General features: G+C 35.2%; 1 long non-coding RNA gene across 1 annotated transcript; it reads right to left on the bottom strand.

Annotated features, from left to right (window-relative positions):
- Window positions 1–53,818: 53,818 nt before the first annotated feature.
- On the bottom strand, window positions 53,819–104,971 carry LOC145683477 (uncharacterized). The gene is made up of 5 exons (XR_014131117.1): window positions 104,899–104,971; window positions 67,291–67,363; window positions 60,769–60,795; window positions 55,890–55,959; window positions 53,819–53,905 (listed from the first exon to the last, which is right to left on the bottom strand). It is a non-coding gene; the product is annotated as an uncharacterized LOC145683477 (long non-coding RNA).
- Between the last annotated feature and the right edge of the window lie 23,916 nt (window positions 104,972–128,887).

Genomic DNA, 128,887 nt, shown 5'->3' with positions numbered 1-128,887 from the left:
TCTGTTCTAAAACAAAGTTGAATCATTGCAAATATCTTCAAGTTTTCTAAGAAATTTAATAGATTTGAGCATATCTGCTCTAAACATTATTTTGCTTTCTAGATGGCAAAATTTCTGCGAATTTTCTACGTACACATTAACAGCTCTAATCAACTTTTAATCTGTCATTTGCAGTCATATTTATGGAAACCCAGTCCAATATCCATCTACAGAAAAGATACATCCTGAAGAACCGAATGGATATGTACTCATTTGAGTGTATTACAGTAAAAACTATAAAAGTTACTATTGGTGCAAGAACAAAATTCGTTACATATTGTTGATGTGACGTTGCATATATAACTTTTTATTAACATCAACATCATTACTTAAGCTTTCGCATGTTGAGAAAGAAATTTTATATTTGAGTATGTCACGTTCCTTAATACAATAATTGCTTTTCCTCATTTTAAGACATTAAATGTAACGATTAAAAAGCAATACGTAAATAAATTATGATTTTATGGCTAAAGCACACATTGGTTAAGGTTATTCATAACGTCGAAATAGTTTGTGTCTAAAACAATAGATGGCGCCACCCTCACAAATGTTAACATATACAACTAATAAAATTAGAACAATCAAAAATAAAATAAACAATTCAAAAATTAAGCAAAAACGGATATAATCTGGTTAATGGACGTAACAAAATCTAGTGAATGGTACGTGTCGATTTCACATACTGTTATTAGTTTCATTGTTAGAAGCCACCATTGTTAAGTAAATAATCAACTTTATTTGCCGTACTTTCTATCAGAAACTGACCAAACTTGTCACACCCATCGGATTACAACTGAGATATCTAGGGAATGGTACCTGCCGATTTCACATATTGTTGTTAGTCTCATTGTTATAGGCTACCATTGTTAAATAAACAATCAACTTTGTCTGGAATACGTTATACCAGAAACTGACCAAATTTTGCACAAAAATTTAAGTTTTAAATATCTAGGGAATGCTACGTGTCGATTTCATGTATTGTTGTTAGTTTCGTTGCTGAAGACCACCATTGTTAAATACACAATCGATGGATTTCTAAATTGTTAAATAAACAAACAACTTTACCTGCCATACTTTCTACCACAAACTAACCAAACTTGGCACACTCATTTACGATTAAGATATCTATGGAATGGTACGTGTCGATTTCACATATTGTTGTTAGTTTTATTGTTAGAGGAAACCATTATTAAATAAACAATCATCTTTATCATACACGCTTTTTACCAGAAACTGGCCAAACATTGCACACCGAATTAAGATTGAAATATCTATGGAATGGTAAGTGTCGATTCCACATATTGTTTTTGTTTCATTGTTGAAGATCACCATTGTTAAATAAACAATCATTGGATTTCTCCTTTGTTAAATAAACAATCAACTTTATCTTATATACTTTCTACCACAAACTAACAAAACTTCGCACACCCATTTAAGATTGAAATATTTATACCTATTGAATAGTATGTGTTGATTTCACATATTGTAGTTAGTTTCATTATTGAAGGCCACCATCGTTAAACAAAGTATCAACTTTGCTATATTTTGTACCAGAAACTGACCACACTTGGCACACCTATCGGATTACCACTGAGATATCTATGAAATGGTACTTGTCGATTTCAGTTGTTGTTGTTAGTTTCGTTGTTAGAGGCCACCATTGTTAAATAAACAATCAACTTTATCTGCCATACTTTCTACCACAAACTAACGAAACTTTACTTACCTATTTACGATTGAAATATTTATGGGATGGTACATGTCGATTATCAAGGGCTGACAAGCCCAAGCCAAATTGTGTGTAATACCTCAGTGTGTGTTGGGATCAAACGATAATTATTCTTGATGAAACGAGCTGGCCAAATTCCGATTGAATTTGTTTTCATGGTGGCTGTTGTGGAGGGGCTAACAAGTCATCGGTAAATGTTATTGTTCGGAAAATGGAATAGTGCAAAAAAAAAAAAAAAAAAAACATTTCATTCAGAATTTTGTTGTACCTGCTTTGTAATCAGTGTGAATTAGTTGTGTTACTTGTGTGACGCCTGATTTTTTTTTTTTTTTTTTTGTCTCAGGTGGATCGGGATGGCCCCCTACAGCGTTCCTAGAATTAAACTCTAAAAGCCCACAGTGTTCCTAGCATTGCAGTCTAAAAGCCCTTCCCATATAACTGACCTGTGTTTCACAGCAGATACCTCACATTTGAACTCTGTTGAGATTCTGTGTAAGTTTGTCGGTTGTACGTACAAATTGAGAGAATAAACATGTATTAGGGAATGAGAACTTCTCGAAATAAATTTGCAAGCTGAATATTTTTTTCGCGACATAATTGAAGAGTAATTGTATACCCTTGAAGAGTACCCTGGAGAGTAAGAAAGCTCTAAGCAAAATAATCATTGAATAAATAGCAATGTAATCACAGTAATGTATATATGACATGTTGTATTTCTACCAGATTATCCGAGCACTAATTCTCTCATTTTTTGATGTGAGCGATCTCGCTATCGAATCTCCAGAAGAGCATTAAAAAAAAGTTGTATTTAGGTCTATCCCATTTTAAACAAACGAAATACGTTGCGTAAAAGAACTTTCCATGTTAAAATATTTGATGGGTAGAGTAGTTTGTGTGGGGATTTGATTGTTATTGCATGTATCTATTGCGTGCTGAATGGGTAGCTGGGAAAGCAGTCAAGATATTCATTCTGATGGTTGCAAGCCCGTGAAAATACAGAGCAACAGTTACTCCAAGAGAGTAGATAATAGATAAAAATTCTTAAAACTACCGTGGGGGAGAGAGCCGAAAGAGGGTATAGTGTGAAATTTTGTCCGCAACTAGGGAAGTTCCGCCAGGAACGCCAGATCACCTGTATACGGCTCTCATTGTTGAGACACTAAATTTTTTCAATTACTCGTATACGGAAGATAAACATTAAGAAACTATTTATTTATTTATTTACTTATTCCTCGGGGGGTAGTCTATCTCAGAAGATTACGATTAGCATAATTCTATGTTTCAAGGGTGCGCTTCCAACCCACCTCCCAGAGGCGGTTTTTGGGCGGGCGAACCGGACCTTGTCCTTAGGTCCACACATTATTTAAAGTATATGTAACACACATGTACGTGTATGTGTGTGTACACGTATATATATATATATATATATATATATATATATATATATATATATATATATATATATATATATATATATAATATATATATATGTATATGTATGTATGCTAAATGTAAAATATTTTTGAACCAATGTTTCCAATCCAAATAATAGAGCCCCACGGCTCCAACTCGCCAAAAACAAATTCCGCCTGTGTCACCTTCTACACACCAGTGGCTATGCCCATAGTATATTCTATGATAACAATTGACTGAATGTGCTTTTCAAGTTTCTAGCTCATTTTATTGGAAAGAGAATGCGTAAGACTCTCTTAGTGTTGCAACGAGACGAGACAGGACTCTTTGAAGCAAGACAGGATACAATACGAAACGTTTCGTGAAATGTCTCGTCTCGTGTCTCGAAAAATACAAACACAGTTTCTGAATTTGCTTAAAAATTTATTAACTCGGAATAAATTATTTGCCTTCGAAATGTATACCATCTTTTATTATTTAAAATGATCCAAATGATTCAATGTTTGAAATCCTACAAAGAACAGGGAATACCTAAAGCATTTTTTAAAAATGATTCTTACAAACAGCTTTCACTTCCATTTTTCAATCGATTCAAGTTTAATTATTTTGTGATAGTGCTCCAGATTCAAATACAATGTAAAGTGTTCATTGAGATCAGTGTTTCAGAAGATTTTATTCCGGTGGCTGGTGGAGATATCTACGTATAAAAATCCTGTTATAGAAGTACAAGTACGCGTAGAAGTGGCAATTTTATCAGTAACTAACTATTGTTTCATGATCTTTCTCGTTCCGAACCAAGACAGAAACGTGTCAGCCTTTCTCGATACTGAGTTTTGAAAAAAATCTGTTTTGACAATAAAATTTATCTTTTTTTATCCTTTTATGATGTTATTCGAAGATAAACTCTTTTTTAAATGGGAAAGTTACATAGGCCTCGTTATTTGTTGAAGTGGTGCCAGGGGTTCTGAAAAAAGGATATCAGAATAAATGGGGAAATCTTGCCTTTCGACTGTACTGACGGTATTGATAAGTGTTCTTATCGAAGTAATTACGGGTTCAGTCAAAACTAAGCAGTCGTTGCTGGAATATTGCAGTCGTGCTGTGTGTTGTGCTCTGTTAACCAAACTGGGTTAAAAGTGCTAATTTTAACCACTTGGTATAACAGCTCTTTTTGTGGGCCTCAGCCTTTCTGGTGTTGCCACGAGACGAAACAGAACCATTCGATATGAGACGAGAAGGGCACATCTTTTCTAGACGAGGCGACACAGCCAGAACTCTCGTCTTGTCTCATTTCGTCTCGTGGCAACACTAGACTCTGTAGATATATCAGTGAAAGGAATGACAACGTTCCTCACGGAGCACATGTTAGCTCTCAGCCTCTTTCTTTCACTGATGTTTGTTTACGTAGTAGATGAATATATAGAGAGTAACAGAAGGATGAGATATGCAGATTCTTCTGAAACCACATTAAAATTGTAGCAGTATTTGGAGCTTGTTATAAATGGATTTACCGGGGAACTAAAATAATTCTGGGAACTGATCATACGGCATTGATGTAAAAAAAAACAACAACATGGAAACAAGTAAATACAAAGAACTGAAATAGTGAATTTGTTTTCAAAATACAGAATTCTTGAAGGAACATCTGTTTAGACGACTTCAATTGTAAAGGAATTTTGAAAAAAATTGCATTCCCTGAATTCTTATACATAAAAAATAGAAAGCTTTCTTTTAGCGTACGAATGAGATGCTTTACGAAATTAGGTTAAGATAATTAAAATGATACTGTCCTTTACAAAACTTAAGGGGAATACCATGATCGAAAAAGCATGAGTCAAACTATAAAGGTCAGTGGTAGCTTTTGTCATTTCTTACGACCACTATACGCACCTTATTGCGAAAAATTTATTCGTATTATAAAACCGATATAATTCAATAAATGTCAAATTTAACAGATCTTGAGAGATGAAATGACAAAAATTGTAATTACCTCTGTCGCATAATATATTCTAGCTTTGGGACCCATGTCATTATATGACTTTCACAATAAGTGACAAGGAGAATAGAAATCCCAAGTTCAAAACGTAAGGAAAGAAACCGGCTGTTCGCGCTTCAAATTATGAAAAATGTACCAAAATGGTTGAAATTATGATTTTGTATTTCTTTACAAGAAAGAAGAATAAAAATAAAAATTGGAGCAATTCTAATCATGTATGTATAAATCCACTATCTTCTTCAAGTTACTAAACTAACTTCAAGTGTTTCAACCATTTTTGACACATAACTCGAAAACTTTTAGAGATATTAGAGGCAAGAATACGTGGTTGATAATGAGCTTTTTAATTATGTCACAATACTTTTGAACTTTACCTTATCAGAAATGGCATATTCCAAAAATAATACAGTACCACCCTAACCTGAATTTTATCAAATGATTAGCGAAAATGATACGGTGTGCATCGTCCAGGGTTTAATTCCCGTGTGGCACTCAAACATTTCTGTGTTGACCAAATATCGAGAGAAAAGTTGGGAAACTAAAAGATAGCGGACTTCAATCTAGACAGCCGGCGACGTTGGGTGTAGTTGTGCTTACCACTAACATAAGCCCGCTGCAGACTCAGATCACAAGGGACTGTTGCGCCAGGATTATATATATATATATATTGGTGTTATTATTTTACCTTACATTCTCTCAGTAGCGTAAGTAAGGACGAATGGGCCTCCCCGCAAGAATGTTAAACGGACCCTCTCTTTCCACATTCATGAGTCACGTAAAATTTACAGAGAACAGTTTTGACTTTCTATGTTCTATCTAGTGAGTCACAACTTGCTCATATGCAAAAAATGCACATTATTATTATTATTATTATTATTATTATTATTATTAATAATAATAATAATAATAATAATAATAATAATAATAATAATATTAATAATAATATTAATAATAATATATTGTGCTTTAGTTTTCGTCTATTCTGCTGTACCAACTTCGAGAGTCTACGACATCCGACATTTTTAATGAGGTGTGGTTGTCCCAATTTTTGTTGTTTGGTTTGATGCTCGTTTCACTGTCCTTTTCTCATCTTTGAAATACATAAGCACGGCAGATCGCGGAAACTCGACAAGTTGCGCTATTTCCGAAATGAAGCTCCCAGTCATTTAGTCACCCTGATATATCGTCGTCCTTCCCCATTCAAGGCACAAGCACCACACTGACTAATCGAGTGAAATTCTTGTCGTGTTTGGCGCGCGGTTGTGTTATGCCTTGTAGCTCTTATCTCAGCCCGATGGTTTCGTTCAAAAAGTAACGAGTGGCATAATGTTTTCGGTGGTGAGTAAAAGTTTTGTTGGCATTTAATTTACTAAATAATCGCTCAGGTAAAAATGAGATATAGTTGGAACATCACATAATGTTTAACATCTTAACATTATAAAGTTTAACTTCGAAACTGAAATGGGTCTCTTTCTGTTCTGGGCCTCTCAATGTTGTGGGCCCTGCAGGCCCTTTAGTTGCGCCACAGCATTCTCTCTACTCAGAAGGATAGGGCCAAATAGAAAAGCCAAAATTCATTCTGTCCATTTTTCATGCATCTTACACTTCAGAAAAAAATCATATAATACTGATATGTAAGAAAATATTAGTATTGTTTGTTTGTTTTCTGTATACAAAGAACCATTTAGGTTTTTTTTAAATCTCATATTCTGGTAATAATCGAAAAAAAGAAAACATTTTTATGTGATAAACGGACGAAAGAAAATTTGTCAACGCGATGCGAATGACGTTCTCTGCAACCTAATTCCCGTTTTTCGTACAAAAACTCTATTCCTACCTGCAAAAGAAAACATTTATATTACCCATCAATGGTAGCCGGCGATGGTTGAGGTTTCGCTCTGCGGCTGAACAACACGGCTTGTAAACATCGCCGGCTACGATCCCTTAGCACCTTACCATATCCCTCTCGTAACATGAGATTTAGCGTACAGGGGATAGTTGACCTTTCGGCCGTTGTGGCGCCACTAACGTGCACTAAACAGAAGGACAGGTTGTCTGTCACGTAAGTCTGAGTGGATTTAGACACGTGTAGTGTTGTCAGGATTGCCAAAAAATAGTCCAAGCAAGGGAATGGTTGACGAGTTTCAGTGAATATTAAGGGAAAGGTTTTAATAAACATGATCTAGTGGTAGAAAACCAGGCATTACATAAAAAAGTAATCATTTTAGACTGAAAGAAATACAAAAGTATGAACTAATTCAAAGAGTTAATATAGATCTAAGAAAAAATAGGTAAATCTTACTTTTAAAACATTGGATTTACGTAATCTAAACTATTTCAAAAATCGTACTTCACGCTTGACTTGACTGTACCTATCTTTTTCAAGTTTGTTTTTTTCTTTAGGCTGTCGAAAAGCTCAGCTGTCATCAACTGGACAGAAACACATATTTCTGTGTTAGTCCATTTCAAATTCATATGTGAGAAAACTCTTTCCACAAATGAATTTGACGGTGGGATCCTTAGGCAAAAGGAGACGACTTTAAATAAATTTGGCAACTCGGACCTTTTCTGAAATAGCATTTGCCATTTACTGGCCACATTCATGACGACTCATTAAAAATTACGGGCTTTAAAGTCGTTGTCTGAGGTAAATTAGTCATTTAGGCAAAATATGGGACTTTTGCTGCCCCGTATCGAAGCTCCCCAGGACGCGAGACAAAATCATAAAATAAGGGACTGGCCCTTAATTACGGTATATTGTTGTGTATCATTTTGTTTGGGAGCAATCATATATTGGTTAGCAGAGCCATTGTATATACAATAAATCGAATTTTGAAAACTGGATTACTATCGCTGCCTTCCACTGTAAATTCTACTACTATTTCAAAGGAAAATATTCCCGATCCCTTTCCTGATTCTGAAGCACATATCCCCATACCAGATACAGTAACAGAATTGTTAACTGTTTTTCATACTGATTCTATAGTAAGTGTTGTTTTCTGCTTGTATAATTAATTTTATTTATTTATGTTTCTGATTAGTAATGGCATCTATACGTAGGTTAGTTCTTTTCTAAAGAGAGAGAAAAAAACAGACGTAAAACCTTTAACTTATGGGCAAGAGTGCCGATTTCTGTATAATTTTGGGGGAGCCCTATGGCAAATAGGCTTTAGTAGAACAGGAAAACGAATTACCATGTACTGTAGAAATTGGAGAACCTACTTCAACGTAGCATCCCCCCCCTATTAGGGGAGCCAATTTCAACTTCGGGGAGCCCGGCCTACAAAGCTTCCCAAAATTGATGCCCTTGCTAATGGTATAGAAGAAGAACCCAGAGCCTGTATTTCAGATACTATCCCAGTATTTGGTGTGCCAGTGCTAACCCCAAATTTCCCTAATATTTATCTACAATAGATAAAATGATTTTATTTATTTTGTGAAATATCGTATTAATGTATTATTAGACTCCTATTTACATCTTGCTAAAACAGATAATAATAATATACAAAGATCCCATGTTTTAGAAAGATATTTATGTATTTCCGACAATCTACCATATGAAACCTACTAATATGATAATGCCAAGGAAAAAAAAATATAACCATTTTGCACTAGGAGAAAAATAGACACATTCATTAAAGTGTAAACTGAAATTGAAATTCAGTTAAATCATAACTCAAATGAAATCCAATCCTTAGCAATTCAGGCTGTACACACTATATGCACAATAAGAAATTAGTCAACTCATAACATTTTTAAGAAATTAGTCAACTCATAACATTTTTAAGAAATTAGTCAATTCATAACATTTTAGCCTATTGTTCATTACTATTGTCACAATTTGTATAATACTTTAATGTTCCCATTTATGGTTCTCTTTTCAGACATTTTATTAGGAACAGTGAAATTAGCTTCTACTGCTTTCTTAGGAAGTTTTGTAGATCGGAAAATTATTCAAAGTATAGATTGTGCGTCATTTCACAAACTTATCAGTCAGGACAAATGCAATTCCACGCTTACGAACTTGATATATAAAGAAGACAGTAGAAACGTAATGTGCTATTCTACAAAAGAACTAATATGGGTGATTCACGTTTTTGAAAAGGCCCATCGGTTTGTGAACACCCGAATTTCGGAAACTCTTTCCGCCTATATTGTTTCCTTTCTGCAACACGTTTAGTATTTGCAGTGCCTCTTTCCGGAGAATCATTCATTCAAATTAAGTGTAAAAATTTACGATGTAATAGTTTCAGTGTTGCTGAAGAACATAGCAGATGTTGAAAGAGGATGTTTTGAACATGCAAAATTTCTAAATGCCAAGCCATTATCTGGGGAAGTACTTCGTTTGTAATTTGTAAAAGATTTCTTCCCGGTGTGTTTGTATTATCTTTTATTCTTAATTAATCGATACTAATTGTATTCAATTTTAAAAACAGTTTAGGGGACTTAAGAATTCTTTCCCTGTTATAGCTAGCCATTTCATTTCCCTGCTACACAGAGAAAATATTGGTGCACGTAACTAGCGCCACAGCGGCTCCTAAAGGAACTAGGCCCTGTTCGCTTGTCTCTGCTATTTGGGAAGGCGCTACGAGATCGTAGCCGGCGATGCTTGTAAAAATAGACTCTGACTGACTGCAGGTGCACAAAAATAAATAAATAAATAAATAACAGTTGGATTCCTCTCCCCGCCCACTTCAAGTGTGGATATGCTGGACACATTCAAACTGAGCGGTATGATCTTTCAGTTCTTCCCAGTAGAGGTGCCAGCAGTAATTGTTAAATGAAAAGTGAGCATCTGGTGGCAAAAAGGCGAAGTGCTCCGACAAGGGGGAGGGCACAGGAACCTTAAATCAAGAAAGTATTCCTTTAAGATATATAATACATGTAACTTAGATCATGTTATGGTATAATAGTATTTTTCAGGGCAATTTTGTTCTCTTTGTTTACTTATACATTTACTCTAATTTCAGATTTATTGTTTCTTTGAAAGTAGTTTGTTTTCATGAATCAAATGAAGCTATTTGTTTTACCAATAGTGACCTAATATAAGGATTGAGTTAAACATTATAGATGTCATATACCTCAAAAGATTTTAGATATCTTATAAATGATGTATTTGTGTAAAATTTAGAAAACTAATCATAAATTATATCTGGATACCCAATTGTTAGAAGATAATTAATAATACTAGGGGTAAATAGGAGAAAAAATGGAGTATGGATCTCACAGAATTAGGAGTAGAAACTACAAACTTGATCCGGTAAACTGAGGACAGAAGCCAGCGGGATAAACATGGTAAATTCGGCATTGCACCACTTGCTCCTACAAATTGATGCGTTAGAGACCATGCAGCAAGAGATGATCTCTGACATTTCGCAGCGGCGTTGCCACTACTCACATCTCTACGTTTAAGAAGCGAAGGAAAAATATGCCATAAATAAAGATGTCTACCTACACTAACAGGCTGTACAAATCACCTAAACTATGAAATTGTTACGACAGAATATTTATGTACAATATGGAACTATAATATAACCAAAATGCGAAAACCCAAGAAGATAACAAAATATAATACCCATTGCCACACAACCTAAATTAATATAAAAAGAAAAAGCGTTTCAACATTTTTCGTTAAATTTATCTTCTATTATTTTTAAACACTTACATTGGCTGCTAATGCTTATGGATAGGAAAGGTGCACACAAGGAGAAAATATGTAGCCACGGATTTTTATCAGTTCATACCGCCTCATCTTTTGCTTAAGGGAAAATCTTTGAAACTCAGCCACAACGGCCAGTGCTTCTTCCATACATGTTTTGAGAGCACTGCCCCCCGGAGTTCTGAGGGTGCCCCTCGGAGCAAATAATATGTTTATAATATAATACATAGAGTAGTACCGTGTGAAAATATGTGTCTCTCCGAATATAAAGTATGCTCCCCGGAACATTTCTCCGAATGTTAAGTATGCTCCCGGAACATTTTTTTCTGAAAGAAGCACGGACAACGGCTAGCCCCGATTTTCAAACCCACATCCTTCCCAATGATAAGCCAACACTCTACCACTGAGCCACAGCTGCTCGATATAAAAAATATTTTTTTAAAGAAAATAAAAAGAAAGAAGTTCTTATTGGAATGAAAGACTTACCTGCTTGATTTCATTCAAGTGGACTCACACCACAAAATTCGTATATATTTGATTCCTCTAGGTCCATGTCTGTCTCGCTTTCACTGCTAATGTCACTGTCTCCCAAGGAAATTACAAGTTGATCAACCATATCATTCAGTAACCCCTTTTTCTCCCAGGCTCCAATTATATCGGACGACGTCGTAGAAATATTTTGCTGTTATGTTGTCAATTGCATCGCAAAATTAACTCTTCTACGGTAGTCAAAATAAAGTTAGTGTTTTGATCGGCAACGTAGTTCTTAATTTCAGCCCAAATCAATTTAATTGAACGAAAATGACAATGGTATGGTGAGAGACGAATTACTTTGTCCACACGATTTCGGAATTTCATCTATTTCGTACTTGATAAGACGTGATTTGTTTTATTGGAAAATTTTCAAACGTTTGGCTCTCTTCACATCACTGTTGTACTCTTGTATGTTGTTTTTCAACCAATCAAGAATTTCCCCTTTCCTAGAGTTGCTTGTAGGAGCTCTATTTTCTTGTACAAAATGATATGAAGCGTTGTAGATAACCAGTACAGAGTTTTCTTTTACGTTGGGTAACAGTTTATTTTGGAACCATTTCTTGATTTTCAATGCTGATATTTCTTCATGATAATCCCCGATTCGGCACAAATGCATTAACAGTCCCCGCATGAACAACTATATGGAGCCCCTTTTCCCGATTGCGGAATTCATCGTACCCTCTGCAGTATCATCAGTCCAAGCCATTGGTCTCGTATGCCCAATATTAATCCAAGTTTCGTCTAACCAAACGATATGTTCTTTATTTTCATGTAAAATTTCGCGTAAGGAACGACATCTTGAGGGAACAATATCACTTCTCTCCTTCAAAACAGTTCCCCCGGAAAACTTTTTCCACCTAAATCCAAGTTTTTTCAATATCAAACTAAGGCTACTTTTATTACCTTCGAAGAATCCATTGTCTTAAAGTGAAAATAAGATTCTGTGTAGGATGGGATATTCCTTTCTCGAATAATATTCATAAATATGTCGTCGAATAGCGTAATTTTGAAAGACACCCATAACGGTCTTTGTACATTAGGGCGGGGTGAACTTCAAAAAATGTAAACAGAAGCTTCTGTCTCTAGTTCTAAAAGTTGATACAGGTAAAGATAATTTCGTATGTAAAATTTCAGATTTTTATCTTTTGATTTAAGGGTCCCAACTTTGAGTTAACAATGAACCTATTATTGGCATATGATAGAAAGTAGTTTTTTTTTCCTGTTCAGTAGATTTATTGTTCTAAAACATGCATTAATTTTTTAAAAGAAGTATTAATTAATTATCTGCTTTCAAAAACGCATGCTTAGTATCCAAATTTCCAAATTTCCTTCTTGATTCCTATGATGAAGCAATCATTCCATGTCTGGCTTTATGACCAAAAACTTTTGTGGAAACACTGGAAACTTCTTTTACGACTCATTCAACTGCTTGTGAATGACATTGAATTCCTGTAAATTCCAGTGGTCCTATTTCAATCTTTGCCAGCAATTCTTCATCTGACATTGAGTTTACAAGTGGAGGTGGCGTTCTGACGGAAGCATCCCAATCAATCATCTTGTAGTAGTTTTCTGCTTCGAGATGAATCATAATATTTGATTTAGAAAATTTTCTCACCCCAGCTTGATTGGTCTTTCTTGCAACAACAATCTTGTTTACTGCATCTTCTCTTACTTCAATGTCTGGATCTGCAAGATCTGCAAGAAGAATATTTTCACTGTGGGCAAAATAACAATTTAACTTTAGAGATCTTATTGCAGCTTCCTTCACCTCACTATCGGGTAAATTTCTAACTTTCTCCAAAATAAAATAGAAGTTACGTGATCCATCAGTGCAGTTGGAATGGGTTTTTATCTCGAACCAAATTGGAGCATACACTCTAACGATGTAGGTTACAAGCTCTAATAGATTTTTGGATGTATTTCTTGTGCTCATGAACAAACGAAGGGTTCGATTGGTGAGCGTCAACCACCTGGCGTGACTAAGGACATCTGGAGAAGCAGTTTGTAAAAATTTTATAACAGCAGCATCAGCGTTGTCATTTCTCTTTTGTACTGCGATGCAAGCCTTCAGCAAATACTTTTGATCAGCACTAAAATCTTTTGTGATATTCACACGAAATTCCTTGGCATTTCCAGTGACGTGCTGGAAATCAACTATTGGAACATCCCGTGGTTCAAAACTTAGCATCTTTCCGATATGCCCCGAAAGTCCCTTTGGACCAATTGTTTTGCCATCAATATTTTTAAAAATTTATCTTAGTGGAAGCTCATTCAGATGCAATATACAAATGAGCCACTGTAAAGGTCGATTCAAAGCTGTTTCCAGTCGACGTATAATTCCAGAATGTTCGCCGGTGGTGGTATTTGTTCCATCACATACCACAGCACACAAAGTAGCTGTCGAATCCGTGTCTCGTATAACGGAGAGTATTTCATTTGAAATATCTTCTGCTTTGCCACTTTGTGGAGCAATATGATCCACGTATTGCTCACTAAGATATGCAATAATAACGTAGTGATCCTTCTTCTTTGTTAGTTGTCCTCCATCTGGTCCAAATAGTCTGGTTTCATCTATGCGCCCATCAAAACCAACACAAATTAGCCTGCGCAAGTCAAACGAACGAGATTCTGTTCCCTTGTCTCTCCAATAAATTCGCTGTCTCCGCAACTTTGTTGATTCTAGTATATTTTCCGGTTTATCCAGTTTCAGGTCTTTCAGGCATGCATTAATTAATTTGCAAGCATCTCGGTTACTAACGCCAATTCTTTTCAGCATTTGGCTTAAGTTTGGGTACTGATGCCTATTTTGTGCTGGCATTTTTCGGAATCTGTGTCGTCAGAGTCGGACGTGTTTGCTTCATAAGGTTATTCATCTTCCAAGGCCACACCACTTGCTTCATTTTCTTCCATAAAGTTCAACTGGCAGGCAGTACTTTTAGTCGTAGTTAGGCTTTGCAAATGTTATTTCCTAAACCGCTCTTCCTGGTCCTTTCTCTCTGCTTTTTTTCTGAAGTGAACTCGAAACAATCTTGTCAATCGAACCGATTGCCATTTTCCGACCCGAAGTCTGATTTACCCAGAAATTCCACTCAATGTGTGGTACTTTTATGGCGCATTTACACAACTGTCTGCCCTTTATTTTGTTTCTAACACACTTGCAAGTACATATATCAAATACTTGTTTGAAATTACTGAAGTCCGCTTTGAATGTAAGTGATGTGCGCTTTACTGGTGGATATTTTTGAAGCTGTTGGGCAAGTCGTATGAGCTTTGAAAGTTTGCCCAAAACGCTGGAATATCCAATGACTGGAATGCTAGCTTTGTTCCAGATACTGACAAGATCATTCGCCACATATTTTAAAATATCTCTCATAGAAGGTGTTTCTTTCCCTTCTTCAGGTAGCATTTTTCTGTAGAACAGGTAGCATTTACCTACTTGTTCCTTCGTCGGGAGTTGTCTTCCAGAAAATACTTCAAGCTGACCAAATAAAGAATGGTGAGACTCTGATCGAGTCAGTGGTCCTCTCGAAGATGAAGCCATACTCACTGAAATACTGTGCTATACTGAAATACATACAATTTCACAAAATTGTTGTACTCGGTATGGAAAATTTAAATCTAAATATGAATGTAATAGTAAGAGATATACTTCACACCTACTAGAGATGAGAAGTCCGTTTTTCCTGAGGTGGTTCACCCTCTTAGATATTTGATGATAGCTTGCTGTATGTGGGAATACACAGTGAGAACCCGTTTTTTAATGAGGCGGGTGTCCTCAAATCGAAAGTATAGATGATTATTAAATTGTTATGCTCCTACTAAAAGTGAGAACCCGTTTATTAATGAGGCGGGTATCGAATGTCCTCAAGTCAAGTTAGCTGTGACCCCTGTGCTCTCAATAAGAGAAAAGCATGGTGATGTCGATCTTACTATCCCTCACAGTGTAAGCTCCTTCAAAAATATAAATTTTCTTGGGGCCCATATGGTCTCAAACGAGAAACACGGTGATGTCGACATGAGACTGATCCTCCATAAAGTGAAATTTTCCCCTCATAAAAAATAAGGACGTACAAATATAAATGCAAGTTTTAGGATAAAACTGCGTTAATTGCATCGAACAAACATTTATTTTAAGCAAAACAAGAGAAAAATGAAAACTTGTATAAACTGTAATTAAAATATGTGGTAAGGAAATTCTGCAACTACACGCAAAACCTTTTGTTTTACAAAAATACACTGACATTTGTGGTGCCATCTAGCGAGAAATTGGAAAATAACAAAATAATAAAATTACTGAATCAAATTCCAGTTGCGACCAGTAGAAGTGTGATTTTTTTAGAAATCATACTGAAAGTGTGCTTAGCACATGCAAGAGCAGCAATCTTCATTAAATTTTCGTCAATTAATTTTTTTCCCCGCCCTATTTATACAATTATCTCATGAGTTTATACAATTATCTCATCGTCACTTTATATCCAATACACAGTTACTTCACACCCCCTCCTCGAAACTAAAAATAAACGAAAATTTTAATTTTCCGTAGTGCGAAAAAATATTGAAGAAATTCCAAAAAAAAAAATGTTTGTTGAAGATAAAAGAGTTCTTATTATTACATTGCTTGTTTTGAATTAATCCTCGACTGCAAACTGCAGAGTGTGCGTTTCTGAGACAGTTCATATAATTCACTGGGTAACCTTTGAAGATATGACGACAGCGTCTCTGCGAAGATGAAAAGTAAGAAAAAGAAAAATAAACATTAGTGCTTGCATAATATCATTGTGAGTGACATGTGTTTTAAAATGTTAGTGTGTAGTCCCGTTATTGCTCAGGGAAGGGAAATGAAAGGTAGGAATAATACTAAATTTAATTATCATTAATACAGATTATCAAAACTTAGATACATATAATAAAATAAAATCATAATCAAATGAATAAATATTTCATAAGTGTAAAATCGAATGTAGACATCTATATATATATATATATATATATATATATATATATATATATGGGTATGTATTAGTGCTGTTGATTTTTTGTGACATTTGCGGTTTTCGGTTTTTGAGAAAACCGGTTTTCTGAAAACCGAAACCGCAAAAGCGGTTTTCAAAACCGAAACCACAAATGCGGTTTTCAAAACTGAAACCGCAAAAGCGGTTTTCAAAACCGAAACCGCAAATGCGGTTTTCAAAACCGAAACCGCAAATGCGGTTTTCAAAACCGAAACCGCAAATGCGGTTTTCAAAACCGAAACCAATGTTTTTAATTACACCTTTTAACAATTGTGAAAGCATCTATCGATCGAGACAATTGTATTGATTTATGTCTGTGTTTCAACTTTTTTTTATTTGCTCCCGTTTCCTCCCACTTTCTTACGGTTTAGAACTCCGTAAGTACTGATGTGAACTTGTGTGTTACAAATACTGACCTGGGATCATTTGCACTTTGCACTTTTTTTTTTTTTAGTTACTTCTTTGACGACACTTCCAAGGTACTTTTCGGTTGCAGGGAAGCAAACTGGACCCCACCTGATTTTTATATATTTTGTAAAGTAGAGCACGAGGAACACGAATCTTAAGCAATTTTGACATTCCGACTTCCCGAACTCGAGATACTAGAACTCTGGGGAAAGCTTTAAACCAATTTCTTTTATTCTTTGAAGCAACATACAAGTTAACTGCACAATTTCATCAAAACTATCACTAGACCAAAAATATCGTCAACAACATATTTTATATTGTGGAAGACCTTCTAAGGTGAGTTTCACTAATCTATTTATACCACTAGTAGATGTCTTGAACCCCTGAGGCAGAAAATTAAAACGGTACGATCCAACGCCCGGAATCGAAAAAGCTGTAATAGGTTTTGATTCTTCAGTGAGAGGAATATTAAAGAATGCTCCAAAAACGTCGCTAGAAAATAGATATTTGCGTTCTGCCAAATTAGTCAAAATATCCTGTATAGGAGGAATAGGAAAACTGTCAGGAACCATTTTTTTTATTTATGTATCTCCCATCTTCTATAAATCTATACTATCCATTCTTCTTTTTAACAAGCATTACCGGAGAATTATAAGGACTAATACTAGGCTCTATGATCTTAGTTTTCAATAAAATATCTACTTGTTTTTTATATCATCCCGTAGATGAAATGGTATCGCATATTGGGTTCGATTTACTGATATATTGTCTACTAATTCAATTTTATGCTTATATCCTTTAGCACAACCATAATCAAATTCATTCCAAGAAAAACTAGAATAAAATTCCTCTATTAAGTGATATAATTGCTGTTGTTGATGTGGCAACAATTCAGGGTTAACATTTACTCGATATTTATCATAACCTTCAGGAAAAGATTTCGTATCTACTGCATTAACTTGATGAATCTTATTGTTAGTGCTATTTTGTTTCTTGAAGTTGGTATCACTGATAACACGTTCGGCAGAACCCAAAACAACATCTTTTTTCAAGTAAAGTTTACTTTTGGTAGGGTTAACTACAGAAATAACCGGATGAATTTCGTCTATAACTGATTTACGCACAAAAATTTCTGCCTGCGTATCTATTAATTCATTGGGAACTAATAAATTGCGAGTTCCTGCAAGATCATTTACTTTTTAATGTAACTTGAACACTTGAATTAGGAGGTAAAAGAACAGAGCGAGCTACTAAGAATTGAGGTTTAAATAATTTCGCGATATGGTTAGAAATTTCATCAAAAGATACGTATGGCGGCAATTCAACTCTTGAAGGTATATCAAATTTAACAAAATTAAAAGAATTCTTATTGTGATCAACCTTCGCAAGATGATTTTTTAAGAAATCTTGGCCAATTATGCTATTATACGGAAAAAATCTTTATACACTCGATAAGGATGTGTAAAATACTGTCCTCGTAATTTAAATTTAACTAAAACGATTTGATCACTTTCTTGAGAATTTCCAGTGACGCCACGAATAAAAGTCGTTCCTTTGAGTATTTTATGCTTATTACTTAAACTATTACCAGAAATTATGCTGACAGTGCTACCTGAATCCAACAGAAATAAATGCGGCTTATTATCTATATATGCTTTAACATGGGACAAATTAGCTTCATATTGAATAGACACATAATATCGGTTACTATTTCTAACACTATTACACATATTATTGTCTACTTTATTCCTATTATTCGATTTAACATTCTCATTTGCATTGACTGCATTGACAAAAGCATTAGGCAACGAATGAGAGGAGGATGCATGAATGGGATTTCTTCGCTCCAAACGCGAACGCTCATAAGATTGTATACACACATATTTTCCTTTGTGTGCGTGAGAAACTTTTGCTAGCGCAGTTCGTTGCACGAGATCTTGTAATTGGACTTTGATACCGTCTAACTGAGCTATCAATGTATTTTTTTCTTCAGGCATTACAATTCCTTCTTACAATTTCATTTACATTCTGAATATTAACATCTAAAGTTTTTTTTTTTTTTTTTTTTTTTTTGCTATATAGCATTATTACTAACAGGATGTATATTGTATTCATCTGTTATTACCAAGGACTTCGATCGCTCACTACGCATGCTGACAAGAAAATTAATTCTTTCCTCTAGACCTAAGACCTTGCTAACTCAATAACAGTCTTATATGATTTTCTTACGACTACAGAATACAACGAAGGCAATAACCCATCGATTATCAAGTCAATTTGCTCGGTCACTGGCATCTTCTAATCGTACTCGAGTATTAATTTCCATTTATGGAAAATGTAATCTAGGACAGATTCAGAATCTGACTGTTCCCTATTCCTTATTTCTTGCTCTAAAACTTGCGAAACTTTATTATCTTCATAAGCTTCTATTAATTTCTTCTTAATTTGAACATACATGAGATTATCATGTTCTACGGTTGATTGTAAAGCTAGTAGATAAGCACAAGCCCCATTTTCTAAACAATACGGCAACAAATGACGTTTCTGTACATCACGTAGGTTACGAAGGACAGAAAAATCCTCAAAATGACTAAAAATGACTGAACTGACTCGTTCAATTTGCCGGAAGATCTGGGGGGTTCTACTAAACGATCTAAGGCAGAAGATATAGCACTAGTATTCTCCTTTATATCTATTTTCAAAATCACACTTGAGATAAATATCTTACACTATTATGTATATATATCCAAAACCAAAATGTAAAAAAACTAACTAACTAACTAACTAACTAACTCTATGGCCTATGGAACCCGGAGGTTCAGTGCCGCGTTCACAAAAGCTCTCCACTGACTTCTATCCTTAGCTAATTGCATCCAGTTTCTACTTTGTATTCCTATCTCTGCGAGATCCATCTTAATATTGTCCTCCCATCTGTGCCTAGGTCTTCCTAATGGTCGTTTTCCTATGGGTCTACCAGTCAAGACTTTGAAAGCGTTTCTACTTTCTTCCATTCTAGCTACATGACCTGCCCACCTAAGCCTCCTAGACTTGACGACCCTAACAATGTTGGGTAAACGGTATAAACTATGTAGTTCCTCGTTATGAAGCTTCCGCCATTCCCCATTCTCGTTCCTCTTGGGTCCGAATATTCTTCTTAGGATCCTGTTCTCAAATACTTTCAGTCCATGTTCTTCCCTCAGAGTAAGCGACCATGTTTCACAACCATACAGAACAACAGGCATGATTATCGTTTTATATATTTTAAGCTTCAAATTCCTCGACAGAATTCGCGACGACAAAAGATTTTGAACCGAATAGTAACACGAATTCCCTGCTTTTAGTTGACATTTAATTTCTTCGTGAATATGATTTTCGTCTGTTAATATTGATCCTAAATATTTGAAAGTATCCACTTTATCAAAAGTATTATTTAATATTTTAACGCCTCCACAATTTGCCGTATTACGGTCCCGACGCACTTCCATGTATTTAGTTTTCTCTGCACTTATTTCTACTGTTCTCCTATCATCCCCTATTAAATTTACATCATCAGCATATGCCATAACCTGGTGAATGCCGTTCAACTCTAGGCCCTGGTTGCTATCTTTGATTTTCCTTATGGCGTATTCCAGCACAAAGTTAAATAATAATGGCGACAACGCATCTCCTTGTTTCAGGCCATTTTCGACGTGGAAGCTCGTGGACAAAAATTTTCCTACCCGGACTTTACTTTGGGATTCACTTAAACATATCTTAATTAATCTAATTAGCTTTCTCGGTATTCCAAGTTCTGTAAGAACGTTGTATAATGTTTCTCTCCTAACCGAGTCGTAAGCCTTTCTAAAATCAATAAATAGTTGATGTACCGGGGTATTGTATTTCCACTTCTTTTCTAGTATTTGGCGAATGGTAAATATTTGGTCGATAGTTGATCGATTTCGTCTAAATCCGCACTGATAATCTCCAATAATTTCATCTGCGTATGGGGTCAATCTTGCTAACAGAATATTTGAAAGGATTTTATAGGATGTTGACAGAAGAGAAATGCCTCGATAATTATTACAGTCAGTTTTGTCGGCTTTCTTGTGAATTGGAACAATGATTGATTCTTTCCACTCTTGTGGCAATTCTTCCTTGTTCCAGATAAGGAGAATGAGTTTGTGTATCTTGTTCCACAATTTTTCGCCTCCAGCTAAAATTAACTCAGCCGGAATTTCATCTAAACCCGGAGATTTGTGTTTCTTCAATTTCTTTATAGCGGCTTCCACTTCTATTCGATTGGGTTCTGGAATATACGGTTCTGAGGTGTGTATCTGCTTTTCTCCATGCTCATTAGTTTTTGGCTGCGTGTTCAGCAAATCGTCAAAGAAATCTTTCCATCTATTTAAGAGGCTATCCGTATCGGTGAGAACTGTTCCGTCAGATTTCTTTAATATATAAGCACGAGGTTGATAGCCTTTCTTAAATTCGCTGATCCCCTTATACATGTCCCGAATATTTTTATTTTTACTATTATCTTCAAGTTCCTTAATTTTAGCTTTCAAAAGATCCCGTTTCTTTGTTCTAAAAGTTTTGGAAGTTTCCCGCCTGGTATCTGCGAAATTTTGTGTAGTTGTTTCATTCGGATTTTGTAGCCACCGTAATTTTGCCTGTTTTCTCTTCTCTGCTAGTTTAATGCATTCTTGGTCGAACCATGGTTTGTTCCTACGTATTTCCGCGTGTCCCAATTTTTCTATTGCTGAACTTTTAATGCTATCTCTAATTTCAATCCAAGTATCCTCAACACTAGTGCACTCCGAGTCTTCTAAAACCGCGAATCTATTCGAAACTTCAATCTGGTATTCCTCTCTTACCTGGCTCTCTTCTAATTTCTTTAAATTAAATCTCTCCGTTTTCGGACATTGAATATTACCTTTATTCAACGATAATCTCTCCCGTATTATCGCTATTACCAGGTAGTGATCAGTGTCACAATCAGCCCCTCTAAACGACCGGACGTCAATTATGCTAGATTGTCTTCTTCTATCTACTAAAACGTGATCAATTTGATTATGTGTTTTTCCGTCTGATGATGTCCAAGTGTATTTATGAACGTCGCGATGTGGGAATTTTGTACTCTTCACGATTAAGTTTTTGGATGTTGCAAAGTTCACGAGTCTAACACCGTTGTCATTACTTTCCTTATGCAAACTTTCGTTCCCTATAATCGGTTTGAAAATATCCTCTCGTCCTACCTTCACATTGGAATCCCCTAATAGAATCTTCATATGGTATCGCGGGAGTTGGTCAAATATCCGTTCCACTTCTTCGTAAAAACTATCTTTTATATCGTCACCCTTATCTTCAGTTGGAGCATGTACATTTAAAACAATAATATCACACCACCGTCCCTTAAGAGTGATAAAAGAAAGTCTGTCAGTAACAAATTCAACCCGTTTAATTGCTGGTAATATTCGTTTGTGAACGAAAAACCCTGTTCCTAACTGGTGATTTTTATTTCCTTCACCGTAAAAGAACATAAAATTTCCGTAATTCTCAGATCCATTTCCTTCCCACCTAACTTCCTGAACTCCTACTACGTCCATCCTGTATTTCTCTAACTCACTCGTTACAGATTTTAACGCGCCTGCCCTATAAAGACTTCTAATATTCCATGTTCCAAATCTCATGTACATTTTCTTTTGCTGATGTCGTGCCAAGTTATCAGTCCTTGTCCGAGGCTTTTGTGAATGTTTCTGAACAAGTACCTTTTTTTACAGGATGAGGGTGTTAGCCTTACCCAAACCCCCAAGCTGGAGGACCACTCCTAGTCGTCTGTCCGCGATTGCTTATTCAGTATATTCGCAGCTAACCTCTATATATAGAGGCCTTCTCCTCGTTCCGCAACCTGAGGACGCGCCATGCCGTGGTGACAGGAACCCACGTTACACAAAATGTAAAAAACACTTCTTATATACTAACAGAAAGAAAAACAAAATATAATAACTTGGCAAAAATTTTCTCTTCTCACCCACTTAATCATTCAACTAAGAAACAATAAAACAAAAAATACTCTAACAGAGCATATGAATAAAGATATTGAGGGTGGGCGGGTGGGCTAAAAGTAACTCTACTCAATTTCTCTCGACAAGCTATAAATTACACTGTACAAGTTACTCAAAATGCATCGTTGTTACCGTTTGAAATCTCTAAAGTACCTGACTTATCTATCGAAACCTTTAGAATCGTAAAATTTAATCGTAGAGCCGTAATCTATCGAAATTTTGGATCGTAACAAAGGCGTAAGCCTCACAGCATCTCCATCTATGTGCCGGTGCTGTGCCATCAGTTGTAGCTCAGAAAATCTCTAAATGTACTCATAGAATAATGTAACAATAGTGGATTGAACTGATGCACTACACGGTACTTAACAACGAAGTTATGATTCAATTTAAATGAAATTCAAATGTTTCAATTTTGAAGATGGCTAGTAGGGAAAAGGTGAGAGAGAGAAATAGGTTATGATTGAAAGATAAAGGATGAGCACTAGCCTGATAGATCCATCGAGACTGGCGGCATCCTGGTCATCTGGAACGATGAAAGGTTTCCCGTGAAGGATCCTGGATGTTCTGGTAACAGCCAACAACTGAAACTCAATCCTGCTGGACTGCTAGGGGCGTCGAACTCTCTCCGTGATGCGTCTCTACAATAATGCGTCTTTAGGATGTCCTTTTACATTTTCACTCCACTAATCTCAACTGACAAAAGTATCTGCTGCGATAAACCGGCAGAATGGTATTCTTCAAACATGGAGTCGGTGGTCCTCCAATGGTGGGATCTGCTTGTCTACGATGATCCTGCACCTTCCTCAACTTCGTGACGAATACCCCTTGTTGTTGTGTTCCCTGTAGTTTTGTTCAGCTCAAGAATGATGACCTAAGAGTCCAATGAATCGGGAAGTATCAGGCTGTGCTTGAAGGTATGCGGAGAGGAAAGAAGGAAGCTAGTGGAGTTTATTGACAAAAATGTGTTTACAACAGATGTCTAAAAATGTATAGTTCTAATCAAAGTTTTCTTTCAATGAGTTTTCAAAAGTTTATGTTTCTTTCGTTAATAATGTAATTTAATAAAGTAATGGAATTTAGTGAATTAAATTAGAGTTTATACAATTATCTCATCGTCACTTGATATCCAATATACAGTTACTTCACAGTACATGGTGTTGGCCGCGTCTTCCCGGGCGTTCGAAGCACTTCAACCGTTGGAACATTGAGATTCTTCGGACATTTCTCTCTTGTTATTCTCTTCACTGTTGTTGTCCGATTTTGAGAGCTTCAGCAACTCTTTCAACTACTTTTGCTAGTGGGATCAAGGGGCCACCATTGTCTCTTTCTTGCTCGAAATATGTCCGCAAATTAAAAATCAACTCACGACATTGATTGTTCAAAGTAGCACTTCTACCGAATTTGCTTTTCTCCCTATTAGAGGACATTGGAAAATATAAACGAAGGCAAAACTAACACAAAACACGATAACACAGTGAATACAAACACGCCAGCAAGTACGAAAGAATAGTAAATCATCCACCAAACACTGACAGATAATTAGTAACTAACACAGCCACTTAAAATAAATATTTGAGTTTTTAACTTAAAAATAACACAGGATAAACAGCTATTTTTTTCTGCTCACTCAACTAGGAGGCTTACATATAAATGACAGCGGATAGCCAGGTCTGAAAACCGGCAACGTTGTAACATCTGTTTGGAATTTTGGGTAGAATCCAGTTTTTACGAGTGTTGCAAACGACACACTAATTCTAGGATCAGATACCATATGACTTCGAACTAAGCTGAAGCTTAATACGTTTCATTGTGCTGAAATCCGTCAGTAGCAACATTGTTCCTGTTCTCCAAATTATCGTTCTGAATTTATTATAATAATAAAAGTGATCTTATTTTAAAAAAGAAAGAAAAAATAGTTTATTTTCATAAGTTTCCACTCTTTCCTGTGCTGAGAGGCCTTGCTAAGAAGAGAGAGGATGTTAAACGAACAATGCTGCGAAATGGCCAGTTGAACCAAAGCAGCAGAGTTTGAGGGCTGAAGAGATGATCAGCACGTGCCGCTTGCTACTGTTTCAAAAGTCCCCTGCTGCATTATGTTTCTCCCACCCTCTTTGTCTTCTCCACTTCTGAAGGGAACTTTACTACAAGAAAAGTTCGTTTCCAAGGAACTGATAATGGCAGCTAAGAAAGCAGGCGGTGTACCGATCTTCATCTTTGGAAGATTTAGAATTGAGTTGGAGTAGTGACGTACAATTAAAAAAATATGATAGAATTCGCTTGCTCGGTTAGCGGGTGCCAGAGCCGTGAATTTGGAAGGCTTCATGTTCGGGTTGAAGAATTGGCATCACAAATATCCACAATGATCATCGATGGACACCCAACAACCCGTATGCAATTGTAGAGACGAAACATCATCAGCGTTTCCAATTGCATGTGTTGGCTGGTAGTATTGATGACGACGTTGTGAAGCAACACTTCTTACCACAGCGATTAAACGCAATATCGTATCTCCAGTTTCTGACCTAGGGCCTACCTATGCACGACCACCCTGTATATATTTTTTCCCCTTTCTCCTTGGACGTTTCCATTTTTCGAAGGTCCAGTATCCCGAGAAAGATGGCTAGTTACGGAAAGCACAATTAAACTACAGAACTTAATAACTGAACACTTCCGTCATGGACCCATTCCCTCGTTCATTGAATTGCGAGGCAAAGTTTTACACTTAAAAAAACTTCAACCAACACACACCCGATTTGCAGTCGATCTGACAAACCGCAGAAGTAATTCAAATCACGGAGCTGATATGAATATTATATGACGTCATATCGTCTTCAATAGTACCAGAACAATAAACCAATAATGCAAAATGTAACCAACTCAACACAAGAATGAGAAAATGATATATTTTTAGAGATACTAAAGTAGAATACATTCTAGGCCTAATATACGGGCACTGGAGAGTAGATTAGGTTGAAGAGTAGAGTGGACAGCCTTTTGGGAGCAATTGGTCTAATCTTTTTAAGGCCGGCCTTGGTTCTACTTCCCCATATTTCTTCTTCAATTGTTGGTAATTTCAGATACAAAACATGTATTGAATACTAAATTCAAAACTAAAATATTTTTCTTGTGTAGTGGACGTGTTTAGATCTTATATCCTACATTCAACCAAATTACGATATGAATGCAGTAACGATATACATATTTATTTCCAAATTTATCTGTACCAAAGATGAAGAGAAACTGGACAAATGTAAAGGAATTAGTAAGGATGTACGGTAATTTTTGTACTTACTAGGAAGGTCGAGATGTGTTACTCTGACTTCACATTGATACTATACTATTCACATTGATACTGACTTTTACATTTTAAACAATTGTGCAAACGGGGAAATCCTCGAATGGAAGCGTGTTCGAATGACGAGCGTTTAAAGTTCAAAATTGAACAGATTTTGCAAACATGCTAGAAGTAACTATTTTATGCGCTATGTACTTCATTTTTGGTATCGGTTTTTTTTCTCCAACTGTTAACTTCTTTTGTTATGTAATGAATATCTTGTTTACGAGTATCTCATCCATAAAGCAAGCAAGCATATTTCATATTCCTTTGTTGCATTTCCGAAATAATTGCAAGAAACTTTAAGTCACAACAAATCTTCCATTTATAAGCATTATATTTAATGGAAAGTAACATACTATAAAAGATTATATGATTCTTTCCCCATCGAAGGGTATGCAACTAGAATTGAAGGAAGAGTATTGCTATTATGGAGAAGCACCCCATTCATACTAGTCTTGCATCCAACGATGAAGAGTCGCCAGTCCTTTGGGTCGTAGTGTATGGTTAGAGCTGCTATTAAACCGTTTGTGTCGTTGCAGAAGGGCTATTGTTCACCAGAGGTGAAAAATTGAAGAAATGTTTGTTCTCTGCTTCTAAAGCCGGTTATATTTGTTCCTGGTTGCAGTAGAACAAATTCCTACAGCCTTGATGCTAGAAGTTCTGCTTTCTATTTAGATAAACCCAGGTCACTGACTAAGTCTTTAAGATGACCTTGATTGTAAACGATTGAAGAACGAAACTTGGAAGGCAACTGGACGACATTTTGCATTTTTCCGTCGGATCATCGCAAAAATGTGACAGCAAATTTCATATATCTCGCGAGACTACCTTCAAAATTTTAAATTAAAGTCTCAAAAATGCATTCTGTAGTGTGGGAGACAGGCAAACAAATGTAAGTCAGTTGTCCCAAGCACCTTATTGACATTCGACATTTATTGCCATAATGTGACAACTATCCCGACACACAATTTATGATGTCATATCCGGACTCAGCATACCAAATTACATAAGACACATTTCCAAGTGCCAGAAAAAAATGTAGGCAAACAGTGTAATCGATGATGCTAACCTGATTCACAATAAAAATGAAATTTACATCAGCTTAAAATTTACTGATCTATGTTATGTGTGAGGCTGTTTTATGGACTTTAACAAAATTTAGGTAGATACTTTCCCATATATGACACTCAGTTGGATAAAAATCAGAAGTTGTGTGTTAGAAGTTTCAACTACACGACGAAAACTTTCTAGTTTTGTTCTGTATTCACTAAGACTTGGTTTTAGCCATGTTTGAATGTCCTCAGAAAACAACAATGGGAATCATGTAAGATGTCAAAGTTCATGGAGGGAGTTTATGGATCTCTAGCAACAACTGCGATATGAAATCTGACTTCATACGTTAACTCAATTGATATTTACATTCTCTTTTATACTTTTCCTTACCTTCTTTGCGTGCAAAAATATAACCCTGATTCAATAAGGCTCAATCCTTGATTACCAATACTAACCAGAAGTACCTAAAAAGAAATGCCACCTCTTCCTAGGTTCAATAGCTAACATGGATTGTCGACACTTTCTTCAGTTTAGAAAAATGTGTCGTAGCACTTTTTTGCCCTAAATTTCATGCTAAATATACTCTCAAAATGAAAAACACGGTAGTCTTCTTTGTTATCATCAATGAAAATTGGATTAGCACGTTTGTGTTATGCTCCTCATAACATTATCCTATTCATTGAAAGATATTCAGACGCTCTGACTAAGTAAGTCAGACTCTTGAATTTTCATCTCTACAGTACCTCATAAAGATACATATGAAGTCTAAAATGTTAAATTTTGCTCTAGTTACGCAAGACTAATTTTCGGTTATATCAAGTAATTTTACGTTTCAATTATTACTATATATTAAATTCAATTATTAAATTATTATTTGGCAGAAAGGGAGAATCATGGGTGATTTTTCAGACACGCTAATGTGCTTAAGTGAATGTTTGGCTTTTCTAATTCTGTATCTACGGAGTTCTTTGTGCAATAAGGAAACGGATTGTCATATGTAATTACCACATCGTAAATAGCGTTGTAATTTTCGTGCGTTAATAATTCTATAACCTACCAAAATATGTACTGTTCATTTAAGTGAAATTAGCGATATTTTCCTTGTTTGTATCGAAATAAAGAAATAACAATGTTTCTCATTTTTATTGTTTGATAGTATACCGTCAAATGGGGTGAATAGAAACACATTTTTGGCTATATGAGTATATAAGTTTGGTGACGTTAAAGATTTCGCGTATCAAAGTATTCCAAAAAACCGGTCTTAATATGCTAATAAAGTTAAGTAAACGTCATATTAATTTATCAACTCCACTTTTCTTCACCTTGATTTTTCTTAATGTTTTTATTCACCCCATGGGTAGGGGTGAATAGAAACAATGACTTTATTTTCATTGTTGTTCCTTTTATACTATTGGAAAGGTAAAAAGAAACAGTTTGTTTGTTGAAACGAATTATTTATTTGATATCTGCAAGATATAAGTTCAATAAGACCAATATTATCTAAGTTACAAACTTATAAAACAATACAATGTACAAAGTAGGTACAAACGACCATACAGTTTTGATGATATTTGAAAAAAAGACTTAACCACTGAAATTACTAGGGAAACTTATCATATACTTAAAGCGTGCTGACCAACTCCTAATAGGACCCAACTGTTTCCTCACAATATCCTCATGTAGTAAGAACGATTCTTCAAAAGTTTCTGAAAATTTCATTGTTTTTGGTGCTCTTATAAAACACTCCCATATATCCACCATGTTCACAATTTCGCACTTGCGTAGTGAATAGCCTCACCGAGTATTTTAGCTTCCTATAAACCTTTACCACAACAAAATCACCAGCTTTAGAAAACCATCATCTAGTTCGTGATCGTCTGGAATGTTGTCTTCTGGAGTGTTGCCTTTATCCTCTTCCGACAATACACGGGTTAAACTTAAATCTTTGTCACTATCGTGAAGAGAATAATAGTCGAAGTTCTCTGATGACGAGTGTTCTACATGCATCAACTTTCTTGTTCGTGAGAGATCCGTTCGTTCCGTTGCTGTCGGAGTAAGAGAGTTGAGTTTCGTTGTGATTTGATGAAAGTATCATTTTCAGAAAACAAACCAAAATTCTTACCAGAAACAAAATCTATTCGTACTCTCTTCTTCCGTGTTTAATTTTTTTCATTTTCTCGCATGCTCTTGAGAAGACCCATAAGGGAACGGTCTACAGTCTGAAATGTTGCTTGCTGTTCTGTTTCTTCTCGTTCAGTGTGTCTTTTTGGCAGCATCCTCACAAGTAAGGGACCATATGGTTGTCGCGCAAATCAGCTGCAGACATACGCCATCTGATTGAGCATGAAAAGATATGAAGAACACAGAAATTTAAGGTGCTAAGGGCCATAGGGAGCGGAGCGAGGAAAGAGGAAACATTGAATGTCGGCAAAATTGAAGAAAGTCAGGAATTACGGGAAAAGTTAATTTCTTGCAAACAGGGAAAGAAAGTCAACCAAAAGAACGAAACTAACATAACAAGGGCATCAAGGACGAAGAATGATCATAATCAGGGTTGCCATCCGGACCGCAGTGTTGCCAGCGCTGCATAACATTGATATTGAAGGTATAGCACAGTATAGCAAATCATGCACAAGGAAAAATATTAGTAACACAAAAGACAATTGAAAAGACTGTACACGTGCGTAAAAAGGTTTAACGATAGCCGTGAGTGAATAATGTACATGAGGGAGGACAAATATAGACATGAAAGTGAAGGGTGTATACATGATAACACAGAAACGAAAGTGTTTGGAGCATCGCTCCATGATGATGATGATCGGTGTTCTGCCCGAAGGCAGGTTTTGACCTGAAGGTGTCTGGTCTGGATGAACCCATGGTGGTTTGCATGGTTGGTGGTGAAGGCTTTCTCCGCCTTCAGTCATTTGCTCATTACCAGTTTTCCTCTAGGCGATTCCAAAAGATGATACGCTTTGCGTTTTTCAAATGTGGCTACTCCAATGAACAACCTGAACAGTTTGAAACACCTTCCGCATATTGCTTTGAAAAAGGACTCACAGAGGAATGCTGCAGAGACGCGTGTGACCAGCTTGCATTCATCCGCTCTGCTCACTGCGAGAAATGTTTGTGTGTTGACCACACATTCATTCGTGATCTTCACGTCAACTGCAATTAAACTACAAATGGTGCGTACTGTTCTCTATTTTCCCCCATTTGTATTCACGCGGGTGTAATATTCACTCACGACTACGTTAAACCTTTTTACGCACGTGTACAGAGTCTTTTCAATTGTCTTTTGTGTTACTAATATTTTTCCTTGTGTATGAATTGCTATACTGTGCTATATCTTTCATATCAATGTTATGCAGCGCTGGCAACACTGCGGTCCGGATGGCAACCCTGATTATGATCTTTCTTCGTCCTATTGCCCTTATTATGTTTAGTTTCTTTCTTTTGGTTGACTTTCTTTACCTGTTTGCACGAAATTAGCTTTTCCCGTAATTCCTGACTTTCTTCAATTTTGCCGACATTCAATCTTTCCTCTTTCCTCGCTCCGCTCCCTATGGCCCTTAGCACCTTAAATTTCTGTGTTCTTCATATCTTTTCATGCTCAATCAGATGGCGTATGTCTGCATCTGATTTGCGCAACAACCATATGGTCCCTTACTTGTCAGAACTTGGTCTCGACAAAGGGGAAAAGTTCCACACTATTCAAATCCAGCCCTCATATTTACCTCGTTCAGTTTTTTTTTTTTTTTTTTTTTTTTTTTTTAAGAAGACGGAAATTTGTTCTTAGAGATGGTTGATTCATTCCTATCAGGTCCTTTTTTCGCTCCTCAAGAATTTTCCACTCCTCAAGAAGTGTTTCTATTCACACCATTAATTAAAAATCATAACAATAACCCAGCAAAGTTAAATTTTGATTACAAATAATTTACAAAAGGAAAACTTTTATTATGAACCTCATTAAATGAAACAACAAACTACAAAATAGGCATATGTTCAAACGCAACAAATATGAAAATGTCATACTTACCAAGAAAGGTTGCGGAGCGCCAAAATACCGTGTAGAATTTCAGTAACATATTAACGCTGCTGCCATCTACCTCAGTGTTCCCAACTCACTAAAACATTTTGTTTCTGCTGTGAACACTTTAGCCATATAAGACTATGTTAAGAAATTTCAGTTTTGCTGATTAATTTATCGTCCAGATAAATCCAAAGCTAATCTGGGAGTGTTTGTTTCTATTCATCCCCATGTTTCTATTCACCCCATTTGACGGTAATACACCATAAATAATGGAAAACACTTTAGTTATATTTTTAAATTTCTCAAAACCTAATTTCAACACATGGAGATTAAGTATTGCGATCGATACAGTACTGTTCAATGAATCATATCATATATTACCACAGAACCACTTTCATGTTTAACAAAATTGTCAAACTTTCTGGGAAGAACGTTTTAAATAAAGGAAGAGTCCAATGTATTGAATTATGTTTTTTGTAAAGCAACATTTCATATTTTAGGTTTCGTAGGTGACACATATTCATGTTTGTAAGTCAGATGTATTTTGAAACCTTTGATATGTGTATGACTGAACTTTAGCATATTATAGACTAATGTAAGTAATATTAGTTCACTAATTTATATTTAAATCGGTGCAGATATTAAAAACTACTAATAATTGAAAACCAATTTCTCCCTTAAATTTGAAGAAAAGAGGAAATTGAATTATTAGTTTTCGCAGCAAATGAAAATGTACAGACTACAAAAGGGACTAAGTATCATATATATATATATATATATATATATATATATATATATATATATATATATATATATATATATAATTTTTAGTTGCAAGAGTCCAGTAATAAATATTGGAATTAATGACATTTTTAAATATTCATGTATCTGAAGAGTAAAAAGGTAATATGACAACGTACGCACATAATATGAATCTTATAAAGTGAGATGATTCTGAACTGACACATTCTAGTAATTGCACAAAAAAATCGAATCACTATGGAACATTAATATCACGATATATACAAAATATATTGAAAATTTAGACACTGAATAAAATAGTATATTTGAGAAAAATATTTGGTGAAATTTATAGAAATACGTACATTTTATATCATTCTGAATTCTATAAAACGTTAATAGAGTATGTATATACAGAGGATTGATTAATTCTTGTGTCAATTTCATTTGTTCACTGTGCAAAAGTGGTAGGAGATAAAGCCGTGCAATTTGATGTAACTGTAGACAAATAAAATAAGTTTTGTTTCACCACAGGTGCATGTCTTTTGTACTAAAGATTGAAGAGATATAGGGTCAAAGGTCAAATTTCGATATTTTCCTTATAGGACTGGAATGGTAAATTCTAAAAGAGCCCAAAAAGACGTAAATCGAAGTGATAACAAAGATAAAGCTGTATGGTATGATTCTACGTCGCAAGCCAACAAAATGTGTGTCAATCAAGTATCAAGGTCAGAGCTTACGTTCATACCAAGTTCACAGGTCACCTTGAGTACCCATTTGAATACACTGAAAACAACACAATGTCCGTATCAAATCATGTTAAACATCAAAATGAAGCAGGGGAACGAGCAAGGAACACTCCATAGTATTATTAGTTCAAAGCTCACAGGTAAATACAAGGTCAAAGATCAACCACTAGAAATCAAATTGTTGCTGGGAAAACAGCAGTTTTTATAATAAAAGGGCATGTTGAAGGACGAAAGAAAACAGTTGAACAATCTGGTCCAGCACCTCCGTTTGACGTACGGTAAAATTGCAAGCGAGATGAACGAGCTACAAGCAGGATGGCACCACGCGGGTCCCTGACAATAGTAGGCCCGGCTACCTCAGCCGCTGATAGAGAACACCATTTGTGCATAGTGCTAGAGACGCACTCATGTTAATATTAGTCAGACAAGTGCAGTTAAAGTCGAATAAGGACAAAAAACAAGAGAGACATTTTGTGTCTACACTCCAAGTATATCGGTTTATTAGTTGGTTTGGTCGTAACTCTGATAATGTGCGTATTCACAATGAATTCTTTACTTGCAGAACAACGAGCAGATTTAAAGAAGTGGTGTATTCGGTGTGGTAAATCTGCTTCAGCTACACGACGAAGAGCTCACGCAGAGTGGAACGTTGTCATAAGAAACACTCAGATATATCATCTCTAGAAACAGTTTTGCAGTAACTGCTTCCATACAAAGCACCTATTGACGAGGAAAAGGGCTGGTAGACCCTTAACAGTAATGGCTCCAAGGAAGAAACTGGAAGTAGCTGTATATATTCTTCAATCTCCTCAAAAGTCATTGACCCGTCGTAGTCTTGCAGTTGGTCTTAATTCAACCTTAAGTAAACTCAAAAATAATGGAATTAAAACCATATAAAGTCAGGAACTGCGGGAAGGCTACGGTGAGCATGTGTTCTTTTGTAATTGGCTCATTGATAAGTTGAACGAAAACCCCATGTTCTTATTGTAATTACTTGTAACAGATGAAGCAAAATTTTTTGTTAATGGTTTCTTTTCGTCTTCTCATGCTCAATATTGGGTTCATTCTCAACCACGTGTTCGCAGTGAACGTTCCATTGATCAGATCAGACTTGTGTAATGGTGTGGATGGGTATCACAGCAACGCAAATCATAGGTCCCTTCTTCTTCGACACAAATGTGACACAAGAATCTTATCAGCGTATGTTACATGAGTTTCTTTTCCCGCAGTTGGATAGTCTAAACATGAATGAGAATGTTGAAATTTGGTAACAGCAAGATGGTGCTCCTACGCATGCAACTATTGCTATTCTGAGGGAACGATTTTGACAGCGTGTGATCTCTATGGGAAGTGAAGTGCAATGGCTACCAAGAAGTCCTGACTTGTCGCCGTTTGACTTTTTTCTTTTGGGGGTTTCTGAAACAGGTGGTGTATAGAAACAGATTCACATCTGTTGAACAACTAAGGCGAGAAATCGAACGTAGTGTTGAGTACATCATTCCTACCATACATGAAAAGTTGTTCACTAAGAAGTTGATTCACAGAATCTATCTGTGCTTAGCTCACGGTGGCGGACATGTAGAATAAGTGAAATACTGTTTTGCCAAGTGAGACTAATTCCTCAAGAAGGATCATTGTCGCTCATGCTAGGTAAACCTAGTGCATTTCCGAGAGCATAAACAACGCAGTTTTAAGCAGACCCATATTGTGCTCACGTTTCGTTTAGAAATATATTTGATTTTTGTGGTTGACCTTTGCCCTTGTATTCACCTGTGACCTTTGACCGCATAATACTATGGAGTGTTCCTGGCTTGTTCCGCTCTTCATTTTGATGTTTAACAAGATATGATACGGACATTGCGTTGTTTTCAGTGTATTCAAACGGGTAGTCAAGGTGCTCTGTAACCTTGATCTGACCGTAACCTCTGACCTTGATACTTGATTGACGCATATTTTGTTGGCTTGCGACGTAGAATCATACCATAAAGCTATTTTTTTGTTATCACTTCGATTTACGTTTTTTAAAAGGCTCTTTCAGAATTTACCATTGCAGTCCCATAAGGAAAATTTCGAAATTTTACCTTTGACTCTATATCTTTTGAAGCTTTAATGCAAAGTGGCATGCTTCCATGGCGAAACAATACTTATGTCCTTCGTCTAGAGTTACACCAAATTGGACGGCTTAACCTCCTACCACTTTTGCACAGTGAACAAATGAAATTGGCACACGAATTAATGAACCCTCTCTCTCTCTCTCTAGAGAGAGAGATGGTTGTGTATATATATATATATATATATATATATATATATGTGTGTGTGTGTGTGTGTGTGTGTGTGTGTGTTTATGTGTTTAAGTAAGTTAGAATGTGTGAGAAGAGAGAGAGAGAGAGTATGAGTAAGAAACCGACACAGTTATGACATTTGTTTTTCATGTTTTGCATATAAGAGGAAATGATGGAGTCACGTAATCAGCATATCATAAATACTCTAACATTAATTTATAACTTAATTCATAGCAACAGCTATTCCTATAGTGTACTAATGCCAAGCATACTTAATTACTTTTCTTAAATCAACAACTCACATATTCCTTGTAATAATATTTATAGGCTAAATAAGTTTATGGGACTTTACCATTATGCAAGATATTCTGCGTGGTTCTCTTCCTGCTTTTAATTACGTTCATATTAAAACATATTTTGTTGAAGCTATTGTAAACATGTGGATATATTGAACATATACTGTAGTGTGTAATGTAAAGTCTCTATTAGAAAAATGACGGATTTATTTAAATATTACTAATAGCATAATGTAAAGAAGATGTACGGAGTCAAGGTAGTGCCTCATATGAGGTATTCAAATTACGATATGTGCCAGTAAATAAAACCCTTTCAGTCATATTTAGACAAAAAAAATATAATTTCTACTGTAACATAGTTACTTTGAAACTTAGTACTTAGTCATTATTACTATTATTAGTTTTTATTAGTTATTTCTTATTATTATTAGTTAGTCATTATTAGTTAGTCATTATTAATTATTATAATAACTCACACTAGTTAGTTATGATTTATCACAACTAATAAATCTAGCCAACTAAAATAATTAACAAAAGAAAGTTTCCTTTCCCTTATTTAACTACAAAACTAGAAAGCTCTTCTTTGAGCTAACACGAGAAGGACAATTTTTAAAGGTACAGTAGAAGAAGCATCCTGAGAACTTTCGTCATCCACTAAGAATGGTTGAACAAATTTGCTCAGGTAACGTGCTAGAAGTTCTTATGAGTAAAGAGGGATCGTCGGTCAGTGTCTGCACTTCAAGGTTTGTGGCACCATGTGCAGTAATTCCAATGGAACGGGCTGCTTAAACAGGTATAGTAAATTCTTATTGGATACCTAATGCAAAGTGAAACAGTTAGAGTAAATCTAACAAACGTGTTTCACTTTAACTTTCAGTGAAATTCAGTGCAATCAATCCCTCTTGGGGGGGTTCGCTTTTTTTCATAAAAGGTAATAATAGCATTAAATGCTTAATTTGTATTATGAAAACTTTAATGAGGTGCCCAAAGAAATTTAGCATCAAGCAACATTAGTTAAGTTATAACTCCGATTAATATTATTAATTTTAAAGGAGAACTGAGAGCCCACGTTGCTGCTTAAGTAAACAAAGAGAACTACAATTTGAATAGTAATATTATTACTATAAGTCATCACTATAGATTCTAATATATGCTGTTTGTTGAAGGATATGCCGTTACATCGTAGTACGTTACATTTTTTTAAAAAATATTACTTTCATTGCACATAATTGTGTTTCTCAAAGATTAGCCTATGAACCTATGATGCACAGAGTACGCGGACGATAATATTCTAGTGACATCAACTTGATTTTATTATTTCTTTTATCCTTGGTAAGGGATAATCATTGTATTTAAAAATAAAGTCATCATCATCATCATAGGTATTCTGCCTTTATTGGCAGGTCACTTGCTGCAGCTGAGAAGCTTCCATGCTCCACGGTCCTCCGCTAACCTTTTCGTCTTCGCGTATGATCTTTCTGTTTTAATATCATCCATTAATTGTAGTCTCTTTCGCCCCCTCCCTCTCTTTCCCGCCACCATATCCTCTAGGACGTCCCTCATGATACAATCTCTTCTTAGGCAATGTCCCAACCAGTTTCTCTTCCTCTTCCTAATAATATCTAAAAGTGTTCTTTTCTCACCCACCATTTCTAACACTCTCTCATTCGTTTTCCGCTCGACCCAACTAATTCTTTCCATTCTTCTCCACACCCACATTTCTAAAAATAAAGTAATGCAATAAAATAATGATGCAAAAGATTTGGTAAAAATAAGTATGTGAAACAACTCCTGGGTTATTAATATTTTTACCTGCATTCTTACAAAAGTTTTTGGCAAGGTATCTACTTAAAGATGATCAAGCATCTAATTTCATGACAGTCACACTGCCCTTAGACCATCTCCACTTTTCTGTCTTCCTGAATCTTTCATCTCTTACAGCGGATAGCGTGAGTAATCGTCGAAAAGGCGATAGCCATCGGCCAGGAAGAAGTGTAATAAGGAGTGCTTCAAGTTGCAGTATTGCGTGTTGAATTCAAACATAAGTATCCCCATGTACCACAAACTATTTTAAATAAGAGGTTATCCCAAAAGTCCATCACAAACTCCTCGAATCTACAACGGTACGTTGTATATTTTTTGTACATTGTTATTACTTGTAAATTTTGGGCGTAAAGTATTTTTATATATGTACTAAACTATGTTATTTGAAGAAGAAAAAGAAGTTACTCAGATATAATATCGATAAATAGAAAATATTTATATGTTGTCATAGGTTTATAAATAATAAGGCTTTGGAATGTCGTTGTCAGGACAACCAGATATAAATAAATGAAATAATTGCAACGTAGCTTCGCTTCATTTAATGGCTCAATAACATTTTTTTGAAAGAACCGTTTTATATGGTGCCGAAACCCGGGATGGAAGGAAAAGTTGAACCGTGAAACCCCGGGAACAGGAAAAGGAATAGTTGTATCGTTCGTTTTGAAGTAAAGTAGAAGCGAACAACATTGTGCCAATTATTAATTGTACTATTTTGAGAAATGGCCGACTTATCTATAGAAACGTTATGAGTGCTCCAGATAGTGAAACGAGTGGCACTCAGTAACAAATTCTTCAGACAACATGATGGACATATTAAGACAAATATCGCAACAAATCAAGGATCAAGCTCGAGATCAAGCTCAACATTTTGATGAGAAGCTTGAACAATTGCAGCAACGCAATGATGAAAAGCTAGAGCAACTGCAGCAACGGAATGATGGTAATTCGGATCGAATACAGGACCAATTAAATCAGATGAACCAACAAATTGCTGCTAAATTTGGACATTAAGATGAAGATATGGAAAAAATAGTACAGAGATGCAACGAAGTTCAGGACTCTGTAGACATTATAGAAACAACGAAGTTTTCACAAAAGCGTACTACCGTATTGGTTGGATCAGATTATCCTAACTTCTTTCCTCATTCGAATGTTTGTGACTGCTTTGCTGATACTGTGTGTAATAAAGATTCTGGTATGTATCAGTTTGCAAAAAGTTATGATCATCTTCATCTTGAAAACCCTATTAACTGTCTGCGTTCCCCGTATATCCAACATGATATTAATCCTGTGGTTCATGTAGCAGGAGATAAGTTGATTCCAATATTCGTGAAATGCAGAATGAAAATGTATGTTCCTATTAGTGTTTGTGTTGATTGGTCGATTGAATTGAATATGTTGAATTGTTCATTCAACGAAAACACCTGAAGGATGTTAGTAAACAATCCGATGATGTTTTCACAGAACGTGATGCAGTGCATTGCCTTTAATAATCTAAGCATGATATTGCAAAGCTTTGAAAATCCAGCAATGGCACAATACAGTGCTAGCTTGAATCAAACTAACCTTCAAAACCAAGTTCGAAGTGTCTATGTGAGACTAAAGTGTGATCCCCATGTAAAAGGTTATGTTAAATCCATATGCACCGGTAATGTAACCGAGCCTAATTACAGAAGAAACAGAAACCATGGCAGGACAGACTACCGTGGATGCCATGTAAAGGACAAATACAGATCCATTAGGAGACACAATATTTCACCACCTGTGAAACGAAGAAAAACTGAACCCAATTTGGCCGATAATACAACACCATCTAATCACAGCCGAAATAATACGATTTTTAGAAACGCTGTTCAGATGACAGGAATTACGGCAAAAATTCTCAACGTAAGAAACTAAGAACTGTAGAAGTAAAGAACGCGGAAAACCATATTCCGATTTATGATTTTCAATGCAACTTATATGAGGCCATTGGACATGTAACTTCGATTTGAGTTGCGGCATCTGAGGGGGCCGTACTCAATTGATTTTACTTTATTTCACTTGAAATATCATTACGATTTCGTTTGTTATTCATACCTCGTTTGAGTTCTATGATGTTAAGAAAATGTTAATTAGTGTCTTAAGTTCTGACTATTATTATATTTCAATCTTAATCTATATTTTGTTTAACTATATCTTATATTCGATCATTTTACGTTTGATGAACAACTATATAAATATCACATACATCTTTCTCGAAATATTATTCATGATGCCTAAGTAAATAATTAATAGCTTGTAACAAGTATTTAATGGACCCGAAAAAGGACTTAAAATCAAACAACTTGTAAATCTAATTTCGAATGTGATTTATTGTCGTTCAAATGTATAAATAAATGAAGATGATGATAAAGTTTAAAATAAATATGATAATAATATTATTATAAAATTAAATATTATATATATGTATAATTATATGAATTGTAATTTTCAGGTATACGAGGTGCATTCGAAAACTCAAATGATTAATGTGTAAAAGTAAACAATCGAGAGTTTTTTTCTTTTTATTAAGTAAATGAATAAAAAGAATGGTCCGTCCGGCGCCATAATATACAACGGTACGTTGTATATGTTTTTACATTGTTATCACTTGTAAATTTTGGGCGTAAAGTATTTTTATATATGTATTAAACTATGTTTTTTGAAGAAGAAAAAGAAGTTAGATATAATATCGATAAAAACAAGATATTTATATGTTGTCATAGGTTTCTAAATAATAAGGTTTTGGAATGTCGTTGTCAGGACAACCAGATATAAATAAATGAAGTAATTGCAACGTAGCTTCGCTTCATTTAATGGCTCAATAACAATTTTTTTTTTGAAAGAACCGTTTTAAACTCATTCAATATTATTTCAATATAACTAACTAACTAACTCTATGGCCTATGGAACCCGGAGGTTCAGTGCCGCGTTCCCAAAAGCTCTCCACTGACTTCTATCCTTAGCTAATTGGATCCAGTTTCTACTTTGTATTCCTATCTCTGCGAGATCCATCTTAATATTATCCTCCCATCTGCGCCTAGGTCTTCCTAATGGTCGTTTTCCTATGGGTCTACCAGTCAAGACTTTGAAAGCGTTTCTACTTTCTTCCATTCTAGCTACATGACCTGCCCACCTAAGCCTCCTAGACTTGACGACCCTAACAATGTTGGGTAAACCGTATAAACTATGTAGTTCCTCGTTATGAAGCTTCCGCCATTCCCCATTCTCGTTCCTCTTGGGTCCGAATATTCTTCTCAGGATCCTGTTCTCAAATACTTTCAGTCTATGTTCTTCCCTCAGAGTAAGCGACCATGTTTCGCAACCATACAGAACAACAGGCATGATTATCGTTTTATATATTTTAAGCTTCAAATTTCTCGACAGAATTCGCGACGACAAGAGATTTTGAACCGAATAGTAACACGAATTCCCTGCTTTTAGTCGACATTTAATTTCTTCGTGAATATGATTTTCGTCTGTTAATATTGATCCTAAATATTTGAAAGTATTCACTTTATCAAAAGTATTATTTAATATTTTAACGCCTCCACAATTTGCCGTATTACGGTCCCGACGCACTTCCATGTATTTAGTTTTCTCTGCATTTACTTCTAAACCCATGTCCCTGCAAGCGTTTAATAAGATCTCTGCATTTATTTCTACTGTTCTCCTATCATCCCCTATTAAATTTACATCATCAGCATATGCCATAACCTGGTGAATGCCGTTCAACTCTAGGCCCTGGTTGCTATCTTTGATTTTCCTTATGGCGTATTCCAGCACAAAGTTAAATAATAATGGCGACAACGCATCTCCTTGTTTCAGGCCATTTTCGACGTGGAAGCTCGTGGACAAAAATTTTCCTACCCGGACTTTACTTTGGGATTCACTTAAACATATCTTAATTAATCTAATTAGCTTTCTCGGTATTCCAAGCTCTGTAAGAACGTTGTATAATGTTTCTCTCCTAACCGAGTCGTAAGCCTTTCTAAAATCAATAAATTTTATTTCAATATAAGTAAATGTAAATAAGCAGCCTTAGATTTTGTTAGCTCATAAGTGTACACGTACTCTCGTAAGGCGATGATAATAAATACACCAAAAATTAGGCGATATCAACAATAGTAATAGTGCTTAAAATAAGGAAATAATGTATTACTATTATCCACAAACGGTTCTAGAAGACGTACCGAGTGGATGGAATAGTTGCATAGTACAGGATAAAAATACCAGTGGCCCGTCTTTTACGGACTAAAATCTTTAAAATAAGAAAAGCACATGAAATTAAAAGTTCATACATACACTGGTAGTTTCGTTAAACCCTTTCTTACAATGTCACGTGACGTGCCACAACGGAACCCTTGGTGGAGGAATGCTTTTGGAAAAAGTAGCGAAGTGTGAAATGGAACAACGGGCAGGAGAGTGTTTGCTTGTGTAAAAACGTAAGCGAATCAGGTGCGCTTTTGGTCATATATCAATCGTGACACTATAATTTTTATTAATCTCATTGTTCGAACCTTAGATCTAATATCCCTAGAATATGTTTTTCCAGTCAGATTTTATATCAACAAGCACTTTTATGAGATAATGGGTGTGGCGGCTACTAGATCACATTTCAAATACTTGTAATAGAGTTTGCCACACCTGATGCCTACTGGATCATACTTTGTATATTAAAGAATCCAATAGTCGTCAGGGGAATAAACACTGTCAACACAACGTTCGACCACTTTATTAAAACTATAAATTTTACTCTTTCACTAGTTACACTCACACTCAAAGTGCGAAATCCTGGGGGACGGGGAATTAAATATTTTAGGAAGATAATTCGACCCACTAGAAACCTGGTGCAGGAGGGGGAAGAATAAAGTAAATAATGTCAGAAGTTTGCCAAATAATTACAGTAATTCTGTGTAAGTAACGTGTATTTCATATCTAATTAATCGGTGATCTAGTGGTCAGCGATATAATTCCCTTTTTTCTTTACTCTCCAGTCAGTCTTTCACCACTTCGGTTGTCATGATTTTACACCTTGGTTACATGCCGATGTTGGGAATCAAGAGCAGGGACGTAGCCAGGGATGGTCTATGGGGTTCAGTCCACCCCCCGAGAAAATATTACTTATATAAGATTAGTTAGCAAGTTTCACTTTAATTTTAAAGGCGGCAACAGTTGGAGTTTAGGGCTGTACGATATTTCGATCGAACAATTGATACATTCAAATATAAAAATATCGATATACCGATACTTTCGATATTGCTTATATTTTGATATATCGAACAAGTTTTGATATTTTGTCGATATCGATTATCGATATATAAATCCGGATATCGTCAAGCCGCATCGAACCCCTCCGAAATGAAGGGTTTGGCTACAGGCCTGATTAGAAATGCACACGAGACTAGACGAGATGGAATTTTTGTTACGAAATTTCGAGACGAGACAGCTCTTCCAGTAGAAACATATAGTTTTCGAGACGAAACATAACTTTCACGGCACCTTTTCGAGAGGAGACAGCCTCAAGTCTTGCCTTGTGCGCATCGCTGGGCTTAAAGTAATATATTGTTATTAATCTTAGAATTTTATAGTGTATTCTTAAGACTAAGGTAAGTTATTGTTAAATTGTGAGTTCAGTTAACACATTTTATTTCTCAAATTACTTTTAAAAAAGTATGCACAAACATTTTTATTTTCATTCTTGAGTGCTTAAAGTGAAGTATAGTTAATAAACTTAGTTTTTATATTGTACTCTTAAGAATAAAGTGATCTTTTTTATCTTTTGAATTCAGGTAGCATTATTCTTTCTGATATTGTCTTAACAATATATTAAACCATTTGTATTTTCTTTCTTGAGTACTGAAAGTGCTGTACATTTCTTAAGCTTAGTATTTGATACTCTATTCTTAACCATAAACTGATCAATAGTTTGTTTGTAATAAAATATGTCAGCTCATGTGAGTGACAGACACTGGTTAAAAAAAATACTGACAACCACTGGAACATTTCCATTTTGAGGTGATGAATAATGTTGCAAAACAAGGGATCTAAAAATATATTTCTTTTCCTTGAACGGGTATTCGACTTTGAATTGTAAATACATAGTCATGTATGCGAAGGTTCGATGTGTCTTTCCAACTATAGTCCAGCTCAGAATGATTCAGAATGGTCACAGAAATAAGAAAATAGTAATGTTTCAACCTTAAAGTAATTGGACTGTTGCTTTTAACCTAAAATAATTTCGATTGTAATTTGTTGAGTCATTAATGTGTTTTTCTTTCTTCCCATGATATCAAAAATGAAAAGCTAAAGACAAAACTAATATATTATTATCTCTTTTTTAAGTGCTTTATTATTACTATCGTTTTCTTTTCGGTGCTCTTATTATATCTTACCTTTCACCTCAATTTTTAAAATCAGTTCATATTTTTTATAAACTCATTTTTGCTTTTTAGTGATTTTTTTGAAGTAAGTTACTTTTCTTCTAACTTTAAATGTTTTTCATTACCCCGTTATCCATTAGTTTAGTTAGAAAAACTCACTCTAAACTCGGTCTTCGTATGAAACGAGCGGGAGCGTAATAATGAATTATTATTTTCTTAAGTTTTACTAATTTCTAGGTAACAGTCAAAGTGGAGAATAGCTCATTACATTAGAGAACATCGCAACACGATATCACTGTCTAAAATGCAGTTAGCCTTTTCCACATGAGACAGTGTTAGTGTCTCAAATCTCAAATTATATCAGTCGCTGCAGTTCGGCCTAACAAGATTAAAAAATATAGTTGGGACTAGTAGATGAGCAAAGTACTTCATTTCGTTGAATCAAACAGTAAGATATTGTAATATAAAGGTGAATGAAGATTGAGAAATCTGTTCTACCTTATACAATTCAATTTTGGTAAAGATACAAATTGTCCAAAGCAGCTTCCGGCAAGTCATTCCTGCTGTGACGTAATGTATTCCTTCCACTTGAAGATAAAGCCATCTGGACTAATTTACTTAGAATGCATTGAACGAAATTACTGCTCTTCAATGATTTATTTCCTTTCTTTGGATATTTTATTTCTTCAAATATTAATTTCCTTTTTTGGCAATTTTATATGATTACTTTTAGTTCTTTTACTAATTTTTTTGCCTGCGTTTTCTGTTTGAAGTGCCTAAATATCTGTAACCTACTAACAACAACAATATAGGAAGTCAGGATTGACCATTAATATTACACTTTCATCTGGTAATTAAATTTTCACATTTGATTCCTGGCTATCTAAGGTCGTGGCAGGTGATATTGAGAGAGAGACAGAGAGATTCAAATCTGGAGATAGATATGGATACATTTATATATGTTGGTTAGAATTAGTGAAACATGTTATTGTACAACATCCACATTCTGTGGGAAAGTGTCATTTTGTGAAGCAGAAAATCCACCTTTTCTCTGTCCAACATAATACAATTACCAGAAACGAAGGTTTCAAGTTTCCCTTCATAGGTTAGTCCTTATATGCTGAAGCAGACGAATGTGTAATGAAAGTGAATAATTGTGAAATTAAAATTTCGTACTCTTGCACTGGAAATCGAACCCAGGACCATGTGCAGTAAAGATACACTTCCCAACCACAACACCAGCAAGGAGAGCTTATAGAAAGTCGAGACTAGAAGCTTCCGAAAGCTTTTGCTTTTTGTAATTTTTCATTTTCTTTCAATATTAAGATTTTCCTTTCATTTCACAATCGCTCGATGCCTCAGAGAAGGAGCTCTACACCATAATTCGACAACTGTGGGTTTGATGCTAGCAGATTCGACTGAGAAACTTTAACTCTTACGCTCACAAAATCACACCCACACACACATTCGTATAGAGTCAAACGTACAAGTAGTCTGATCGGGCACCGCATAGAATCATTGAGATTAAATGTAACGATGTGTAGTGTGTTCATTGAGCCATCAAATCTATATGCACTGCAGTGTAGCCTCATTCCGTCCAGTACGATCGCGAATGTTGGGGAGGATGAATCATACTTCCGATATGCTATTATTCAACTCCGATCAAGTGTCAATATCTGCTGGAAGGACTGTCACAATCGATAACGAAACATTGTTTAACCGTAGGTATACACTCATGTCAAATCTACTTTCGTCTACCTTGAACTCTGGTTCTTTGCCTGGCTTCATTTGCTATCACTAGATGATATCTAGAATTGTGATACTTTTAGATGTAGTCGTACTATCCTCCAATATTATATATTTTCTGCGAATTTTGAGTTCTTATGAGACATTGTATCCTCTTGATTTTGTGTTTTTAATAGCAATCTGTGTAATTGTAGCGCCTCAAGTTTAAAATGTTGTATGTGTTTCAAAATAAACCGTGAAGAACAGTAAAAAATACTCATACCCTTTCTGTTCAGCAATTTCGCAACGAAAGGTACAGTTTGAACAAGTTCAATGTTCAAACATTCACTCTGCATTGGAAGAATTGTCGTGCAAAATTAATATGCAGTAGCAGCTGTACCTGAATAGGGTTCGAACATGTGTAAACATTTGCATTAGTGAATGTCATTTTGATAACCTTTGGTATTACTGGGCCATATGGAGAGTCGTTCTGACGCGTGATTAGTGCCATACTAAGGAGTTCGACTAACATGTTTCCCGTACTAGTCAACCCTTTAGTATGACACTAATCATACGTCAAAACGACTCCATAAGAGCTTTCACTGTATTACAGAACCTAATGGGGATGTGAAAGAATGGGGGATGTCTTACTCGAATGTTAGGTTTACCTTCCGTCTATTAGGAGCAGCACTGTTTTCTGTTACAGCAAATCTGAGTTATGAAGGAAATTAAAATCCTGTTCTCCTTGTAAACGAATTTGAGCCACTGATCACACACATTAACAACGCGGGAAACATTAAATGTTAGGGTGTATTGACTTAGATGTTTACTTGTCACGTTACAATCTTAATGAGTAAGTTTCCTACGACAAGTGCATACGGACTCTGGTAACCTTATCATTCATTAGATCGATTGGATGCTTTATAAGCCTACCGGAATATTTGAAAATGTTAAGGTTCAATTATTTTTATATATGATGAGTACTTCCTCTCATCCCTTTCTCCTGTCTGCTTTGAAATGCCACGTATCATTGTTCGAATTTACGGAGATGGGTAACTCGATAAGATTCAAACGAATTTCATTGTTTGAACCTAAACTGAAATTCTTTATAATACTGAAAGTTGTTATTATTAAGATATAGTTAAACAACTAATTAACTTTATGGCGTATGGAACACGAATATTCAATGGCGCTCTCACAAGAGCGCTCCACTAATTTATATGCTTAGCCAACTTTATCCAGTTTCTACTTTGTATTCCTCATCCTGCGAGATCCATCTTAATATTGTCATCCCATCTGCGCCTATGTCTTCATAAAGACAGTTTTCTGATTGGTCTTCCTATTAAGACTTTGAAAGCATTCCTACTTTTCTCCATCCTTAATATATGACCTTCCCACCTGACCCTCCTAGATTTAATGACCCTAACAATGTTTGGTAAACCGTATAAATTATGTAGTTCCTCATTATGAAGTTGCCACTATTCTCCATTCTCGTTCCTCTTGGGTCCTAATATTCGTCTCAGGATCTTGTTCTCAAATATTTTCAGTCTATGTTCTTCGTTCAGAGTAAGCGACCATGTTACACAACCACACAGAACAACAGGCGTGATTATCGTTTTATATATTTTGAGCTTCAAATTTCCAGACAGAATTCGTGATGATAAGAGATTTTGAATTGAATAACGCCACGAATTTCCTGCTTTAGTCAACAATTAATTTCTTCGTAAATATGGTTTTCGTCAGTTAATATTTATCCTAGATATTTAAAAGTATCCACTTTATCAAAAGTATTATTTGATATTTTAATGCATCCATAATTTGCCGTATTACGATCCGGACGAAGTAGCATGTATTTAATCTTCTCAACATTTATTTCTAAACCCATGTCCCTGCAAGCATTTATTAAGAGTTCTGCATTTCATTCTATTGTTCTCTTATCATCCTCTATTATGTTTACATCATCAGCATACGCCACAACCTTGTGAATTCCATTCAAATCTAGGCCCTGGTTCCTATATTTCATTTTCCTTATAGCGTATTCCAGGACAAAGTTGAATAACAATGGCGACAACGCGTCTCCTTATTGAGATATATTAAGTACTATTTCGATCATACAGGGTGGCTCGAAAGTTGGTATGGAGTACTGTACTAATCAGCTCATTGCATTTTATATAATTTCTTATTCTTATCCACCATGTAGTCTTGGTTTCTTTATTGGTTGTTCTTAATGTGTTTTTACTTGCATCTTAAGATCGGAAGATCCGAAGGAAATAAACCCATAAACTGGATTGTTATACTTGATTTTTTTAAACTGCAATTTCATTTCCAGTTTAAACTGGGCGGGCCACAGAAGGTAACGCCTTCTCCGGGCCAGGAGAAAAACAGAATTATTAGAAGCGCCTGGTTATAGATGGGATACAGGAAGCTATTGATTGTGGTGATGTGCGATAAATATTATATCTTTAGATGTTGTAGAAGAAGTGCAGAGTAGGAGAGATTATGGACGATAGATATGTAGATGGCTTTGATAGATGCGACGACGTGCGTTATAGGTTGCCGTGGCCTGGTCAAGTTCATGCAGTGCAAGTAGATGGTCAACTGGTGGATAGGCATGCCGTGGTCGTGCAGGAGTCTGATCGAGCAAAGCACCAAGAATTGGATGTGCCTCAGCTATATAGCGACTGCGAAGACGATATAGATGTTGTAAAAGCGTGGGTATGGTGGTGTGCCGATAGACCTCCCTAGTAGGAGTATTTGCCGGTAAGAAATAAGCGGTTCGCAGAGCATGACGTTCCAGGACTTGTAATTTGCTGTAGAAGTGCTGTGGAGCAGACAACCAAGCAATATGACCATGGGTAAGAGCTGGGCGGACAAAGACCTTATACGTATGGAGAAGGAGCCTGGTGTTGAGACCCCAGTTGGTGCCGCAAAGGCTTCGCAACAAATTTATTCGGCGTCGAATTTTAGTTTGTAACTGTGAAAGTTGGGCTCTCCAGGTGAGATGTTTATCAAAAATGACGCCTAGATATTTCACATTGTTGGACAAGGTCAACGGTGAATCGAGAAGCGTAAGATGGAGACGCTCAGGATTTCTTGTCGGACAAAATTTGTTGCGGTTACGGGCGAATAAGGCCATTTGGGTTTTGGCGGGGTTTAGTTTGAGTTTCCACTTCAGACACCAGGTGACCAACTGATTGATTGCTGGTTGGAGAGTAGTGTTAATACGATCAACAGAAGAGCACAAGGCGAGATAGGCTGTGTCGTCAGCAAATTGGAGTGCATGGATGGGCGGCCGAGGTTGTGGCATATCTGCAACATATAAGATATAGAGTAAGGGGGAGAGCACGGAACCTTGTGGCACCCCAGCACGAAGAACAAAATGGTGAGACTGAGCCTGGTTGATTTGGACAAAAGCGGGGCGTTGATGGAGGAAATTGACTATGAGGCGGACGTACGGTATAGGAAGAAGATGTAGGAGTTTAAAAAGAAGACCTTGATGCCATACCGTATCGAATGCTCGCCCAATGTCCAATGAAATGAGGACAGAAGGTAGTCTTTTATTGAAGTGGTTAGTCAGGAGGCTCGAGAGCTTTAGCAGTTGATCCGTGGTGCTGAAGGATGGTCGGAAGCCGGCTTGGGTTGTGGGCAGATGATGTTCAGTTTCTAAATAGGGATGAAGGCGTGTGACCATTATACGCTCCATGGTCTTACTGAAGACGTTGGTGAGACTAATTGGGCGATAATAGCCGATATTTGTAGGATCTTTTTGCGGTTTAAAAAAAAAACAATTTTGGCGAGCTTCCTGAGAGGAGGAAAATAGCCAGTAGTTAGAATAGTTGTATACAACTGGGCGAGAACATGGTGGAATGCCTCTCCGGCCTGCCGAATTTGGTTGTATGTAATAGTGTCGGCACCAGGTCTAGTAAAGGAACACGTTTGGGTGGAGGCGGTGATTTTAAGCCAGGAGACTATAAAAGCTGAATTTTGGTATTGGTGCCGAACATGGCTGGTCCAACTTTGTAGATCAGATGTTGATAGAGATTTGGGTTTGCAGTTTTAAGGATAATACCATTCTGGGTTTTAATGAATTGCTGTAAATCCAGGCGAGTACAGTAGCGAAGCAGTTTCATATAAAAGGATTTAATATTATGGAGAGCTGGATCTATCTGGGTAAAAAGCATGGTAGTTTGTGCAGGCGTGGCATTAGTAGCATCCATAGGTTGGTCGATGGAAGTGCTGGCAACAGAAGAAGAAGAATCAGATGCAGTAGGTTTTGACTTAGGAGGACTCTTGAGGGCCTCAGTATAGGAAGGTTTGGAGGGGGAGCGAGAGCGCTCGCGATCCCTAGGTGGAGACCATCGGAAGATTGAGAGGTGCTAGCAGGTTTGGTGCGTTTTTGAGATCGTGCCACCTCTCGACGAGATTCTCTAGGTGGTGCCATTAGCGGTAAGCTTTGGTGTTTGCCCTGGGAAGAAAAGTCTGGAGTCTTAGGCATGGTCGTTTATAAGTGACTTCAGAAAGGCAGAGCCTTTCGTCCGTCGAGCACCGCCGGGGATGATAATATAACCACTAGGAGCTTGAATTAAGTAGGCGTACCGCAAAAACACTGAGGTGCCTGCGTCACTGTCTAGGTGTTAGTAAATAGCCTGGCGTTTCAAAAACACAAATGTGTAGTGACCCGCTCAGGGTATAAGTGGACTGACAAACCGAGATTAGAGAAAAACAGCAGAACCAAGACAACACAAGAAATCACCTGTAAACAATACAGATGATAAGAGCAAAAATCTAGTAGCTGATAAATTTCCTCGAAAGATGAAGATCTTTCTCAATCCTTGGAATAGATTGAACACACTGGTCTCACAGATACACGTGCGATACCTGATCACAGCGTAGTGTCTCGAACTCTATTGGCAAGTCTAGGAACTATAGCGATACTATGTATACTTGATCAATGCAGGAGTATATATCTACGTTTGGGCCAAGTATTGTAAAATGATTATAATGCAATGAAATAAATAAATTTAACCGTCAATTCCATAGTCTTCTGAATTACGAAATAAAATATTCTACTTTATTTGTAAACTTATGAACAATTTTCTTTAAAGGTAAATGTGCGAATAAATAGACTTCAAATTGTATCTGTGTCAAATGTGTTATCAACTTTTGATAATAATAGCATTTTAGTTAAATACTTTTCTATAATAGAAAAAAGGATTTATTATATAAACATCTCATTTCACTTCGTATAGGTAAAGCTTGTCGTAGTAATTTAATTAATAACTACATCTTTACAGGCCGGTTGAAGACGTTTACTTTCGATTAAAGAAAATCTTTAAACAGCATAGAGGCTATATATATATATATTGCTATGTATTGCTATGTATTTCACTTGTATAGAAATCTGTACTTAGACTTTGGCAGAATAGAATTGTATAATGTTATATTAAAGAAAGAAGTTAATTCCCGATTCATAATCATTAGGTATATTAGCAAGAATAGTAGAAAATATAGGTTAAATTATAGGTTAAATTACCAAAGAAAGGGCTAACAAGAGTTCCCATGAGTAAAATATTTACACTTTTAATCCGAAGTAGTAATGAATATAGATTGTAATAACGTTTTAATAATATGAAATCAAGAAAATTATATTGAAGTATTGAGAGAAACTCACACATTAATATACTGTAGATGAATGTCGCAGTTCTAGAGAGAAACGAAAGTATCTTTATGGTAATTATTTTTTATCTAATTTCTTTACTTTTTCAAAAGTAGGAAATGATAAGAAAATGTTAAATTTAGAGAGAGAGAGAGAGAGAGAGAGAGAGAGAGATTGGGTGATCAAAATAACACCGACAACGTTTGAGAAGTGATTCCTGTCACTAAGGTAAGACAATATATATATATATATACCAACCTGGGTGCACAAATGCTTCCGTTAGGCTGCCGAAAACATAAAAAAATGAACTTTAAAGGCCAATAGATCAAAACTATGGAACCTACCGTAGAAGAGCTAAGATTTCGTTTAGAAACTAGTATGTTCAGTATGCAAATATTCAAGTTTCAGAATCCTGTGGTACTTTCCCAACAATTTTTGTAGAGATAGTTGGTGAGTACTTCAAATTATATTCCCGTAGCTAAACTCTCTCTATAAATATCTTTGCGTGAGTGCCTATGGATTCAGAAACATGCATTTTTGGATACCACACATATTAGTTCCTAGGTGAAGTTTTGACTCGAATAGTTTTGGAGTTATGGACCTTTAAATTTCACTTTCTCATGTTTTAGTCAGCCTATAAATGCGAAAGCAGGCATTTGTGCACGGAGATTAGTCTATACTTTTTGGCTTATCCTGATGTCAGGAACCATCTCCCAAACATTGATTGTGTTGGGTGAAACACACAGTATATATATAAGGTGCCCGGTGAAGAGGTGCAGATATTTTTGGAAGTGTTGGGGAACATATTTTTTCTAATATATTTAATAACCTTCATTAATTGAGATAAATTTATTGATTTGGATTGCAATATAATCATTTCCTTTATCTTAATATATTGGAAAGAATTTATCAGACACTTTGTTAGAAGTTTACGTAAATTTTATGAATTGAACTTGTGTCATCAAGTAACTCGAAATACGAAATATTTTATAAAGGTAAGCTTTCTAATATTTTCCGTAAATCATATCCTTCTTATGCAACGAAAGATCATCTGCTAGAGCCGTATTAACATTTTCTTAAATTTGTAGTTTCTCAGAGACAAACTTTGTATATAACTCCATACTAATTTTCTATTGTCCGCCTATTGTGAAACATTTGTGTTTACCATTATTATGAAACGCATTTTTATGTCATCACGTATGATGTAATACATTTTGGTTGAAATGTGAGAAGAATCCAAAGGATTTTAAAAACAAAGTTTCTGGAGGGTCCACGATACAAATTAAAAGGCACATACCCACCATGGAAATCATCTTAAAATACTGAAATTGGATTTAAATATATTTCTTCAAACACATTTTCGAATGATTCCAGTATGTTATAGATATTTGAAAAATTAAATTGCTGATATTATACTTCTACTCTCTCTATTACTGTCGAGGTAATAATAACTTTTCTAACACTTATATTTTCTTAATGTGATTTCAAGTTGATTTTAAAATTCCTTTATCAAGTCAATTGCTCATGTACATCTCACCGCTATATCGACAAAAATATTCTTTACCTTGATCTTTTCTGGCGTAGTTGCAGTAGTAGTAAATGCAAATTTAAGAAAAGTATCGAATAAATATTTTGGTCAGAACTACTAAAACACACTTTTTCTTTAACACACACCAACTTATTTTAATAAAATTCCACTAAAATCATATAAATTTTACTAAAGTTATGACGGGAGAGACAGACACACATCTGCCGGTTCAGTAGATTGATAGACTTTGGATACGCTAGCTTCAGCTAGATGTAGCTTATCTGACATTTTCTACTCTGTACAAAACTCAGCAAATTAAAGCTATCAGATGAAATTAAATAAAATAACGTTCGGGGCGTACGAACTCAATCTGGCGAAGGAAGGGAAAGAGGCTAACAATTATATTGGTAAATCAGATAGTACAGATACAAAAGGTTTACAATGAATGATTTTGGGTATATAGTTGAAGAACAGTTCATTTAGTAAACGGAATTTTACAAATTAGATTTTGGACAGTTCCAATGAACAGCTCCAATGAAGAAATATCAATCTCACGGATACGTGGAAAGGAACATTGTAATAAGAGTTTGGGTATAAAATCATACTAATTTTTAAATTAATAAGTTTTCAAATAAATAAATTTCATATACTTCATTCATTTCAACAATCTCGCAAGGGAAGTATATAAACCTGTCAACGGGATCTCCTAAACAAACATAGTATAATCTGTAAACATAAAATAGACGGAATAGGTATGGGGGAAACGTTTGTATACAAATAAACGGCCATTCCGTCTAGCAATACAAAACTTGGTACACATATTTTTATCCCCTATAGTATTTTTCTAGAAACATTTGGATTTTGTACTTTTACTCCGGGTTGCTCCAGAGGAGTATAAGTTGATGGGAGGGATTTCCAGAGGGAATTTTTCCGACATTCTCTCAGTTTTCCCCATTCATGTACGTTATCAGCCCGAATACATAACGCTCTAGCAACCTTGTTTCATGCTGAAGAGAATGAGCTATAAGTCATGACTTTCCAATGAACAGTGTTGATGCAATAGCTATTTCATTACGAGTCTACTATTTTCTTTATACTAACAGGGTCAATGGGCTCCAGGGACTTACTCCGTTGCCCATGGTGACTAATATTTTGTGCATGAACATATATTTGTTATGTTTATCGAATGGACTAAATTTGATTAGGAAGTCTCGTTGACAGGTTCATGTCCGCAAAGGCACTTAATAATCTTACCATTATAAAATAAATTTCTTTTTACTAAAATTAGTTGAGTGAGATCAAATACTTCTTTATTTCTAAGAAGATAATACAAATGATATTTATGAAAGAAAAATTATTCGCTTCTTAACTACAATAACTAGATTTAGGTTAGAGTCATGTCAACTCACCCAGCACTAGTTATTAATTCTAGTTTACAATTTCCGCCTGTAAAGAAAATAGAAAAAGGTAAATTGCTATTTAATTATTAGTTTTCTGAATAAACTAAATTTTTCAAACTTTTAGTAAGCAATGTACATGCTGGGAATTATACGTATTAAAAATAATACAAAATTTACCATTTTTCTTTTGCTTGTTCTTCATAAGTGAAAGGAGGTAATGAAATGCAACTTACCACAATCATAGATAATGTTATTCTACAACAAAAGATATGATCCGGAAGAATTTTCAGTGTTACCATCCATAGAAATTACAATGTTGCCAGAATAACAACACCCCTAAAAGTTAAGTTAAGGCATTGACTAGAAGAACAATCTCAACTGCATTTGGTTACTTATCATGTTGTTTTGGTTTCTTGTGAACTACTTTTTAAATAACATTATTATTTAGTTTTAATAAATATATGTTAAAACTCTTCTGTTTAATACAAACTAAATATAACTATTATTTAAAAAGTAATTCACAGGAAACCAAAACAACGTGATGAGTAACCAAATGCAGTTGCGTTCGTTCCTCTAGTCGCTGCTTTAAGTTACATTTTAGGAGCGTTGTTATTCTAGCAACGCTCTAATACCTATGGATGGCAACACTGAATATCCTTCAGGTTCATATTTTTAAAATAACATTATATATGATTGTGGTAAGATGCATTTCATTATCACCTTCCACTTAGGAAGAACAAGCAAAAAAAATGGTAAATTTTGTATTAATTTTAATAACGTAGGTTCTAAATATTAATTTATACGTGCCTTGTCACTTAATGCAGAAATAACATAATCACTGCCCTCCAATCATTTTTCATGGAATTTGTACACACACACACACACACACACACACATATATATATATATATATATATATATATATATATATATATATATATATATATATATATATATATATATATATATATATATATATATATATATATATATATATATATATATGTTGTTTCAAAACAACACCCACAACATTTGGGAGGCGATTCCTGATAATAAGGTAAGACAAAAAGTATACATCAACCTGAAGAAGTATCACAAATGCTTCTTTTCGGAGTTATAGGCTGCCGAAAAATGATAAAAATGAACGTTAAAGGTCCACAGCTCCAAAACTATGAGAATTACCGTAATCGGGTCAAGACTTCACTTAGAATCTAATATGTGCGCTCTCCAAAAATTCATGTCTCAGGATCCTAAGGTACTCAAAAAGCAAGTTTTATAGAAGGAGTTTCACTACAGACATGTAATTTGAAGTAATATCCAACTACTCTCTAAAAATAGTTTGTGCAAGTATCGCAGGATTCTGAAACTTCGATATTTTAATATGGCACATGCTATTCATGCATATATATATATATATATATATATATATATATATATATATATATATATATATATATATATATATATATATAAAGATATAAAGTTCATGGGATACAATGATATCACTCATGTGAGCTGAATTGTCGAAATAGTTCAACTTTGAAACAACAGCATGTTATTTTCTTATCTCGAATTGTTTCCAATTCAGCTCACACCAGTGTTATTATTGTTTTTGTGTAACCATCGCATGGGGTTTTAATGGGGGTTATCATTATATATATATATATATATATATATATATATATATATATATATATCTTGATAGTTGTAATGAGCGTTATAATAGTTGTAAACGATATGATTATTGTTGAAATAGTAATGGCTAACTCTTATAAACCTCTCTGTGTGACATATTTAATTTATGATTTTTCTTCTATAACTTAGAGAAAGTCTAAACTATTGTGAACTTCCTCCTCTGTTTCCTTAGGAATATAAGTGTGCTTAAAAACCACTATCAGTGGGAGCCCTACATTATCGAAACTATACCAATTAATCTTAGTTGAATGGTGTCAAAAATTAGTTTACCATACAACGCGTATATATTTCATTTAAATAGTATTAATAATGTAAAAGAAATGCAGTACACTCACCATATTTTTAGTTTCTGGTAATGCTACCAGAAACGTCACTTTTATTCTGAATTTTCTTCATAGGCATAATCTGCGGATGAAGATAAAATATTATTTTAAAATACAAAATTAAGAAACGTTATTATTTGAATAGATAAAATATTAAATATATTTTTTCCTACACAAATGAATATATAGGAAGACAGCATTCTAATAATGCGAAATAACTATAATGTGAAACAACATTCTTATTTTTGCACCTAATGTAACTTTGTCTTTCAATTTCAATTTAGTAGCAGTAAATAACGTATACTTGCATAATAAAGCAATTACTGGTTCAGAAAATACTTAAAGCAATGACGAAACAAGATTCATGTAATTAACTGTGCTGCTAAACAGTTAAAGTACGTGAAGTTCTAAACTATAAATTCAATGTCAAAACCAACCCATTCAACTCGATTAAGATTAAATATAAAATATAAGCTAAGACTGTTTCAACTAATTGCTTAACATTAAAAAAACACATGTAGACTGATTTCTTTCCCAAAATTTTACTCAAGAAAAGTCACTACGTAATAAGCAACTGACTATAAGTTTTTCTTTAATGTTAGATAATTAATGCATATATAAACAATTCTACAAACAAAAGAAATCAATGCAATTACAATTGCCATTCATAATAATTTAAATTGAAAATAAAACTACCTTTGTTTGCAAAATATTTACAATAGAACTTTTGTCAACAGAATAATATTACTTGCCAGTTTCAGTTCTTCGACATTATACTGTAACTACACACATCTATGTACAGTCAGAAATGATATTAAATATAGATTGGAGGTATAAGAAATGATAGCTCCAACTTATACTGAATATTGTTTCTGATTGTACAACACATGGAAGTATTTCGCTACTGGTAAAATAGCAAAGAATGAAATAACTCCCCAAAATAATTTTAAATAAGGAAAATATTTTCGTCAGACTACCTTGAATAAAGTGTATATATTTCAGTTGAGTTGATTTTGAGTTTAACGTCCCATTCAGCAACGAGGCTATATAAAGTGTGGACGTACTGATTAAAGTGAACTCCGAAGTACATGAGCCCCCGTATCGAACCCGGATCTCCCGTTACGTTAACCGCTTAGCCACGAATGGGCTCTGAAGTTTATTTATTTATTGTATGTGAGGTAACGGTGGCTTAAGGCAAACCGATTCAAAGTTTCTATCTGGTTATTGTATGGCTATGATATTGTTGAATAATTGATAGTTTCTAAGTAAATGAATTGGTGAATCATATATGACGTTCATAAAACTTCTTTCAAACAGCTAGTGAATTGGGAGGTTGACTGATGTTGTTGCTGAAAATACATAACGCATATGGATTCATCTTGATTTGAGTAGCAACTCGGAAGCATCAGAATTTGTATAATGGAAGAGATCCACTTTGCATTAAAATTCTTCCCTGCAGATAAATGTGGACATCATCAATAAGTTCTTAAACAATAACATGACATTATAAAAATATCATCATTTCTTTCTTGAATTGTTACGGTCTTTGAGGTAAGTCAAAATCACATGTGACAAAGCATAAAACTATGATCACAGACAGAAAAGCTTGGAAACTAGTAATGTATGTTCAGGAAGATAGTAAAATCAACTCTGGGTTATTGTATATCGTAATATTGCTCTTATTCTAACATTGACAAATATCAATGCTTACGGATATATGGCCAGATATTTGAAATGATCTCTTCAGTTGTACACATTTATGTCATAGTAAAGTGCACAGCGTCTGAAAATTGATTATCCCTTAATTTACCTGTATTTATTATTACAAGAACATAAGTAGTGTAGTATTTGTATTGTCCTAAAAACCATTGTACAAGTGCAATTAATACGAACTATTAGGCTCTTAAATAGAGATGTTCTGTAACGGATGTAGTCGGTACGTAAACAGTAACAAATTGTTGAAGATCTTTTGTTTCGTTCTTCATTAGTTTATAAAATAACTTACGCTTGTGAATGGGTAGCTGCTTTCAGAATGAGCTGGTCTTCGTAATAAGCTTTTATTTGAATGGTATTTCCATGAGCACAGATAATACCAAGCGCTGATCAAAAAAGTACTTTTTGTACGGGGTTTGCAGCATTTATGAAGTTGAATATACGCTGAATCATGCCCTAGTATTTTGTGTTGGCATTAGAAATATAATCATCCGAGTGGAGTTGCATGCGTGCTAGTACCAGAAATATGAATTAGCTCCTGTGATACAAAATCTCAATAAAAGGAAAGTGAGATATGTCATACGAATTCTTTACGTCAACTGACAGAATGCAGTGAGTACACATCGGGAATTGTGTGTCATTTATCAATCGATAGTAATGAGCGAAGAGCAGGTCAGACCATGGTGCTTTTTTCTCTATTTTCTCAGTAATTCTACGGAAATATATATTTCCTCTTTCTGGAAATTCTAATTTTACTTTCTTCTACTTTGAAATTAAATGGTGACAAGGTTCTATAAATGTTCTGGATTAGTGTTATTCGTCTCTAGATGATTTTGTTATAATATATCTCTCTGAATAAGGTCTCGTTTTCAGTTTTGTGGATAAACTTTATATCCATGTAAAATTTAAAAATTAAATTCCCGCAGAGCAACATTCTTTGGAGAATTCTAGACTTTAATAACGGCTAAACTGGTTTCTAGGCCTGTAGATTTGGAGATATATTCCCTATTTTAATATTTTCACTACTTTTATAAATCTTTTTTAAAGCTTTACGAAAGTGAAAAACGCAGACCGTCCTAAACTCTCTGAGCCTTCAGCCTCTAAGTATCGGTCTCCTGATCTTAGAGGAGGAAGAGTCATGAGTTCAGTTGCTGCTGATCATGTATTGAATGTTAAAGACAGTACGTTTTGTTCTGCTAAGTCAATATAAAGGGTGTTTCTAATGATTTATTTGGCCAAACCCTTTATTATGTGAGAAGCACTAGAACGAAATTCTAAAGTAAAACAGACAGATGGTTATAATATAAAACTGGAAACTCTGATTTTCAAGTAGGGCAAACTGTTCGCATTTGACTATGTCGTATCAGAGTGACGAAAGTAACATTGTGTTATTTTGTCACGAAAGGTGGCATTCAAGATGGCTACGACCTAGAAACTCACGCAAAACCACATTGGTACGGAGAAACTATAGTTAAAAGACTCTCATAAACTGGTTCCACCAAACAATAAATCGGACTTTCACTCAAATGAAGATTCCAGTGCAAGTGACTGGGGGAAACTAAATCAAGGAATTCTACAGCCTTCCGTGCGACAATAACAGCACGTCACCAGTTATATGACATGAATATTCCGGATCACGTTTCACGGATGATACCACGAATAATTCATAAAACGCTTGAGCACGACATTGTTGCTAATACGTAATATGAATGGCTGATGACAGGGAACGTGTGACGTGGTCGGAAGATTCATCATACATATTATTTTAGAGCGAGGGTCGTATTTATATGTGACGTGTATATTCCACAGTGTCTATGCCTAACTGTGAGACATGGCTGTGGCTTAGTAAGACTGTGGACTGCACTACTCTCTTTTGTGATCGGGTCCTTTGCTAAACCTTACCGGTCTTTCCACTGTCTGTGATTATGACATCTTAAAGAGTCATATGCATCCTATGACCTAGACTATTTTTCAAGGTAATGATGCGATATGTCCGAATGATAATATACCCATGAATTCAGTTTTTGTTTCTCTAGCATAGTTTGGCGAACATCAGGTGAAATTCAACATCTCCCGTTTTCTACCCAATACTCGAAACTGAACAACTGTGATACGTTCCGGAGATAGGCTGTGGTGTAGATTTTCTTCTCTATCCTTTCTCATGGAACCGAGTAAGACACTGTACGGAGAATTGTATAATATTCATCATGCTAGCATTCAGAATCTCGGCGATTGCATTGTACGTCTCATCATAGCGTTTTCTAGGAAGCAGTTTGTTTAATCATATTAAACTTATAAGTAGTACACTCTTCCTGTAATTCGATTAACTTGAAAAGTATATGTGTATGGCTAGAAACAAAAACCACTGTTTTTGCTTTGTATTTCAATAATCTATGCTGGTGATCTAAAGGATAATACAGGAAAATTCATTGTATTTCCCATTGTTTTAAACATAGGCCTGAGAAACCATTTATGCGTTTGTATAGGATAAATTTGTCATGTATCAGAGGGTTAATACTCCTAATGTTAAGTATGATAATGTGATTTAATAACTCATTTGTAGGTATTGTACTGACGCGAGTGACGTTAGCCTCGAATGTATAATCATAGAAAAGATTTGTCAAGCTCTCTGTGCAACACTTGGTTGACTCCAATTTGTTACGCATCTACCATCCAGAATTTTACTTATAACTATAGCTGTGTTGTTTGTATTTCGATAAAAAATTCTCTTGGTCGAAGTTTACGTTATTAGCAAACAGTAATTGTCTAAATCTTCTCAAATTATTTGAAGTGCGTAAAGAATATGTTTTGACGTGCGTAGAGAATATTTTATTTGAATATTTTTTGATAATTTTTTGAGAAATGATTTTAGTGAACGGAATTAGCCAATACGGTGTGTCCCATGTTTCATTCACGACCAGTGAATGCGCGGACTTGTTCTCTGGGTGCTTGAATTTGTTTAGCGACTCCTACCGGATCTTGATAAATGTTCACAAAAAGTCCCAGTATAATATTGAAATTATGATTATTTCATTAAATGAACGTTGTGTAACAGGTGTTAATTATTAAAAAATAATGGACTGAAAAGCAAAATGGCGATTATCTTGAGCTGTCAAAAAAGTAGTTTGGATAGATTTAAAAGTAAAAAATGCACTTTATATGTCTAGTCCTCACTTACCTTCCTGAAGTGCCACATCATAGTCGTCTGAGAAGAAAAAATATATAATCATTATTTGAAACTTTTGAAACACATGTGCTATGATGGAGATGGGTAAAGATTGGCATTTTTGACTATGATAATCTTTTAAAAAGTAAAAGCGTTCATAAAATCCGTCAGATAATTTGAAGATGATTTTCTTGTACTAAGTCTAGCCTCTGTGTTAGATGGATATAACTATGGTTATAGCAAGTCATGTTAAAGAACCTCGTAAATAAGGTACACTTTTTTATATCCGGCCAGTTAAGACGTTTTTCTGAACTTGCCACAATAATTAAGTCGTCCAGTTTCAAAATGGCTCTTAGAAATCCCAGAAAACTTAGAAAAAATTAAGAATCTGCACGTTTTGTTGAACGTTTAATACTCGAGTATATTCGTGTGAAAAACGGAAACATCCTTAAATATTTCCTGTTGTATAAAAAGTATCGATCCTAGACTTTTTTCAATTTTGTGGGATTTTCTATAAATTCACGAGAGCCGTTTCGAAACAGGACAACTAAATTGTAATATGAGGTGCTTGATGAAATATTTTACTTCTTATTTAATTGAAGTTTGCTTGAGTTAATAAGCGTATTAACACACATTCGTATAGGCAATGGAGCGTTTCATGTTAAATTTATTGTTGCAAATTCGAAACACACACCTAAACTGGCAGAATATAAAAAAGTACGCTTTGTTTCCGGGGTTCTTTATATGATTTGCTACAACATTAACACATTCTTCTTTTCTAGATGCAACGTTTGATTCCTAAAGTTTAGATTTATTAATATACTGTCTTTTATGTGTGCATTTATTTTTATAATAATCATAGGCGAGGAACGTCGATCTTTACTCACCTGCTTATTCTGCTACTATATATAATTTCAATAACATTGTGCTAATTGTTTTTATAGGCAAAAACTAGGTTGTAAAATGTAATCACGCCATCAATTTGAAATGACAATATTGTGAAAACAAAAAGGGTAAAAAAAGAGAAGAAAGAGGGAGAAAATTAAAGTCACTTCAATGATTTAGGATAAGAATGAAACAATAATAATTACTAATTATGATATTTAATAAAAAATGATAATATTGAATCCCAGAGAACTTTGACACGATTGCGAGGATAACTTCCAAGGGAATGTCGAATGTAAAAATTGTGCTCCACTGAAACAAAAAATACTCAGCAAATCGAGTTGAATTTTGGCGCACATATGTAAATTAAGAAGTGCTAGATCTGAAACGAGGTTAATGAATATACGCTAAATACGTGATTCATAAATCACAAACTATATTTTATATAAATATTTTATATAATATATCTTATATCGTATTGATCATGTACATTGTCATATTTAACATACATTGTTAACCATGTTCAACACATTTATTGTTAACTACGTGGAACATAATTCTAAGGGACGAGAGATTAAGACTGTGTTCAGTGTTCGAAGTTTACATCCTTTAGATGGTTAAAACCTTGATGGGAACATTCTTTAGCACTAACTCATGTAAACCATATATATCTTGTCGCAGTGTTTCGTCAGGGATAGCTGCTACCTTCCTTTAGAGGATGCTCTTCAGTTCATTGATGGTAGTGAGTTTTGTGGAGTATACCTTCTTCAGATTTCAACCCTGCTGGTTATAGCTCGATGGAGTTAGATCTGGTGGAGCTGGGTGACCAATTACTATTGCCGAATCTACAGATAAGGAGTCCAGGAAAGTGTCATCGAAGGGTTGTTATTGACACTATTGCAGCATGACTGATTGTATAATTCTTTTACATTTACGTGTCTCTTACATTGTAACCAATAACCCTGAAAATAAGTGCCTCCTACCATGAAAAATATACGGTTTACCGTTTTTCTAAAATAATGGTAGGAGGCCATTTTCTTGTCAGATGCTTGTGTCGGGCATGCGCATTGGAGAGAAAAGGCACATCTTCGAAGCGAGGATTGATGGCGCGTAGGTTCGGATGTGTTGTGCTTTCTTTTGTTTTGTTTCTTTCTTTTGTTTGTTTGTTTGTTTAGTGTGTGGTTCTCTGGTGTGATATATACAGTAGGCCTACTACTGTTGAAAATATCCTGGATATTCAACATTAAGCAAGGTAATGTATGGGAAAGCTTCATGTTAATATTTGAACTTTGTTCGGTGACAAACAAAATTTTAGTTGGCTATCGTGGCAAGCAGATCGCTCCAAAGTGCAACGATTCGAAACCAAGAAGCTCCTGAATGTATAAACTAAAGTCTTATGATAATGTAGCCAACTACGAGTGGTGGTGAAGCTAGAATTAGAATCACAATGTTGAAATACTTAAAAAAAAACTTTAGGAACAGTGCTTCGTAGTTTACCATACTTAGTAGCATTACATAAATTGTGTGGCATCAACTGGAATTTTTCATGTACAGAAATAAAAGTATACTGTCACTCATGTGTGCCGGAAGGAGGGGCAGGGGATCACTCCTCTAGCTAATTAAAACGTATTAAATTTCTTAATACAAATAAAAAGTATCAAATGTAATAGGGTATATAGTAACCAGGGAGATGAGTCCCCTAGAAAATTTTCATCGTGCACCCATGCTGTCATTATTTTTTCTGGATGAATGAACTGTTAGATTTGAAAAATATTTATATATTCTGTGAACGTTTTTATTTTTAATTTTGTTGTGAGTACCTATAATCGGTTCTGGTGTCTTGTTAATACATTTGAGCGTTTAATAAATATGCAAAAGTTCGATACTCTGGAAGTTTGGTGACTTTTTTTTCTGAACATTGATGCCACTGTTACATAATTATGCAAAGACGTATTTATTAATTTGGGATAGCGGATACTGGATACTGTAGGCAGTGTTGTGAGAAGTCATATGGTTTTACACTTGTTTAGTTGTACTTTTGGTCATTCTAAGCTATGTTGCCGGGTGCCTGCATGGTTATCTGAAACCGTAATAATGCGACTAATCGAATGAATCGCTCATTAGAATATTTGAGGTCTATTAGTCTACTGGTACAATAGCGAAAATACATGCAATAAAGCAAGTCTTAATACTGCAACAAAATATCGATTTATAAATATATTAAAAGGACATGGATGTTTGTTCCAACTACATCTTCAAAGCGTGCGAAAACTCAGCTATAAAATTCAAGAAGTAGTTTTTTGTATGTAATATCGAATCCTCTTCTGGTGTTTTGTTCAATACATGACAAAATTGGTAATTTTGAAAAAAAAAATGTATGTTCAAGATTATATTAGAACAAGGGGTCGATATTACAAACTAAGAATTAATTTCAACTTTTATTATTATGGATACTATGCACGTCGTAGGTGCAACGCTTCTTTCGTTCACTTTTGTGTTTTCTTTAGTTAAGTAGTCTTTAACACCAGTGGACCATTGTGCTCTCTAGTTGCATCCATCCAGGAAAAATTATTGCTAGCCAGTGTGTGTACTGATACAGTTTCTAGCAAATCAATGAAAATTGGGTCAATATATATTGCCTAGCAAGAATTCTTACTGGATCTAGCAAGAGGGTATGCTAGACCGGCAAGGACCTCCAGATAGGGAGTCGGTGTGATAATTACCGTAAATCGTGTACGGTAATAACACACCTGTGCTTTTTTAAAAAAAACGCCCCTAAATATTACGGTAAATTACCGTAAAATATACGGTACCAAATTTGTTTGCAAACACGGTCAATATTATTTTGCTAGTAAAGTGACTAGGAGTGCCTTAATTTCCTTAATACGAGGGAGTAAGTTTACTCCTTGAACAAGTTCTTTATAGTAGTCCAATAATAAATTATGGTAATAATGATATTGCTCTTTAAGGAGAGATGATCTGTCTTTGCTGTGCTGTTTCCAGATAGACGAAAAAGATGGTTTAATGTGATATAACCACCGTGAAAAGAAATTTTTCTTGTGAGATTTAAAGTGCATTAAATAGTTCCATCTATTGGTAATGAGCAACTGAATATCCTCGTCAGTTAAAATGCTGTTATTGAGTGACCAAACAAAGGATGACTTTATGTACTTATGTTGCAAACCACAGCACAGTGATCAGAAAAGTACACAGGTTGCACGTTTATTTAGTGCACAAAGTTAATAAATGTAGTACTGACATAAATCCTAGAGGACCTAGAAAGGAGAAAGGATATATTATCAATATTGCACTCTTGAAGGAAAATTATGTCCAGATCTGATTTGTGGATGTAATCGGATAACGCTTTTTGCTTTGTAATACTAGAAATACTTTTGATATTAATGGTGGCTATACGCGTTGCAAACATAGTTAATGGCCACAGAAAAAGACAAAAGACACCAGATAAAAGCTGCACAAGTAAATGTCATAATGCACTTGACACAACACAGACGGGTAACAACTCCAGCACTTATTTCCATCCTAAATTGAGGGGTGATATGGCCACTCGTCTGGCGGGACAGGAACATCGTTTGCCTCAGTACTTGGTTCACTTTGATGGGGATGTGCTAGAGACCCTATGAATCCAGACACACAATTATTGTTCACAGGGAAGACACTTATTTTTCTGAAGTATATAGGCTCGATTGGATTTATCACTAGTTGAGGACTGAGAGAGGAGTATTTACGGTGGTTTCAGTAACGGATCTGCCTCTGATTCTAGAAATTCTGGAGTAGAAGGACTCTGTTGTAGAAGACCCGAAGCAGTCGTCACAGTGGTACTGGAGGTTAATGAGTCACTCGGAGATGTTGTATTGAATGGAAGGTTCCTCTGGGAGACAGTAGCGGGAGTACTTGTGATAGGTGCAACTCGGAGTGGGAACATCGAATTGACAATTAGGTTCATTTGCAGTGAGTGCACTGGGAAGAGCATGACCAGAAGTCACAGTTGGAGATTGGAGGTTTTTCTGTAAAGTCAGAGGACGTTTCTCACTTAATACGAGAAAGCTGATAAATGAACGAACACCCGGTAAAGTAACCACTTTGTTCAAATTACCTTGCATGAGGGGTGATCTGGATGTTGAAGCATTGGTGAAGGAAGAAGATACGGCTCGAGGGATACGGCGCTTCGCACATTCGATCAAAAAAATAATTTGGTGAGTCACAGATGGCGCAGGTTTTAACCACAAACGTAAACCACATATAGTTACATAAGAAGGTATAGGTCGCTTAATGCACATACTTATTACCAGTTCGGACTTCGTAGAGATGTCTAGTAGAATACATTTCATTTGTAATGGATTTGATATCACCGTACTGGGCTAGAACACGGGAAGTATGTTGATCTTCTTATTCGGTGAGTACCAAATGTAAACGAACTATCATAACATTGGAACTTGCGAAATCTATTAAAATGTTGTATGTACCAACATCATCTGAAGAAGTGACTTTTCCTTTCACACAAATGAAAATTTGGTCACAAAGCACTTGCGAGATTAACTTAAGATATAAGTGTTTGCGACTATAATCAAACTCAATACTAACAACTTGATCTGGAAGCAAATGGAAAATATTACGAATTAATTCATGCAACACTAATGTATTAGGCTTGTTGACTACATCTCGGAATGACAAACGTAAAGTATTCACTCTAATAACTGATATGCTTCACTTAGAAGGTAAAACAGCACTTCGCACTAGGCTATATGTAGAAACTAAGAAATAGAAAACAGTAGGTATATGATAGTAGAAAATACTCCACTTGACATTGCGGGGCGAGTTAGAAAAAAGAACACACTCAACACTGCCACTTGCACACCTACCGAGACAGCGGTGTGAACAGCACAGCGTCTGCCGAGCAACGACAAATGAATGAAATGGTGGAATGAAGAAAGTGGGAGGAAACGGGAGAACCCAGAGGAAGCCCACGCACACGGTGTTTGTCCACCACAAAGTTCACTTGGATCCCATGCACCAGAGGTGAACGCCCTACCACTGAGCCAAGTCGGCCATGCCGAGATAATTATTCTAAATATATATTCGAAAAACAATTCAAAAATTCGTTTCAATTCAAAATATATCGTGTGAACTAAAATATGGGCTGACGTAATAATATTAGGATTTGTAAATCGTACTCGCATAATCCTATTACGAACACACTGAAAAACAAGTGCAGAACTCACCTTTATTATTTTGTATTTAATTAATATTTTATAAAATAATGCACATGAGGTCAGTATATTCTGCATTGATGTGTAGAGAGCTTTTAAAATACGTTCATTAAGGCGTTTCTCTTCACAGAAAAATAAGAGTGACATACTGAAATAACAGACAAACAAAATTATCTTTATTAGAAATTATCTCAATTCTTATACACTCCAATTGCTATACTTCCTAATGACTCAATATTCATTTATAAATAAAATACTTTAATATTAATTAAGGTTTGTCTTATGTGAACAAATTATTCCGCAACACTGTACAGTATAATACACTCTTTTATAAATTATGTAGTTTGCATAACTAAAATAATAGTCTTTATTCCTTAATTTTGTATTAATGTTAATGTAAGTTGTCGAAACAAATACTTACTTTGAAGATGGTCGTTGTACGTGTTGTCATAATATTGCCCTTCATCCATTGCTGTCGAACCAGGAATGTGTATCTAAAATTACATAAAATATATTATCATATAAAAAAGGAACTTTCATGTATTTGTGCAAAAACTCATGCAACAAATAGCTAGTAGCATTTTACATTTGCAACATCAACAACCAGCATGTAATATTTTCTTGTACATGTATACGCTTAGCACAACAGACCATAAAAAGTAATAACTTTTCTCTAAAGTCAAGTAATTTACTAATGGCATTTTTGTAGACTATTATATTGGTTTCTAAAATGTTATCAAAACCCCAAGCCACAGTTTAAAAGCTTTAACTGCTCAACATTCTTTCTTAATGCTTCCTCCTATTACCTTTAAGTTTCACTATACATACATGGCTTAAACATCTTGATTGTATATCAAAGGATTCGGGCATATACCAATTCAATCACATTTGAACAAGGTTATTGTTCACTACCTCGGAAAACATTTTGTATATTATTTTGTAATAGTATTTCATAAGTTGATGTTCTGTGATTTTGATATTTGATTTTCTTCATATATATACAAGATCGACAACAACAAGACCGACAACATTTGGGAAGTGATTCCTGACACAAAGATAAGTCATTAAGTGTATACTAACCTGGTTGCACAAAGGCATCCTTTCGGAGTTATAGGCTGCCGAAAACATGAAGAATTGAACTTTAATGGTCCATAGCTCCATAACTATGGGACCTATCATAGTCGGGTCAAGATTTCACTTCTGAACTGATATATGTCCTACCCAAGAATCCGTGTTCCAGAATCCTAATATACTCACGCAGCTAGTTGTAGAGAAGGAGTTTGGTTACGAACACCCTATATATATATATATATATATATATATATATATATATATATATATATATATATATATATATACCGGGTGTATCACCTAACTTTGCGACCTCAAATATTTCCGAAATGACAAAAAAAAATAATAACAAATCTAATTACGCAGGAACGTGACCATGCCAGGGGCCAAAAAAGTTTCTAAACAAGTGCCCCCAAGGGACACATCATAGGGCCCCAGGGGCCAACTTAAGGGTTTCAAGTGGAAACCCCCTATTTTTATTGCAGATTCTGATTCCACGACCAAAACTAAGCAACTTTTACTTGAAACACTTTTTCGTTGTTGTAATAGATGGTGCTGTAATCGCAAAAAAAATAAATAAAATGAAATCTTTAAGTTTTACGTCCCACGATTATGCCGGTTAGGCTAAATGGACGGTGATGATGAGACATGAGTGAAATGATGGAATGATGAAAGTAGGAGGAAACGTTAGAATCCCGCGAAAACACACGAGCAAGGTATTTGCCTACCACAAAGTCAATACGACACGATCTGGGATCGAACCAGGGACCCCAAGCACCAGAGGTGAACGCTCCACCACTGAGCTACCGCGCTCCCCCTGTAATTGCAAAAAATGAATATCATCATACGTACGTTCCCTACCTTTGAGACCTCACATATTTCCGAAATAACAAAAAAAAAAAAAAAAAAAAATGACAAATCTAGTTACGGAAGAATGTACACATGTCAGAGATCTATTAAATTCCGCAAACAAAAAGTGCCCCCAGGGGTCCCATCATAGAGTCCTGAGGGCCAACTTGAAAATTTCAAGTGGAAGCGTTCTATTTTTATTGCACATTCTGATTCTCAAATCAAAAATAAGCAAGTTTTACTTGAAACACTTTTTCGTTATTCTAATAGATGACGCTGTAGCTGCATAAAAATGGATATCATCGTATGGACGTCTCCTATCTCTGCGACCTAAAATATTTCCGAAATGACAAAAATGTGACAAATCTAGTTACGGAACAATGTAGTACCCATGCCAGATTCCTATAAAATTCTGTGAACAACAAGTGCCCCCAGAGGCCCATCATAAGGCCCCGGAAGCCAACTTGAAAGTTTTAAAAGACTTTCATTGCATTCAGTCCACCACAAAGTTCACTTGGCGGGGGCTGGGATCGAACCCGGGACCCCTAGCATAGATAGCACATAAATCGCAAAAATAATAATATCGTTGTACCTGAGGTTGATAAATGAAAAGCTGCTTCAAGAACTGGGCACAGTGTGTGATGTTGGTGCTAAGACTTGCAAACAATTAAAGTTAGAACACAAGTTTGTAATAATAATATTCTTGAAGAAGGTAAAATTGAAAGTGAACACGTAAGGTTGATCGGTGGATCTATTAAAGTTTAGAAGGACATCATCATTTTGTTGTTATGGTTATGTAATGCGTTTTTCACAGTCCTTTGCACCTTTCAAAAACAAACCGCGTAACTTGATGTATCACTGCGCGCACGACTATTTGCTGATTGGTGAAGAGGAAATTGTTTCGTCTGTTTCCCACAATATTTCTGCTGCAGCACGTGCATGTATTTCTGCTACTGCGATGTGCATTACTCGTCTCACTCTCACACCATTGCCGTGATATAGGGCAAAATACCCAATACTATATTATCCCCCCTCCTTTAAGAGCAACTGAACATTGTTATTTTTCTCCAAGCTGTAATTATAGATGAAATTACAATGAGTTATGTCAAATTATCAACTGAACGATAAAGAGATGACGCTGGTATGTAACAGCAAGCATATTTATCATTATGGGAGATTATTTCTTTTTCATCTATTACCTAAATCATTAAGCATATCCATGAAAAACAAATGGTACTTCTCCCCCTTTAGTTCTATTTATTGATGTCCTTTCTTAGAATGCGAATGTACAAATACTAACTTCAGTACTACAAATTAAGTAAATAAATATTCTATGAGAACATGAAAATTAGCTATTATAGTTCTTAATTTTCTTCAAGTGTATTGAACAACGTTGATATCGTTTGATAAAGTATTTGCTTTTCTTCTGCACTTACGGGTTTGCCTTGTTTATGTTTAACAGAATAACTCGGAGCAGCAAGTAACCTGCTTGTTTCCTTGGGCGACATCTTTAAATTGTGGCGCGCACTTCTGTGTTTTGTCATTTGTTGTAACAGTTTTCCCTTACAAATTCGATTTTGGTTCAAGATTTCGATCCCATATAGATATATACTTGGAGTCGAAACCTAAATGTTCTTACTGTGCCTTAACAATACATGAATTACCATAATACATTGCATTCGTAGTGTACTATTTGCTCATGGAAGAATAAACTGTTATTAGTATCATTTTCAATGTTGCTAACTCATAGTTATTTTTTAGTTTTTCACACAGAATGGTTGTCAAACAGTTGTGTCATTTCGTGAAAATGGGCTAAGAAAATTAAAAAGAACTCGCTGTTCTTATTGAACATAAGTTCCTTATAGTATTTCAGATCTTTGTTTGAGTTTGACCTTTCATTAGAGATGAGGAAATAGTCAATTAAAAAAAAAAAAAAGAGAGAGAGAGAGAGAGAGAGTGTGTGTGTGTGAGGGGGATAGAGAGAAGTTAAAGAGAATAAAACCTGTTTTAGTGATTCACTACGAAGTAATATGAGGCTAATTTTTTCTGTTATAATTTGCGTATCGCCTTTTTAAAATGCGATCAAAATAAATTACCATTTAAAAGATGCAAAAACCGAATATTCGGTGCCGGAAATGAAATAATGTACAAAGGGATCTTTAACATTTAAGAATTTTTATAATATTGGATAGGAATGTTCATAATTTTAAGTCTTATTTTTTTCAGTCTGCAATGAAATTAAGAGGAGGAACTATATGCATGTTAAATAATGTGTTTTTGTTCCTATGTAGAATCTAAAAGTTTCTTGGAATTTGTTGAATAAGATGTCGATAGAGTCTTCATACTCTCATGAGTGATTTTAGTTTATCGCGTAACTTTTTTGTTAGATATCAAATGAAAGGATAAGTCACGAAGATTCAAAATATATTTTATAGGTATTTTATTACATATAACAAAGGAAATAAAATAATAAATTCTCTATTCAATAAATAAGTAAACTCAGTAGTTTTCAAGTTCTTGCAGAATGAACAATTGCTTGTTCCAAACACTTGCTCGCCTATAATGGAAACGTTCAGGGAGCTCAATTTTGAAATGAAATGAAATGAAATTTTTCGAGTTTCACGTCCCACGTTTATGCAAGCTAGGCTAAAGGAGACGGTGATGATGAAAACATGAATGAAATGTTGGAATGTAGAAAGTGGGAGGAAATTTAAGGTCCCAGAGGAAACCCACGCACATGGTGTTTATCTACCACAAGGTTCATTTGGCGCGAACTGAAATCGAACCAGGAACCCCATGTGCCAGAGGTGAACGCTCTACCACTGAGCCACCGAGGTCCCCCAAGAGCTCAATTTTGAATAGAAGTCGTGAGTACAACTGCACATGTTTCTAGATCTGATAATTAACTCCTTTGTGGCTATATGATCCGCGTACTCGTCGTCGGGCGGGAGACCCGCGTTCGATTTCCGGAGGAAGTACATGTAGTTCGGATCACTCGTTCGGCTGTAGGTCCAAATCTTATAGAACCTTGTTGGTGAAGGGAATTATAAACTTTAATCCATCCATCCAACCATAGATCTGCTAGTAGGAACACTAACTCATAATGTAATAGTGGCTCTGAATCCTAACATTTTAGGTAGATTCTTAGCTAGAGGAAACGTTAGGAATGGGGATAGTAGGTTTTAGTTGTAATTTACGCTGGTAGAAGAAACTCGCTAAAGCTCGCTGGGGGCTCCGCCCCCAGACCCCCGGTCATGGCTTTGCCATAAGGTGTCAAGTTCTAGAAAACTATTCCTTGAGGAATTCACTTCCGTTTACAGCACACACCTGTTACCAACACATACTTCAATTGAACCGGTATTATTTCTTCCATTTAACTTTGGACAGCAAACACACAATTTATAAGAAAGAACCCTATTACTACTTCTATTCTGGCAATCATGTACATGGCTAATTATATACACTTTGCGCACATCTATACATGTTAGAGACAATAACAGAATTTATTTTCTGAAACATAAACAGCGGAAACTGTCTTGCAATAGCCTACCAATTAAACATTTCATTTTCCGAAAACACTCACTGTTTACAAATGTGAATTTTTCCACCCTTTTAAATATTATGTTTTGCAGTGTAATTTAGTACGTGCAATGTATTACAATAGTGTCCCTGTTGTTAATTGTACATATTACCTGCACGAAAAGTAATTCACATCTGATATATAAGAGTGTGAAAATATTTCAGGCTTCCTGCATATTTATTCTTGTATTTACAATGAAGACTACAATTTACTAGGTAATTTACAAATATGAATATTGTTGGAAATTATTTAAATTTTTTTCATAGCATTTGAGTGAACACGACTTTTGTACTGTAATGTAGTACAATGGATTATAATGTAAACTTTGGGCATAGTGGTACATATTACCTGCAACAAGACTTTTTCAAATATTTCATATTTACTGGACAATTTCTTGCAGTCAACCTGTATGTCTCGTCTTGTATTTTCAATAAAGACTACAATTTGTAGGTAATTTATAAAAATGAATTTTGTTAAGGCTTTTTAAACATTAGTTCATAACATTTCATTCAACACTAGTTTTTACAGTGTAACGTAGTATATCTTATTATAATGGTATCCTTTGGTAAAAAATGTACTTACTGGGCAGCAAGACTTCTTGAAATGTTTATATACACTGAGCAATTACATAGAGTCTTCGTGTATCTTTACTCTCATATTTTCAATGAAGGCGGATATTAACTAAGTAATTTAGAATATGAATATTATTGGAGGCTTTTGAAAATTTGTTTATAGCATTTTAAAAAAACACTTTTTACATAATAGTATAACAGTGTATTAGAACTGTGTCTTTCTTATTTCTTATTACAATTAAATAACAAGACATCATTTCCTTAACGATACTAAAAAACGCATATATAACCCGATTACTATTCCGATTTTAGAGGTGTAACTCGCTAAAGCTCGCTGGGGGCTCCGCCCCCAGACCCCCGGTCATGGCTTTGCCATAAGGTGTCAAGTTCTAGAAAACTATTCCTTGAGGAATTCACTTCCGTTTACAGCACACACCTGTTACCAACACATACTTCAATTGAACCGGTATTATTTCTTCCATTTAACTTTGGACAGCAAACACACAATTTATAAGAAAGAACCCTATTACTACTTCTATTCTGGCAATCATGTACATGGCTAATTATATACACTTTGCGCACATCTATACATGTTAGAGACAATAACAGAATTTATTTTCTGAAACATAAACAGCGGAAACTGTCTTGCAATAGCCTACCAATTAAACATTTCATTTTCCGAAAACACTCACTGTTTACAAATGTGAATTTTTCCACCCTTTTAAATATTATGTTTTGCAGTGTAATTTAGTACGTGCAATGTATTACAATAGTGTCCCTGTTGTTAATTGTACATATTACCTGCACGAAAAGTAATTCACATCTGATATATAAGAGTGTGAAAATATTTCAGGCTTCCTGCATATTTATTCTTGTATTTACAATGAAGACTACAATTTACTAGGTAATTTACAAATATGAATATTGTTGGAAATTATTTAAATTTTTTTCATAGCATTTGAGTGAACACGACTTTTGTACTGTAATGTAGTACAATGGATTATAATGTAAACTTTGGGCATAGTGGTACATATTACCTGCAACAAGACTTTTTCAAATATTTCATATTTACTGGACAATTTCTTGCAGTCAACCTGTATGTCTCGTCTTGTATTTTCAATAAAGACTACAATTTGTAGGTAATTTATAAAAATGAATTTTGTTAAGGCTTTTTAAACATTAGTTCATAACATTTCATTCAACACTAGTTTTTACAGTGTAACGTAGTATATCTTATTATAATGGTATCCTTTGGTAAAAAATGTACTTACTGGGCAGCAAGACTTCTTGAAATGTTTATATACACTGAGCAATTACATAGAGTCTTCGTGTATCTTTACTCTCATATTTTCAATGAAGGCGGATATTAACTAAGTAATTTAGAATATGAATATTATTGGAGGCTTTTGAAAATTTGTTTATAGCATTTTAAAAAAACACTTTTTACATAATAGTATAACAGTGTATTAGAACTGTGTCTTTCTTATTTCTTATTACAATTAAATAACAAGACATCATTTCCTTAACGATACTAAAAAACGCATATATAACCCGATTACTATTCCGATTTTAGAGGTGTAATTCCCCACAGATGCCGGCCGCAACGTACCAGTATTATGTGAGCAGTAAGAACGAAGTCGAAAATCTAAGAAAATCGGTAGTGTAGGGGATTGATGTGAGCCTACTGGCCAGGAGACCTGGGTTCGATTCCTAACAATCTTTTCCTCACTTTTTCTTTCTTTGAAAGTTTATTTTTATAGCATATATTGTTTGCCTATAAGGTTGAGTCTATCATAAAACGCATTTCACTCCAACCGGTACTGTAAACAAACTACTAACCCGAAAGAGGTACTTTTCCACGTATCCCGTATATTATAACTATATACGCTGCCAACGAGAAAATTGTGAAAAGGTGCGTATATATATATATATATATATATATATATATATATATATATATATATATATATATATATGTGTGTCTGTGTGTGTATAAAAAGGGAGATTGTTTGCAATTATTTCCGGTTTGAAGCACACACTATCCTTGCGAGACAAAATGTATTTTTGTCTCGTCTGTATACTATATCGTGGAAATGATGCTCACTGTTTTTTTACAAAATGTTTTTGGGGGGTACACTGCCTCCTTGGGGCTCTTAGAGTACCCCCGCAGGAGACCAAATAATACGTGTATAATAGAATAATAAATAGAATAATATGAGCAGTGCCCCTGGGAATACTAACTGTGATCCTCAGGAACATTGTTTCTGAAAGAAACACTGGTGTTGCCCCATCTTTAAAGCTACATATGTTTCTTTCTAAATAGTTGAGTATCGTCTCGAAGCTTCACACGAACATACTGCCTAGTTTCGAGACGATATCAACAGTTAGTGTATAAATATATTCTTTTCGTCTATGTCTGTAATAACGAAAATATTTTGTTCACGCAATGCCAACAGAAACTATTTTGATAAAACGAAGCAACGTGATAAGAAAAAAAACGTAAGATAAAACAAGGTTCGGCGGGGAATCGAACCCAGACCTCCTACTCAGAAAGCAGACAGTTTACCGCGGAGCTAACTAACAACGTTGAATTTTGTTTGTTTTATTCTCCTCAATATACCACATAAGAGTCCAAATGAAGGCAATTCAAAAATGTGGGAATTTTGCATTCAAGATGGAGACTTCTCGAATGATTTGTTTCTTCACTTAAACTGAACTACGTCCTTAATAACATAGCGAAACCTGGCTTACCTACCAAGAGCACAACTTACAATTTTCATGGTTACAAATTTTTGAGCCGCCATTTTGAATCGAAGATGGCGACTTTTCCAACATGTCGGATTTTTCCCCTCATATGCGCTGTAATCTACACACTTGAACGCAATTTCGTGATTCCACCATATCTACAAGTTGTGTAGAATTAGACGCCCCCTTATAACATTCCTAGCACTTTCTTACACCGAACATGACTATTTCTTTCAAGTTTAAGGGCGGATTCGCAAACTACGCATCAGAATAAACATCACCTCGAAATTTCTACATCCTAGATACAGCCATTACAAATTTCACATTTTTTCGATTTGCGCCGCGAAACGAAAACGAATTTTAATGCTCTTTTTTCTATCATAAACTATGTTCCTAGCTTCACTGCCTGACAAAATATGACGTTTCTATGGTGTGTGGAACTACTCTAAAAACCAGCATTTCGAAACGACGAAAAATTTCGACACTTCATTTACATGGAAAATGTCGCCTTTTTCGTGATATCGGAATTTTCCCATTACTCACATCCCATGACGAACAAGTATGCAAAATTTGGTGTTTGTATGTTTTGTGGAAGTATGCAAACAATTAAGTGTGTTTCCGATTATAGAGGTATATAATTCCACGGACGCGGGCCCGCTACGTACCAGTACTATGTGAACAGTAAGTAGGAAGTCAAAAATCTAAGGAATTGAGTAGTGTAGAGGAACGACGTGAGCCTACTGTGCAAAAGACCTGGGTTCGAATCCCAACGAGATTTTCTCTCACTTTTTCTTTCTTTGAAAGTTTATTTTTATAGCATAGGTGATTGAAAATAAGCTTGCCTTTATTATATACGGCACTAGCAGCGTTCACCCCGCTTCGCTGCGGTCACCCCGGAACGCAATAAACTTTGTTACTTAGATAATTTTTACTTTTTCGCTTTCAAGTGATATGATAAAAACCATAGAAGATTGCAGTAAATCTTAACATTATATCGCCTGTCATTTATGTTAACCCGCCCCGCTTCGCTGCGGTCATCCCGGTGCTGGCATATTGTAAAAGTGTCTGTAAAAATAAGCAAATCAATTAAAAAATTTTAAACAGAAGATTCAAGCTATTTTCCGCTGTATATCGCCTGTCATTTATGTTAACCCGCCGAGTGACACGGTCATGCGGGTTGCATATAAATACGTTTATTTTTACCTATGATGAACTAATAACAAAGGATTTGTACGTTATGGACACTTGAATGGTCAATTATCTCAAGACACTGGTAATTAAAAATTAAAGTGATATGATAAAAACCATCTAGGGTCCAAATCCTAATAAGCCCCCAAAAATGAAAGAAATTGGTTCAGCCGTATTAGCGTGATGAGCGGACAAAATTTTGTACGTTCTCTTTTATATATATAGATTTCATTCCAACCGGACCCGGAACTAAAACTATTAAATCGAAAGCGGCACTTTTCCACGCATCTTATATATTAAAATTATGTACGCTGCCGACGAGACAATTTTCAAAAGGTGCCCATTTGTGTGTGTGTGTGTGTGTGTGTGTGCGTGTATGAGCGTGTGTGCGCAGTAGCGTACGCAGGAATTTATTTCGGGAGGAGCCAAACTCAATATCAGTGTATTTTATATTGAAATTCCTAAACTTGTCCCAAAAATTAGGCTAAATTTACACAAAAGTTGAAATTTCGGGGGTGGTCCGGACCCCCAGGACCCACCCCCTGCGTACGTCCCTGTGTGTGTGTGTATTTCCTTAAAATTAATATTTTATACTTTCCATTTGTGGTATTCACTTCAAATTTGGTATACGCATATATCTTAGCGAGGAACATAAAAGGGGAGAGAGATATTTTGCAATTGTTTCCGGTTTCAAGCAGACACTGTTGTCGCGAGACAAAATGTATTGTTGTCTTGTATGGACACTATATCGTGAAAATGATGCCCAATGTTTCTTTCAGACTCTTTTTGGGGGACACTGCCTCCTCAGAGCGCCCCTGGCGAGATCAAAATAATACGTTTATAATACAATAACAAATAGAATGTTATCAGCAGTGCCCCCGGGGTAATACTCCCCTCCCCCTAACATTGCTTCCGATAGAGACACTGGTGATGCTCCATTTCCAAAGCTACATATGTTTGATTTTAAATACTTCAGTATCGTTTCGAAACTTTACACGAACATACTGCCTAGCTTCGAGACCATCTCAACAGTTAGCGTATAAATATATCCTTTCCGTCTATGTCTGTAATAACGAAAATATTTTGTTCGCGCAATGCCAACAGAAACTATTTTGATAAAACGAAGCAACGTGATAAGAAAAAAAACGTAAGATAAAACAAGGTTCGGCGGGGAATCGAACCCAGACCTCCTACTCAGAAAGCAGACACTTTACCGCGGAGCTAACTAACAACGTTGAATTTTGTTTGTTTTATTCTCCTCAATATACCACATAAGAGTCCAAATGAAGGCAATTCAAAAATGTGGGAATTTTGCATTCAAGATGGAGACTTCTCGAATGATTTGTTTCTTCACTTAAACTGAACTACGTCCTTAATAACATAGCGAAACCTGGCTTACCTACCAAGAGCACAACTTACAATTTTCATGGTTACAAATTTTTGAGCCGCCATTTTGAATCGAAGATGGCGACTTTTCCAACATGTCGGATTTTTCCCCTCACACGCGCTGTAAACTACACACTTGAACGCAATTTCGTGATTCCACCATATCTACAAGTTGTGTAGAATTAGACGCCCCCTTATAACATTCCTAGCACTTTCTTACACCGAACATGACTATTTCTTTCAAGTTTAAGGGCGGATTCGCAAACTACGCATCAGAATAAACATCACCTCGAAATTTCAACGTCCTACATAGAGCCATTACAAATTTCACATTTTTTCGATTTGCGCCGCGAAACGAAAACGAATTTTAATGCTCTTTTTTCTATCATAAACTATGTTCCTAGCTTCACTGCCTGACAACATATGACGTTTCTATGGTGTGTGGAACTACTCTAAAAACCAGCATTTCGAAACGACTAAAAATTTCGACACTTCATTTACATGGAAAAGGTCGCCTTTTTCGTGATATCGGAATTTTCCCATTACTCACATCCCATGACGAACAAGTATGCAAAATTTGGTGTTTGTATGTTTTGTGGAAGTATGCAAACAATTAAGTGTGTTTCCGATTATAGAGGTATATAATTCCCCACAGATGCCGGCCGCAACGTACCAGTATTATGTGAGCAGTAAGAACGAAGTCGAAAATCTAAGAAAATCGGTAGTGTAGGGGATTGATGTGAGCCTACTGGCCAGGAGACCTGGGTTCGATTCCTAACAATCTTTTCCTCACTTTTTCTTTCTTTGAAAGTTTATTTTTATAGCATATATTGTTTGCCTATAAGGTTGAGTCTATCATAAAACGCATTTCACTCCAACCGGTACTGTAAACAAACTACTAACCCGAAAGAGGTACTTTTCCACGTATCCCGTATATTATAACTATATACGCTGCCAACGAGAAAATTGTGAAAAGGTGCGTATATATATATATATATATATATATATATATATATATATATATATATATATATGTGTGTCTGTGTGTGTATAAAAAGGGAGATTGTTTGCAATTATTTCCGGTTTGAAGCACACACTATCCTTGCGAGACAAAATGTATTTTTGTCTCGTCTGTATACTATATCGTGGAAATGATGCTCACTGTTTTTTTACAAAATGTTTTTGGGGGGTACACTGCCTCCTTGGGGCTCTTAGAGTACCCCCGCAGGAGACCAAATAATACGTGTATAATAGAATAATAAATAGAATAATATGAGCAGTGCCCCTGGGAATACTAACTGTGATCCTCAGGAACATTGTTTCTGAAAGAAACACTGGTGTTGCCCCATCTTTAAAGCTACATATGTTTCTTTCTAAATAGTTGAGTATCGTCTCGAAGCTTCACACGAACATACTGCCTAGTTTCGAGACGATATCAACAGTTAGTGTATAAATATATTCTTTTCGTCTATGTCTGTAATAACGAAAATATTTTGTTCACGCAATGCCAACAGAAACTATTTTGATAAAACGAAGCAACGTGATAAGAAAAAAAACGTAAGATAAAACAAGGTTCGGCGGGGAATCGAACCCAGACCTCCTACTCAGAAAGCAGACAGTTTACCGCGGAGCTAACTAACAACGTTGAATTTTGTTTGTTTTATTCTCCTCAATATACCACATAAGAGTCCAAATGAAGGCAATTCAAAAATGTGGGAATTTTGCATTCAAGATGGAGACTTCTCGAATGATTTGTTTCTTCACTTAAACTGAACTACGTCCTTAATAACATAGCGAAACCTGGCTTACCTACCAAGAGCACAACTTACAATTTTCATGGTTACAAATTTTTGAGCCGCCATTTTGAATCGAAGATGGCGACTTTTCCAACATGTCGGATTTTTCCCCTCATATGCGCTGTAATCTACACACTTGAACGCAATTTCGTGATTCCACCATATCTACAAGTTGTGTAGAATTAGACGCCCCCTTATAACATTCCTAGCACTTTCTTACACCGAACATGACTATTTCTTTCAAGTTTAAGGGCGGATTCGCAAACTACGCATCAGAATAAACATCACCTCGAAATTTCTACATCCTAGATACAGCCATTACAAATTTCACATTTTTTCGATTTGCGCCGCGAAACGAAAACGAATTTTAATGCTCTTTTTTCTATCATAAACTATGTTCCTAGCTTCACTGCCTGACAAAATATGACGTTTCTATGGTGTGTGGAACTACTCTAAAAACCAGCATTTCGAAACGACGAAAAATTTCGACACTTCATTTACATGGAAAATGTCGCCTTTTTCGTGATATCGGAATTTTCCCATTACTCACATCCCATGACGAACAAGTATGCAAAATTTGGTGTTTGTATGTTTTGTGGAAGTATGCAAACAATTAAGTGTGTTTCCGATTATAGAGGTATATAATTCCACGGACGCGGGCCCGCTACGTACCAGTACTATGTGAACAGTAAGTAGGAAGTCAAAAATCTAAGGAATTGAGTAGTGTAGAGGAACGACGTGAGCCTACTGTGCAAAAGACCTGGGTTCGAATCCCAACGAGATTTTCTCTCACTTTTTCTTTCTTTGAAAGTTTATTTTTATAGCATAGGTGATTGAAAATAAGCTTGCCTTTATTATATACGGCACTAGCAGCGTTCACCCCGCTTCGCTGCGGTCACCCCGGAACGCAATAAACTTTGTTACTTAGATAATTTTTACTTTTTCGCTTTCAAGTGATATGATAAAAACCATAGAAGATTGCAGTAAATCTTAACATTATATCGCCTGTCATTTATGTTAACCCGCCCCGCTTCGCTGCGGTCATCCCGGTGCTGGCATATTGTAAAAGTGTCTGTAAAAATAAGCAAATCAATTAAAAAATTTTAAACAGAAGATTCAAGCTATTTTCCGCTGTATATCGCCTGTCATTTATGTTAACCCGCCGAGTGACACGGTCATGCGGGTTGCATATAAATACGTTTATTTTTACCTATGATGAACTAATAACAAAGGATTTGTACGTTATGGACACTTGAATGGTCAATTATCTCAAGACACTGGTAATTAAAAATTAAAGTGATATGATAAAAACCATCTAGGGTCCAAATCCTAATAAGCCCCCAAAAATGAAAGAAATTGGTTCAGCCGTATTAGCGTGATGAGCGGACAAAATTTTGTACGTTCTCTTTTATATATATAGATTTCATTCCAACCGGACCCGGAACTAAAACTATTAAATCGAAAGCGGCACTTTTCCACGCATCTTATATATTAAAATTATGTACGCTGCCGACGAGACAATTTTCAAAAGGTGCCCATTTGTGTGTGTGTGTGTGTGTGTGTGTGCGTGTATGAGCGTGTGTGCGCAGTAGCGTACGCAGGAATTTATTTCGGGAGGAGCCAAACTCAATATCAGTGTATTTTATATTGAAATTCCTAAACTTGTCCCAAAAATTAGGCTAAATTTACACAAAAGTTGAAATTTCGGGGGTGGTCCGGACCCCCAGGACCCACCCCCTGCGTACGTCCCTGTGTGTGTGTGTATTTCCTTAAAATTAATATTTTATACTTTCCATTTGTGGTATTCACTTCAAATTTGGTATACGCATATATCTTAGCGAGGAACATAAAAGGGGAGAGAGATATTTTGCAATTGTTTCCGGTTTCAAGCAGACACTGTTGTCGCGAGACAAAATGTATTGTTGTCTTGTATGGACACTATATCGTGAAAATGATGCCCAATGTTTCTTTCAGACTCTTTTTGGGGGACACTGCCTCCTCAGAGCGCCCCTGGCGAGATCAAAATAATACGTTTATAATACAATAACAAATAGAATGTTATCAGCAGTGCCCCCGGGGTAATACTCCCCTCCCCCTAACATTGCTTCCGATAGAGACACTGGTGATGCTCCATTTCCAAAGCTACATATGTTTGATTTTAAATACTTCAGTATCGTTTCGAAACTTTACACGAACATACTGCCTAGCTTCGAGACCATCTCAACAGTTAGCGTATAAATATATCCTTTCCGTCTATGTCTGTAATAACGAAAATATTTTGTTCGCGCATTGCCAACAGAAACTATTTTGATAAAACGAAGCAACGTGATAAGAAAAAAAACGTAAGATAAAACAAGGTTCGGCGGGGAATCGAACCCAGACCTCCTACTCAGAAAGCAGACACTTTACCGCGGAGCTAACTAACAACGTTGAATTTTGTTTGTTTTATTCTCCTCAATATACCACATAAGAGTCCAAATGAAGGCAATTCAAAAATGTGGGAATTTTGCATTCAAGATGGAGACTTCTCGAATGATTTGTTTCTTCACTTAAACTGAACTACGTCCTTAATAACATAGCGAAACCTGGCTTACCTACCAAGAGCACAACTTACAATTTTCATGGTTACAAATTTTTGAGCCGCCATTTTGAATCGAAGATGGCGACTTTTCCAACATGTCGGATTTTTCCCCTCACACGCGCTGTAAACTACACACTTGAACGCAATTTCGTGATTCCACCATATCTACAAGTTGTGTAGAATTAGACGCCCCCTTATAACATTCCTAGCACTTTCTTACACCGAACATGACTATTTCTTTCAAGTTTAAGGGCGGATTCGCAAACTACGCATCAGAATAAACATCACCTCGAAATTTCAACGTCCTACATAGAGCCATTACAAATTTCACATTTTTTCGATTTGCGCCGCGAAACGAAAACGAATTTTAATGCTCTTTTTTCTATCATAAACTATGTTCCTAGCTTCACTGCCTGACAACATATGACGTTTCTATGGTGTGTGGAACTACTCTAAAAACCAGCATTTCGAAACGACTAAAAATTTCGACACTTCATTTACATGGAAAAGGTCGCCTTTTTCGTGATATCGGAATTTTCCCATTACTCACATCCCATGACGAACAAGTATGCAAAATTTGGTGTTTGTATGTTTTGTGGAAGTATGCAAACAATTAAGTGTGTTTCCGATTATAGAGGTATATAATTCCACGGACGCGGGCCCGCTACGTACCAGTACTATGTGAACAGTAAGTAGGAAGTCCAAAATCTAAGGAATTGAGTAGTGTAGAAGAAGGACGTGAGCCTACTGTGCAAAAGACCTGGGTTCGAATCCCAACGAGTTTTTCTCTCACTTTTTCTTTCTTTGAAAGTTTATTTTTATAGCATAGGTGATTGAAAATAAGCTTGCCTTTATTATATACGGCATTTCATTCCAACCGGACTCGCAACTAAAACTAATAAATCGAAAGGGGCACTTTTCCACGTATCTTATATATTAAAATTATGTACGCTGCCGACGAGACAATTATCAAAAGGTGCCCATTTGTGTGTGTGTGTGTGTGTGCGTGTATGAGCGTGTGTGCGCAGTAGCGTACGCAGGAATTTATTTCGGGAGGAGCCAAACTCAATATCAGTGTATTTTATATTGAAATTCCTAAACTTGTCCCAAAAATTAGGCTAAATTTACTCAAAAGTTGAAATTTCGGGGGTGGTCCGGACCCCCAGGACCCACCCCCTGCGTACGTCCCAGTGTGTGTGTGTATTTCCTTAAAATTAATATTTTATAATTTTCCATTTGTGGTATTCACTTCAAATTTGGTATACGCATATATCTTAGCGAGGAACATAAAAGGGGAGAGATATATTTTGCAATTGTTTCCGGTTTCAAGCAGACACTGTTGTCGCGAGACAAAATGTATTGTTGTCTTGTATGGACACTATATCGTGAAAATGATGCCCAATGTTTCTTTCAGACTCTTTTTGGGGGACACTGTCTCCTCAGAGCGCTCCTGGCGAGATGAAAATAATACGTTTATAATACAATAACAAATAGAATGTTATCAGAAGTGCCCCCGGGGTAATACTCCCCTCCCCCGAACATTGCTTCCGATAGAGACACTGGTGATGCTCCATTTCCAAAGCTACATATGTTTGATTTTAAATACTTCAGTATCGTTTCGAAACTTTACACGAACATACTGCCTAGCTTCGAGACCATCTCAACAGTTAGCGTATAAATATATCCTTTCCGTCTATGTCTGTAATAACGAAAATATTTTGTTCACGCAATGCCAACAGAAACTATTTTGATAAAACGAAGCAACGTGATAAGAAAAAAACGTAAGATAAAACAAGGTTCGGCGGGGAATCGAACCCAGACCTCCTACTCAGAAGGCAGACACTTTACCGCGGAGCTAACTAACAACGTTGAATTTTGTTTGTTTTATTCTCCTCAATATACCACATAAGAGTCCAAATGAAGACAATTCAAAAATGTGGGAATTTTGCATTCAAGATGGAGACTTCTCGAATGATTTGTTTCTTCACTTAAACTGAACTACGTCCTTAATAACATAGCGAAACCTGGCTTACCTACCAAGAGCACAACTTACAATTTTCATGGTTACAAATTTTTGAGCCGCCATTTTGAATCGAAGATGGCGACATTTCCAACATGTCGGATTTTTACCCTCACATGCGCTGTAATCTACACACTTGAACGCAATTTCGTGATTCCACCATATCTACAAGTTGTGTAGAATTAGACGCCCCCTTATAACATTCCTAGCACTTTCTTACACCGAACATGACTATTTCTTTCAAGTTTAAGGGCGGATTCGCAAACTACGCATCAGAATAAACATCACCTCGAAATTTCTACATCCTAGATACAGCCATTACAAATTTCACATTTTTTCGATTTGCGCTGCGAAACGAAAACGAATTTTAATGCTCTTTTTTCTATCATAAACTATGTTCCTAGCTTCACTGCCTGACAAAATATGACGTTTCTATGGTGTGTGGAACTACTCTAAAAACCAGCATTTCGAAACGACGAAAAATTTCGACACTTCATTTACATGGAAAATGTCGCCTTTTTCGTGATATCGGAATTTTCCCATTACTCACATCCCATGACGAACAAGTATGCAAAATTTGGTGTTTGTATGTTTTGTGGAAGTATGCAAACAATTAAGTGTGTTTCCGATTATAGAGGTATATAACTCGCTAAAGCTCGCTGGGGGCTCCGCCCCCAGGCCCCCGGTCAGGCCTTTGTCATGAGGTGTCATGTTCTAGAAGACTATTCCTTCAGGAATTCACTTTCCTGTACAGCAGACACCTGTTACCAACACATACTTCAATTCAACCGGTATTATTCCTTCCATGTAACTTTGAAAAGCAAACACACAATTTATTAGAAAGAACCCTATTACTACTTCTACTCTGGCAATCATGTGCATGGCTTATTATGTACACCTTTTTTCACACACCTATATATGTTAGAGACAATAACAGAATTTCTTTTCTCAAACATAAACAGCGGACACTGTCTTCCAATAGCCTACCTATTAAACCTTGCATTTTGCGAAAACACTCACTGTTTACAAATGTGATTTTTGCAACCTTTCAAATATTTATTCGTAGCATTTTTTAATATTATTTTTTGCAGTGTAATTTAGTACAATGTAATATAATAGTGTCCTTGTAGTTAATTGTACATATTACCAGCAGGAAAAGTAATTCATATCTGTGATATAAGGGTGGGAAAATATTTCAGTCTTCCAGCACATTTATTCTTGTATTTACAATGAAGACTACAATTTACTAGATAATTTACAAATATGAATATTGTTGGAGATTGTTTAAATTTTTTTCATAGCATTTGAGTGAACACTACTTTTTTACTATAATGTAGTACAGTGAATTATAATGGAAACCTTGGGCATAGTTGTACATATTACCTCAGCAAGATTTCTTGAAAAGTTTCATATATACTGCACAAATTCTTGCAGTCTCCCTGTATATTTATTCATGTATTTTCAATGAAGACTACCATTTGTAGGTGATTTACAAATATGATTATTGTTGGAGGCTTTTTAAACATTTGTTGGTATCATTTGAGAAAACACTATTTTGCACTGTAATATAGAAAAGTCCCTTATAAAAGAGCCCTTCGGCATAGTAGTACATATTACCTACAGCAAGACTTTTTGAAATATTTCATATTTACTGGACAATTTCTTGCAGTCTACCTGTATCTCTCGTCTTGTATTTTTATGAAGACTAAATTTGTTCGTAATTTACAAATATGAATTTTGTTAAGGCTTTTTAAACATTAGTTCATAACATTTGATTGAACACCAGTTTTTGCAGTACACTGTATTACAATGCTGTCCTTTGCTACAAAAGTAAATATTGGGCACCAGGACTTGTTGAAATGATTATTTATACTGGATAATTACATACAGTCTTCCTGTATCTTTACTCTTATAGTTTCAATGAAGACGTTTATTTACTAGGTAATTTAAAATATGAATATTATTGGAGGCTTTTAAAAAAATTGTTTATAGCAACTTAAACAACACCACTTTCTACAATGTAGTAAAACATTGTACTAGAATCGTGTCTTTCAAATTTCTTATTACAATCAAATAACAAGAGATCATTTCCTTAATCATCCTAAAAACACATATATAACACGATTACTATTTCGATTTTAGAAGAGTAATTCCACGGACGCGGGCCCGCTACGTACAAGTACTATGTGAGCAGTAAGTAGGAAATCCAAAATCTAAGGAATTGAGTAGTGTAGGGGAACGACGTGAGCCTACTGTGCAAAAGACCTGGGTTCGATCCCCAACAAGTTTATCTCTCACTTTCTCTTTCTTTGAAAGTTTATTTTTATAGCATAGGTGATTGAAAATAAGCTTGACTTTATTATATACGGCATTTCATTCCACCCGGACCCGCAAATAAAACTATAAAATCGAAAGGGGCACTTTTCCACGTATCTTATATATTAAAATTATGTACGCTGCCGACGAGACAATTTTCAAAGGTGCCCATTTGTGTGTGTGTGTGTGCGTGTATGAGCGTGTGTGCGCAGTTGCGTACGCAGGAATTTATTTCGGGAAGGGCCAAACTCAATATCAGTGTATTTAATATTGAAATTCCTAAACTTGTCCCTAAATTTAGGCTAAATTTACTCAAAAGTTGGAATTTCGGTGGTGGTCCGGACCCCCAGGACCCACCTCCTGCGTACGTCCCTGTGTGTGTGTGTATTTGCTTAAAATTAATATTTTATACTTTTCATTTGTGGTATTCACTTCAAATTTGGTATACGCATGTATCTTAACGAGGAACCTAAAAGGGGAGAGAGATATTTTGCAATCGTTTCCGGTTTGAAGCAGACACTGTTGTCGCGAGACAAAATGTATTGTTGTCTTGTATGGACACTATATCGTGAAAATGATGCCCAATGTTTCTTTCAGACTCTTTTTGGGGGACATTGCCTCCTCAGAGCGCCCCTGGCGAGATCAAAATAATACGTTTATAATACAATAGCAAATAGAATGTTATCAGCAGTGCCCCCGGGGTTATACTCCCCCCCCCCGAACATTGTTTCCGCTAGAGACACTGGTGATGCTCCATTTCCAAAGCTACATATGTTTGATTTTAAATACTTCAGTATCGTCTCGAAACTTTACACAAACATACTGCCTAGTTTCGAGACCATCTCAACAGTTAGCGTTTAAATATATCCTTTCCGTCTGTCTGTAATAACGAAAATATTTTGTTCACGTAATGCCAACAGAAACTATTTGGTAAAATGAAGCAACGTGATAAGAAAAAAATGCAAGATATAACGCTCTGCGAGGATTCGAACCCAGACCTGCTACTCAGAAAGCAGACACTTTACCGCGGAGCTAACTTACTACGTTGAACTCTGTTTCATTTATTCTCCTCAATATAGCACATAAGAATCCAAATGAAGGCAATACAAAAATATAGCAATTTTGCATTCAAGATGGCGACTTCTCCAACGATTTGTTTCTTCACTTAAACAGAACTATGTACTTAATAACATAGCGAAACCTGGCTTACCTACCAAGAGCACAACTTACAATTTTCATGGTTAGAAATTTTTGAGCCGCCATTTTGAATCGAAGACGACGACTTTTCCAACATGTCGGAATTTTCCCCTCACACGCGCTGTAATCTACACACTTGATCGCAATTTCGTGATTCCACCATATCTACAAGTTGTGTAGAATTAGACGCCCGCTTATAACATTCCTAGCACTTTCTTACACCGAACATGACTATTTTTTTCAAGTTTAAGGGCGGATTCGCAAACTACGCATCAGAATAAACATCACCTCGAAATTTCAACGTCCTACATACAGCCATTACAAATTTCACATTTTTTCGATTTGCGCCGCGAAACGAAAACGAATTTTAATGCTCTTTTTTCTATCATAAACTATGTTCCTAGCTTCACTGCCTGACAAAATATGACGTTCCTATGGTGTGTGGAACTACTCTAAAAACCAGCATTTCGAAACGACGAAAAATTTCGACACTTCATTTACATGGAAAATGTCGCCTTTTTCGTGATATCGGAATTTTCCCATTACTCACATCCCATGACGAACAAGTATGCAAAATTTGGTGTTTGTATGTTTTGTGGAAGTATGCAAACAATTAAGTGTGTTTCCGATTATAGAGGTATATAATTCCACTTACGCGGGCCCGCTACGTACCAGTACTATGTGAGCAGTAAGTAGGAAATCCAAAATCTAAGGAATTGAGTAGTGTAGGGGAACGACGTGAGCCTACTGTGCAAAAGACCTGGGTTCGTTCCCCAACAAGTTTATCTCTCACTTTTTCTTTCTTTGAAATTTTATTTTTATAGCATAGGTGATTGAAAATAAGCTTGACTTTATTATATACGGCATTTCATTCCAACCGGACCCGCAACTAAAACTATTAAATCGAAAGGGGCACTTTTCCACGTATCTTATATATTAAAATTATGTACGCTGCCGACGAGACAATTTTCAAAGGTGCCCATTTGTGTGTGTGTGTGTGCGTGTATGAGCGTGTGTGCGCAGTTGCGTACGCAGGAATTTATTTCGGGAAGGGCCAAACTCAATATCAGTGTATTTAATATTGAAATTCCTAAACTTGTCCCTAAATTTAGGCTAAATTTACTCAAAAGTTGGAATTTCGGTGGTGGTCCGGACCCCCAGGACCCACCTCTTGCGTACGTCCCTGTGTGTGTGTGTATTTGCTTAAAATTAATATTTTATACTTTTCATTTGTGGTATTCACTTCAAATTTGGTATACGCATGTATCTTAACGAGGAACCTAAAAGGGGAGAGAGATATTTTGCAATCGTTTCCGGTTTGAAGCAGACACTGTTGTCGCGAGACAAAATGTATTGTTGTCTTGTATGGACACTATATCGTGAAAATGATGCCCAATGTTTCTTTCAGACTCTTTTTGGGGGACATTGCCTCCTCAGAGCGCCCCTGGCGAGATCAAAATAATACGTTTATAATACAATAGCAAATAGAATGTTATCAGCAGTGCCCCCGGGGTTATACTCCCCCCCCCCCGAACATTGTTTCCGCTAGAGACACTGGTGATGCTCCATTTCCAAAGCTACATATGTTTGATTTTAAATACTTCAGTATCGTCTCGAAACTTTACACAAACATACTGCCTAGTTTCGAGACCATCTCAACAGTTAGCGTTTAAATATATCCTTTCCGTCTGTCTGTAATAACGAAAATATTTTGTTCACGTAATGCCAACAGAAACTATTTGGTAAAAAGAAGCAACGTGATAAGAAAAAAGTGCAAGATAAAACGGTCTGCGAGGATTCGAACCCAGACCTGCTACTCAGAAAGCAGACACTTTACCGCGGAGCTAACTTACTACGTTGAACTCTGTTTCATTTATTCTACTCAATATAGCACATAAGAATCCAAATGAAGGCAATTCAAAAATATAGCAATTTTGCATTCAAGATGGCGACTTCTCCAACGATTTGTTTCTTCACTTAAACTGAACTATGTCCTTAATAACATAGCGAAACCTGGCTTACCTACCAAGAGCACAACTTACAATTTTCATGGTTACAAATTTTTGAGCCGCCATTTTGAATCGAAGACGACGACTTTTCCAACATGTCGGAATTTTCTCCTCACACGCGCTGTAATCTACACAATTGAACGCAATTTCGTGATTCCACCATATCTACAAGTTGTGTAGAATTAGACGCCCCCTTATAACATTCCTAGCACTTTCTTACACCGAACATGACTATTTTTTTCATGTTTAAGGGCGGATTCGCAAACTAAGCATCAGAATAAACATCACCTCGAAATTTCAACGTCCTACATACAGCCATTACAAATTTCACATTTTTTCGATTTGCGCCGCGAAACGAAAACGAATTTTAATGCTCTTTTTTCTATCATAAACTATGTTCCTAGCTTCACTGCCTGACAAAATATGACGTTCCTATGGTGTGTGGAACTACTCTAAAAACCAGCATTTCGAAACGACTAAAAATTTCGACACTTCATTTACATGGAAAATGTCGCCTTTTTCGTGATATCGGAATTTTCCCATTACTCACATCCCATGACGAACAAGTATGCAAAATTTGGTGTTTGTATGTTTTGTGGAAGTATGCAAACAATTAAGTGTGTTTCCGATTATAGAGGTATATAATTCAACGTTCTGCCCTTCTTCCTCCTGATGCCTGTATGGGTTTATATAGTAGTTCAAAGTTTCAGGAGAGCAGTGCGTACGCCACTGCAAAAGAGAGAAAATGGTTCCTGATTCTCTTATCACAAGCCCATGCCATTTTATTTTTAGTCTAATTGTTTTTCCCCCCTTCAGTTTGTTATTTCTTAGCACAAAATTGCATATAACATTTTTTGTTTAATTATTTGGCAACATTTGTGCACTGCAGTCTGCATTGTTTACAAGGGCTGCAAAGCTTCGTGAAAATCAGATATTAGATGTTCATAATTACGATTTGATTTCAAACTGTATATAATTCCATTTGATAAGTGAAAGTAAATATGAACATTTAAAATTGATCGGTAGATCTAAGAGAGCAAATGTGCTCTTATAAATTTAGTGGAACAAATAACATTTGACCAGAAGAGACACATGTATCACCCCTGTGTCATGTTCTGTAAATATTTATAACTGATTGTAAATTACGGTCCAGCAACGTAGAAGCCATTAGATATTGGTAGCAGTAAGCATTATTACAGAGAACTTCTGAACACTCAAGCTGTATTTCAACTGTATTTCAACCGGTTTATATTAGAGCTCTCAAATTAAAGTTATAACGCTCTCGATGATACGAGGATGGGCAATAACCGAAGGTCATGTGTTGAAGTAAGGGCAATATTTAACGAAGAAAATTCCCGCTCCACACAATCCCATTTCGAGATCTACTGTAAAGTGCATCGCAAGACGCGTAGAAAAAACGGTAACTATAAAGGATTTTAACATTCCTGGTCGACCGAAATCGGCGACAAACAGCTTGATGCAGTCATTCGTTGAAAATACTCAGCATTCATAAAGCTGCAGAACAATATGACATTAGTCACATGTCTGCGAGAAAAATGTTGAAGAAAAAGCAAATTCACCCATATAAAATTCATCTGATACACCAGCTGAATGAATCTGTCTTTGATCACCATGTAGAATTTTGTGAAGATGTGATGAAACAAATCAATGATGATCCTACGTTTCTTACCAACATTGTGTTCTTTGATGAAGGCACGTTCCATCTAACCGGCTACACTAAAACATATAATAGCAGGTTTTAATTTGACCGCAATCTCATTGGTCCTTTCAAACACACTCTACATCCTGAAAAGCTGAATATCTGGGCGGCAGTGCTAAATATACGATAATTGTGCTATTTTTTTGTTAATAACAATTTGACTTCTGAACTGTATGAGGAGATGCTTCGAAATCAAATAGTTCCAGAAATGAGAGATACTGCAGAAGACAATTTTGCCCACAGATGGTTTCAACAAGATGTACAAGACCGCACAACGGTGTAAATATGCGACAATTTCTTAACACGGAATTTCCTAAATAACGGATTGGCAAAAGAGGTGAGATGGGTGGCCCGCTCGTTCTCTGTTCCCCTGATTTATCGCCACAACACTACTTTTTCTGGGTTAATCTAAAACTCCGAGTATTTTTTCTATATCAAACAATACCAACCACTTTGGATAATCTTCGCAGGGTTGTTGATGAAGTGGCATTTATTGAACTGGACGACACCAGGAATGAAGTAGTTCTGTTTTACCATCGAATTGCTCACTGAAAGACCAAGAAAGGTGTACAGTTTGAGCAAATGTTCTGAAACATCAGTTACACTTTGTTCATCTGCCAATTTTAGACAACCAAGTCGAGAGAAGCAAGGGGACTCATGATAATCAAGTTCTTCGAAGAAAGAGAAAAACGGGAAGACACTACGTGGCTGGTAAAACTGATGTATAGTTACGCATTCCGTGACCAGGGTAACAGTAAATTTAGAAAGCAGGAGACGAAAACATGGCAACTTTTTCTAATCTCTACTTTCATGTGAAACGCATTTTTCAACGACGTTTCGGTTATGCTAAATCCAAGTGTATCAGTCACCCCTTCCTAATAATTTAACTGAACATTGAGAACGTACTTAAGAAGGAGATGGATTTCCTGACTCTGGAATGTAAAACTGAGTGTCCCAAGAAAGAACTAGACTATCAAACTGATATATATTGAATTACAAACTGCACTCATCTTGAGCAACTTTAACAAGGAACATAACACGCGTGAGTTTATAAACAAAAAGAATTGGGAGCTATCTCTAATTTAACATAAGCTGTATGTCATTGTGTCTAAACATACGTGAGTTACTAACCTTTGAAATCGTGAAGATCATTTACAATAGCCGTGTATATCAATTAAGTTCCTTTGCGCTTTATCCAGGTTTTGTAAATTTGTTCAGCTGTGAAATCTCCTTTGTCATTTGTGCTTTCACGTACTAGTGTGAAAAAACTGATTTTACTTAATCTCCATATCACGTGACATTTAACATACATAATGGTCTACTTGACCTTTACAATTCTAGGGAAGATGTTTCTTATTGTAAAACACAAAAACTTTCCTTTCCATATCGTAATTGTCTACCATGGTCGCATTGAAATGTAAATGAAGGCTATTTGGTTTTATGCTAAGCCTTTTAAAAATATTGGTCCATATTTTGTGTTTTTAATTCCATATGTATTCCTCGAGATATTTAGTTTATTATCAACCCCAGGTAGTGTATGATGATATTCCTTTTTTTGTGATTGCAGCGTCATCTAGGTAGGTAACGAAAAGTAATTCAAGTAAAATTTGCGTATTTTCGATCTCAATTCGAATCTGCAACAAAAATAGTGAGTATCCATTTAAAACTTTCAAGTTGGCTCTGGGGCCCTACAATGGGACCCATGAGGGCATTTGTTGTTTACAGAATTTTATAGGCTTCTGACATGTGTGCGTTCTTACGTAACTAGATTTGTCCCATATTTTACTTCAGAAGTATTTCAGGTCGCCAAGTTAGGGGACGTACGTACGACGATATATATATATATATATATATTGCGATTACAGCGCCATCTAATAAATAACGAAAAAGTGCTTCAAGTAAAACTTCCTTACTTTTGATCGTAAAATCATAATCAGCAATAAAAAAGGGGGTTTCTATTTAAAATTTTCAAGTTGTTCCCTGGGATTCTATGATGAGTCCCTTGGGGATACTTCTTGTTTACAGAATTTTATAGGCCCCTGATCTGTGTACATTCTCACGTAACTAGATTTGTTACATTTTTTGTCATTTCGTAAATATTTGAGGTCGCAAAAGTAGGGGACGTACGTACGATGATATTTATTTTTTTGCGATTACAGCGCCATCTATTAGAATAACAAAAAGTGCTTTAAATAAAAGTTGCTTACCAATGATCATACAATCAGAATCTGCAATAAAAATATGGGGTTTCCATTTGAAATTTTAAAGTTAACCCCTGGGGACCTATGATGTGTCCCCTGGGGACCCTTGTTTACAGAACTTCTTTTGCCCCTGGCATGGGTACATTTCTGCTTAACTAAATTTCTTAATTTTTTGTCATTTCGGAAATATTTGCGGTCGCAAAGTTAGATGATACACCCGTATAATGGACCATTTATCTTCATACAGTCTTGTAACTTTTTAAATCAATAAGTAAAATAAGCTGAACTTTCGAACCATTCAAATATTTAAAATTATTTATTGTTTTCCATACTCTACAATAGCCTACTACTGTAGGCTACTGTGTGTGTGTGAGTGTGTGTGTGTGTGGGGGGGGGTGTTTGTGTGTGTGTGTGAAAAATAAAAATATATGTGCTGTCTTTGTGACTTCATCAGTCTTGACCCAGCCAATCGATCTCAATCAAATTTCCAACGGAGATGATGTTCTGACTTGGGGTGATTTTTGTCAAATCACTTTGACGGTAGAGCTTAGGGTAGGAGGTGGGGATGGAAAATGTACAAAGATAAATAAAATTTAATAACTCTTGAACCACCGAACCGAACTCGATCTCATTTTCAACATAGATTAAGATCGGATCTGAGGTGGTTTCTGTTATATCACTTTGACTGTGCAATTTAGGGGCTGGGAATGAAAGATATTTAAAAATGATCGAAAATGACCGATATTAAAATGGAGTCTATAGATTTAAGGGTCGCTGAGATAAACAGTGGCACTTCCCATGATATTTAAATCCAAGTTCAGCCCGTATCTTGGCGGAGGGAAGAGAAGATATATAAAAACGATCGAAAATGACAAATATTATTGTTGAATCCGTAGTTTTCCAGTTCGCTGAGTTTGAATACTGACACTTCCGATACCGTTTACGACCAAATTCAGCCTCGTAACTTGGGGAGAGGGAGATACATAATAATGATCAAAAATGACCAAATATTAGTGTTGAATCCATAGTTTTCGGCGTCGCTAAGGTGAACAGTGTTACTTCCGGTCCCATTTAAATGCAAATTCAGCACCGCAACTTGGAGGAGGAACAAGATATATAAAATTATCAAAAAATACCATGTCGAACTCGAGGTAATTGAGATGAACGATGACACTTCCGATGCCGTATCTCGCAACATGGGGGAGAAGGAGATATATAAGTTTATTGGAAATGACCGATACTAGTGCCGAATCTTTAGATTTTAGTGTATCTGAGACGAACAGTGACACTTCTATGCCGTTTAAATTCAAATTCAGTCCCGCAACTTGGAGAGGAGAAGGAGAGGGAAATATAAAAATAATCGAAAATGACCGATATCAGAGAGCGCTTTATTAATAATAAAAAGTGACGGACTAACGAAATATATTATTATTATTATTATTATTAATTTTAACCCAACGAAGTGGGTAATTGATGTTAGTTATCAATATTCACAAGTCAAACTTCAAATAACTTGGAGTTTTATGCCGTTATTTTGCATTTCCAATACAGGTCAAAAGTATTTATATAGATTGAAATTATACAAAAGACATAGCCAGTTGAATCGTTTTCAGTTTTCACTCACATCATTATCAAATATTAAGAGATTTGATTATATTAATTTTCTATCTCCCTTTTTTAGTCAATATTGCTACATATATAATCATCTTCATAATAGATATTCTGCCATTATTGGCAGGTTACTTGCTGCAACTGAGAAGCTTCGACGTTCGGTTGCCCTCAGCTAGTCTCTTCGTCTTGAAGTAGCAATTTTCTGTTTTAATACCTTCCTTCAACTAGTCTCCTTCGCTCCCTCCCTCTCTTTCTTTCCACAATACTCTCCAGTACGTCCCCCATAATACAGTTCCTCCTCAGTCAATATCCTAACTAGTTCCTCTTGTTCCTCTTAACAATGTCTAAAATTCTTTTTTTTTTCCTACTGCTAATTTTTTCACATCTCATTCCTTGTCCGTTCAACACAGCTAATTCTCTGTTTTTTTCTCCATGCCCATGTATCGAAAGCCTGCAATTTTTCATCAGTTTTGCGTAATGTCAACGTTTCTGCATCATAGAGTACATACTGTAATCTGTAAAGCAAAATCCCAATATTTAATTGGAAGTTTGTTTAATACAACAATTAGCTAATCGTGATTGAAAAGAAGAATCTGACGTCTTTAGAGTGTAAAAATAATTTTGCGAACCGTTGGGGTGTTGGATCTGTTAAAAAATATAAACAGATTACGAAACGTTGTGATTTAGGCATATCTTACAAGTAGCGATGCGTGGGCACCCATTAAAAAAAGAAAGGTCATCACCCATGTTGTACACTATCATGATACCTACACAAAGTTAAACTATATTACATTTAGAAACATTCATTATATTTCCGTTACTATTGGCGCATTGTATAGTTTATTATCCCTTATATCCATAGTAAAATTTACCTATGAAAAGCTTGAGATTTCTTAAATGCAAGACTTGCAAGACTCTTGCATGCAAGACCAAGACCAAGACCAAGACTGGGTGTGCAAGACCAAGACCAGAGGTTCCAGTGCAAGACCAAGACCAAGACTGGATCTGCAAGACCAAGACCAAGACCAAGACCACCCCGGTCTTGGTCTTGGTCTTGCATTTGTTCATCACTACTGACAACGGTCGATAAAGTATGATAGGCGAAACGAAAGATAGTAATATCAAGAAAAAGAAACAGAAAAGTAGAAAGGACGAAAGAAGAACAAAAGGACACAGTTCTTACATGGAATGAAATTTGACAAATACAGTATTATTTCTGAACAAAGAGCATAAGAAAATGGAAAGTCAATAACATTCTTAGAAATGGTAAGGATTATTGTTGTTCGTGGAATGTGAAAAACTAACAAATTTATTTCGGGGGAGCTTGAGCCCGATAGCCCCTTAAATACGCCACTGAAGATAATTCTGCTCCGCTGATCCTCCACAGCATTATTTTCAACTTCATAAATATTTTGAACATTGCTTATATATATATATATATATATATATATATATATAATATGGGAATGGTCTTACCCCCCCCCCCAATGTTAAAGACAGATTTGCGCCGATGTATAAGAGTGAATTTAAGCAACATTAAGATGTTTGTTTGTGTTCAAAAGATTTGGCAATGCAAAAAAAAAAAAAAAAAGATAACATTCTGTGCTTTTTTAGAAAGTGCCTCATAACATCTAGGTTTGGAATAGATTTGGAATAACATTTGTATGGCTACATTTGGAATAGCCACAGAAACCAAGTCGCAGTTATCTTATTTTTGAACAGTAGCGAACTTAATTTTGGTATAAATAAGACTTCAAAAACTAAACCTACAAACAGCGAAATATTAATTTGGAATGTATACAATATTTCAGCCACAAACTTCCTCAATTTTTCCATACTTGGAACCCTACAATATTTCCCTCATTTCTTTTGTAGTAGAAATAATCGGCAGAATTATACAGGACTTCGATGTCGCACTGTGTCAGATCTTGATGTGAAGAATGTAGCACACATAAGGCCAGAATGTGCAAAATTATACGTCTTATTGAAAGTAATTTTAATATCAATAAAGTGTTACTCTCTAAAGAAAAAGGTAACAACATCCAGACAGCATTACTATTTCAGAATATACGAAGTTATTCATAGAATAAACAACATCCAGACAGCATTACTATTTCAGAATATACGAAGTTATTCATAGAATAAACAACATCCAGACAGCATTACTATTTCAGAATATACGAAGTTATTCATAGAATAAACAACATCCAGACAGCATTACTATTTCAGAATATACGAAGTTATTCATAGAATAAACAACATCCAGACAGCATTACTATTTCAGAATATACGAAGTTATTCATAGAATAAACAACATCCAGACAGCATTACTATTTCAGAATATACGAAGTTATTCATAGAATAAACAACATCCAGACAGCATTACTATTTCAGAATATACGAAGTTATTCATAGAATAAACAACATCCAGACAGCATTACTATTTCAGAATATACGAAGTTATTCATAGAATAAACAACATCCAGACAGCATTACTATTTCAGAATATACGAAGTTATTCATAGAATAAACAACATCCAGACAGCATTACTATTTCAGAATATACGAAGTTATTCATAGAATAAACAACATCCAGACAGCATTACTATTTCAGAATATACGAAGTTATTCATAGAATAAACAACATCCAGACAGCATTACTATTTCAGAATATACGAAGTTATTCATAGAATAAACAACATCCAGACAGCATTACTATTTCAGAATATACGAAGTTATTCATAGAATAAACAACATCCAGACAGCATTACTATTTCAGAATATACGAAGTTATTCATAGAATAAACAACATCCAGACAGCATTACTATTTCAGAATATACGAAGTTATTCATAGAATAAACAACATCCAGACAGCATTACTATTTCAGAATATACGAAGTTATTCATAGAATAAACAACATCCAGACAGCATTACTATTTCAGAATATACGAAGTTATTCATAGAATAAACAACATCCAGACAGCATTACTATTTCAGAATATACGAAGTTATTCATAGAATAAACAACATCCAGACAGCATTACTATTTCAGAATATACGAAGTTATTCATAGAATAAACAACATCCAGACAGCATTACTATTTCAGAATATATGAAGTTATTCATAGAATAAACAACATCCAGACAGCATTACTATTTCAGAATATACGAAGTTATTCATAGAATAAACATAAATTCAAACAAGAGTCACGGATGTTCTACTAACTACACACTTTTTCTTGGTTAAAATTGAAACTTTAGCCTAATAAAGACGTAAATAAGACCGTATATAAACTAGTGTTTAGAAAGGTTATTTATTCATTCTGTTGTTGACGCCGTTCCCTCGTTCAAGCAGTGCGTCCGCTCTATACCGTTCACACAGCGTAGCGAAACTCAGATGGACCACGACGATACTTTCCATTGAAGCAAATCGTATGAGGACACTTGCGAAACGCGCAATGCCTTATTTTACATATACAATATCTGCACACAATTTCATTCGCGTCTGTCCACTCCTTCCTGTACGTTTACAGTAATATTTACTTTTTTTGGAGGGGGCCTTGGCCTCCACGCAGTTTCCCAACAAAAACGAAAAGACGCGTGTTCGCTTATTTTTTGCTTATTTTCCCTCATTTCAGGTCTACAATATCTGTGCACAATTTCGTTCACTTCAATCCATTCCCTCTTGCCTTTCGGGCTTCAAATTTAAAAAAAAAATGGGTGGGGCCTTTCGCCCACTAAAACCGTTTTTTCCGCAGATAATAAAAGGACGTTTTCGTTTACTTCATGTGTTGTATACATTTACAAAGTTTTATCAAAATCGGAGTGCTACACTTGGGAAGTGTTACATGTTGTACAACAGGTTGAGCACCAATGAGGAAAAGAATTGAATTCGCAGAATTTACATCAGGGACAGTCATAAAGTGTTACCACTCAGGTGTAAAATCATTGAGCAATGCTAACGGAATAAAATAATTGAGGAGCTGTTTTGTCTTGTTCTTCAGTAAGCACTAAGAGGATCATCATCATTAACTGTGCCTTCTTCCAATGTGGCGATAAAATATAACTAAGTACATCAAAAAAGGCTGGAGCTCTTAAAAAGGAAGAACTCGTATACCAATACTCCTAATAATTTGCAACATATTTCTCCCAGTGTGACACCAAGCAACAGATGACCTCCTATTGAAGAAAACTTGAGATCATGAGGACGATATAACTGGAATCGTCTTATGCATTTTGGTCGAAACAAAAGTCATGTTTGTTGAAATTTCCATTCAACTCCTTGAATACATGAAAACCATATTGTAAGGATCAGTTAAGGGTAAGATTTATGGAAAATGAGCCTGCAAGAGTCCATTATTACTTACTTTCTTGGTTCTAGTATACTATAATATAAAGAAAGGGCTTCTCCTCATTTCTTGATTCTGATCATGTACAAACATGATTTGAGAACATTTACTTATGAATCGGTATATGTAGTCATACCCGTCGCTACGAGAATTCAATTTTCACACCTCGCGTAGTATATAATCTCTGGTGATAGTGGTTCCGGATTCGTTTCCCAGTGTAAACACTGTCGGAAAAGAGTAAACACCTTTTCATGCTAGTCATCTTGAGTGAGGTTTTCCTCATTCATACCAGGGAAATAAAGAATGATACCTAACATAATGATTCCAGCTTTTCATTAATTCCTCATTCATACCAGGAAAATGAATAATGATACCTAACATAATGATCCCAGCTTTTCATTAATTCCTCATTTATACCAGGAAAATGAAAAATGATACCTAACATTATGATCCCAGCTTTTCATTAATTCCTCATTCATACCAGGAAAATGAAGAATACCTAACATAATGATCCCAGCTTTTCATTAATTCCTCATTCATACCAGGAAAATGAAGAATGATACCTAACGTAATGATCCCAGCTCTTCATTAATTCCCCATTCCTTTCTTCCTTCCCAATTCGTATATAATGTGATCGCCAAGGGACTAACGTAAAGAACTAACATGGTATTAGATGCAGAGAGATCAGAAATCTGACTCCTAATAACATCGTAATCCAGTTTGTCAACCGTAATAAAAGAAAATATTCTAATGTTAGTGGCTTGTGCTAAGAACAATTTGACTGTACTTAGAAATTGAATATTCCACTCTCAGTAGTTAAATTTACTCAAGAATGGATAACGTAAAATATAAATCTAAATAATGAAGACAGCAAAAAGAATGAAACTAATTTTTTTAAAAAAATAAAAACATCAACAACAACATGGCAATATATGATCTTAATTGTACTGACTAAAGAATAATATGGTATTAACATGGGCTCACAAGGAACGGACATGAACGTGTCATCTGGACATTCGAACGAAACATAGTCCATTCGATAAACATAACAAAGATATATTCATGCACAAAACATTAGGTGCCATGAGCAAACGAGTCTGTTCCTGGGACCATTGACTCTGTTTAAAGAAAATTGTAGACTCGCAATATAATAGCTATTGCATCAACGCTGTTCATAGTAAACTTATGGTTTATAATTCACTCTCTTCAGCATGAAACAAGCCATCCAGCTGCGCTATGTATTGAGGCCCATAACTTACTTGAACAGTTAAGATTGGGAGAATGTCGGGTAAATTCCTTCCAAAAATCAATTCCATCAACTTTGTACCCTTCTGGAGTGGTCCCGGGTAAAAGTACGCAATCCAAATGAATCTCCAAAATTACAATAGTTAATAACAAGTGACTGTACAAATTTTGTATTAATAGACAGAATAGGTGTGAGAGGAAATTGTTCATTGGTATACGAGCTTTTCCCTCATACTAGTACGTCTATCAGTACAAAGCTTGGTAAAGTTATTTCTTATCAACTAATGTAATTTCAGAAATACATTTGGTTTGTGTGATTTTACCCAGAGTCAATCTAGAGGGGTCCAAGGTTGATAGAAGGGATTTCAGGAACGGATATTCCCTACATTCTCCCAATTTATCCTATTCATCTAAGTTATGGCCCAAATAATTAACACAGCTGGATAGCTTGTTTCATGCTGAAGAAAATGAACTATAAACCATGATTTTTCAATGAACAGCGTTGATTCAAGAACTATTCCACTGCGAGTCTACGATTTTCTTTAGACTACGGGGACTACGGACTACGGACTTACTCCGTTGTTTACGGCACCTATTTTTTGTGTATGAACATATTTTTGTTATGTTTATCTAATAGACTAGGTTTGATGTCCGGATGTCCGGATGGCAGGTGCATGTCCGTTCCTTGATAGTAAAGCCCACATACATTTGAATGGAGTAGTACGGCGGCAAACAATTTACGCAAGAACACTCAAGAACATATGAACCCCAAAGCAACAATCGTGTGTAGGAAAGTCATTATCCTCATTATCGTCAGAAAGTTGAAATATAAACAAAGAAGTGGACTTGAACAGAGCCTCATGATCGACCTTCGAGAAGGTAATTTGTCTTATAAAATTTACCAAATACTGAAAATGGAAACATGATAGTCATATGTTCATGCAAACAATGGTCAGAGAGAAATTCTAATACTATAAACGCGAAATTTTGTTTGTTAACACACTGTATGTGTGATTATCATATCTTCAACTTCTTCTCTTCGCCATGACATTCTATGGTCAAATGACTTCTAATATATTTCTTTGTGTTATCACATGATTTGCGGTTATACTTATGGTGAGACTTCCCACAGCGCACTATATGATCATTGGATAGCTTCCTTACTGAGGCGCGAAGCTAGTTTTGAGGAAAGCTGGATTAAGAGCCCGGTAAACTCGACATCACTGCAATTAGTCAGAGTCAGTTGCGTTATGATCTTAGCCTAGGTGTTATCTTATCCTGCTGGTGCAATACAAAGTTGGGTCATTTGATATTTATTGTATTTTTGTGTACTCTATGCGTTTGTGTTAGACTTAGCTTTCAAAAATAATGCAAATAATTATATTTGAATTATTTCTCTTGTGGATTCAACATGGAGTATCCAGCGATTCATCCGTGCATGTAGAGATATGCAAGTAGATATAGTTACACTGCATAACTCCAAGCAAACTACTTTGCATCATTTATTATTTATTAAATAAATTATTATGTAAGGCGTACATCATTTAACCATACGCCTCTCAAAGAAATTACTTAATGATGAAATCATATCTATTTATGCATTCATTTCAGTGCCTAATTGAGTAGTCGAGTCATTTTATATATGAGCCAGTTAAGGCCCAATTTGTGTAACTCGATTTTTGGTTAGGAATGTTTTTGTTTGTTCTTGTTTTCTCATTACGTGAACTAAACACTCCAGTGTTTCGTGTGTTTTCGGGGTGTTACCAACAGATATACTGTGTGTTCAGAATAATAGCAGTACATACTATTTCTGTTGGTAACTCCCTGAAAAAACACGAAACACTGCAATGTTTAGGTCACGTAATGGAAAACAAGAAGAAACAAAATCGAAAATGGAGTTACACCAATTAGGCCTTAACCAACTCAATACCAACATAGCTGTTGATTGCTTTCTAATCAAGGCAGGCTAGTAATTAAATTGGTGTAATTCCTACGTGAAAATAGCAGAACGAAAATTAGTCCGAAACTAGAAATAGGCATAATATTTCAATAGACTAGTTATCGAGAATATAAGTGTGCTAACCTAAACTGGAACTGCTTGCATGATAGATTTAGTATTGGCTAAATATTGCCTAAAATATTCACTCTTCATATAGTTCTTTGTTTCTTCGTTCTGATCCTTTTGCTTATGAAAGTGAACTTTGCAAACTACTGCTTTTCAAATGTAGTAATTTATTTAACAAAACTTGTTTTCATTTACAAATTAAGGCTGCGGACTACTAAATATTTTTGAAAACCTAATAATTTTTCTTTTGCCCGTTTCTCGTAAGTGGAAAGATGTAATAAAATGTAACTTACCACAATAATAGATAATGTTATTCTACACCTGAAAATACAAATCGGAAGAATTTTCAGTGTTGCCATCCATAGAAATTACAGTGTGACCAGAATTTGAATTACTCAAAAATCTAGGTAAAGGCAGCGACTAGAAAAATGAATTCAACGGTAATTGATGACTTATCATGCTGTCTATCCTTCTTGTTTACTACTTTTTAAATAATGTTTCTATTTATTTTGTAATGATTTATTTATTTTGTAAGAATTTATGTAAGGTTTATAAAATAAATAGAAATATTATTTAAAAAGTAGTAAACAAGAAGGATAGACAGCATGATAAGTCATATTTTTGAGTAATTCAAATTCTGGTCACACTGTTATTTCTATGGATGGCAACACTGAAAATTCTTTCGATCCGTATTTTCAGGTGTAGAATAGCATTATCTATTATTGTGGTAAGTTACATTTTATTACCTCTTTCCACTTACGAAAAACGGGCAAAAGAAAAATTATTAGTCTTTCAAAAATATTTAGTAGTCTGCCCCCTTAACTAAATATATTTAGACATCTTATTTTGTACATTTCTAATTCTCAACTTCTTTCTTCTTCGTTTCGTGACGCTATTTTTTTCAACTCACACACACACATACACACACACACACACACACACACACATATATATATATATATATATATATATATATATATATATATAGGGAGAGAGGGACAATGGATGACCGTTTCAAGCTGATAGATTATTCTAAAAGCTACAATTGGATTAGATTACTTTACCAACACTTAGTGTTTAATTTCATTCACACGTGTTAGGTTTGCATTATTAGAAAATCAAATATTTTGAAAGAAAATACTATTCTATTTAATATCTGTATTGTTTTCTTATATTGCTCTGTAACTCTAGAATAGAAAAACTGCTGACGTTACGAGTGAATAGAGGTCTTATATTTCATTTTTTCCACACGTTAATGTTTATAAGTTGTGGCTAAATGGTATTTGCTCTCATTTCTTATGTGGTAAATTCTGTATTGAATCCCTAACAGGGTTCATACAGTATGTTTCTATATTATTATGAACAGAATTTTTAATGTAGCATCGTAACTGAAAACACGTGTAAGAGTCGAATGTTTCAATGCATCATCAAGGCTTACATTTTCATAAACCTCCTTCTACTTGCAATCATAATTAGAAAGTGTTCTAGTTATACTTTTATAAACAATTCACAGTACTTTTGTTTACCTGAAAAATACCGAGGAATAAAAGAAGTACAAGACTTTTCATATTCCTTTCTTCCTAATCAGAAACAACAAATTGTAATGCAACAACAAGTAAATATGTTGTTCTTAAACCATAGGGTTAATGTTCTTTGCCTTTTGACTTGTTTAAAAAGCGTGTAATATTTATTACATTTTTCTAATATCTACCTTCTAAGAACATTATTTATTTGTATATCATAAAAACAGCAACTTATAAATTTTCATAAAGAGAGCATTATATTTATTTAAGTTTTAAACTTCAAATTCTTTATTGTTTATAACACATGAAGCTATTTAAAAAATGAATCAATATCATTGATATTTCTGAATCACTCATCAATATCATGATGTGTCATATTGTTATTTGTTATCATTTTTGTATGCTAGTTCACAAGGGCAAATGAATTAAATCTGTTCACTCCACATGAAATGTTGTTACATTTAAAGTAATAAAAAAACAATATTTATTTTAAGTGCTAATCTCTATATATAAGAATATATATACGTCGTTGAAATGCATTACAGAAAATTTATTACAATATTTTGATTAATATTATCTTTCTTATTGTTATTATGTGATACGTTTTATATTCACTTCACAACTAGAAGCTTTACACACCATTTCATAAGCAAAATCAAGTAACATTTAAAATTGTAACATCATATGCAATCAATCCTGTTACATATATATATAGTATAAAACAGCTAATCTCACTTCTCAGCGAAGAAAACATTATCTTCTTAATAATTTTTTTTACGTTTAGGTTAATAATTCATTACGCTTCTTTCAACTTTTTATCGTGTAATTTTTGATATTAGTTTTCTAGATGTTTATTATATTCTACGAACATACAGAACGTCCATTAACCCTTTCACAGAGGAAGGCGACTTTTGTCGACAGAAACAAAATTTCCTTAACATGCGAATGTCGACTATAGTCGACGTGTTAAAATTTGTTTGTCCGTATCTTGGCTTTGTCGAGAGTAGTCGCCAAAGTTGTACCGTTCATTTTTTTGTGTGTGTGTTCTATTGTTTTCGATAAACAATAGAAATCACACAGAAAACCTTTGGCGACTACAATCGACAAAATCAAGATACAGACAAATTTTAACACGTCGACTATAATCGACATTTGCAGGTTAGGGAAATTTTTTTCCGTCGCCTTCCACAGTGAAAGGCTTAAGTTTTGTTCGACTGATTTTAACAGTTTTCACAGCCTGTGAAGTGGCATGTCATCGTCAACAGGGTGTTAAGCTAGACACCAGTCTTATTCGCTATGGTTCCTGACCGCTATTTACTGCAATAACCCACGTTATGCCACAGGTATATAAACTTCATTCCATTCTTCCATCCAGGTTCTCCATACGCCAGTGGTGATATGTATCGATTCTCTTTAACAGTCAAAATTTGCAGTAATTCATTGGGGTGGGATAAGGGAGTTGGACAGAAAACTCGTGGAGAAGAACACGTAGTCCTAAGGATGTTCCAAAAACGGATTAACCAGTTTCGGTTTGGTTTGTAGTCTAAACCGGATCAATCGGTTAGTTAGGTTTAGGAACGGCTCGATTAGGTTTGGGGAAGGTTCGGTTCGATTTGGAAATGGTTCGGTTCGGTTTCCATAATGGATCCGTTTTTTAAGAACCGTTGGCTGTTTTGTTCGGTTTCAGTTCAATATTCGAAATTGCTGGAAATGCAGTTTGCCTTAGGAACCGTCCACCTTGATATTAAGGCTGTAATGTTATATTTTCGATACAACTTCTTCAAAAGTAAAATTATTGGATATTTTACCAACATAAACATTTGATGTAAATACATAGGTTTACAGTGAATATTATTTATTTATTTATTGTATACTGAACAAAACAGATTGACAGTGTTCAGCAGTATACATAAATGATAACATTACATATTATTTGTTCTATATGCTAAACTAAGTAGTCAAAGTATTTTTTATATGTACATCAAATATATCTATTGTGGGTCATTTTATTTGAACACTATTATATATTGTGCACGTTCTTCTAATAGGCGATATACTTAATGCATTACTACGCTGTGGTGGTTTATGAAATGTTTGTAGCCGTGAGCGCATTTTCTTTTCCGGAACATGAAGGGACATTTCGGAAAATAATACTGGCCAATCTATCTCATTATGTACATGTTTATGCAGAAAATACACAAGAAAATTACCGTAAGACTTGTCTTTGAGAAACTCAATTTTTTTTCAATGTTATTCTTTTCCCTATAATGTACCGAAAATCTTAAGCTACAATGTCCATCACTATTTATTGTATTTTATACGTAATATGAACTGCTTTATTTCATGATATAGATTTGCACAGGTCTAATATTTGTTTTCTAAATACAGAGTCTTCCAAAAGTCATGCAAAAAAGTAAAAGCTGTAACTTTGAAAGTACTACTTACAATTTTGTATTTTGTTTGTAATGTTTAGTGGAAATGTTGGCAACAAGGAGCGGACGTAAACGTTGACGTCATAACCGCAAATCACTTGACAAAAATGGCGTCTACTCAAGAGAAAGCACAATGTGTGGCGTGATTTTGTGAGTTAAAATCTAGTATTTTGGTGAGAACAAAATTCCGACAAAATTATCAGAAACAACCACCTGCCTCACACACACATGATAATATACTGAGGAGTTGGGAACTAATTTACTTTAACCTATTAAATCATATTCTAGGGAGAAGATACACACAATGGAAATATTACGGTTACACTATTTCAGTGAGTACTAAAACTGCTTAAAATTTAACAACAATTTATATTACCACTTTGAGTAATAGAATATCTACTTACAAATGTTGGTATTTATAGATATTCTAGGATTTGAGGTTAGCCACTCTGATTGTAAAACAACCTCCGCCGTCTACCGTTTGGGAATTTCACAGGCTCAATAAATTAGTCCAGCTCTTTGAGCAATAGTTTAACTGCCTATGAAACTTCATCTTCCTAGAACTTATGGATAGTGTTCCCTAGATAAAGGACAGTGGAAAAAATACTTAATTTTTAAATATAAATATGTATTAGCCCTTAGCCCTAACGAATTCCATGAAAATGAACTTAATATTTCATCACCTACAATATAATTCTGTAAATTATTATTGTTTGAATCAATATCAACTCGTGCAATTAGGAGTTTGTATACCATCTAAGACCAAAGCTGCCGCCCATGCTGCACGAATGTATTATTCATCTCACCACACTCAAGTAAAAACATTTTTAAAAATTGATTTTCGAAATGATTTTAATGAAATCAACCGCGATTCCATGGCTCTCTCCGTCAAAAATAATTTTCCAACCTTCTATCCATACGTTTACCAATGTTGCTCTCAACACAGTAACCTTTTCATAGGAAAAAATGTCATCTTGTCGCAAGAGAGCAACCAACTAGGCCCATCTCTGCTTTGACTCTCCAATCAATTGTAAATGACATTAACACAGAACTGAATGTTTCGTATTTGGACGATGGAACCATAGCAGGAAATACGGATGTAGTATTGCACACATTAAACAATATTCGAGCTAATGCGTCAACCATAGTCTTATTTCTTAATTACTCCAAATGCGAAGTGAGTTTTCTGGGCGACACTAATGATTAAATTGAGTAACTCTATTAAAAGGTTAATGAATCAGCACCAGCAATTCAGCTTCTAACATAATCTAATGCTGAATTGTTAGGCGCTGCCGCCTCGGCCGGTTCACAGAGCAAAATATTACAAGAAAAGATCTCTAAATTAGATTTATTCTTTTCCAGGTTAGCCAAAATTTCAGCCTATTCTGCATATTATATACTACGAAAATTATTTTCATTACCAAGGCTATTGTATTTCCTGTGATGTTCTCCTTGTTGGCGAGAGAATAACTTACTAAAGAAGTTCGATAAAAAAAATTAAAAGCCGGATTAGAATCCATTCTCAACTGTTCCTTAAATGACAAATCATGGCTACATGCTTCCTTTACCAATTGGAAATGGAGGTCTTGGGATTCGTCGCGCCATAGATATTGCGATTCCGTCTTTCTTTGCTTCAGCCTATAGTTCTCGACAATTAATTGGATCTCTACTCCAGCTGGAAGTCGACATAAATAAAGATGTGCAGCACTGCATGGTCAAATGGACTAATTTAGTAGGGTTAGACCAGCACTCGAAAAAAGAAATATCCAATCAGCCTGGGTTGAACCTATAATTAAATTAAATCTTTAAGTTTAACGTCCCACGTTTATGTCGGTTAGGCTAAAAGAAACGGCGATAATGAGAGATGAGTGAAATGGTGGAAGGAAGAAAGTGGGAGGAAACGGGAGAACCCCGAGAAAACCCACGATCACGGTGTTTGTCTACCATAAAGTCCACACTTCGCGAGCTGGGATCGAACCAGGGACCCCAAGCACCGGAGATGAACGCTCTAACCTATAATTAAGTATCATATAGCTTCACTATTAACTAGAGATCCAAGGGCTCGGAAAAAAACGGCTTTTTTGTAAAAAACTCGGTTTTTTCTGCTTCGCTTTTTTGCTTGGGAAATTTTCGGCTTTTTTGAAAATTTTGCTTTAAACTGATAATGCAGACTTTGTTTCTCTTCTCTACATTAAAAAAAACTCATTTAATTAGTGGTTGATGCAGTTAACAATATGAAAACCTCGAAAATAAACCATGAATTTCAAAAATAAATAAATAAATAAATAAATAGAATTCTTAACATATTTACATTATGAATTCCAAAGGATTTACCAATATATGTAATAATATTTTAACCTCTTATATACAATAAGTACTTAAAAATGATACATAAATAACTAGCAAGATTGTATGTAGTTTTTTTACTTCAAAATATCACACAACCTCTTTTTGAAGCAAAATAAAGAAAAAACATTAGAGAAATATGCACATCAAGAGCTTCGTTTCGGGTAGCTCTGTACATTCTTGAAACTTTTCAGTTAAGTTTTAACTTTTATATATATTGTATGAATACTTCAAACAAATTTTTCACTGATTGATCACATACGTAATAATATGTTACCACCTATCAGGTGCTTCGGATCTGCAAAATCGGTAAAGCTCGAAATTCTGTAATTCAGTACTGACTGTTCCTTAAGCTTGTTCAGAATCGGGGAACTATCGAATTTTCTGTTCATGGATCATATACGTAATAGACGGTTCATCTGAGCGTATGATTTCCTAGGCTGTAGAATATATAACCACCATCACGGTTTACCCAGTCCTTAAGGTTTCTGAATTTTTAACAAGAAAATTCAACATATCGTTTGAAAAAGAACAACTATGGAATATATTTTAAAAAGTGTGGAAGAGTCAATCGCTGTTCCAATTCACAAGAAAGACGACAAAATTGATTGAAATAATTATCGAGGCATTTCTCACCATTCTATTAATAAGATTGACCCATACGCAGATGAAATTATTGGAGATTATCAGGGTGTATTTAGTCGAAATCGATCAGATATTTACCATTCCACAAATACTCGAAATGAAATGGGAATATATTACCCAGTACATCGACTGTTTATTGATTTTAGAACGGCTTAGGGGGAAACATTGTGCAACATTCTTGCAGAATTTGGAATACCGAAAAAACTAGATTTACTAAGTGTTTAAATGAATCCCAGATAAAGTCCAAGTAGAAAAATACGAGCTTCCACGTTGAGATTGGCGTGAATCAAGGATATGTGTTATTGCCGTTATTATTCAGCTTTGTTCCGGAGTACGCTATAAGAAAAATCAAAAGATAGGAACCAGGGCCTAGAGTTGAATGGTATTCATCAGGTTATGGTGTATGCTGATAATGTAAATCTAATAAAAGAACAATCGAAAGAAATGCAGAGATCTTATTAAACGCTTGCAGGGACATGAGGAAATGCAGAGAAATCTAAATACAAGGAAGTTCAGAAGGCAAATTATGAATGCGTTAAAATATCAATTAATACTTTCGACACAGTGGATACTTTCAAACATCTTGAATCAGTATTACCAGACCAAAATCATACCCACAATTAAATTAAATATCGACTGAAATCAGGAAATTCTTGTTATTATTCAGTTCAAAATATTTTGTCGTCGCGAATTTTGTCAATGAATTTAAAGCTTAAAATATATAAAATGATAACCATGCCTGTTATACTTTATGGTTGTGAAAATGGTCGCTTACGCTGCGGGAAGAACGGAGACAAATTATTTGAGAATTAATTTTTATTTGAGAATAAAATTCTGAGACAAATATTTGGACCCAAGAGGAACGGAAATGGGGAATGGCGGAAACTTCATAACGAGGAACTACATAATTTATACGGTTTACCAAACATCGTTAGAGTCATCAAGTCTAGGAGGCTCAGGTGGGCAGGTCATGTAGCCAGAATGGAAGAAAGTAGGAATGCTTTCAATGTTTTAACTGGAAATCCAATCGGGAAACGTCCATTAGGAAAACCTAGGCCCAGATGGGAGGACAATATTAAGATGGATATAGCAGAAATAGGAATACAGAGTAGAAACTTGATTGAATTGGATAAGGAGAGAAGTCAATGGAAAGCTTTTGTGGCCATAGAGAAAGAGAGAGAGAGAATACATTTAAGTTAAGCACAAAAAACATGAGTGAGTGGTTAGCTTTCGCGCTTCTATCGTGAAGTCCGGGATTCAACCCCGCATTAGACAATTTTGACAAAAGTTTTCTTAATCCCATCTGTAAATGTAGAGATAGTGCGTGCACTATGTGTCCTGGCCGACTTCCTTTGTAATCGTTTTTAAATCTTTGTTATTACTAATTACCAGCAGTGATGGATTTGCGAAGAGGGTTAGGGGTGGGGATGTCTTTCGGATTGAATCTTCTAGCCGAAACTACGCAATTTCTAAAACAAACTAAATATTAGTTTTGCGTTTACTCATAAACTTCAAGCTGTCCTCAAATAAAAAAATAGAAATTTTTAGAAAAACTAAGCATTAATAAAAAAGCCCCTCCCAAAATACTTTTCTAAATCCGCCACTGATTATCAGTATAAAATGGTCTTCAAGGTTGTATCTGGAAGATTATAGCTGAATCTACAAACAAGCCTGCCGGCTTTTTTGCATCTCTACTATTAACATCACCTAACAACCTCGAAGATAAAGCCAAGCTTCCTGCTGTCACATCACCTGAAAACAAAGTATGGCTTCAAGTTTTACCTTCACCGTCTCTGGGGTTACATATATCTAACGAGAGTTTTCGAATAACAACTTCTCTAAACTTTTAGAAACATCTTAAAAACCTTGAGGGAAGGTATAGAAAATTGACATATTAGCCTTCTCCTCCTATTACATGGTAGTGAAACAGATATTTTCTCCAAAATCCGGTGTTGCCAACAACTTTGAACTCCATGACAGCTCTTAGCTAGAAAAGGAGGGGGTGAGTAAAATCTGATATATGTTATTTGTGTGAGGAATGGAATGTCTTAAATGTTTTGAGGAAGAAAAAAGTAGTCTGAAAAGCTGCGAATGCTTGGTGTTGCTTTGTTATGTGACACTTTCAGCAGAATATCTTCTGCCGCTAAGAAAGAGCGAACCATGTGCGCAGGCAAGCTGGACAATGTTTCTTCATTTCTCCCCTTCTCTATATAGAAAGAAATAAACAAATAAGCCAGAAATACATTTTGGACTGTGCATTAAAAAAAATAAACATGAATGCATCTATTGAAAAAACAGGACAGATTTTAATATATATAAAAGTCTCTTGAATTCCGGTTGAATAATATCTGAAATGCATGATGAAGTAATTAACTTTCTCATTTACATAATAGATAAGGCAACAAGAGATCAAAAATTTCTGGATAGTGTATTTTAATTATATTTTACATTTTATTAAATTATTACATTATTCTTAATTGTTTTATTGAATATTTATTATATTTTACATAGATTATTTTTATAAAATTCTACACCAGAGCATAGACTCGGAAAGGGGTAGTTCACGTTTAGAGTGAGTTTTTTGTTCGGACGATTTTTTCAAATGCGAAACAGGCGATATATAATAATTTGATTAATAACCCTATAATAGGGTTAAGTAATTACTCCCGAATAAATCCACAAGGGGTAGTTTCTTAATAGGAGTGAGTTTATTATTGGATGATATTCTGAAAGGCAACTCATTCGATTTTGTTTATATATCATTAATAATTTTGTAATGTTGCGTAAATCATTTTGTTGACACCTCATAAATAAATATTCAATTAATAACCCTGATATATGAGTGTTCCATTTGTCACTTCTTATAAAATGTTCATGTAGGTAATTTTCCTCGAATGAAATTTCCTCAAAACATAATGTCGCTCGTATTTCATGTTTAAGCAATAACTGCAGCATAATATGATATACTTTAATAAATTGGAGTGAGAAAATTTAGTGGAGTGGCCTGTATCTTTTATTACATATTGAGAAAATAATTATAGAATTTTTCCTCTTAAAGCGGAATTTCACAAAATGCTGGAGCAAGTGTTCACTTACTTTTAATAATGAGTTTATATACTGTTTCATCTCCCTAACATGTCACGAAATATCCTATTCTTGACATACATTTTAAACCCTATCCCTCGACCTTAGCATATACATTTTGATCTCATAACAAGTGAGTATCGTTTTACTGGAATTAAAACTTTCAAGCTATGCGAATTCAAGAAGGAGATTAAAATGTATTCTTGGGACACTAAATTGATTGCAAAAAGCCGTTTCTTGTTTTACTCTTAAAAGCAAATATTTTACTCATTATTTAATTAATATTCTACATTTTGAAACAAAGTTGAAATAAGCAAAATAAATAAATAATAACAGAATTCATTCTCCTTAATAGTTGAAAGTGGCGTATATTTTGTATTTTAATACATACTTTTAAGAATAAATTATGACATTTGTATTAAATAGTGAATATTACACATGATTTCTTGCTATAGATAGATCAGACAATAAAAATATGGTGTACTTTGAAATATTAAAACATTGATGTGGTCGTGTACTTAAAAATCTTTTATTTCTATTTCTTTTTTACTAGCATTAACACAAAATAGAGCATGTACCTTTCGTTGGCGAGGGGGAGAAAAGAGCAAAGTGGAATCCCAAACCCACGGCAAGGAGAAAAGAGAAAGAGAGGAAAGTGACCTCTTAAACCCACATGTGTAAGTCATAAATCAGAGTATAACAGAAACTAAAACTATGGCAACGTTGGTGGATACACATTTACTTACAATGTCACTAGTAAGAGGATACGACTGTTTGGACATTGCCGAAACACGAAGAGCTTTCTTGTTTCTGCCAAAGCTATACGCTTAGGAGTAGATATCTGCGAGCCACACCGTTGACCCATATGAATGTTCATGTAGATAGTAGAGAATTGCATGGCTTATCATGTAAAAACAGTGTTGGCAGGCTCTCATGACATACCAGTGTAAATGATATTATGCTGAGAGCTCTTTTTCATTTCAGCAGGTGTTCCTTCAGTGAGGGAACCGAATGGATGCAGCCGCATTGACGGAAAGAAGCCTGACAGAATGACGTTAGTGCCATGGAAAAAAGGGAAGGCACTTGTTTATGATTTCACCTGTGCAGACACTTATGCTCCCTCAAATGTACCAGATACATCGACTCGACTAGGACTCGTAGCAGCTCGAAGAGAGATCGAGCATATTAATAAATACATCAGTCTACTGGACAAATATTTGTTTGTTACAATAGCAATTGAATGAATTGGTTTATGGGGCATAGAGGGGTTTAACTTTATCACTGAAGTTGGCCAAAGCATGTCGTTAAAATCGGGAGATACCAGAGCTAGATCATTTCTCATTCAACGGATTAGTATAGCAATTTAACGAGAAAAAGTAACAGCTATCTTGGGAACTTTGCCAACGGGAAAATAATTAGAAGAGATCTTCCTTTTGTAGGCAATTTGTGAACTATTCGGTACAACATTTTTGTCAATTAACATTATTAATAATAATAATAGGATGATAGTGAAGAAGACTGTTAATATATATAAAATTATTGTCTCTTATGAGAAGAAAATAAAAGTTAACCCAGTTAAATTTATTGAACCAATTGATACGGCAAATTGATAATGATATTTACATAACTATATGTAACGAAGTTATATATGATTATGTTTGTAATGTGTGATTGAAATAGGTCGTCGTGAGTGAGGAATGATGTCGCTAATTTTAAACTTAACTTTCAAACAGGTAATTTAGAAAAAATATATAAATGAATGAATTTCAGAATTATTGCTTTCTACGTATGTTTTGTTACTGGTTAATTTATATCGGACTTCCGAAGAGAAACATCAAATGAATTTAATATCCGTGTGTATAGCGACAACTCCCAGTCACGACCCCTCTTCAGTTTTATTAGAAATAGGAAAAAGGGAAAGCGAGAAAGAAGTCAAGAAGAAAGTAGGAGGTAGAAGAAAAGACAAAGAGGAAAAAGAGGAAAGGAAGAAATAACTAAAGATGAAGAATTACTGGACAATGATGAGAATATGGTAAAGAATCGTTAATAGTGATTAAAAAGTTTATTCATACCCGGACTTTACTACTTGAGAATCTATTATGAATTGATCATGAAGAGACACATGTTCCCTCATACTACCCTGACATGGATCCAGGCAACTGTACAAGTGGGAGTTACCCTGACCTAGCCCAAGTGATGATAAGTATTAATTTAATCGTTTGTTTGTTATTTACAAATGTTGATTAACCCTTATCCAGTAGCGGAATTTCCATAGTGGAGAACGAACACACAGTTCAGTAAGCCAAGAAAAAGATCAAAGTGGTTCAGTGCATTTTTTAAGAAATCGCTACTGGGTATCCAGGCACAAAAGGGCCCTTGGCACACATGGCAGAGTTTTTAAAGTGCATTTGTATATAATGTACACTTTTGAAATAATGACATATTTATCAGACTTCTGCTAACCATCCGATTCAACACATTGCCATCAATACAGGAGCATTGTATTTAGCCCTACATTTCCTATGAAAATAGAATGCATGCGACGCATTGGAGATCTCGGCATTAGATACCATTAGGACAGTTCATTAATTATGTAACGCTACAGAGCATGAGAAAGGTTTACAATTTGTTACGCTTTGTGATATAAGGGATTCTTTTTAACAATTTAACTGTCACAAACTTTCAATCATTTTGTAGCATCTCACTGATCGTAAAATTACGAAAGAAAAGGAAAAAATTCTGGCAATATTTAAGAAAACTCGCGCTGAAGAAAAAACGGAAAAATGCACAGTGACTATAATCTGAGTATTAGAGATTCTAATATCTGAGTAGCTATAAGGGTAAGAAAAAGGGCATGGGCACAAGGGTAACCAGCGACAAATTTAGAAAAATATTTTGGTAGGGGCTTCTCTTTAGGAATACTTCGTGTTTAGAATTTTTACATTTTAAGGGGAGGGGCTTGAAGGTTATGAGTAACATGTTAGATTCGTTTTCTATAGAAATCTTAAACTTTTGGAGGAGCTCAGCCCCACCTCCCGGCGTAAATCCGCCACTAATAAATTGGGCAGTATTTGATCTAAGTGGCTATCCTCGCAACGCAAAGTGTTCCCCGAAAGAGTTGTAAAGGTTCTATTCTCAATATTTTATCAGAAATAATGAGACTTAATTGTAACGAACCAAAACAGTATTGTAAGCTAAGGATAAGTAAAAATTCCATTTCATAAAAATTAAATATCCAAATAGCAAGCTGCTTTCTTCTGTTATTTTCTCTCAGAGATTCTTCAAAAGGTGTATAATCCAAATGTCATTTCGACCGTTACTGATGTGAGTGTTCGGCTTCAACCTTTCTACCTCTTTAGTCGGCCCATTAACTTTCTCTGTATTAGACCGGGCACACACGTACCGGTATATCAGTGAGGTTTACCTGTACAGGTAAACAGGTTCGTGTGTGCCAGCCGCTGCAGGCATGGCATTAAACCTTTACAGAGAAAAAACTTACACTAATTCACCGTTAACTGGACCATTTAGAAGTAATACTATATTATTTCTGCCTTTCAATGGAAGCGCTGCTAGCTAAATGACATGGAAGGTTAACATTGTTTTCCGTTAGATGATAAGACATAACCTATCATAAAACAAAGCGGGATTGTGGAGATATCACACGTTGTATGTAGGGATGCGCACGAGACGAGTCGAGACAGGATTTTCCTGACAAAATTCGAGTCGAGATACGGCTCTTCCAATAGAGAAATATACATTTTTCGAGTCGAGACATCATTTTTACAGCACATTTTTGAGACGAGACAGTCACAAATCTTGTCTTAGCCAAATTCATTGATGCTTCGACTAACTCAATTAAGTAAAAGGAAAACAAACATAAAAAAGCTGTCTTCAACTAATAGTGCTTGATTTGTTCATATCGCAAAACTCGCTAGATTTGTAAATAAGTCGCCAGATCATCATTTAAAGATCACCAAAAAAGTCGCTAATCGGAAATGTTATGTTTTGTTGCTGTTCTGGAAGTCGAGTCCCTTTGATTTCGCGACTTTTCCACCAAATTGGCAACACTATGAGTTGTGGCTAGTTCCTTGAATAGGGAGCGTCGGTCGTCGTCTTCTTGTTTGCCCACCATCTCTCGACTGAGTTAAAATCTTCAGGTTTACCGTTGCGTGTGTGTGCTCTAGCCTGCACAGTTATACTTTCCGGTATACCGGTGAAGTTTACCTGACAGGTATATCGTAACGTATGTGCCCGGCCTTAGAGTAGAATGAAAGTGCTAGCATCTAGAAATAGACAAATGAGTACGCGAAACAAAGGAAACAGGAATATCTGAAATTTCAAGAATGAAGCTCTCAAGTTACATATCTACAGGATACAAGCTAGTCACAAAACCAAGTATATTGAAGTAATTTTAAATTTACAATAATTCAAGTAATTTACTGTTCAAGTACTCTTCCAGTAATTTAAAGATTTATGAAGTGCACTGGGTATCCAAGCTGCTGGGCCTGGGTATCCAAGTGCTGGGCCCGGGTATCCATTTGGATACAAAAAGGTAGCTTAAAAATGCCCTGAAGTGGTTCACGTATTTTCCTCAAATTAGAGTTCCTGAAATTCTTAAAGAGATTGTCGTTATCCTGGCTTATTCTGTTGTTTAATATGTATAGAGATATGTGTTAGTATGTTTAGCTTTCTTAGTGGATGTGTGATATAACATGAATATGTATAATTTAGTATGTTGTTAGTAGGAGTAATATGTAAGTGAAACTATGATTTACTTATTTAAGGACTGTATTGTTGTTTGATTATTCGTCTCTTTTGGTCAGTTCAAATGAGTAAATTAATCCGTAATGCAATTATATAGTAATTCTGTACCGTTATTCCATAATATACGACTCATAGTTAACTGATAATAGAGAACAAAGCACGTTCCTTTAGTACAAAGTTCATTGTCATCGTGTAGTGCCCTCTAACTCCAAGTGAAAACACGCTCGTCGTTAGTGTTTTGTCACTATGAACACTTAAAAGAGTAGCTATTCTTTAAAACACTTATTTTCTTTAATTATTAGAAAATGTGGGAGAGCTACGGTTAATATTAATATTTCAATCGTTAAAGAACATTGTAAACATATATTGAAAAGTGCGAAACATTACTTAATTCCATAATTAAATAATTAATAAATATGAAATTTACAGTTGCTCTTTGCTAGAAGTTTGCATACATAATGCACCAGATGGCGATTTCAAATTTTTCTCTTCGTTGTGCTCCGTAATCAGCCTCACTGTTGTTGATTTCAGAATATAAATGCAATTAGTTAACAGTACAGTCTATAATATTGAATTCTATTTGATAAATATAAATATGAAGCCGTGATGTGTAAATATACTGTGGTTTCTACTGAAAGAATCCTGCATTAGTTCATACAAATTCCCACGTATTGATCAGTGTGCGATAGTTTGTATAGGGGTTTATTGATTTTAATATATGAATAAGACTACTTTGAACAGTCTTGGGCATAATTTTAGAGTAAGGTTTCCAAAAAGGAATATATATTATAAATGTACATATTTATAAATGTTGTAAATGTGTGCATTTATAACATTTATAAAAGTAAATGTTTATCAATGTTATAAAAGTAAAATGAATAATGTTGAATTTCGTAGATAAATATGTGTAAAGGGTCTTGGTACTTATCCCGAACGGTTGTTGGTTGCCATAGTTTCGGAAAATTCGACGAATATAAAATGTAAATTTAAAGTATACTGCCCCAAGTTAGACATTATCTTTAATCTTTGTAATGTGGTTAACTAATATATGTAAATCTTAACATCGTCTGTTGTTATACTAACTGCATATGGCACGAAATTAAGGCAAGTCATCGTAACCCTAATTTATCATTAAGTTTACCCTCAAGTCCAGAAACCTGAAAGTTTCCTATATAGTTACATTTCAATTTCTTTCATCATATAAGAATCTTCGAACCAGAACAGTTTTCCGCTTCAGTAATTGTGGTATTGATAGAAACGCTAAATCTCATTGAACCTGGAAAATTCTTGTTCTTTTTTTTTTCTACATTGTGCTAATATAACTATAAATGTGTGAACCTAATATGATACAAGGTAATAGTGATTTTTTTTAAAAAAAAAAAGCTAGTAAATGGACGACATAATAAATGGAATGGCAAAATGAGTGACGTAGTCACTGTGAAATTAGTGACAAAACTATATTTCCTAAATCTGGGAGAGTGGACAAATGTATGAAGAAGTAAGTCTACAAACTGAATATGTGTTGTCCACAATCTATAAATATTATTTCATGTGCGTATATCTAAAGAAAGTGACATTAAGTATATGGACATCAAAATGGTGCCTTACAAACGCGTGACAAAAGGTCATCTGAAAGTACGAGAAAGAATTCGTTTAATCAGCCTTTTAAGTTTTGTTTCTTTCATGTGACATATGGACTCGTTGAAACATCATCCTATTTTTTTTTCTTTCCTTTCGTATGAGATTAATAGAATGTACTTAGATTTTCCAACTTACGTTTTATTTTATCAAAATTTAAATTATTTTTTGTTTCTCTTTCTTTCATCCTGTTAATATCAAATCTATATTGATGTAATCCAGATTCTATGTGTAATGATACATTTATATGTATACTTAGTCGCATGTTCTTAACATTTTGTGTTTAATTTTTCAAATAAATGTTAACCAAGTGTAGCTCGATGATAGTTTCTTTTAAACTGATTTACCTATATTAATAGATTGACCTGTATGTACGCCAGCGTGCGTGAATGAATGACAAATTTAGTTTTAAGTGGTAGCTTTTAATCTTTATTTACGACGATAGTGTTTATTATATGTGTGTAATACTATATTATATATGTATTGGTGCAAGGCCGAGGTCATGAAAGGTAACTAACTCTAAACTATTCTAAATCGGCTCGGAAAGTAACATATTATTAGATAAATTAGCTATATATACACCGAACAAATCACTAATTTCACCACATTGAAAATCGGCTCTGCGAACTGAAACGGAATGGAATAATCTGAGCCAGATGGTCCCTCTATCAAACTAGCGCATTCGTTTTAGTTGTAAGATTATGTGAATGCCCTCAGAGGGACATATTGGAACTATTAACGAAGAAAGGCCTCTTTCATGAGGGGAAAGTAACCTTTATGAAATTATTCAACCCATGATGCGTCGAAAGCTGAGATCAATTTAGGGGTAAATGGGAGTCCCTGTTAAAAGTTACACTGACATAATGAAAATTAACTTAACTACCAAATAACCTATATGTACCGCCATGTAAAAAGTCACTTATACTACACACAAAACTATATATGGACAGGTTACCGCACCCTAATTGACTTTTAGAGGGTGAGGGAAATTTCAAAGAGAAGCATTAATCTTCAAAAGCTTAGTTTGGAGAGATCACAAACCACCACGGATCATTTCCATAACTATCGATGTTTCCCAACATGGCGTCTGCTGAGCTAAATTCCGTATTTTAGGTTTTCTGAATAATTTCACTGCAGAATTTAACAGTTCAGGGCTCTCATTTACTTCTGAAGTGTTTATTTAACTAATTTATAAATTATTACCTAAATTCGACTGTTTTTTACTGTCGAAATCTAAATTTCTAAGGGGCGGAAAAAAATGTGGTCTAATCCCAATCGTGTCCAAAGCATAACGAGGTGATGGCGCGCCATAATACTAAGGCGGAAACATAGTTTCCAACCAGAGTAGAGAAATTTTGGCGGCAGAAAATACAAAGCGAATGAAAAATAGTAAAAACTGGATGAAACCGATCTTGGGAGGAGCGTCTCGGTGGGACAAAAGGGTCCAAATTATTCTAACAAATATCAGATTGGTGGACAATTAAAGAAAATTCTGTCCAATTACTGACGTAAGTTTTTATATCGCTTTAAGATGTAAAATGCCCGTAATCATCCATTTGAAATGTCCATTTACAGAAATTCACTATTAAATACTATATAAATAAAGAAATTATTCCCCGAAATATAATTTTTCCTAGGTTATTCTGGAACTCCTGTGTCAATTTTGGTTTAAATAAAGAACAAATTGATTTACTAGATAAATCGAAAATTATATGTTAAAAATTTTGAATACACTGTGCGATCGGAAAGTATTATTTCCGAAAAATATTATAATACCTAAACTGTGATGGCAACTTACATGATCACATGTTCAGTAGTAATAGCTAAGATTTCCTGTCGGAACTTTTCGCTGGAATGTAGATAAATTTTAACTTAGTTGTAGGAACTTAACTAAAATATTGTTGGGGACACTGTTATTCGAACGTAAAGAAATTCCTGTATGCTGTGGTATATCTGATTAGATAATGTATTAGAATTAAAATAATAATAATAATAAAATTCGTCCATAACACTACAATATTTAATACCCAATTCAATAAGATTGTCGTAAACATTGGTCCAATATAATTCGTTTATACTTTAAAAATTTTGACAAAGAAAAATATTTTATTATATAGCAATCTGCAAACTGTTAGCAAGTTACGAGTAAAATAAATATTAAGTCCAGCTTCATTTGGACACATTTGAATTCTCTTCTACGGGGTTCACTTAAGTTTCGGTTGGCCGATAGTAAACGAAACGATGATTCAAATCCTCTAACTCAGTTTGATGCTAGTTAAGTTCGGTTCGGTTTCTGAACGGTAGGCTTTGGGAACGTTTCGGTCTGTGAACGGTTTGGTTCGGTTTGACAAAGGTTCGGTTCGTTTTGGTTCGGTTCTGTTCTGTTTGAGAACGATTTGGTTCGGTTCTGTTTAGGAACGGTTCGATTCAATTCGGTCTATTAGTGATTCGGTTTGGGAAAGTTTCGGTTAAGTGTTTCAAACCTGTTTAAGTGTCAAACAGAAACGCGGTTTACATTTTCAGGAGCCGTCCGCTCCTACGTACTCTCATTTCCTACCTTATGTCATAATAAAGAGGTAAGTATAATCTTGATGTGCAGGTGGAGGCTTTGCCCATGGGAATTCACATTTGTTTCCTTTTGACTCAGTGTAAAAGTTTTTTTGCCCAATCTGTAGATTCCAGGAGGTAGGCAATTAATCATTACTGTTTTGCAGTCTTTACGTACTTCCAGTTTCCTTCTATCTGTTTCCAATTTGACCAGATGAGGTGGTCCAACAGTCGAATTTCGCGAAAGTACTATTTACTACACATTAATTATATTTCTTACCTTTGCATGTTACACAAAAATTAAACTTCACTAACTGATACGTAGGACTTGAATTGACTGGCCCACCACTTTTCAATTAATGACACGCAATAATTATTATCCTCCCCGATAAACACCACATTTAGGAAGACACTTATGAGTCGGTTAGGAAGGATTGCGTGCTACAGTGAAATTTAGAGCTATGTCGGTGGTAGTTCACTACCAGAAGGGCCATCCCTACCGAATTCGTCTAAATCGAGTAGCCAGACGAAGAGTGTTCTGGGAGAAGACAGCAGTTCTCCAGTAGTCAACTTGGCGGAAATCATAGTGTTTGGTACGTAAACTTGATATATGAACTCATCATTGAACGTAAGTTGATATGCATAGCGATTGCATGGGAAAGACTGGAAGAAAGAGAAATGTCTATAATATATCTCCCAATATAGGAAACTCAAATCAACATCGTATAGAGAAACGTTGCACTGTTTAAATTGAAGTTTGCAATATAGTGCGTGATATGGGCTGAGAATATAGGCTATAGTTTCACATTCTATTCAAATGAGCTTCCAAAGGGAAAGAAAGGAAATCAAATATATTTTCAAATAGCTTACGTAAACCTATTCTTCTCCTGCAATCAACAGGCATTTCAACTAGTCTATCTCTCTTGCTCTCTGTAAACGAGTATATATTAAATACTAAGACAGTTGTAACTTATTTAAATTTGTTTATGTTCTCTGATTACTATGTTGCATATCAGTAATATGTGATCTATTTTTAGAAGCGCACAAGGATATTGCTTGCTTATTAAATACCGTATATATTAATAAGTCCATACTTTGTCGGTGTAAAATCTCTGAAAATGAAGGTTATATGGATGTAGAATGAAGAAAGTTGAAATATTAACCTTGATACACAACGTAGTAATTAAACATTTGTTTAAATTTCATAAAGAAAGTATTTTTAAACAAAACATTCTTCAGGCGACTGACAGTGTGACATATGTATATCTTCTTTGTTGTTGTGATAGAGAAGTTAACTTTTTGTCTCACAATTTTGTGTTAATTGTTTTCAATATTTTGTGTAATCTACTTTTCTTGTATTCGCTTTTTATTTTATAAATTCACTGGATTGATTTTATCCTTTTCTTGATGTTTATTATTTTTAATGGTATCTTAATGTCAGCATAGCTAAGTAGCTATGTATTAATAGAATGTATTAAGCCTTACAACGTTCTTAATACATTTTAGATTTATTCTATTTGTCTTGTGTGGGTTGTGAGGTTGGGGAGAGAAAATGTTTACATATAATAGATTGCGTCAACTCACTCTCGTATTTTAGGTTTCTGGTATTTAATTGAAGTAGCTGGAGGCATGTAGTCTTTGTAACTGCTTATAGCTGCTTGTTAGTGAAATACCTGTCTGTTTTCCGTGTTGGAATTTAAACAGCCGGCGTAGATTGCTTGCTTGTAGCCTTCAAGTTACGACAAAGGTACATCCTATTATTTAACATGAAGTTAAAAACTATACTATGTAAAAATACAGGGTGTCCGAGAATTATCTATACAACTTTACGACGTTATATTGAAAGAAGTTAATGTGATATTTACATGCGGTTTTTTGCATTTAATACAGAAAGTATTAAAGTTTTTTACCTGTTCAGTACACCTCTATGTGGACACCATGTGTGATACGAAGCACATCCAGACGAAAATCAATTTCAGCCCAAGTGCGCTGCAGCAAATCATGTTACTGTGTGAAAAGCAGCAAGGATACGCTGCTTTAGCTGTTCAAGGTTTGCTACCTTCGTAGCGAAGACGATGTCCTTAAGGTACCCCCACAGGAAGAAGTCCAGTGGTGTCAGATCCGGCGACCGCGGAGGCCATGATATCGGACCGTCGCGACCAGTCCACCTATTGGGAAACATCTCATCCAGGTATTCTCGAACTTCTAAAGACTAGTGAGGCAGAGCTCCATCATGTTGAAAAAACTTTAAGACTTTCTGCATTGAATGCAATAAACCGCATGTAAATATCACATTAACTTCTTTAAATATAACGTCGTAAAGTTGTATAGGTAATTCTCGGACACCCTGTATTACAAGGCTCATTCATTTGTTATGTAAAAATATTTGTAATCATTCATAATGCCGGAATCTGAAGAAGATAAGGACTTGCGCCTTACTGATTCTTTGAAGGTATGGGGTTCGAAAGCCCAGGCGAAGTCAAAAGTTACTCAAACCGATCACAAGGTGGCAGTGGGACTAGTAAACATAAAAAAGGCAGGAGAACTCTACCTCAAACGAATGTAAGACTGGGTTCAATCCCTCATAGCAAATTAGAACAAAATGTACAGTTGAAGCTTATTGATAAGTATATCAATCAATTTCCGATATGCGATGGTACGGTGCCCAACTAATTGTATGCCTTAATTGTTCAATTAAGGGAATTAAACAAGTTAAATATTTTTCTATTCAATATTTAATGTTGGCTGTGAGGTCAAATTGAGAAATCCTCTTAGTGACATTTTTACTGAAGCCTGTTGTTTATCTACTGATTGGTACCCTGTGTGTAGGCACGTTGTTCGGCAGTTAATTTCTTATTGTGCTCAACATCAGCTGATGGTTAATAACTTTTACCCTCCCCAAGCTCCACGTGAACGTATTAAGGATTACGCAAAGAGGGTGTATACTAGTGTTTTAGATCTTACCGTGGATGAAGATAGTATATTGCATGTAATTGCTTCTTGTGTTACCCCCAATGTTAGAGAGAAATTGTTCTATTCTGGGATTCCTAAATCCATGAGGTACTTTACACAATTGGAACAGCATATGTAGCATGAACCTTATTTGCTACAATTCAATAATTCGTCTCAATCCACATCGTCTTCTACGAGAACCACTACTGATAGTGCACCTTTTCCCTCTTTTCTTAACTCTAGATTCGAACAAAAATATTATTTCCCTAAAAAGGAGATAGAAGTTTTCATAGTAAAAACAGTGCTGAGCTCTTGCTTTCATCTTCCTCTAGTTTAATCAAAACGAAGGTGGGCTTTTACAATGACGAATGCCAGGGACGTTTCCGTTTTCCCCAAGAAACTAATAGAGGTGTTTACGTCATGCTTAAGTTGTTTAATAGACAATACATATCATGCTTGCATAGACTTAGCATATGTCAATTTAATAAATAATGAAGTGTTTCAAATTTTACAAATTAAAATGAACTTAAAAATTATTCCTAAAACATTTAAAAGAAAAGTAGTTAAAACTACTGAACACGTGTCAGACAAGTGTATGCCATTTAGTTTTAAACTACAAAACAAACTTATTAGTGTACGCTTATTTGTCTATCCAGAACTTGAATTTCCCCTTTTTTAAGGGCTTGGAATTTTTGAATGATGGGCAGTGCTTCATGGACTTTAGGAGTAAATCTTTGGTACTCTACCGTTATCAACTGTCTATCCTCCTATTTACTGAAATTTCAACTCAGCTCCTACCACCCTTCCCTGAGTCTTCTTCCAACATGGATACTGGTGCCTTTGATTTTACTTGCAAGAAGCCTGTGGATGAAGGGCACCAAATACACGCACTTCTTGGGAATGCTGTCACCTCAGATACTTCTTGTGCAGTTCAAACACTTGACAGTACAAAGGATCGTAGATCTAATGATTCAACTGTAGTTTACTCTGTTGCTGAGGCACTGCAGATGGATTCATAATCTAGGCGCATTTCGGAGAACAATGTACCTGGCGTGTCTGGTAAGGCAGAGGTCCCGGTAAGTTACGCGACTGACACTCAAAATCAGCAATGAGGTCTTTTTCTATTAATAACTCTGAGGATTGGTAGTCCAGACGTTCAGCGAATGTTTATCAATTGTCAACGAGAAATAAACATTTATCTGCAAGAAGATAAAATGTAATAACAATTGTTTTCCTATAAACCTGTTGGTGCGAGACGTTCAACCAGTGGAATATAAAATGTATTGTTGTAGTTTAGATAATTCTCCACTTTGGCTAGTAACGGTGATATGAATAGTACTATAGGTGTGGATTAAAGGTTGCTTGTAGCAACCCTACATCAAGTTCGTTTATTCAATATTTATGTAATCAATTTACTGAAATTCTTTCAGATAAAATAAGTAAGGTTACCAATTTTGAACATCATCTTAAATTAAAGAGTAATGCTGTTGTTGGTGAGAAACAATATCCATTATCAAAAGCACACAGAAATTAGATTAGGAAATTTATAGAGGAATATCCACGTAATGCGATCATTCAAAAACCGAACTCTCAATACCGATATATGTGTTTCATTGTCAAAGATTCCAAAGGGGAAGGTAGTGTCGTTTTGAATTATGCGAAATGAAACGAGCATTTAATGGATGACAATATGATGTCCTAATGTAGAAGAATGTTTTACTTCGTTAGCTAATGCTAAGATAATATCACACATCGACGCTAAACGGAGTTCTCATCAAGTTGTGTTTGCGGATATCAGTAGGTCCTATATAGAATGCAATTATAGAATTTTATATATTTTAAGACAAAATTATTGTTATTATTGGTCATTTCTCTTTCTCACTTGAAGCCGACGGCTGTTTTGAAAAAGAGCTAGTGTGTCCTCGTGGTATGTGAAAATGTCTGTAGTACTAATGGACTCAAAATGTTGTATAATATACCTGTAATGGTTAACAAGAGTTTTGTCTTAATTTATATAATTCCGTAGCTACATTCTCTTTTCTCGTTCGTTATCTTTGCTTAACAAGTGTTTTGTCTTAATTTATATAATTTCGTAGCTACATTCTCTTTGCTCGTTCGTTATCTTTTGTTAATAAATATATATTTACAATTGTTAATTACAGACTTCTGATATTTACAAAGCCAGCAGCATTACTCCCAATAGCTGAATATATGTGTATATTTCGTTTAGTGCCAGAAAACGAATTCGACTACTGTGAAAGGTTTGCCACTCATTAAGGTGTGTGGCTATTTTGTCTCTCCCGCCTTACACCGTGCTTTCCAATACATTTTGGATTTACTCAACTTATCTTGGGTGGGTTGTGAGGTTGGGGAGAGTAAGTGATTACAATGTTCGTATCCAACTTCGAGGACATATGAGATATAGTCCCATGGATTTATTTCGAATCCGCACTACCGTAAGGTATTTAAGTTTGAAAACTGTTGTGCAAGGAATTACACTCAGATGCTCGTGCAACAAGGAGGCACATCCAAGTTGAAAATCTGAACTGAGGTCATATAGTTAATACTTAATACTGTCTCAAGATTGTATTCAGAGAACGAGTGAACCTTCTATATAAATACACTTATTATTCATCTCTCCGGGTAAAAGGCAAACTAAAAATATTTCAGTGTATTTAATAATTTAAGATATTAGACTATAGTTCATCTCATTAGTTTAAAAGTTTATTTTTCTTCGTTATTAGTTTTGTAAAAGAACATGACATTATTTAATTACAGTTCCGAGTCATTTGTTTCGAATTACATTTTCAGACAAAAGAATGATAAAACGAGAGTAACTTAATTGTGAAAATAGAATTGTAAAGTTTAGAACTACTATGTAAAACCAACATTTAAGAAAAATCACTTTATACTTGTGATTTAGGACGTTTCTCGTTGGCAACAAACTCGGTTACTTCTTGTGTGTTTTACGGTTTTAGTTGTTTGAACATTTAAACCAAGAGAGACGGATACCAAATTTCCTTGTCTCTGAGATAGACGATTCTTTTATAATGAAGTATGTTTTGGTGTAAATTATGACATTAAGAGATGTATTCTTTTCTGATCTGTGTGAGTCTTCAGAAAAAAACAAAGAGTTTTCTTTATTTTTCATAATTTAACTCCAGAGAAAGGTATGGTCCTTAGAATAGATAAGAAGTTTTGACGACAGTTTATCAGAGCAGAATCATTATCACATCCTTTCCACTCATTTCCACGAATTTTCACGCATTTTGAAACTGGACTACATTATTCGCTCTGGATAATCGATCTCTTGATAGCTCAAATAGATAGACTGCAAGTAAAGCTTGCAGTTCATCAAAATCGGGTTCAATTTTTCTTTATTTACTTACAAATAGACCTCACCACTTCGCCGTTGCGTTAGCAAAAGGAAACAACTACTGTCCTAGAGTAGGGTTGAATATAAGATATTGACAAAAATTTTAGCTGCTAATGAGCAATAGAAATGTGGGAAAACGAAATAGAAACATGAATGTAGGAATGCCATCTATAATATATTTTGATTTTTGCAAGACCGATATTTTTCC

The sequence above is a fragment of the Thermobia domestica genome, chromosome 4, assembly GCF_964235325.1.
Source record: "Thermobia domestica chromosome 4, izTheDome1.hap1.1, whole genome shotgun sequence".
NCBI lineage: Eukaryota > Metazoa > Arthropoda > Insecta > Zygentoma > Lepismatidae > Thermobia > Thermobia domestica.
Note: the sequence above shows the minus strand (reverse complement) of the source record. Positions and strands in the feature narration are given on the sequence as shown.